This window comes from Lemur catta, chromosome 16, assembly GCF_020740605.2.
Source record: "Lemur catta isolate mLemCat1 chromosome 16, mLemCat1.pri, whole genome shotgun sequence".
Taxonomy (NCBI): Eukaryota; Metazoa; Chordata; class Mammalia; order Primates; family Lemuridae; genus Lemur; species Lemur catta.
The window spans coordinates 35,200,644-35,343,130 of record NC_059143.1 but is presented as its reverse complement, the minus strand read 5'-3'; the positions used below and the strand labels follow the sequence as shown (position 1 = coordinate 35,343,130).

The window sequence follows — 142,487 nt, the reverse complement described above, 5'->3', positions numbered from 1 at the left end:
CTCTGCAGGCATGGCGTCGTAAGTGACATGAAAGCTCCTATCTCCTGAATCTTGTCTTCAAGAGGAGTGTTGGCCTGTCAGTGAGCGTGCCTGATTACCATGGCAATCACCAGCCAAATGGCGTGATTTCATAATACATTTCCATCTGAAATGGGAACAGGTGTGCAGGGGAAATCAACATTTATCAACAAGATAGGTCTTGGGAGATTAATATTGAATTTAGGATTGCTCAAGGAAACAAAAGGAAGGAAGGAAGAAATATCTTTGCTTGCAGTCAGCATCCCTCCAGCCTAACTTCTGACTACCTGCCTAACAAGATGCTCCACTCCTGCTCACATCCCTCCTGAGATGAACTCCCACCGTGGCCTCTGAGCTTTACTCTTATGTCTTCCTCCTCCTTTCCTCTTCTCTTCTTCCCCATGCTTAACCACTTGTCAAATCCCACCTCCTCTGGGAAGCCCCACTTTGGTCCACGCAGTCCCCAGGAATCTGCCTCTTCAGTCACCTGCAGCCCCCATGTCCCCCACATCAGGCTCTGGGCAATCTTGCTCCCCAGCCAGACTGAAGTCCATGAAGTCCATGGAAGCTCCCTGCAGTCCATGCATTCATCTACTCTGCAACTCGGCCACCAGGCACCAGCCCTGCCCAGACATTCAGAGCCCTTATCAGTTGGGGACTCTGGTCCCACCTACTGGGTCCTCAAGGAGGATGAGCCTCAATGAGCTGGAGCCTCACTGTCTTCCTAGGGGCCCAGTTAAAAACACCATGATGACACCTCTGGGTGGCTCTAGAGCTGAGTGCCAGAAGCCAGGTTCGTTGATTCCTGCTAGAGAAACGGGCATTTGCATCGTGGTGTTCCTTCCAGAGAAAAAGGCAGCAGAGGGCATCCAAGGAAACCGCAAAGCAGTTTTGATTTTTAAACCTCAAGGTCCCTGGATCATCATCCCCTCCGCCAGCTTCAAAATCAGTTCTGGCTCTGGATGTGGGAAACCACACTCCCGGGGCCACCCGCGGGAGTGGGTGGGGTCCAGGCAGAGGCAGCCGTGCCCAAAGGGCCCTGGCACAATGGACCCCATGACTGGCTTCCTCACTTTGTCCCGGACCTGTCAGTGTCCCGGACACAGAGCAGGCCAGGGTTTTTCTGTCATTGTGAGCAGGAGAGCAGAACGCACCTGCTAGAAGCGTCCGCATGAAAGGCCTTCTTCACTTTCAAGTAGACAATGCATCAGAGAAGTTGCCAGACCTGCGCCCACGACGCGACAGGAGTTAGCTAATATTTTGATTTTAATAGAATGAATAATAAAGAGCCCCAAGTGTCTCTTGGAACTAATTTTGAAGAACATGTTCTGCCACATGTCCCTGTAGTTGAATCAGGCTCCTGAAGAGATCCTAACAAAAGGTTTAAACCAAAAAAAAAAAAAAGTCATTTCTCCATCAACTTTTCTCTCTTTTAATTCCCTTCTTGTAATGCTTCTCAGTTAACAGTAACTTATGATAAGATGAAATAAAGTTGGAACAGGAAGCAGCAAGCAGAAGGAAGCCTGAAGTGGCAGCCTTCGCTTTTGTTCTGCAACGTGAATGGCTTCTTGGATCGTGGATCCCCCCGTCCCTAAGTGTGGTAATTCAGGGACTTGTGCGCAAACAGATACCAAAGGCGTTTATGGGGGAGGGGACTCCTCCCTCCACTCGTGTCTGCCTGAGTCGGAGGCAGCAGGGACAAGGTGGCACACACAAAGTGGGCTCTTTGAAGAGAGTTGAGTCCAAAAGCCAGCGCAAGGTGTAGGGACCTCACAACACCCAGTGAGTACCCCAGGGCTGTTGACACCGGGGAGCTGTTACACCCGGGGGACAGCAGGGGCAAAGAGACGGAGGGGCTTCCGAAAGCAGAGACAGTGAGCGTGGGATGGAGGAGCTCTCTCCAGGTCGGGCTGGGGCTGGGGCTGCAGTAACGATACAGCCCCCCTGCCCTCAAGGTGCTAGTGATCATTCTTATTTTGGGGACAGTGGATTTTCCAGGCTCTTTCCAGCCACACAGTTGCTGAGATCAGCTCCCTGAATCTGGTGATGGATGGTTTCTGGGATATTCTGCAGAGAGTGGAGGGCCTGGCATAGATGGGGGAAGTGAGGGCCGGAATGAGAGGGGAATTCTAAAGAAACAGGGCCCCGGGCTCCTCATCTCAAAGAGCTCTCGGTGTGGCAGGCCTGTTGCCCTCTGGGATGCAGGACGATGGCCACAGCCCTCCTGGTTCCTCTTTTAGGGAAAGTAGGTCTTGGCCAGCTTTGGGAAGAAGCCGCAAACCCTGCTTTGTCCTCCTGTGGCCGGGCAAGGGGGCTCCACGGGCTCAGGTAGAGCCAGGGAAAGAGCAGTGGGACCCAGTGCAGTCTTCTCCTGCTGCCGAGGGAACTTCTGGGTCTGGGCCCAGCACAGGGGACCTGCCGACCCCAGGTCCCAGCTTCTAATGCTGTTCCCAGCTGTGTGGCTGGTAAGTGACAGTCGAGTATAGGCTGCTTGCAGAGTCCAGACCGTGGCTCCCCATGGGATCAGGAAGTGAAGGGTCCCTGCCCTGGTGGGGGTGGGCACTAGTCCAGGGGGAAAGCACCGCACTCCCATGACACCCCTGGAGAGCAGCCACAGAGGCCCCTGCAGCTGTGCTTGGGGGACTTCTGCCATCTCTCAGCGCACAGGGGATGGTCGTGGGGGGCAGAGGGAGCCTGGTGAGGTGAGTGAACCGAGGGAGCCCCTGGGAGGAGCCCCTGTGCAGTCAGGCCCTGAAAGTGTCCATAGGTGTGGAGGGGGCTCTCCCAGAGTACCTGCTTACTTTGTTAGGTCTTAATGGGTCATTTTTTCCTCCTGCCGCCTCTGAAGCTCTGAGGACCGGCAGGAGGGCCAGTCCCATCCCCTAATCCAGCATCCAAGCCACGTATGCGTTCCTGATCATGTCTGAACATGCTCATCTCTGGGGCTGCCCTGGGCCTGGTGAGCTCCCTGGGGTTGGATGTTCTGTGGTCTTGACGCCTCCCTGCCTGTCCCCAATCCAACATTTCTCCACGTGGATGACCTCAGGCTGCCCAGCTCTCACCCCAGCCTGGGCATCCTTCTTTGGAGAGGCTGCCAGGCCCACCCAGAGCTGTGATGACGAGTCCCTCTTCCTCCGACAGGCCCAGATGCCCCTGCGGCAGCAGAAGGCTAGATGCCAGCTAGCACAGGCCTGGCAAGCAGGTGCCCTTTGTCATCTGACCACTAAGAACGCTGCCTTTGGTCCACTCGCTGGTGGTGCAGTGGAGGGCGGTTAGGCAGCGGGGAACCCCATCACCCACTGCACAGGCCATGACAGCACCCTGTTTGCAGGTTCTGCTGGGGGAAGGTGGCCTTCGGGGTGAGCGTAGTTCACATGGGACTTTCAGTGACTAGATAATGGGATGACATTTTAAGGGCATTTCTGGCAGGTTAGGAGAGATGAGGGCTGGGGAGCTAATGAAGTCAGGAAAACACAGACTCCTTCCCTCCACTCTCCCTCGGAACAGGGAGAACAGACAGTTTATCATCTAAAATGGGACATATTTGATAGTGAAAGTGGGTATTATGATAATTATAAGGAAAAAACAGGTGTAAAATGGGACTTTCCCTGGCAAACACAAGACTTCATGAGCCAATACACTAGGCTACGTTTTCGCCTCTCTCTTTTGCCCACGATAAAAAAGGAAGCGGACTGCACAGAGCTCTCCAGGTGATTGATGGGTTGCACAGGCTTTAGCAGGACACGTCACCTTCCTGACCCTCTGACCCTTGGCTCCCTCATCCAGAAGTTTCACTCATTCATCCTGTGGGTATCATTTTGTGCCTTCCATGTGCAAGACAACGTGCCAGGTGCCGCAAGTTCAAACGTGACCATGGCAGGGCCCTGGCGCTCTCGGCCCTCTGAGGCCCTGCCCCCGTGAGCTCCAGCCCACAAGGTATCACGCGGTCTACTTTGGGGAGCTGAAACAATCCTCCCTCTAAAATATGTCCAACCGAGTGGTAAGAAGACTGGCAAGGCAAGAAGACTGGGAGGTGGGGAGTACAGCACCCGTTTTATGGAAGCGGAGCCTGAGACGCAAAGAGCCGGGACACTGCACTCAGCAGCATCTAGCAGTGCAGCGGTCGAGTTGGGATTCAAACCCAAAGCTGCCTGACATAAAGTCAGTGCCCTTCCCTTACATCCTCCCTTGCCTGCCCTCCACCCCCCATGCAGCCACCTGGACGGCAGACCCTGTGGCCCAGACAGACAGACCCCTGCAGAGACAGGCCAAGAGCCCTGGACCAGTTGGAACACCCACCAAAGGCTGCTGGGGGTTCTTAACTCAGCCACTTCCCTCCGTGTGCTCAGGTTCTGCAGCTGGGAATGGGACCCAATAAATCTTCTGCTTCTAATCTTGCAGAGTGGACAGGGGAGAGGAGAAAGGCATGATGAGCATTCTGGGGCTCCTCAGAGAAGAGGACGGTATAAGCCACTTTTCTGTCTCATGCAAGAGACAGGAACCCTGTACCATTCCTCACGCAACTGCCGTAAAAATGTTAACTAGGAAACAGTCCCAGGCAGGGAAAATGATTTGCCTGAGGTCTCACTGGACAGGTGACAAGATTTCAAGTCTTCTAGCTCTTATGCTAGTGCCCTTCCCTTAAAATATTTGCCTCGCCCCATTTCTTCATTGGCACAGTTGGTTTTTATATTTTAAAAAATCACTAAGTGAGATCGAGCCGTTTAAATAAGTTTAGCGGATGTTTATACTACATGATTTTCCTTATTGATTTATAGGAACTCTTAGTATATTATATATTTAAATCTGCGTTTGTTACATATAATGCAAATACTTTCTCCCACTCTGTTTTTTTAACTTCAATTGTGGTATCTTTGTCATATAAAAGTTTTTCGCTTTTCCATCATCCAATCCATTGCTTTTTTTTCCCCCTTTATGACTTGTGGGGTTTGTGTCATGCTTAGAAAAAGCTGCATATTGACCACATATCTGTTAAAAGAAAAGTTTCCTGGGGCTTTTGGAGCCGAAAGCTTCGGCACAGAGGTGCAGGAGGTCGTCGTGCAGCAAGCAAACCTCTTCCGAGGGCCTCCTTGCCGGGGGGGCTCTGACAATTAGGCCCAGGACAGCTTAGTCACCCGGCCCTCTCCCTGGACCCCTCACACAGCACCGGGCCCCGTGCCAGGCTCTGCCATTTGCTCCCGATGGGTCAGGGCCTGGTGATAAGCTCAGCGAAGCGAATATTGACCATGGCACCCTCTGAGTGTTTTTTCCTGGTCACCAAGGCCAAGTCAAAGCACGCAGACTTGTTTTTCCTTTTTATAGTCCTGTCTCCTCCCCTCTCTCTTTTCCACACTCTGAAAGGGATCTGAAGCCCCACTGAAACGGTTTTATGTGGGCGGGCACCTTTATCTGACTGTTGCTGCTCTTATGGGAAACTTTTCACGGAGCCGAATACAGAAAATTATCTTTTCAAACATAGCATTCAGTGTAATTTTATAAGATCTTCAGTCATTGCCCTAGCATCCTCTCAAAGAAACCTTGAAATCCAGTGGCTGCTGTGTTATAAAAGAAGCAAACAACTTGGGTAACTCGAAAAGGATTCTTAATCCTGCTGGGGCTCACCCTTACTAATTCATTGTATCTGCCAAGTGGAGAAAGATTGCTTTGAAAAGCTTCTTGGAAGGACCCAGAGTCTATTGGCGTGTGCACACACACACACACACACACACACACACACACCCAACCTAGCAATGCAGTGGCCTGCGTTTAACATTTCCAAGTAGATAGCTCAAGTGCTAGGTCTGTGCTGAGTCTTACTGCCTTTGGGGACCCCATACCTTAGTGCCACATATTTTCAGGGTGCATTTTGGAGGGGGGCTGGTTAACAGTTAACTCCAAAGAGAAAAGGCAAGAAACGGAGGCCCTAGTACAGGAGCAGCTGGAACAAGGAAGGAGCCGGGCCAAAGGCTCAGAATAGCTGGGTTCTGGTGCCAAAGGGTGAAAAGGGCAGAGGAAATGGGTAGGCTGCGGCATGGACGGGGCAGGCGGGACTGGGAGGGACGCAAGGGTGGGTGTGTGGCTAGGCCCGGAGGAGATCACTCGTCCATGGAAAGCTTTCAAAGTGCAGATTCAGTGGTGGGCGGGAGGCCTGTGAGGGTGGAGGAGGGGTCTGGATGCTGCCTCCAGCCAAGGAGGGACTAGTCACAAGACTATCCCGGATGGCCACTGTGCAGAGAGCAGGCACAGACAGCTCTGGTGGAAGGGTGGGATGGGGTTCAGAGGCCAGAGATTGGCACAGCAGAGTGGGGATTCTCGGAGCTGGAGGCTGGTGTGGGCAAACAGCCTCAAGAGCTTCCCTTCCATCTGGGAAGGACAACATGACTGAGTCACCTCCTAGCTCAGTATACAGGAGGCACCCAGGAAGCATCAGTAGCCTCATTGACTGAGTTTCAAAGGGCTTGTTTAATGGGGACAGCAGCTTCCAGGGCCACTTTAGCAAAACCATCAGCAAGTGTCGTGCCCAATGTGGTCCATCCAAGGGTGGCTCTCGGGTGTCTGTGGCAGCACAGTACCCCGGCCCAGGAGGCATTGGGGTCACTTCCTGCCATGTCTCCCTGCTAGAGACTCCTTTTTCTTTTCCCTTAATGTGCTGCTTCACTAGTGCTGTTGGCAATGCTCAGGACTAAGCAAGGTCCTTCTGCCTGCAAGTAACCGGGGACACTGGGCTTCCTCTGGACTGGCCCTCCCCAGGATGACATCACTGGTGTCAGCATTCCCACCCCGCAGTGTCCTTGTGAGGGAAGCAGGGCTCGGGTCACTCTGTCCCTTCAGCAGGTGGGAAACTGAGGGTCTGAGAAGCTGAGCAGTCTGGCTTACTGTGTAAGAGAACTGGCTTTGCAGACACAAAGGACAAATATCGTATGATTCCACTTAGGTGAAGCATCTAGAATAGGCAAATTCTTGCTACCTAGGGCTCTTATTTTCCTAAGTTAATTAATTAACTAATTAATTAATTCATAGAGGCTGAAAGGAAATTTGAGGTTACTAAGGGTTGGAGGAGGGGGGATTTGGGAAGTTATTGCTTAATGGTCACAGAGCTTTTATTTGGGTTGATGAAAACGTTTTGGAAACAGTGGTGATGGTTGCATAACACTGTGAGTGTACTTAATGCCACTGAACTGTGCACTTAAAATGGTTAAAATAGCAATATTTATGTTATATACATATTTAACTACAATTTTTGAAAAACATTATTCTTCTATAAAGAGGGAATCAGAGAGTATCCGTCAAAAAATATGGGGAAAATATATTACACAGGTGTTCCAGACAGGTATGCCACACTATTAATAAAAATAGTTTCGTCATTTTAAAAAGAGGGAGAGAAAGACCTGGCTTTGAATCCAGGCCCCACCAGTTACTAGCACTGAGTTTCCCCTTTCTCTGAGTTGCCTCGTCTGTAAAAGGTGGTTGTTGTGAGGATTGAAGGGGACAGCAGTATGTGACATGCCTGGCACAGAGCAGTGCAGACTTTATGAAGGGTGGCTGTCCTGGTTATGATGCTCATGTTCCTCTTTAGTATTAAGCAGCTCAAGTTCACAGAGTTAGGGGGAGGGTTCACCTTGGCCAGAGTCCAGGGCTCTGTTTTGAGGTTAACCTTGAGGGTGTAGCGTTTGGTAGTGAGAGGGGTGTGTAAGGCAGGGAGGGAGGTCCAGTGACTTTGGAAGCTCGTTGTGCAACAGGGATAGAGTGACAGGCTTTGTCTCTGAGGGTGTCCGGGCAAGTTAAGACAAGGACTACAGCAGGTGCTGATGAGGCCACAGTTTGGGGGTTTGATCCCTGACAGGGCCAGGTCCCTTATTCTGTTCCCATTTGCTCCCTAGACGATATGCTTACAGGATGGGCTGAGTTGGAGTGTTTTCTTAGCCCTGAATGCATGAGTAATCAGTAACGTTTCTCCCGGGCAGAGCTGCTCAGAGCCGTAGGCTAACGGGAGGCAGCGTGCTCTGTCCTCTAAGTTGCCTGTGACCTTGAACAAAAACCCTCCCCTTGCTGGACTGCGAATTCCCTCCTCTGTGAAATGAAGGGTTGGTGCATGTCCCTTCCACTGGTGCACGCGATTTGGTGCCCTTTCTTGCGTATTGGACTGTCTTGAAACAGAGGGGGATGCCATCTCTTGATTAGCAACAGAGTGTATGGAATGGTTTTGGTTTAAGATTTACTGAGCAGCGATACAGCTCTGCTCCCTTTCACAGCTGGGTGACCTTGGGCAAGTGACCTGACCTCTCTGTGCCTTGGTATGTTGTCTGTAAAGTGAGGACAACGATCCCAACTCGGGGTGTGTGTGTTGGGGGGTGTCATGGTGAGGACTACATAAGGTAATATGTGGAAAGTCACGTGGACAGTGCCTAGCACACAGCAGGAGCACCTGCCACGTGCAGAGCTCTTAAAATGGAAATTATTCCCTCCTTCGGTTATTCTGAGCTTCCTGAGAGATCCAGAGAAGACAGAGGCCCATTCTCTGCATTTGAGAGGCTATTGGGTTTTGCCTAGTGATGCAGGAGGGTCCCTCACGAGACAATAGCCAACAAGAAAGTGCATCATCCAAGTACAGAGTGTACGTGCTGAAGGGAGGGACTGGAGGAGGAGGAGGAGGAGGAGGAGGAGGAGGACACTGGGCCTGAGCCAAGTGCAGTCAGGGAGAAAGAGAGAAGAGCGTGCTAGCTGGTAAACGTGTGTGTGTGAGCGTGTGTGTGTGTGTGTGACAGCGTGTGCGTGTGAGTGGCAGTGTGACTGTATATGGGTGAGGGTAAGTGTGTGCGCGTTTGCCAAAAGAGCACAAAGGCTTACCCCAAAATGAGAAGTCTAGGTCTTCGGCTCCCCTCGGTGGCAGCGTATTTTGTGGTTGTGTCGCAGCCACGTGCCCCTTTCCTGCCCCTGGCTGTGACCGGGAACATGCCTGCCTGTGAGCATGGGAGCGAGCCCTTGTGCATAACCCTGGGTGTGATTAATTTAATTATTTCAAAAGCCCCTTTGGTATTTCACGAGGGTCATGCCCCTGGCTGTGGGCTTGAATACAACTGCAGCAGGTTTCAATAAAATCAATTAATTTAATTTGATTTGGTTTTATGTACTTGGAGCGGGTGCCTCTTGAACTCAGTATGAAAATTATTGCAGAATAAAAATGCATATTAGTACTCAGAGCCCAGTGTCCTTGGACTCTCTTCATGGAGTCTGCAGCACTGATCACACGGGCAAATCCCCTCTGACCTGGCAGGAGCTGAGCCCACTGCCCACCACGAACCCCTCCAGCCTCCGCCGGTGGTTATGGCGGCTGTCGGGGCTGTTTGGATCAGACTTCTCACTTCCCAATGCACTTTCTTTTCTGGTAGCAAAGCTAATGCATTTCCATTTTGCTTTTGTGAGAGATTTTGATTGGCCTTGGTCGCCAGCTTACAGGTTTTTTATTGTTGCTGTTAACTAAATTGGAAGCAATATGGTGCAGTGGATTGAAAGGTGGCTCTGCCCCTCAAGAGACACGTGAACTTGGGCAAGTCTCTGCACTTCTCTGGGCTTTTGTTTGCTCGTCTATAAGTGAGAGAGCTGGACACCCGCTCGTGAGGCTCCTTCAGCTGTAAGAGTCATATTCAACAGGACAGCTGGTCTTCCCGGGCTGCCTCGGGGAGCCTGTCCCAGGGTTAAGCGCCACCTCATTTCCGCTCCATTAAAGAGGGCTACCAGCCGGTGCTCGGAGTGGGTAATAGGACTGAAGCCGGGCCCTACACCCCCCAAGAAGTGGCTTCTGTCTCACATTCCCATGGATCACAGCGTGCATTGCTTTCAAGAAGGGAGGAGAGCTGTAGCTCAGGGGGCCTAGAAAACATCTGGCCAGTCTGTTATTTTACAGATGAGGGAACCCAGTTCCAGAATCACACAGCCGCAGCCCAGGGCAGTGACTGTGTTCCGCCACATTCACAGTCATTATAAAGGGTGGAGATTGTGCTCAGGGCTCATTTTCCAACTGTTCCTTCCATTCCTTTCTCCTGTCAGGATGGGAGAGAGATGGCCAAGCCACCGCCAAGTCCTCCCCAGTAAAGCAGATGTTGACATCAGTCACGCTGGAGCACCTACATCCCTTCTCAAGCTCTCAAGCCCAGCGCTGGTGCCTTGTCCCCAGTGGGAGAGGCTGAGAGACCGGGTTCAGAAACAGCTCCCACCGATGCCCGGGATCCCACCTCAGCACTTTCATTCTCACAGACGCTAAGGCCTGCCCTCCAGTGGCCCTTCCCCGAGTTAGTGGTGTTTTTCTCCCACAGGTCTTGCCTCCCGAGAGCTCTGATTAGCAGACACTGAGCCTGTCCTTCCCATCCCCACCCTCCCTGCGCTCCCCCATGTCCCTGACTCACTGAGAGGCCTTACTGTGCGCCGAGAACTGCCCTGGACACTCTCCTTACATTGTCTCCTTTCATCCCTGCATTGGCTTTGCCAGATGGGCATTACTGTCCCTATTTCACTGTGGGGGACTGCGGTTCAGAGAGGAGAAAGACCTTTTTCAAGCCCACACTCAGCCAAGTGACAGAGCTGGGATTCAAACTCACATCTAACTCTTGCACCACACCAAGTGGCCTACCTTGCACTTAGTAGGTGCTTAACAGATCCTTAATGACAGAGTAGCCTATACATCCCTCTGTGAAACCTCAAATGCTGGGGAAGAGGTAATAACCACTACTATTTATGCAGTACCTATTATGTGCCAGGCACCAAAACTCAACACTCAGTGAGGTGAGTACTATTATCTCCATTTTACAGATGCAACAACTGAGGCATAGAGAAGTAACTTGCCCAAGGTCACTGGGAAAGTAAGTTAGCTGGGCTTCCCTGCAGCTCTTGGTTTCCGGTAGAAGGTGCTGCTGTCAGGGAAGGAGGCTGGTGGCGGGGCGGTGGTTGCGCCGCAGGGACGCCTGCAGCTGGCACTGCCCTCCACCCAGCTGATAGCTGCAGCCTGGCTGGCGGCCTGCGGCGCACACTGGGCCCTGGCACGAAGCCCTGCTCGGGGCTGGGGGGTCCGGCGCTGCGCCCTCCCCTCTCGGCCCGCCCCGCGCTCTGCCGGGTCAGTGCGGGGCCCGCCCTCCCGGGCCGGCGCCGGCCTCTCGGGCGGTACCCGGCTAACCGCGGGCAGGGGAGGCGCCGCGCGGGTGAGGAGGTCGGCTTGGAGCGGTGCGAGAATGCGGAGGAGAGGCCGGGAACGGGCTGCGGCCGCGGCAGGGGCGCGGCAGGGAGGGGCCCGTGACGCCCCGGAGGAGGGCGCGGGCTCGCGGGGTGGGGCGTCCCGCAGGGCCGGGGACGGTCTCCGCGCGGGAAGGGGGCTGCGGGCGGGCGCGCGGTCCCGGGCGATGGTGGCGGGGCGGAGAGGCTGCGGTGACTTCAGGTTCCCGATTCTGCTTTCTCGGGGATCGGCAAGGGGGCAGGCGGGGAGGGAGAGGTGGGCGAACCAGTCCGAGCAGGCTTGGCAACTCGAGGGGCGTGGGCCCGGCGAACTGGGGTGCTGCCCTGCACCCTCTACCCTCACTACACTCGGGAATTTTTCGTGAATCCGCCCCGCTGGTTTACAGTTTCCCCCATCCCGGCCCCACCCTGTCTCCTGACCCGCCCTCCCTTCCTCCCTCTCCGTGTTGGCTCCTCCGAGGAATCGGTTAGCCAAAGGGAGGCACCAGGCTCCTGCCCTCGGCTCTCCCCCTCCCAGCCCTCCTGGAGAATTCAGGTCTTGTGCATGCTCTTTCTCTTTCCCTGTCCCTCTCCCCCTGGCTCTGTGGGACTTAGTCGAGGAGACCTTGACTCAGCCCAGGAGGCCCTCCCTCCCCCATACCCTTCTTTAGGGTCCCTTTAGGGTTCCCCCTTGTCCTCCAGCCTCAGGCACCCAGGGCCCCTGCTGGCAGGCAGGGAAGACCCAGGCAACCTTAGAAGCGTGGGAGCCACACCTTGCTCTTGGCTGTCTGCATTTTGCCTGAAGATGCCTGCAATCAAAGACAAGCCCCCTTAAAAACAAAAAACTTTCTCTCAAATGATGGAATTCCAGAGGTCCAGAGGCAGGACCCAGATTGGGGGATGGGGGGCAGATATTTGGGGCAAGGGCCTTCAGGGATACCTCATATCACATCAAGAAGACCACCATGGTCCTCCTTAGACTGCCACTGCCCTGCCCTGTCTCTCTCTGTGGCCAGTTTGACTTCTCATTCATCTCAAGGCTATGAGTTCTTTCATTTCCAGGTAGCAAACCAGGAACCCTTCCCGTGGCAATGGGTTGCTGTGTAAGGTGCTGAGCTTGTGTTTTCTACAAGCTTGAAGCTCTTTGACCAAGGCTACCAGGATCCATCCATCAGAGATGTTATTTAGTGGATTAAATAACTGGGGTCTTTAACAGAGCTAGACCGCAGGCATCATCAACCCAGTCTCGGTTTTACAGCTCAGGCCCTTGAGACGCAGAGAGAGAGGTGACCTGCCCAACGTCTCACTCCCTGCTTGTTAGTGGCAGAGCTGGAGCTCTGACCAACTTCCTAGCTCCTCTCCCAGCATGCCAGCTGTTACACTGTGCTTTGACTTCAGGGTAGCTCTGTCTCAGGGACCTCACATTGCACCTGCCTGGCACAGAGCAGCTGGTCAGTAAATACTGGTGAGATGAATGAACGAGCCCTCACCAGGAGGGTTGGATTAGCACATCTTATGGAAGAAGTAAGAAGACCCCAGGCTTCCACGGGTGCCTGGGATTTAGCCCCTTCCCACTGAGTGTGCTGGCAGTGTTTCTCCAGGCTAGTCAGCTAGCAGTGCCCACCATACGAGCCTGGCATCTTTGGTCACTCAAGCCCAGCCGTGGTGCCTTGATGAGGCTGTGTGCCTGGAGGTAGGTCCAAGTGGGAGCCAAATTGGCAACTCCAGATCAGAGCGATTAATGCGGTGACTCTTTCCATTCATTACCCTCAACCAATATCTGAACGGTTGCAAAAGACTGAGGCATGTCTTTTCCTGCAGGGGTTCTTGTCATCCTGCAGCCTTGCCAGGCATTGTGCTGGGAGACCACAGCCCCACAGATCTGGGGTGTCTGGGGACTAGGGGCCCCCGTTGTCAGCTCTGGGCTGCCCTGGGCTCCGTGAACCCACTGTCCGCCACGCCCCTGGGGGCTTGCCTGCTGGACATGGGCTGTTTTTGTGAGTGTTGCTATGGCATGTGGGATGGGGGTGGCCTTGGGGAAACAGTGAAAGCAGGAGAAATTCCAAGTCATTCAAGCTACTATTATATTTTTAATAAAGTATTTGGAGAAGAAAGAAGCTGAAATGAATGATTAAAATAACTTTTGGTTATAATAAAAGCTCATGAACTTGGACCTCACTGATTTGAAATTTAGGAGAGTTGAGCTTAGCTGTGGTAAAGATACCTTTGCACTGCCTGTGCACACAGCCCAGTGAATAAATCAATGCACACATGATTTAGAGTAGCAAGGAAGGCACATGCAGGTGCCTTTCTTGTGTTGATGAATTTTGGCCAGAAGCAATTGAGCTCTATTCACGTTGGTGAGCCTTTATTTACAAACATTTATTGACCACTTTCTGTGTGCCAGGCCCTGTGCTAAGTGTTCTGTAAGTATTTCTTAATTGAGTCTTATGAGGTAGGAATCACTCTTCCTGGTAAGTGGAAGACCACCAGGACTCACACCAGGGCAGTCTGACTCCAGGGTCCATGCTCTTAACCACCACATGTGCAAGTATTTTATGTGTGAGGAAAAGGGGGCTAGAAAAGGAAAAAAAAAAAAAAAAGGATTAGCCATGACCCCTACCCCCTCCAGAAGCTTCTGATCTAGTTGGGAGAGGTAAACAGAGGACCTGGTAAACAAGAGTGAGGCTGTGGCTTGTGCACCTTGAGGGCAGGAGTGGGCTGGACTCTCTCTGCATCCCCGGCCGGACTCCAGGGCTTGTGCATAATAGACCTGGAACAGCCAGTAGAACTGCAGGAACTGTTGTCTAGTCCGGGCATATGTCAGATGAGGAAACTGGCCCATGAGAGGGGAAGGGACTTGCCCAAGGTTGCATAGGTTCCTGGTCCAGGGCTCCCTCCATGCAGCCTTCTGATTGGCTGCTTGGAAGCCAATGGAGGGCTGAGAAAGATGGAAGTAGCACAGTTGGCAGTCCTCAGGGTGGATGAACAGGGCAGGGAGGTGGAGAAGGCGAAGACTGACACGCTCCACCTTGACCTCCTCTTGCTGTCCCTGCTTCTGGAGCCTGCTTTCTTCTGTTCCCACCAGGGCAGGGCCAAGGATGTAGAGACACTTCATGCATTTGTTGAATGCACAAACACCCTACTGCCCTGTTAAATCAATAATAAGAACCAATAATATTGCAGAAGAGGGCCCAGGAGCTAGGAGAAGGTAGGTCCATCCAGCAGCCATTCAGAATTCTGCAGCTACGGCCCCAGAACGCTTCCCCCATACTTCTAGATGACAAAGCCAAAAAGGGCATTCAAGTTCATTGCCGTCCACCCCCCACAAATTCCACCAAGACCCTCATTTTACCGAGAGCAGTGAGGACCAGGAAGGAAGAAGTACCTGTGCAAGGACATGCAGCCCTCTAGAGGCTGGACTTCTGTCTCCCAGTTCAGACCCTGCTCCAGAGCAAACGGGCCCATGGCTTTGAGAAAGAGCTTCGGTGCCCTGGTCATCCTGCAGCCTGTTAGGGCCAGAGCTATAAGAAAGGTAGGCAGGGCTTGTTTGCCTGACCCTCCCCAAAGGCAAACCACTTGTTATTTCTGATGGGCACCTTGGTGGCAACTAGAACAAATCCACAAAAGTGAAGAGAAAAAGGAGAGACAGAGGTAGGAGCTAGTTAGTGTTTGTCCCTGGTGGTAACCTGGGCAAATTTAACTTGTCAGCTTGTCCCGGCCCAGATACCATCTCGTTCCTGCTTGGCATGGATTTATAAGCCTGTGTGTTCCTCCTTGGCAAAGTCCTCAAAGCAAGAGGAAGCAGGGACAGTCCCCAGGGCACTGGGGATGTTGCCAGGTACCTGCTCCCCGCCTCCCTCCAGCAGTGGCCCCTCTTTCCACTCCCCAGTAATAGTCCTTGATTGACATTGAGCGGGATTAGAATTTCTCCTGCAGGGTGGGGCACACACATTTGGGATCTTGCCATTGGCCCATTTGGGTTTGGGGGCTGCAGAGGCGGGCATTGACCCAGGAGTTGGTATGTTTAGCGCACTTATGTGGCACTTTATATGTTTTGAGGGATGTTCTAAGCACTTAACAGATATTGGCTCAGATAACTCACCAAACAACTTCTACAGATGAGGAAACTGAGGCAGAGAGAGGCTAAAGCATTTGCTTTAGGTTACATGGTGAACGATGGCAGAGCCAGGGTGCAGCTTCTGCTCTGGAGCCCCTACTCCTAGCCAGGACCCCAGGCTGCCTTTCTACTGGGATGACCGAGTTCTTGCCATTTTGACAAGTAATACAATTTAATAATAAAGTAATTTAAGCGATCCAAGTCTCAGTTTCATCATCTGTAATATTAACCCTCCACTAACCCCTCAGATGGGGACTTTGAGAAATGCGGAGGGCTGTTCTTACCTGACCAGGTTTCTGGCTGGGCTTTGCTTATCTCCCCAGGGTCAGTGGGCTCTGGTCACCCTACTGCCTTGTGGGCTCAGTGAGCTCCCAAGGAGGTTGCTGGACCTCCTTTCCCCAGAGTGACTTTCCCATGTTCCAACCCAAACCAAACATATTGTCTACATGGTATTTATATGATATTTATATGATTCTTTTTACTATTAATGCTCTTGCTTATTGAAAGGCTCTTCTTGGAGAGTACCCCCAGTTAATAGGCAAGAGCTACACAGGGGAAGCTGGCTTAGGCCCCCAGAACTCTGCTTACACAGACCCGGTGGCTCCTGTCCCCTTCTCCCACCCTCTGGAATCGTGGCTTGCCTACCCTGGACCACTGGTTAACTTTCAGCTAAAATTCTGACCTGTGTTCAGAAGGTGCCTTATTCTTCCCCCAACACGGAAGCCTGGGAAAACCCTCTGGGCAGCAGGCAGGGGCAGTGCCTGCCACCCTGCACCCATAGAGACCCCTAAAGGGGGCCACTCTCCTCCCCCAGCCCTGCTCTCTCCTCTCTGTTATCCAACATCACTCCAATCCAAAACACAGAAATTTTCTAAATGAAACTTAAACTTTACATTAGAATTTGACATTCCCTGCTGCTCCTTTCTAAGTACTTTGATTTTTCTTCCCAGAAGAACAAAGGAAGGAAAGAGAAAAAGGCGTCGTGATGGAAACAGGTGTAATTGGAGGTTGGGAAGGGTCATGAGGCTTCCTAGTATTGGGGCAGTGCTTGATTTTCCTAAGAATGTGCACAATATCAACTTTGACCAACAGTAGCAGCTTCAGTCTGGTGGCCACATCGGCACATGGAAAATGGGTAGAGTTTCATGAGTTACCAGGAGACAGCTGGGAAAATGAAATGATAAGTTTTGTGTGTATCCCACTTTCCTTTATGAGTGCTTTCTTTTCCATATAAGACCTAACTGGACCCCCACAAAGATCCTCTAAGGCAGGATTTGCCCGTTTGACTGACTGGAAAACTGATGCCTGGAAAGGGGAGTGGCTTATTGTGACAAGACCTAGAGAAGAAGAGAGAAACCAGAGCCACCCCAGGCTGACATATTTCGGCCAGTTTGCACCGTGTCATAGTAAGCGCACAGGTCTCGTGAGTGTTCATCTTGGGTGCTGACCTTAAGCTTGGCTCCTTCTCTGCTCTGACCTCCCCCTTGCCTCATTTTTCTTCCGTATTATTTTTTATGTGTTTACCTTGCATTGTAGGCACATTTGTAAGCTGGCTCAAATCCTCTGTGGAACAAGCTGGATTATAAATGCACACATTCCTACACAGGATGTTGTTAATCATTTCATAAGGTCTCCTGTGGAGGAGATATTTACAGATTAGCCAATAGCTTCTTCAGTAACTGTGGACACGCCCTGCTTCCTTAGAAATAAAGCGAGGGTGTGGGTCCGTAGGGTGCAGGGCTGTAGGTTCTGGGAGGAGCCCAGCGTCTCCGATGGTCTGAGCATGCTTCTGTTTCCAGCCTTGTCAGAGTCCCACAGCCCAATTTGAGATAAAGGAAGTCCTAAAACTCTGGTCTTCCTAGTTTAGCCCTAGACTGGTTTGCACCAAACCAGTGGTAGTTAGCCTGCTCAGATGAGTGAAATATGGAAGCTAAGAGCATCCCCTTCCCCACTGTGATGAACACACTGCATACGTGTTACAGAGTCAAGAAAGAAAGAATTTAAAATTTCAGAGAAATAAAACCCCATATAACATCTAAGGAGTATTAGACTTACAGGGAAACCTCGTTTATTTGGCCACCTCCTCTATCTGGGACAGAGTCAAGAATCTGAGAGGAAAATAAAATAATTTTGAACCAACAGAAGAGGCCAGAGAATACATGCCCTGACACACATTCCCCTGGGGCCCGTGTCATTCGGGGCCTATTTGCTCTTGCTTTATGCACAATGCTAACATATTTAGTTTTCTGGTTTCCAAGCCTACATGGGACCAGTTGGCAAATATAGAGTAGAGGACTACTGATGACAATCCAGTTGTGGACCAGATCTTGCTACATTTGGTGGCTCCAGGAGAGGCACTGGGTGAGGACTGGCATGGTAGGTGAGGGTTTCTCTGGCTTCCTGTTATGCAGACTAATTCAGATCCTGTAAGCAATTCCCATAAAGAGACTAGGACTCTAGCATTTCACAGCGACAATGTAGCTCAGGGTGCGAGTCACCCAATCGGAAGACACAGGTGCCAGGTAAGACTCGTACCTCATGTCTTACTTGCAGGTGAGCCATGAAATGTGGCAGTGAGGGTGAGAAAGGCAGGGTGGAGGACGAGGGCGAGGGCATCACGGGACAGTGCTCGCTGCAGAACACACGGTGAAAACTGCCTTTGTAATGGAATCCCAAACACAGAAAGTCTTCCTCGAGCCATGCATATTACTTTCAAGGTAAAGAAGCACAAAGTTTTATTTTCTAAAATGAAAAGAAATGCCATACCCAAAAGGACTGTTGAGTCAGGAGAAAGAACCCTTTAAGAATTGAACAGGCCTGGTTTTGGAGACTGTCCTGGGAGAAAGGCAGCTGTGGGGTTGGCCTGGCTTCTGGGACGCCATCAAAGGCCACAGTCCCCTGGGGTCCTCCTGCTTTTCCTGGTCACAGCTCAGCCTTTGTCCTGTGCCAGAGAATAGCCCCAGGCCCCTGCCCAGCCTGCAGAGAACTGCTCCCCTGCTTGGGTATGTATTCCTGAGGCTCACAGGGTCATGTCCTCTCAGCCCTGCCAGGGCTCAGGATCCCTCCCCAGACTGTCTCCTCCTGCCTTGACTGACCTCCGGCTGCTCAGATGGGCTGCTGACCTTATGCATGCCTACTTCTCAGGACCCCAGGTGACAGGGCCACACGCCCGGACTGTGCCCGGCCCTGACCCCTGCCTGCTTGCTTAAAACACTGGCTCTGTGCTCAGCTGCCAGAGGCCTCTCAGACTCTGCATCCAGCTTTGGCCTTTGGACTTGACGAGACTTTCAGGGTCCTCCCTTCAGGGTTTTCCAGCCGTGACCCTGAGCCCACAAACCCTGAGCTACAGCCATGCCCACCTCCCCCTTCCTAACCCTGCCCTTGGAGCTGGCTGTTCCTGCTGCCTCCTGCGTTTCATGCCTTCCAGGCCCTAAGGCTTCCAGAGTCAAGGCCAAAACCCTGAGACGAGAGAGCCAAGAGGGCCGAGTGATTTTTACTGGACAAGTATGCTCCCGTAGTTACTTGAATCTCTCAAGAACATTTTATGAGGCAGTGAGCTTTGTACTCCAAGACCATAGCCAAATTCCAAAAAGACATGGGTTATACCTCTGATTGAATCCTGGAATGAGTGGCTCGGGGTGGACGGACTCACATCCCTGTGGCCAGCGGCCGTTTTGTGTAAGGTTTTTGAAATTGTAGTTGTATATTTGAATCATTCATCAACGTCTTGGTGCTGCCTGACATATAGTGCATTGCTTCAGCCACGTTTCCTGCCTCCCTCCCTCCATCTCTCCCTTCCTTTCTTTCTTCTCTCCTTCCTTCCTTCTCTTCTTCCTTTCTCTCTTCCTTTCTTTCCTTTTGACCACGGCATCAAGCTCCCTGGGTCTTTTCCATGCCTCAGACATCAGGCAGGCCCCGACAAGGGAGCCAACCCCTGCACCTCTGTGCCCTGCCTTACCCAGCAGGAGCCAGAGAAGCAGAAAGAGGGTGGGTGCAATCCGTGCTCCCTGGCTGACCTCAGTGGCCAGAAACCTCAGGCCATTTCTCTAAACTTTGTTGTTTCTCAGTACCCCACCTGTAAAATGGGCATGCTGATCCTCACTTTAAAAGCTTGTTATAAGGATGAATTTTTTAAAAAATGATTGTTAAGCCTTTTATATATTGTCTGACTTATATTAGATGCTCAGTAAATGGGAGGTATTAACTATAACTACTATTACTATTAACTCTACTTGTGTGGACAAACAGCCTGGATAATTTCAAGTGTGTACATGATACTATTCCTTTAAAGGCCAAGGGAATGGCAGGGTTAAGATATTCAGGGTCCAGCCCTTTTGTGGTAGACAGAGATGGGGTTGATTCTGACCACACAACGCCACTGCTCTCAAAGGCTGTATTTTGCCCAGGCACCAGGAGCCCCAGCTGTGGGCCCACCCTGCTGGCCTCTGGTACCCTCTTCCACTCGCAGCTGTTTGCTTTGGGGAGAGTGACGTAACATCCCTGGGGCTGTGCTTCCTCTTGTCCAGTGGAAGTCAGACTGCTGCCCGAACCAGGCTGCTGGGAGAAGCCAACAAGATAATACTTGTGAGGTGCTCAGCACAGGGCCTGGCACCCACTCAGTGCCCCGTGAGGCCTCACTCTGATTGCTTTCGAGTGTGTCCCATCTTACGCAAGAGATCGCTCTGGAAAAGTTGTGAAACCAAATCCCGTTTTCCCACTAACTGCCTTCGTCACTGCACCAAGACTTTATCTTTGCCTCTGATCATCCTTGGAGGGCAGTGACTCTGCGCACCTCAGCTCCAGGCCTCCTGCCTCCTCCCAGCTCCACGATCGCCCTCTCCTGCAGTGGAAAATAAGAAAATGTAGGTATAAGTAGTGATTCTGTACTGTACCTATTTGCTAAATCTAGATTTGTTTGTTCTACCAATATAGCAGTTATCTATCCTCCTGTCCTCTAGCTACCATCGATCTATCTATCATCTATCTTAACAAAGATCACCTATAATCATCTCCTCTCTCCCTACCTTGAGTAAAAATACATACACTACAACAAACAGTTTGTATTTATAGTTGATGTCCCACCTTTCACCTGAATTTTATTTTTTGAACTTTTTGGAGGTCATAAACTTTTTTGAAAATGTGATGAACACTAATGGGCTGTCTCTGAAGAAAAAGGGACATGCTCACACTCTCATACAGTGTGACACATGGTTTAGCTGGGGTTAAGTTCCCTCTGAAGCCAGAGCCCAGCTCTCCTGTGTAAACAACTGTGTCCCAGTAGCAGCACATGGCTGGTTAGGTGAGTGCTGGGATATTTGGAATCCTGAGTCTGGCGTGGCAGCTCTTCCCCTCCCCCCATCACCTGGCCCCACCCGTCCTCCCACTGTGTCCTCGCTCATGTGCACCCACGCTCTGACCGGGCTGGCAGGCCTTGGGTCCTCCCCTTGGCTGTCACCTCACCTTTGTCCCACTGCTTCCCCACCCTCAAACAACACCCTTCCCCACCCTCGTGTCTACATGCAGCCCGCAGTGCAGCCGTGACTGATCAGAGGAGGGTTCACGGAGGATATGGGGCTCGAGCAGAGAGAAGAGAAGCCCTGGTTTTAGAGGCAGAAAAACCATGAAAAGCACTGAAATGGGAGCTCCTAGTGTGGCTGAAGTCAGAGCCAGCAGGGAGTTGGGACAGAGAGAAAAAGGTGTTCCAGGCTTGATTTTTCCTTCCCTCCTGGTTGGAGATTGTAGAACTCAACGGTGGTAAAAACGCCCGGCCCGTGAGTAAGAACTCGCTGGGTTTTTGTCTGAGCTCTGGCACTGACTGGGTGTGTGACTTCAGAGAGGGCACAGGTCACTTCAACAATCCAGCCTCAATTTCCTTCTCTTTAAAGTGAGAGGACTGAAATGCTGGCAGTGCTGTGGTGAAACGGACACTCTAGAACAGTGTCAGCCCAAACGGAAAATGCAATTTAGCGCTATGTGTTAGGAGCCAAGAAAGTGTTCATGCCCCTTTTCATCCTTCTTCTGAGAATCTAATCTAAGGAAATCATCCAGATTATGAGGGAAGCATGTGTAAGGATGATCATCCCAACATTAGCTATGTCACGGGAAAAATCCCGAGTGTTCCAGAGTAAAGGAGTGGTTAAGTGTGCATGCCATGTTCGCTCAGTGGCATTTTAGGCAGCGTTTAAACATCATGGCTATGGAGAACATGCTTAAGGTGCAGTCCAGCAGTCAAAAACCTCCTCCTCCTCCCCCCACACCCTCAACACACACCCAGAGGGGCCAGTGGCCAGCAAAGCCAAGCCAACCACTGACCAGTTACCACTACTTCCGCTGCAGCAAGCAGCCCCTAGACAGTCTGTGAACATGCAGATCGGGTGTTCGGGTTCTGATTCAGTAGGCCTGAGATGGGGCCCAGGAATCTACACTGGAACCATCTGTGCAGGAGAATCTGGTGGAGGACCTGAAACCCACATGCTGAGAAGTCCTGCCATGCTTTAGTCATGGCACAGCATGGCCCGTGTGGCACGCAATCCAGGCTGCTGCCCTCTTCTCTTCGTCAGTGAAATGTAAAGCCTTTACCAAGGACTTCAAAACCCCATTTGTCTAGAACTCACTGCTAGGTCAACCTGCTAACTACGCCAGACAGGGCTGCTTATTCTCTGCTTGCAGATGCCCCCAGACAGTACCCACAGCCTGAAACAAGGGCTTCGCCTGGCGTTTTGCTCTGTTATGATGAACAGATCCTACCTCTGCTTTGTTTTGGTTTCTCCTACTGCAATTGAAGTCCACAAATATTCTGAGCCACCTTATGCAGTTCTCCAGAATTAAAAGTGACTTTTGAGGTCGTAAGTGTGACCTGAGTCTAGATCCTGGCTCTGAGCTGCCGTTCTGTAAAAAGACAGTAATAATATACTGACTACATAGGATTGTTGCTGAGGATTAATGAAAACATTGCATGCAATGCTCTTAGCACAACACTTGCCGCTCTTACGATTGTTTTCCTGTCCTTAGGGGTTAATATTGGGTTTGGCTTTTTTTTTGTTGTTGTTGATGTGGTCCTTGCGAGAAGCGAAGTCCATTGTTTTGAGCTATGTAGTAGCCATTTAAGTCTGCCTGATCCTCCTGTCCATCCTACAAACCTAACCTTGGCCTGTGGAAAATGGCCAGCTTCAATTAGAAAGTCCCTGTCTCACTACCTCGCAGAATGATGAAGGTCATTGTGCTGACCCATGACCCTGGCTGATGAGTCTGGCTCTGGAGAAGGGCTTTGGGTGTCTCAGCCATACTCAGCATCCGCTGGCACACTGACCAGTGGCACGCTGACCAGTGGCACGCCGACCAGCCCTAGCAGGAGGCCAACCTCTGCCTGAGTACACTGGAGCCAGCTACAGCAGAAGCTTTTCTGGCTGGTGCGTGAAACAACAGAGAAACTGCTCTGCACACCCCTTCCCCATCTAGCAATGATTAGCAGCCCCACTCCTGGTCCTTCTCCTCACTGTGCCTCCTCACACGTCACACACACATGTGCACGCATGCACACACACATGTGCACGCATGCACACACACATGCAAGCATGCACACACACACATGTGCACGCATGCACACAGGGCTGCCCTCATCTTCCCATCCCTGTCACTATCTTTCTCCTCCTGGCCAAGACTTGAGAAAGGAAGAGTGGGCACTGATAAAATGTGCACAATGGCAGGATCCAGTCTAGTTTACAGGTGGTTTTGACAAAACCTCACAGCCAATGAGCAGGACTAGAATCTGATAAATCACAAGGGTGTGCTATAGTTTGCTGTTGAAAAATAAAGTTTCTCTCTCTAGCCACCTCCTTTTTTGATCAAAGGTAAAGTAAGGTTATTCTTATTAACAAAATGTCTGGTCTCATTAGATTTGGCCTAATTATTTACATAAGGGTAGCAAAAATAGTTATTGACCACACTGGCCTTTTTAAGTTTGCTTTGCTGGAACTTTTCCTAAGGAATCTTAGAGTGCACCTTTAAAATCCTCTTAGGCTAGGAAGCCAAGCCAAGAACTCACCATCAGATTTTGCCTACAGAACCTATAGATTTGGATGAATCCTTTCTTCTTTAAGTCCCCAGAATACCCAAAGGCTCCTCGGCCTGCCAGGAAGTGACCTTCTTTGCTCATCTGGGAGGTTAGGACACTGTCGGCCAGGTACTAGGCTGGTTTTCCCAAGAGGGCTTTGTGAGCACTGACTCCAGAAAGTCCACTTTAGGTCCTTAAGAATGTCTGGTCATATTGGATGCACCATTCTCAAATACGACATTCCAGTCAAAGCCTTGGTCCTATAGCCAATGTTTCCAACGATGTCCTATTACAAAGAGGACAGATTCTTATTGAACTCGTGCAAATAATTATATTGCCATGAAAATGGGAGTATTAAACAAGAGTTTCCAAATTCTTGTAAAAAAGGTAAATGTTTCATTTCTTTTTACAAAAGTCTGGTCTATTAATTTGTTGTGAATTATAGATAGCTTAGGGAAAAAGGAAAAGGGATTCCCTCTAAAGCTGGCAACACTAGTCCAAACAAAAACTACCATCATCCTTCATGAGTTTCTTCTGTCCCATGTAATTAATTCTTGTTCTGCTTGGTCTTGGGATAGTGGTTTTAGGAACCCATCAGCTTCTCCACTAGAGGTCTAGAAATTCTAATTCAGTTCGGTGATATGGTCTCAAATTTATTAATATTTAAGCAATTCCATCAGAAGCCTGTACCCCAGAGAACCTGGCATGGTCCTCTCCAAGGACCACTTAGACGTCTCTTTTTGTTGAAGACAAAGTACTCTGGCCTATACACATTCAGAGAAGAATCGGAGTAAAACAACTATCAGTAAAGCCAAGAGACTTAAAATGGCCATGGCTAAAGATCCGATTAGAGTTCATTTGACAAGGAAATTTGCTTACTTCTGTGGCACACATGTTTTAAAACAATAACCAAAATTATGACCGATAATATTACACCAGGACACATCATGAACAGCAAGGTAGTGGCAAATTTCTAGGAACTTTATACAGTTTCTGAAATATTTATACTAATAGCATTTACCCATACAAGGGTCACATACAATATATATACAAGTGTATGTATGCATGTATACATATACCCATACAAATATAACATAGGGAAGATTAAGTATCTCTTCTTATTTGACAATACTTTTCGTGCAATTCAACATATCAAATAAACCTAATTATTTTTAACATCTCTTTTTAGAAGGGGAAAGAAAAATTTTTTGAGATTTTTCCAGGTACCTTCTGGGAAATCTTAAGGTCAATTTGAGATCAGGATTTTATTTAGAATTTGAAGTAGACAATTGTCTGTTACATAGCAGGATTCTGTGGCAGATTAGCAAATTTTATGAATATACCACCTTACATTTTTTATAGGTATATGTTATTTCATAGTACAGTTCTCAATGTGGTAAAAAGAACATGTTTATTAAGCTGCATAAATATATATAGCCTTTCTGTACTGTCTAAAAATAAGAAGCCAAAAGTATACAAACTTAAACTTATCCTTAGTAATTAATGTTTCAGTATTCTATTTGATTTAGAAATGATCTAGCAATGAATATCTATTGCTTAATTTAATTTAGCATAGGTCTAAGGTTGCAAGTCACTGAAAAGATTTTGGAAACTATTTTTAGTTTTTATATTATAAAACATAATTGTTATTGAAAGATCCATTTATAAAACTTTTATCCTACTTACATTAACTTAATACACGTTCTTAACAATTATACTTGGATTGTTCATAAAAATGTTATAGACATTAAACAAAGCATTATCTCAAGTTATTTCCCTGTTTACTGTTTTTATAACACATGCATATTAGGCAGGTATCCAAAAAAAATCACAAAATCAAAAAACCTAGAAAAAAGTTAAATACAAAATATATGTTAGTATTACTATACTTAATACTGATAACTAAGAAGACATAGTGTGTTTTATGAAGTGAACAATATTAAACTAGTTTTTTTTTTTTTTGCCAAAGATTTACCTAAATTACATGAACTTGAAAAGCATTTGGATGAGTTTCTATGTTTCTCATAGTTTTAGGAATATTTAATTTCTCTAAGCTAATTTGAATAGAACTCTCTTAAAGGATTTTATAAATTAATTTGGTAATACTATCTGGAAGTAGAAAAATGTCACATACGCATAGCATACATACATGCATACATAAACATACAGATAGACACAAATAGAGACCTTATATTATAGCTTTCATTCTAAAATTTTAGCCCTGAGGTATATAAATGCAGTAATACAAAACTCACTTGTGTGTACACATGTATATATTCCTTGCATCACTTCCTATTTTTATCTGAATTGATTTTGTGTTAAGGTTACCTGCTCAATATGAAAGCTAAAGCTTTTTACCAATATTTGGGGAGGAGATTTTTAGGACTTTCTTTTGGCCTTACGTGTACTTGCTTAGGGGAGTCCCTGAGTCCCTTGAGCCCCTCACTGGGGACTCAAGTTCAAATGACTGTAGGGAGTTGAGGGTCTGGAGTGGGAAGAGCAAAGTCTAGCAATGGTGGGAAGAGAGGAGGAGGGGGTTGAGTGGATTGAGGGGAGGAGAGAAAGATTCGGGGGAGCTGAAGGGAAGTTTGAAGGTGGGAAACGGAGGAAGAAGGAACAGAAGCAACAGTCAGGGACAGGCCTTCAAAGAGCCAGTTTGGGTAAGTCATTGAAGTCCCGGCTTATCCCTGCCTAGTAAAATCATGCCAACTAGAGAGGAAGCAGACAGAATTCGTGCCACAGGTGTGGGACATATGGTCAGCAGAGCTTCCAGAAGAGAGATCTCAGGTAACCCAGAAGCTCCCACATTCTTAACTAATGATACCTCCCAAACGAAGAAGCCCAGGATTCTACTCCAGCCTCTCTGCCTGGGACTCTCACTCAGCTTCTAGAGTAGAAGCCTCATGAAAGAACCATGAATGTCTGGCTTGAGGGCCAGGAAGTAAGTCTCTGCGCCCTGGCCCTCTAGCCAGTAAGACTTCCATCCAGGAAGATTCTTGCTCCAACAGGTACCTTTAAATTAAAGTCTGGGACTCTAACCCAGCCTCAGAGGAAATCTTGAGAATCACACTGTGTCCTTGCCACACTGCAGGGGACTATCGTCTGGAGCACTGGGTTGGATCAGGAGTGAGGACAAAGGCTTCAAAAGCACACACTTGGAGTCCTGAGTGAGAGGTTGGGGGTCCAGTGATAAATCGGATTCTGTTCAAGTGGAGGCACCGCAACTGTTAAAGAAAAAATTATTCATGTGGTTGTTAAGATGGTGAAGAAGACTATATTCAGGACTATCGCAATAGGGGCATCCCCACTTGCCCTTGCTGTGTTTGGGGTTGAGCCCAATTGCAATAGGGGAGAGACATTGGGTTCAACTCCAAATACAACAAGGACAAGTAGGGATTTTTAGCCCAGGGGGAAGGTGCTGGGTGGGGGGGGTGTTGGTCAGTGGATGGAAAGTTACTAAGAGGAGACATTCAAGGTAGGGAGCTTCTTGCCGAAGGCAGGCTGGCTGGCCAGGGCGATTAGCCGTCAAGGATGGGGGATTCTCCCTAAACTGACTTGGCAGCATTCTTGTTAAAACTGGGCCAGGCAGGCCTAAGACAAGGCCCAAGGTCAAGGGCTAAGGAAAGGGCATTCAGAGGAGCCTGTCTAAAGTGTGGACAAGGAGAGAATCTTTGTCAGCACCCAGGGAATATTTGTTATGCCAAAGAGTCCCAATTACCTGGTGGGTAATGGGGCCCTCACAGATTCCTGGGGATCAGGAAGGACAGGTAAATACGTTCACCATGTTTACCCAAGGGAACATGGGTCAAGGCCAGAGTTTGCAGCTTGTGTAGCCAGCCCTCAGCTCCCTGGGCTGCCTAGACCCACAGGCATCCTGTCTTGTGCACAGTAAATGCTCATTTAATAGTAGGTGAATTAGTTGTCCTCGGATGAGGTTCTTAGTTCCTTTTTTCTTAGTTTTCTGTGTATAAATGCTCTCTTTCAAAAAAAAAAAAAAGTGTCTTTAGAAGTAAGCGTTAACCCCTGCTTTGGAAGCGCCTGCAGGTGCCCGGAGGAAGAGGCAGAGCAGGAGGGGAGCTCCTGGCAGGCGGCCTGTGTTCCACTGCAGCAGCTCCAGTGTGACCTCGGGCAAGTCACCTCCGGCCTCAACCCCATTCCTCTCTGTATACGGGAGCTATAGTCCTGCTCTCCAGGCGCCCCCCCCCCCCGGGTGGGGATCACGTGAGGCGAGAGGCTGCTAGAGACAAAGTGCTTTACCTAAGGAAGGGGCTGAGAGATGGGGGATTCGGACTCAGGAACCTGAATTCATGGTAGATGTTTATCTGTTCATTGTCTTTCCCCTACTAGAAGGTCAGTTCCCTGAAGCTGGAGACCACTTGGATTGTTCACCACTTTATGGCAAAGCCGAGAGTGGTGTGGGGCGCAGAATAGGTAGTACGTACCTGTGAAAGGAAGGAAAGAAGGGAGGAGGGAAGGAAGGTGGGCAGCAAGGACAAAGGGACAGTGGAAGGGAGGAAGGCAAGGTGAGAGGGGTACAGGAAGGAGGGAGAGAGGGAGGAAGGGATGGAGGGAGAGGGAAGGAAGGGGGAGGGAGAAAGGGAGAAAAGGAAGAAGGAAGGAAAAAGGGAGAGAGAGATAGGGAGGCAGGAAGGAGGGATCTGCTTCCCCTAGCTACTAGTGCCACCTCCTTTCCTGCCACTGCCCCCTTGGCCAGGTCTGACCAAGCCCTCTTCCTCCCCCAGGCTCCCAGCCGTTTCCATGGTGATGGGCCCAGCCACCCCCCACACACACCCCTGCCCCCCAGCCAGGCTTAGCTAAAGCTTCTTCCTGGCACCCTCCCCTCCTCCTGCGGGTGCCTGACTGTGTCACCTGATACAGTCTGGGAGGAGGGTGAGGCCCTGGCAGCCCTGGGCCCCTCGGGCTGTGAGCAGAGGGCTGGGACCCTGCTCGCCTGCCCAGCCTACCGTGCAACCTGCCAGGCTCACAGCCCTTCCCTGTGCCCCAGCCCAGAGGGTGCTTCCCCCTCACTTTCCCCAGCAAGAGCAACCCAGCACCCTGTGCTTAGCCGGCACCTCCCCTTGGAGGCTCCCCAGGGCCCCAGACAAGCACCAGCTGGTATCCCAGCGCAACTGAGAAGTGGGAGGCAGGCTCTGCAGGTGCCCAGCCCTCCCCTCTGGGGCTACAGCACCTTGCTGTCACCCTCCGGCTCCCACAGGACAGGGCAGCCAGAGGCCAGGCAGCCACAGGACTCCACTCCTCTGGATCACCATGAGGCTCTTGAAGAAGTGGAGGAGTTTGATGGAGTTTGGCAAACTGCCAGTGGGTTCCAAATGGCTGGCTCTGCCCCCCCAAAACATAGTGGCAGAAATGCATGTAGCCTTGGCAACTAAAGATTTGGATAAACTTGGTGACTGTATAAAGGGCTGTTAAAGTGTAGCTTAGATTCAATTTGTGGCTCCCTCTCTGTTCTTGATGCTAAACAGCAATGAATTGTTATTTCAAATTGGCATTTAATACGTTTCAATGAAATCTGATCCGTGGATCAAAGTGATAGAGCCGTGCGATTACAGTCAAGTCCATTGGCACTAATAATACCAGCAGCGGACTCCAGCGTAGCGAGGTCTTGGCCTGCTGACAGACAGGAAGCTAGAGGGGCCACGGAGGAAGAGACTGGTGTGCCCCTCCTCCCTTGAGGAACTGCAGCTGGAAGTGCCACCACCTTCCTGTTGCCCCAGCTGGTAGAGTTTTCTCTCATTTTTCCTCAAAATTTAATTAAACATTTGTTGAGCACCTAAGAAGTGCAAGGTGGGATGTCAGGTGGAGCCTGTGTTAAATGCAGGGTGGACCGTTGACTCCAGTGGGACTTGGGGGGCAGAGACAGAGAGATACACAGAGAGACAGAGAGACACACATACACTCAGGCCACTGCCCACACTGCCACGATGCCATAAGTGTTAGCCTATCCAGTGTGGGGAGATGGTGGGTGATTTCTGTTTCGCAGATTTTCTCCAAATGGAAGCATTTCATCAAGACCCTGTCCAGCCCTCCTTTCCCCAGACCCTGGGGTTCTCTCAGTCAACATCTGTTCCACAAATCTCTGCCCAGGGCCAGCCTCATACCAGGCACAACACAGGGAAAAAGACGCCCAGGGTCCTTGTCCTCGAGCCGCCTCCACTCTAGTGGGAGGGACAGTAAAATCGATGCAAGCACGAGTGCTTTGCTCAAGGGTCTCGAATAGATAACGGGGGGCTAATTTATCTGTGTGGTCACGAAAGGCCGCTCCGAGGAGGTGACATTTCTGCAAGACATGAGGTGGGAGCGGGAGGGGATTTCAGGCTGAGGAACCCACAGAAGGCAAGTCCCACAGCAGGAAGGAAAAGGAATCGGGGTGTCTGCCTGGGACGGCAGTGGGGGGCGAGGCAGGAGTTTGGTGTTTCTCGTGGGCTGCGGTGCACAGTCCGAAGTGCGCTGTCAGTGCCCTGCGACAGGACCAGATGCCTGTTTTAAGGGGACTGCTTGGGCAGTGCGTGGCACTGGGCCAAAGGAGCAGGACGGGCACAGAGCAGGGAGGCCACCAGGAGGTGCCTGCAGAAGTCAAGGTGAGAGGGATGGTGGCTCGGCTAGGGCAGTGGTGGCGGAGGTGGCAGGAAGAGGGCAGATCTATTTTGGAGACAGACTTGCTGATGGATGGTTTGGCTGGGGGCGGGGGCGGGGGCAGGAAGGAGAGGGAGGCAGCAAGGGTGATGCCGAGTTTCCGGCTTGAGTAACCCTCCTTCCCCCGTGCTCTGTGCCTTCTCTAGGCACACTCACCCCAGCACTTTACCAAAGTCCAGCCTCCGCCTCAGCCTCCTCCTGGCTAACGATTCCCTCTCGGGTTCAGGAAGCGCCATCACCCTGCCTGTTCAGCAGGTGGATAAACTGAGGCACATATCAGCAAAGCAAACTGCCCCTTTGGGAGCCAACTCTATGAACTAGACAAAGAGCCAGAGCTCGAACCCCGGGGCAGCTTTTGGGCACCAGAGTCATAAAGCCCAAGGTGTGCTGTCCAGTGTTGTGGTGTCTCTGGGCTCTAGCTTCCTCATCAACAAGATGGGAAAATAAGGTCTTGTTGCAAGGATGAAATGAGAGGAGTAGGCCTCCAACAGCTGTTAGTGTCACCCCTTCTAGATCACAAAGCTCATCTATGCGTCTACCTCTTTCTGCACATGTGTGCAGACGCTGTTTGTCCGTGTGCTCCTGGGCACAGAAGCTGTCTGCATGGCCACAGTGCAGCCAATGCCAGGCCCTGCTGAAGTTTCAGGTTCAGACAGTAGCATGCGTGCTCCTAGTGCTTCTGTTTAGCCTTCTGAGCCTGCTTGGTGGTGGAGCAGGAGTTTTCGTCCTCATGGGTCCACGAGTGAGTTGTTAGGTTTGGAGCCAGCTGTGAGAGTCAGGGTCCTATGAAGCCAGCCTGCTTCCAAGCTAGGCAGGAGCCAGGGGTGGGGGGTGCGGTGGGGGAGGATCAGAGAGAGGGAGCCAAGGAGGAGGAGGAGGAGGAGGAGGAGGAGGAGGGGGAGTAAGAGGGAGGGGGCCAAAGCAGGCCTAGGAAGGAAACAGGCACAATCAGAGGTCTGGACTCTGGCCACCCAGGGCCCCTTCTGCGGGTGGCTTTGGGAGCCTCCCTTGCCCCCCCCCCACACCCCTCTGAGACTCCTTTATGTTCCTGTTCCCAGGAGGCAGCTGGCACTGGAGAGAGGCTGGAGGGGCAGGGGGGCGGGTCCCCACTTTGTGCCCAGAGCCATTCCGAAGGGCGTGTCCCAGCAAGGCACACACACAGTGATTAAGGGGGAGGGAAGAGTGACATTCACTGTCCACTGCAGGACCCAGCCGGTGGGCTGGACAGCAGCCAGCTCTCCCCAGGCTCTTGGCTGCAATATCATTGGCCCTGGCACCACCCACTGGCCTACCCAGACACTCCTTCCAGTCCAGGGGCTGGAGCCCTGCTAGGAGGGGCCGTCTGGGGGCAGGCTGGGCTGGGCACCTCCACTCTGCCCACCCCTCTCTGCAGCCTCCCTCCCACATCCTGCTTCAGCTGTGTTTGAAGAGGCCTCCAATCCTCCCTCCCCTCCAAAGCAGGCCCTGCCCTGCACTCTCTCAGCCAGAAGCTGGCTGTACCCTGTAGAGCCCCTACCCGGACAGATGGACAGATGTTTTACCCACCAGAAGAACCCTCTGAGCCAGCCAGCTGCCAGCTTCCCCAGGGACTCCCTCTCCTGCCTCTACTCCCCCACCCCCACATGGCCTCCTCTCTTGCTCAGAGCAGCACAAACTTCCAGGCCTGCCCAGCCCACCTCCTCCTGCCATGTGAGCTTCCTTTCCTAACTGCGCTGCAGACATCATGCTCTGTGCCTTAAGGGGCCCCGCACATTGCTGGATGCACCTTGCCTCATTGTTTAGTCCGCCTGTGCTGTATCTCCCCAAAAGACGAGAGGCTCTGAGGATGGCACCTCACTGTACCCACCCACCCCACCTCCACCCACGCTGTTGAGGCAAACCCTTTATGGGCACACAGCAAACACCCCTGGATTGATACTGATTCCCTCTAGGTCTTGTGTTGGCACCTTTACCTGCCCAGGTCTGGGAGTGGAGCATGGAGTTACACTTGGTCAGATATTTAATTAGTGACTTTGTGGACAAAGGGATTTGACTTTTCATTCTCTGGCTTGGGTGTTCCGGGAATACGTAGTTTTTGATAAAAAGCTATGGAGTCATCCAATCTTGGACACTGTCCACCTGCTCTGATGAAACAGCCCCCTTCTTCCCTTCGGCGCCTGATTCCCTGGTCTAGCACCCCCTCCCTACCATACCTGGCTTCCTCCCTCTCCCCCCACGCTGCCTGCCATAGCACGGAGGATCTGACACTCACTCCAGTCCCTTGTGGAAACTCCTGCTCCCATACCTGCTGAGGGTACTTACAGTTTCAGAGAGAACCACAGAGAGAGACCCTTCCTGCCCTCCTGAAGCAATTTTGCCTGCCTGCCAGGGGCAGACTCCCTGCAGGGCATGCCCCAAGAAGGAATGATCACTAACACTGATTTTTTTGGGGGGGGTGTCAGGGGGCCTGTTGGAGGAGATATTTTCATCTGAATGATCTTTCTGGGGCTCTGCAAATCACAGCCCCATCCCTGGGTCTTCATGGACATCGTACTTTGGGGTTTACCTCTGGCTCCGGGATGCTGGAGGCTGGTGGCCTGCCCCTGGTAGGGGGGCACAGGTGTGGAAGGCCTGTGTTTTGTACTCGTTCTCCATGGCACAGGGGCAGCTAGTCCACAGGAGAGGCTCACATCGCTGCCTCCCCCCCCCCATTTCTGAGAACAGCCAGCAGGGGAACCAAGGAGTTAATGGTAATTTCTCCCAGGTGACCAGATGGTTCCAGGGGAAGAGAGAGGCCAGCAGCAGCCAGTCGGCCAGAGCCTCCCAGGTGGCAGTTTTCAAAAAGGGTGTGGTGTGTGTGGTTTAAAGGAAGGGCCTGGGAGAGGGTGCTTGGCCACACCTCTCTGCGATTGGTGGCCGGCCCACCCCAAATGTGGACTGCTGGAATCTCTGGTTGGCACTTCTGAGTCAGCCTGTGTGATCGGGGTGTTTGTTGAGGGGAAGGAGTGTCAGTGGGTATCCCCACCTCAGGCCTCATGAGCCCACCTGGGCCAGGCCCTGCTGGGCAACCCAGGAAGGCTGGAGCCACGGGTCTGGGCTTCCTTCCTGCGCTCCCTCCTTTTCCGTCACTGCAAGGATTGCTGTGCAGTGTGGGATTAAGTCACACTCGTGACCCTTTAGGGAGAAAACATTACAAGTCTAGCGATTTTATTGGGCCCAGATTTCAGGCAAATGGAAATAAAATTGCCTCTAAAAAGACAGACATGCAGAATTGACTAAAACAATAATAATAAAAAGCCTTCCTTGCTTTGAGATAGGTGGTGAAATACTGGAACATTTTGTGAAATACCGGAGAGAGAGAGAGAGGAAAAAATAAAGTGAGAAATCCTGGAGGAAAGAGGGGAAAAGGAAAACTCCATCGCCCTTGCTTTCATTTCTGCTTTAGCTTTTCCGAAGAGCTTAGTCTGCGTGTTATAAAGTGAAGCATAAAGCGCGACTAGTGAAATTGGTCCTTGTCCCGCGCTCAGCAGTACAGGTGGACCAAAGGGGCTGTCTGCCAAATACTTCTGGTTGGAGGGAGGGGTGGGAGTGCTCGTTCAAAACCACTCCTGGAATGGCTTAACTCGCCCAGCACGAATCAATGACAACCTCCCGCCGGCTGCGGCAGGCTCCCCGGAGCAGCGCTGCCGCGTGGATTCCCAGCCCGGGACCCTGGCGGCGCTCCGGACACGGCCCGGGCACGAGCGCGGCGTCCCCCGGGCGGCCAGGTGGGTCTGCGGCGACCTCGGCCGGGAGCGGGGCAGTGATCGCGGCCCCGGGGAGCCGGCCTGGCGGCCTCGGGGAGCGGGTGGGGAGGAAGCCCTTCCGGGCAGCTGGGAGAGCTCCACGGAAGCCTGGCGGCCGCCCCCTCCCCGGACACCATGAGCATTCTCGCTCTGCGCCGCGCGGACCGGCGGCCGGGTGGCTCTGTGCGGGCCGCGGGGCAGCTCCGGCCAGCGCTACGGGCGCGGGTGGCGGCGTCCGCCGGGCATTTCCACCCCCGCCTCGCTGGAGCTCCTGCGGGGCGCGGGCCCCGCACCTCCGCGAAATGCGAGGGGGAATCTGGAACTGTGCGGGGAAACAACTCTGGCCGCTGCCCCGTCGCCGGTGAGGGGGCAGCGAAAAGAATGTAAGGGAACTCCAAAAGGTGGCTGCGGATATATGTTGGTAGTTTAAATTGCCTCTCCCCAAAAAGCCTGGTCCTCCCGAGTGTCAGATGCAAAACTTGGAGAGGGGGCAAACGAACCCCATGGCAGCTTGGCACAGGTCGAGGTACCCAGAGATGGGCAGAAACTAACGGGGGGGGCATCGGCGGAAGTCTGGCTAGGCGCGACGGAGGGAGTCCCGTCGGGTCCCCGGGTTCGAATCGTGGGTTCAGCTGCGTGGGTGGGAACCCTTCCCTGGGCGCCAACCTGGGGGTGGGTGGACGGGGAGCGCTCCCACCTGGCCGGGCGAGTCGAGCTGTGTGCTCGCGGCCCGGCGGGGGTGGGACAGGAGAACCGGCCCGTGCCCCCCAACCCCCGCGGGTGCCCAGGCCCGCGTCACCCTGCGGAGCGTCTGGGTCTCTGTAGGCGGGCGCAGCGGCTGCGGGGCTGGCCTGGGAAGGACGCTGGAAGGAAATGCTGTCCCCCACCCCCGCCCGCCCTGCGCGGAGTGCCCGGTGCACTGTTCCTCGTGCCGCGTGGTGAGGGCTCCCGGCGTTGGATTCTGTTTGTTCCTGGCTTCTGGTGTCCTGGCTGTGGCTGCGCGGACGCGGGTGGGCAGGGGGCAGCTGCCCTCTTTCTTTTCACAGCTGGTACCCGGCTCTGGGCCGCAGGAAGCCCCATTCCCGCGGTTCAGTGGCTGACTGGTGGCAGACCACTTCCAATCCCTCTAAATGCGGAATTTTGAAAATGTAAAGGAAGTGATGGAAACAATAAGGCAGTTTTCTCCAGATTAGATAGAAGAGTTTTTGGAAGGGGGAGGGGGACCTGGAGTGGAGGTGGCAAAGGCTCTGCCAAGTTCAAGTTTCAGCTCCACTCCTCCCTCTCCCTGCCTTCACCGGGTTAAGTCCCCTCCACCTTAGGCTCAGGAACCCCCCTCTGGGTGAATCTCCAGGAAAGGAAAGTAGCCTGGTGCCACCCCTTCCACTTAAGGCATAACCTGGGCTGAACAGAAAAAGAAATCCACTCTCCCCAAAAAGACTCGTATTAGGTCAGCCTGTGCTCTGGCTCTCCCTGGACACACTGTTTGGTGCTGGCAATTAAACTCTCCCAAACTACCACTCCAAGGACCACCACCATCCTCCTTGTCCCCATTTTACAGGTGAGGGACTGAGGCCCAGAGCTGAGGTGAGTTCCCCAAGATCACCAGGTGGGCATTGTCAGAGTCCAGGGTTCGTTACACAGAACCACGCATGGATGGGGCACCAGCGCCACAACAGTCCTGTGGCCCTCAGCTTGGGTTCCAGAACTTTGTGAAACTGGAAGACTCGGGTCCCACTGAGCACCTTCTGAGCCCTGGGAGATGCAGCTTGAACCACCCCGGGGGCATCCAGCACAGATAGATGAGACTTGCACAGCAATAAATGAAACCAAGGGAGTGAGAGGGAGGTCCGCTTAACAGCCAGCTGAGAGAGCCACATTGGGATCTTAGAAAAGGTACTTTGACAGCCAGAGAGTTCAAGAAAGGCTTCAAAAAGGAGGTGGCATTGGGGCAGGAACTTGAAGGAGGAAGACCTGAAGGGCAAAGTCCTGGAAGCTGCAGGACATGAAGCTTGTCCTGCTGTGTCAATGCTGGGAGGTAACCCAGAGAGGGGAAGAGTGGGGACGAAAAGGGTGGGACATTTAAAGACCACCTACTATGTGCCAGACGCAGCTTGGGATACATTATCTCCTCTAGCCCACCTGACCCCGTCAGATATGAATCATTAGCCTCACTTTACAGATAAGGAAACTGAGGCTCAAAGGGTTAAGTACACTGTCCAGATAGTGACAGATGCTTCAAAGCTACCCATTATACCCTACATGGTTTAGAATCTTACACTTTAGTTGGGGAGACAGGAATCCCCCGGCTATAATTATAGCACAAGAGAAAATAGTATGTGAGTGTTGCACATAGTATTCACTTTTTTGAACCTCTGTTTCTTTCCATTCAGTCAATCAATCAATCATTTATTCAATGACGATTGTACTGTTTACTGTGTGCTGGGCATACATCAGTGAGGGAGATGAGACCTGGTCCCTGGCCTCTGTCAATGGGATTTGTAATAATAGCAATAGTAATAGTATAACCCTCGATGGGTATTGGGTGGATGAGACAAGACAGGACCTGGGAACGTGCCACAGAAGCATTGCTATTGAGAAGCAGCGGCAGAAGGCCTGGGTGAGGAGGGGTGGGAGAAGAAAGGAGAGAAAGGAGCAAAAAGTTGGAATGATCTGCTGTCCCCATGCTGCAGTCACCAGGACTTGTCCCTGGCCCAAGAGGACATTGTGGCATGCACACAGCATAATCAGCCTCTGCCCCAAGTGCCCAGGAAGGCGTTTGAGCCCCTGTTGTTCAGATTATTGGTTTAGGGTTTACAATTGTGGGTTCCAAAATGAGCCTGTAGTTTTGGCGCAGGCCCCCTGGAGATGACAAGAAGAGACCTGTGCAGCGTCCAAGGAGGACTGGCCCCTCTCTGGATTAGTGCCAGCCAGGCTGAGAACTGCCACAGTGCATCACCCTCCTGATGCGTCGGCCAAGTTCCTCAGAGGCCAGGATGGCATCTTCACCAGGCTCAAGCCACTGGGGAGGGTAACTTGTCCACAGTCACAGGAGACTTGTTGGTAGCAAAGCCAGGTCTCGTGACTGTCCACAGTTCTCAGAGCAGCTCACACCGCCTGCCGCAGTGGTTTCAGGGCGCAATCGAAAAGACCCTATGCCATGTCTCCGCTTACAATGCCATTTCCCAAGATTTCTGTCCTCCTCCGTTTCAGCTGACTGGACATATCTGTCCTAATAGAATGATGTCAGATGGATGTTTGAGACAGAGTAGCCATAAATATTCCGGGACGTTTGGCCTGTTAACTCTCCTTCCATCTTGAATGGTGTAATAGGTATAAGATAACTACCTCTCAAATTAACTACCACTTTTGTGAGGAAGGTGAACTGATAAATCTTGCCTCCAAGCTATTACCCACCTGAGTGATGCTCTGGGACCTTCCTTCTCCACAATTGCCAACGACTCTTATTAGGATAGTTTTGTCTTCTTTCTTCTTCTTTTTCTTGGGAAAATAAAAAAAATCCTGGGTTTGAGGTCACAAGATCGTATTGCTTTCTATTTTGGTGTCATGCTGCCAGAATAGAGGCATTTTCCTGCTAATATTGAGATTATCAGCTTGGTAAGGGCGGCTGGCCGTCCCAGTGTTTGCAGCAATTACACAGGTGTATAATTGCGTGGGGATGTTTGTTTGCTCAGCCTTTGCTCAGCCGGGCAGCCCTACAGGTTGGGCCAGGGAGAGAGCTGTTCAGTTTATTTTCCTTTGGCTGGGAACTGCGGAGATGAATAGAGGGAGGGGAATCGGGTTGAGAGATTGTTGCCAAGAGCAATTTGGAGTCTCCTTCATATTAGTCAGAGATCGTGTTTTTCCTTTCTGAAGCCACCGACTTCATAGTAACTTCCATGAAGGATTTTTTTTCTATCTTTTGTGTACGTGCTTGCTAATTTTTGTTTTGATATTTAACTTGCTGGACTTTTCATGACTTAGCAAAAAAAAAAAAATAGCTTGGGGAATGGGATGATGAAACAGGCCCTTTATATCATACATTCTTCGTGTCATTGCTTAATAAATTTGAATAGTGATAGACCCAGAGTTACCAGGATGGAGTGAAATGAGTAATTCCTTTGAAGGGAGAGTTTATCTTCAGTGGATGACTTTCAAAATTGGAGCATAATTTCACTTTTCCCCCGCACATCTTGATGCTGTGTTTAGAAAAAGAGGAAGACTTGCTCTCTTCTGTCATGTTCCCTTTTGCTCCGTTTGGAAGGTCCGCTCTGTCTGGGCCTTGCTTGGAAGGAGATGAGCCGAGTGGGCCTTGTTCCATCTCATCCTCACCCACACACCCCCTACAACATGCAGGAGGCCAGCACTATAGTGAGAAGGCAGCTTTCCCCGGCCCCCCTGCAGGGTGAGAGCTGCTCCCCAGTGGCAGCTTGTCGTGTGTGCGTGTGTGTGTGTGTGTGTGCGCGTGTATGTGCACGTGTAGTGCAGAACAGGAGAGCTTGCATGACCACAGGCTGTCCCTCCTAGGGCAGGAACCCTGGATCAGGCTGTAATTCATCAGTCAATAACTGAGCCCATCCACTGCACAAATTGAGTGGAGCAACTTCAAGACTCCAAACTTGAAAAATTGCCTAATAATATGGTACATGATCTATGTCAGCTTTTTCAAATTAGACACAAACCAGATGCAAATGTACACGTGACCTTCCCAAATGATATCATATAACTGGACTTGGCCTTCCAAAAAATCTGCACTGCCTACACACATGCATTACACACATATACATGGGGCTCTTGGTTTTTTTGGCTATGGATTCTCTTAAGTTGTTTCTGGAGGTAACAGGTTGGCCCATTGGTCTTTGTGTAGCTACTGGGAGAGGCCATTAGAGAGGTGACACTCGTCCCAGCTCCTGTTGACACCCACCTTGCTTAAGCCCTAGGGAAGTATAGCAGAGGCTGCCTCTATTAAGCAGCAACTAAATAACAGGAACTTTTCTAAGAGTTGTTTGGTTTTTATTTTTCTTAATGACAGATTTATTGGGATGTAAGTCACATACCATATAATTCACCCATTTAATTCAGTGGTTTTTAGTATTATATATTTACAGGATTGAGCAACCATCACCATAATTAATTTTATTCCCATAACACCAAAAAGAAATCCTGTACCCACTGGCAATCACTGTCCATTTCACCCCGAGCCTCTGTCCTAGGCACCAATAATCAATCTACTTTCTGTCTCCATAGCCTTGCCTACACTGGACATTTCATATAAATGGAATCAGATCGTATGTGGTCTTTTGTGACTGGCTTCTTTCAATTAACATGATGCTTTCAAGTCATCCACTTTGTAGCATGTATCAGTACTTCACTTCTTTTAATTGCTGTATAATATTCCCTGTGTAAATATACCACATTTTATTTATCCGTTCATCAGTTGATGGATTTGGGGGTTGTTTCCATATCTGGCTTTCATTTCTCTTGAGTGTATGCCTAGGAGCATTGTTGGGTCACACAGCGATGCTATGTTTCACCTTTTGGGAAACTGCCAGGCTGTTTTCACAGTGGCTGCACCATTTTCCATTCCTACCAGCAACGTATAAGAGTTCCAGTTTCTCCATATCCTCGCCGACACTTGCTGATGATATTAATATATCTTTTTGATTATAGCTGTCCTATTTCTAAGGGGTTATATACTCAAGGAAGCAGTGCCCAGGAAATGTTCTGGCATCAGCTCAATCGCACTTGCTCTCCATAGCTGTAGTGACAGCCATTTGGATCTCGAGTATCCCACCTGCTCTGGCATTTCCTCTGCCTGTCCCAGAGATCTGCACTGAGCTTTCTCTGAAAGTTTCTATAGGACAGTTTCTTTGTGTGGCTGGGTACTCTATTTCACACTGGTATTTCAGATCCACAGTGAAATAATTTTACCCCATTTTTATACCTGTGGGACTGACTGGGGTAACACTCTCAACAGAGAGAAATTTGAGCCAAGTGGGATGAGGAAACTCACCTAGATTGAAGATGACCAAAGATTATAGAAAACTATCCTTACATCAGAACATGCTAAAGTCCTGGTCGTTAGCCAAACCTCAGTACCAGAAATGAATTCTAATAGCTTCTTAGAAGTCATTGTCATAGAATTTGACCAGCTTGACCCGAGAGCAGCCTGTCTCCTAATGGACTCTTCGCTGTCAAACTCGTGCTTAGTCCAGCAGTTCCTAAACTATGAGCTGTAATCAATCCCCTCCGAAGCCGTTTAAAAGATTACAGATGCCTGGGCCCTGCCCGGGAAGTACTGAAGTTGAATCTCATGGGAGGCAGCCAGGCACCTGGAGGTGGTTGTGATGAACTTTGAGAACACAGGTTAACCCCTCCAGGCCTGTTTCCTTACTTACAATGAGGAGTTGGACCACACTGGTGTTCTGCACAGGGATTCACATAGCTGATTCAGGCACGACAGTTCTGGGCAGATCTGGTTCTGCACAAGATTTTACCTGTAAAAGGGGCTTCCGCTGCTGAAATCCATTCAGAGCATCCTTGAGTAGATGGTTCCTGAAGTTCAGCCTTGACAATTCTGAGCATCACATTCTCAGAAGACAATTGTCCCCAACTTCTTGGAGGAGGATTAACAGCTATGCAAATGGCAGTTACTTGACAATAGAGTCACACTCGTCAAGAGCAGCGGCCCTGGCTGGTGTGTGCTCAGCTGTGATGCAGTAGCATTAGACTTGGCACCACTTTGTTCTCCCTCCCTGCCAGTGACATCCGTACCCACTTCCCTGAGGCCCCCAGAGCTTTCCTCCTCTTCTTCTATTGTTATTTCTAATAGCAGCCCAGTGTCATTCATTCATTTATTCATTCATGCAACCAGTGTTTCCCAGACACCTCGAATAGATGACAAATTGACTAATGCTCCATTTCTGTCCTCAAATAACATACCCGCATGTTTTAAGCAGAGAAGTGGCCTGAGCCTAATCCCTAGAGGTGCAATTTCAGGGCTCCTGAATTTGGAGGAAGGAGGGTTTTGGAGAGGCCTGGATTCATGGTGTGTAGGTAGGGCAACTCCACCCCAATCCTGTCTGGAAGCTCTGTTCCCCTCCCCTCCCCCAGTGGGGCTCTGCCCTCAGCAAGCTGCTCAGAAAATCCTTCTGTCATCCTTGGTCCCAGACAGAAACCGCCCTCCTCCTCAGCTCCCACTTGCCAGGGAACAGGTGGGCGGAAGAGGGAGAGGGAGGGCCCGTTTTCGGAGATCTGAGCTCCATACTCCCCAACCCTTGGCTCCCACCCCGTAAGCCTGACTGGACAATTCACAGGACAGCTGTGCGCTAAGGACTGAAATAATCACTATTTATTAAAGCTGCTGGGAGGAGGAGGATAGGGGGAGGAGGGCCGGAGGAGGGTCGCATTTCTGCCTTCCAACAAGAGAGAGGCCAGGTGAGGAAACCTGAGGCCCGGCCTCGATGCTTGGAGCCCTCTCCCTCCCTTCCTGGGTAATGCACACACCGATGACATTAGAACCATGGCTTTGGGGTGTTTTGAGAGTTTTCTTTTAATGAAGGAAGAACCCTGAAGGTTCATTTAAACAGGGATTAATGTCTCTGTGGCCTGGACCTGCAGAGGAGGAGAAATTCTAGAAGGGTGGAAGTTGCAATAAAAGGAAACGGGCTGGATCTGCCTCCCACCGATCAGCCAGGCTTGCTCAGTTGGTGGCTGTGAAAAGAACATGTTTGGGTAGTTTTCTGGGCATCGCTGTATTTTCCTTTGGACTTTCTGTGTGTGTGTGTGTGTGTGTGTGTGTGTGTCTGTGTGTCCTCAGCTAAAACCTAAACTTTGGGGTTCTGTCCAGGTGGTGGGAACACTGGGAAGTTAAGAAGCTAACCTGAGTGTGTCTTTGACCCCTTGTTTTTCATCACTCCCTTCGGCAGTTTTTGTGGAGGGCATGAAACAGGCATTTACAGTAAACTTTGTTTCCTGGTATCTTCATGCTTTTCCTACACTGCTCAAATTCCTCCACCCACCCACTGGGGTCCACCCATCCAAAATCACCCCATCTAAGCTCTTAGTACTCCTTCAGAACCCTCACTGCACCCCTTGGTTCAGACGATCTGGCCTAGTTATTAGGAAAAGCCAGTTCTTCACACGGATTCACATTAAGCCATGGAAGAGACACCAGCTCCCACATTGCCCCTTCTCAGGGCATCTGCACTTGGAAGAGGCAGCTTTACCCGCACACAGTTCCATTGATGGGACTCAGGCACAAGGAGGAAGCCACGTCAGGAACTCTGGGCCATGTGCGGGGCCAGTGTTCATGTGGGAAAGGGGACCTCCTCGCCCACTGTAATCATGTGATGGCTCTGCTGGCTCCTGTGAGGCCTGTGTGGGATCAGCCCTGGGGGTGGCTGGGATGAGAGGCGGATGCACAGCCAGAGTGCGGGTATGCACTGCAGGGGGGACCAGCCTTCTGACAGGCCCAGGGCGGACAGACCAGAGGCTGATGTTTGGGCATGCAAGAGTGACTTCCCTCCCTGTAGGCCCATGGGTCTCTGCAACGTAACACCAGGTGTGATCCCGGGAAGGCTGGGGAGCAAATTGAGAGAACACAAAGATGGAGATTAAGGGGTACCCAGATAGCCCAGGCCCTCGGGAGGTGGGCCCCTCGGCTGGGCAGGCGGCCTCTGGCCGGCCCTCATGGACTCACAGCTGTGGGGTTCTCAAATCCACTGCTTGTTCTCCCTCCCCTCTCTGGCCGCTGCTCCCCGCTGAGGGGGCAGCTTCCTTACGCGTTCCCTCCCCTCCCTCCTCTCCCACTCCCGTGGTGCACCCTCTGAGTGAACCTGGCCTCCAGCTCTTGGACGCTTTTCCAATAACACGGTGGTGAACTCTTTGCAGACCCAGGCAGAGGAGAGGGGCTGAGCGTCGGCCAGCCCCAGGGCCCACGCTGGGATGAAAGGCGGGCAAGCCTCACGTGGGGGAGCCGGGGAGAGGCCAGATGGGGCCTGGGAGGAGGAACGCTGGCCCGCGGGGCCCTCCCCACAGCCAGTGGAGGCTGTCGCAGCAGCGGCTCCTCAGCAGGGATGAGGCAGCACCTACTGTGTGCAGAACCCTGCTGCCCCCAACAGGACACCACACTGTGCAGATCTAAAGGGTTGCCATCCACTTAGCCCCGTGAGACCAGAACTTGAAAATGAGGCAAGATTCTATAGACTCAAGCACGACACTCAGCTGAGTGCAACAGAAGGATGGTGCTGTTCAGACTCAGAGCAGGGGATGAGGTCTGGGCTGAGGGCTCAGGGGAGGCTTCAGGGAGGTGCTCGGAGTTGGGGCTGATGGCAAAGCAGCATGGCACAGCGTCTGGAATCAGGGCCTCGTTCAAGTCCCAGCTTCATCGCCTACAGGCTCTGTGGCCTTGGGCTAGTTACTTAACCTCTCTGTGCTGCAGTATTCCCATTTGCAAAATGGGGATGAAGCCTCAAAGGGTTGACTGATGGGGTTGATGTGGCCCCCATCAGTGCCTGGCCTGTTGCATGAGCTGTGTAGGTGGTGGCCTGCACCATTTGGACGAGACCTTCATTGGGTCACACGTACTGCTCTTGCCCTTGAACCTGGAAGGTTCTCTCTCCCCTGTCCCTTTCTTCCTTCCTCTCCCATATCTTTCTTTTTCTCTCACTCCCCCTTCTTCCCTGCCCTAAGGCTGCAGGTGGTCACTCTGACCTTTGCCCAGGCAGGAAGGTAGAAGTCACCTTCTCCGTTTCCTGGGGCTAGCAAGGCTTTAGAGCCTCCTCGAAAATGCTCAGCCCCAGGAGGGGCCCCTTGAGGCTGGCTCCTACCAGGTTGAAGAACTCTACAAACTCAGCGTGGAGCTCTGCTCTTCCTCCTTTTCTCCCAGGACGCATCCGCTCTCAGAAGGATTGATGGAGCCCAAAGCAACGTAATTGTCACATGTAACTCACAAGATGAATGGTGATTCATTACAGTGGCCCATTCCAAGCAGGTGTCCCCAGGTAACAGGAAGCTAATGAGAGCATCTCCCCTGGGGGCTGGCATGGCCTGGAATTTTGGAAATAAGCAAGCAGCACACTGTGGAAGGCAGGGCAGGCTCGAGTCTATAGTCAGTTCCGGGTGATTGGATTCAGGAGCCACTGGTGGTCTCACTGTCTAGGGCTGGGCTCAGAGCCCTGCTCTGACATCCACAGAGGGGAGCAGCACCCAGGCTGTCTTCAAGCCCCAGGGTGTCAGGGGGTTTGCTAAAGATAAGGTATTCTGGTGTGTTTAATAAGAAACGCCTCAGACCTCCCATCTGTGACAAAATCCTGGCTTGCTCTTAGACTAAATCATTTAGCAATGATAGTGAAGAATTATCTTAGAATGGATTTTTCAAAGTAATTATGACCAGGGACTAAATCAGAACAGGGGGAAATCAGCATGAGAGGTAATAAAGGAAATAGAAAACACCAGTATGCAAACTTTGAAATGATACGCTCTGAAGAGATCAAATGGTATAAAAAATGACGTCTCACCAAAGAACAGTCCCAGCCAAAGGTGCCGCCCTCCCCAGAAGTCTCACTGCATCGTGCTCCGTGTCGTCGCAGTGGCCCTGCTGCCGGCATGGCTCCCCTTCTTGTGGCAGGGGCCTTCCAGGATCACTTGCCCAAAGCACCCCAGAGAGGGAGTTAGCGGATGTCACACGTTCTTAGAATGCACAGCTGGCTACCGTACCGCGCCAGAGGGCGAGTGCTGGACAGTATCTACTGGGGTTGCCCAGGCAGGGCTGCTGTCCTGGCTCACCAGTCCATTGGAACCACCTAACGAGGAGCAAGGCAGACAATGTTAGGGCCTCGGAGCCCTCCTGGTCTAAAAGTTCTTCCCCTGTGGTTGGCAGGCCCAGAACATGGGTCCGCCTGACCTCCAAGACCACACTCCTGCCACCGTGCTTGACTGCCTTTCAGCTGCCATAGCGTTATGGCTGGCACCCCCGCTATCCTTCCCAGCCTGCTGTGATCTGGCAGAATCCTAAAACAGGTGGCTTTCGAATGGTGGTTTACACCGTGGCGCAGGGGGCTGTCACTGCACCCTACTGAGGGGGCTCCCTGTAAGGCAGCCAGAGGGAGACACGCCTTGCAGGGCTGGGCAGCCTTCTTCCTCAGGACACCGTCTCATCCTGAGTTCCACTCAGGAGAGAGATCCCTTCCCCAGCTTCCACTGCAGGAGGCTCTTATTGGGGAAGAATCCACGTGGACCTGAGTTCCAGTCTCAACTCATCCACTTTCCACCTGCATCACTGGGGACTTCTCAGGACCTCTGAGCCTCGGGTTATTTTTCTGGACGGTGGGATAATCATAGCTGCCCGCTGCGCCGATGAGATGATTCAAAAGATAAGTTATGCAATGTATCCAGCACACTGTAGCTGCAATTTTGAAAATAGTTTTTGACTCAGAGCTCCATGCAGCACATCTCAGCCCTCCCTTCCCGGTGGCCCCCCGCATTCTGCTCATGACTCTGGCATTTGTCCTGCCACCGCTGACGAAAGCTGACGGTGTGGCTCAGCAGTCACTGCTCCTGCCTTGACCTGGCCCCGGACTCCATCCTGGTTGGCCCCAGACTGGCCACTGTTGCTGTTCTCAGAGCAGAGGGGCTTTCTCCTAACCAGTGTTCAAACTCTTCCTCTCCACTTCCCAAAAGGTGTCTTTGCTGTCCTGCTTTCTCAGCCACCCCTGCTCTTGGAGGGACAGGAGCCCCCCGGGGCTGGCTCAGACAGTACTTCACAGATACCAAACCGAAAGTGCCAGCCAGCGTCTTGCCAGCATTCCCGGGTCTCAGCCAGCTGAGGGTGAGTGCCCAGCCCACACCCCAAGGTCCTGGGACCATCTCCAGCCACCAGCCCCAAGCCCCTGTGTCACTGTGCCTGCAGACCCTGTGATCTTCCCACAAGCCAAGACAGCAGGGGTCACATGCAGACTCACCCCACCTCTACCCCAGCCGGCTCCTCTGTAGGCACGATTAGTTTAATCAATAATGTGATAAACAGTAATTCAGTGGCAAGAGCATCTGAAAGAGGTAATTGGCAACCAAATACCATGGTTCTCAAAGGTGGTTGGTAGCATTTTGTCTGGCTCTAGGGGCTGTGGCGCAGATGCTATTCCAGCATGTGCTGTTGGCTTCTGGCTTCTGGTAAAGGTATGTGCTACCCAGTGTCCACCTGCCCCCATCCCAGGCTTGCCCGAGGGTTGCAGCCAGGCAGACAGACTGCGGCTTTGCTCTGCTTTTTCAACAGGCCCAGAGAACCCGACATTTCTAGGTAGAGGTCACCATGTCCCAAAGTAACAGATGCCAATTAAAGGGGCCCAGCCTGCCGGGAGAGTTGGGGAGATAGTACCCAGCCTGTGATCCCCAGGTCGCGGGGTTAACGTGACAACTGAAATGATTCCTCACAGACAGCTTGGCCTTAATTGGCATTTTTCCTGGCTGGCTGAGCCCCTGCAGGAAAGAAACCATCTCACTGTCCCCAGGCTACATCACCTCCTGTCTATCAGGGACCTCAGAGCTGAGCATCATGCATAAAATACAAGAGAAACAACTCTTCGTGCTAATAAACAACACTGCGGTATGCATGCGTTTGGGTTTGACAAATCCATTAATAAAAACATACATGATCGTTTCTAAGGAGAGCTGTATTTTGAGCGTACATCTTGCAGCACTTATTTCTATATTCACCTTTCTCATAGTGCTTAGCGTTGGAACTACAAAACTAACCCTGAATGTTACTGTGTGAATTGTTTCTCAGTATTGTAGCTCCTGTTTCTCTGGGCTGAGTTCCCTGAGCAGCCGACTAGGAAGCAGTTTAGTGCGCAGGGTGTTTGTTAGCAGTGCCCGAGGGATCAACTCCTGCGAGAGGCAGAGGGAGGGCACAGATGCTGCAATGCTGCCAGCCCTGTCACTTCAGCCAACCCCGCAGGGACCCCCAGAGCGGAAATGGCCCCCTCAGGTTTGTCCCAGGCCTCCGATGCCTCGAGGAGTCATTGAACGTGGGCAGTCCCTGCAAAGCATGACTTTGGGCCGGGCAGGTGTCTGCCGCTGGGGCAGCCCTGATGGTGTCAGGTCTGTCTCAGTGTTCGCTGGTCCTCGGTTCCCGGTGTGGAGAGTGAGTACTGGTACCGAGTTGAGCCGATGACGGAGTGGTCACAGATACAAAGCAGTCCCACACAAACCGTTTATTACAGAAAAGAAACTATGCAAAGTGAAAGTAAGGAAGGAAGCTACCCAAAGGGAAAATATGTTCTAGAGAGAGGAACGGGTCAGCCTCCAGGAGTGGAGGAAGACGTTGATGGCTCCCGGGTGGTTTCCTTCTATTGGCCTGGTCCGTAGGAGGGCTTACAGGAGGTGTGGGATATTAGCAAATGATTAGTGAGTATTCTGCATTTTTCCTGCAGTCCCTTCCCCTGATTTGTCCCCCCCCCTTGTCCACTCCTAGGCGCCTACCACCTGCAGATTTGATCCCTACCTAACAATGGGGCTGTCCTGGGCTGGCATCGTCCCCAGCAGCTGGGGCCACCAGCCGGGGGGCTCATCTCTGTGCCCTCCACAGCCTGTATATGGTTCATTTTTCTCATTAGTCTGTAATCTTCCTACAGGTAGGAAGTATACGCTATACTGCTTTCTCTGTCCCCCTTTCAGCTCCCAGCATGGAGCTGAGCACTCGGTAGGTGATCACAAAGCAATCCGTGATCCACGTGGAGGTGCAGCCGTGGCATCAGGCTTGCTAGCCCTCTGTGCCTGGGGCAGATCACCCAGGCACCCGCAGCTGCCAGGAGGGAGATACTAAAGCCCAGGGTGTCAGCCCGCTCCAGACAGAGCCCCATGGATCCACACCCCCTCCTGCAGGGAGTCAGGGTCCGGGAGGGAATATTCCGACTTTCTTGTGGGGGGTGGGTCAGTGTGTGTGTGGTACGTAAGCTGCTCCCAGCAGAACTGTCATTCATGCGTGCGGTTCCTGAACACCTGCAATGATGCTGGCACGGTGCCGTGGGGCACAGGTGTGGGCAGCTCTTCTTCTCCTGGGGTGGACTGTAAGTGTAGCTGGATAGGGTCCTGGAACACCCCACCCCACCACCAACCCAGGGAAGCTTGCTCGTGTTCATTTAACCCCTTGTTCTCTCCTCTCACTCAGAAGCCCCCCGGCCCCCAGCCCCCCCAACTCCACTCCTTGTACTTTGATGCCCGTTTCAGATATTCACTGGAACATGTTGTAACATGTGAAGTCAGCCTAATCCCTGTGATCCCAGCCCTGCGGGCCTCGGCTGCAACCAAGTGGCACTGTGGGTTTACTGGTGCCACTTGCTCAGAGGCCCCTTACACGGGGAGCTTGCACGTGGGCAGGGTGGCATATACAGTCTCTGCCCTCCAGCTCCCACACACCCCACTCCAGCAGCTACGTGCCTACAAAGGAAAGATAAAACAACTACATGTTTATAACAACAGAGAGAAACAATCACTGTGGCCAAATGCAGAACGGTAATATCAATGGTTGACCATCCACCCAGTTGGATATTGTACACCGTTAAAAGGGCAAATCCAGACATTGTGTAGCAGCATGGAACTGGGTTTAAGAAGAACTGTTAAATGAAGAAGAAACAATAAAAATTGTGCTGCCCACACCTCTGTGCCTCCACTGGGCTGTGCTGGCATCATTGTCGCTCCGAGTAGATTTCAGTTTCCATGGCCTCTGAGATAGGCTTGGTCACAGCGACATCAAGACCCAGACCAGATGGCTGTAGGCTCAGCTGGCCCACCTGCAGGAGCCCACACCTCCGCCCTGCACCTGCAGGGAACATCCGTCATGGCTGCGAGTCACCAAGGACCACGGCATCTCACTGGGCCCCAGGCACAGGTCAGCTCAGACTTTAACGCCGCAGCCTCTACACCCGCGGGTCTCTGCTGCTGCTCGGTGAGAACACCACCTCCCCGGCCCTGCCCTGAGCCCTCAGGATGCCAGAGCCACCCTGTGCCCGGCACAGCCTTCACCCTCTCTCTCTACCTTCTTTGTCATCAGGGCCAGGTGACCCGCAGTCCCCAGCCTCTCCCCTAAGCCCTTATTTGATGGATGCAAACCTGCCTCTCGGGCCAGGTGAGGGCTCACCCCATTGCACTTGCTGTCTCTCTCCTACCAGTGCCCAGCCCTGCAGACCAAGCTCTTTCATTCAATCCAAAAGCCTCCATGCGAGTTACTCTCCATCAGTTCCACGCACAGCTAAATCCAGAGTCCCAGGGCCACTAGGGAGACACCTTACTGGAGCCACTGATACTGCAAGTGTGTATGAATGGGAGGCGTCTAACCCAGGCTCAGAGAGCTGAGAAGTGGAAACAAGTGTACTACAGGGGAGGGTGCTGGGGGAGTTCTAGTGTGTGCATCTCTTAAATTGTCCTTTCATGTTGTGGTGCAATAAGCATAATTTTTTTAAAAAATGAGTATTAGCCAACCTTAAAAAGAAGAGTTGTAGAAGGTTCAAGATACACAAGAAGGTACAGCTGGGAAGGCTCTTGTGCCTGGACTCTGATGACAGCAGAGGGACACAGGCTAACTGTGAAGATACAAACACAAGATGCCTGAGAGTCGCTTGTGCAATGGTTTTGCACCAGCTGGGTGGCTCACCTCCTCTTCCTCCCACCCCTTCCTGGGCCATGGCCCGGCTCATGGGCTGGTCTCTGTCTTTGAGGGACAGCTGTCTTTCATCTGGAGAAGACAGAAGAGCAGTTCTGATGGGCATGGCTCCACAGGGAGTACAGGAGTGGGTGTAAGAAGTGTCTGCCTTCCCCGAGACCAGGGAGCAGCTCAGGGAGTGGGGGAGCTGTGCCCATCCAGAGTCCTGGCAGAGACGCCTGAGGTACCCACTTATTCTCCTGGTTCCCCCAAAGTCCATCTACCTCCTGCGGCCATGCTCCTTTCAGGGCTGGTGCTCCAGGGAAGTAAGTGTGAAACATACCGCCTCCTTGCCAGCACCCTCCCCAGGCAGGGGATGGAAGGCTGGAGCTCAGCTCGGGTGCGTGACGCCAAAGGAGCCCTGTGTCTCGTTTGCAGGTGCATCCAGATGGGTTGATGTGAGGGTGGGCTCAGCATCGTCCTGCCCCTTGTTTGGGGTTGTGCAGACCTACCTGCTGATTGACAGATAAGAATCCCTTTGCTCTCCCCTTTCCCTCCTGCCCCAGTGTCCAATCCTAAACCTGTCCTGCCAACTCTAGTCCCAGCATCCATCCTGGACCCGACCACTTCTCCTGCCACAGTCCAGCACCCTCGGCTCCCACCTGAACCCCTTCCTGTCTCCCTGGTCTGCTCGGAGCCTTCCCGTACACTCATTCCCCCAGAATCACCTTCTAAAACATAAGTAGGATCTGTCACTCTGCTGCTCCAAACTCCTCGATGGTTCCCTGTTGTAATTAGATGGAATCTCAAATTCCTTACCGCGGCTCAGGTCTTGCTATGCAGAGGGTGGTCCCTGGGGACCAGCAGCTTGGACTCCAGCTGGAAGCTTGTAGGACATGCAGCATCTCAGACCACATCAGACCTACGGAATTAAAATCCCTGGCTGTGTGCATGTGACCGATTGCGACATGCATGCCTAAGGGGCCCTCTGCAGCCTGTCCAACCTGTCCCTTTGATCTCACTTAGGCCAATACACTCCAGACTCAGAAGGCCTTCTCCGAGCCCCCAACTAAAGGAGTACCTCCCACCCCAAGTCACCTACAGTTTTATTCCTCTATTTTATTTTCTTCAGAGGGCTGGCTCATCCCCATCGATGAGATCACTGTTTATGTTTGTACGTCGTTATTGTCTGTCTGTCTTCCCACTGGAATGCAAGCTGCATGCGGGTGGGGCCCAGCCAATCTCCTCCTCACCGTGTCCTCCCTGCCTATTACAAATCAAACCAACACTCCTTTACTGGGCACCTAAGACGGACCCAAGCAAGGTGCCTCGGGCCACAGGAGGCTGGGAGGACCCTCCTGTTACACATGAAAGTTAATTCAAAATGTAGAGATAAATACAAATGGGAAATGCCCCATCCCCCAAAGTTCACTCAGTTGGAAAATGAAAAAGGGAGGTGCCCAGTGGTTTCAGGAAAGGAATGCGTGGAACTCGGGTCTTCCATGAATGTGGGGCTGGCTGTAGGAATGAGGACTTGCCCACGTGGGGCTGTGGTGATGTTCCAGCTTCTCACCTGGTAGAAACGATTCATCAATCTTCAGAGATTAAGAGAATCGGGCGCCAGTGCTTTCCATCCCAACAACCTAGATGAAAACAACATAATGGGAGAAAAACTATGCTTTGGTGCAGAGCTGAGGTTCCCAGGATGTGTCCCCTGAGCCAGCAGCATCGTGGGAGGTGGTTAGAAATGCTGACTCCCGGGCCCCACCGGGGACCTGCTGCATCAGACACTTTGTGGGTGGGATGCAGTGAGTGTGTTGTAACGAGAAGTCTAGGTGATTCTGATGCATCCTGATGTTTGAGAGACTGATGCGATAAAAGTAAATCTTTTTTTAGTTATACAATAATTTGTTTTAGAAAATCAGAAAAGTAAAAGAAAATTAATGCATCAGTAATTCTACCACTCAGAAATAATTCCAATTGGCACTATTAATATTTTGGTGTATCTTCTTGCAACTTTGCAAAAAATATGTGTTTTTTTTTTTTTTTTACTTTACAAATTTGAGATTATTCTGGACATTAGCTGCTTTTATCACTTAGCAGTTTATCTGTGAGGATTTGCTAATCATTGATAGAAAATCTCATTTCAATGGCTGCATACTATTCACTCACGTTAATGTACCGTGACAGCTATATATTTGGGTAGTTTCCTATTTCCCTGATATAAATAGCACTAGAGTGGACATTCTGGCTGAGAAACTCTGACTATTTTCTTAAGATAAAATGTAGAAAAGGAAAATCAAGTTGATATTTTAGGTTTTTTTAATGAACTTTTTACTTTTAAAAAGTTTTAAAACATACGTATGTATTGATAATATATATGTCCAAAAAAGTTACTATATTAACCTATTAATCTATAAAAGGAGCTTCCATGGCCTTAAAAGACAAGCCTACATCTCAGTGGTACAAAAGGGGAGAGTGGAAGCGACAGCCACAAATACAGTATCACATGTGGCAAACGACCAGTTCACATGTGAGAAAAGGTGAACCTCATTACTAGTGAAAATATTCAAGTTAAAGCTCCAAGGTACCTTTTTTAAAAACTCATTGATTTCATGAAGCTTTGTAAAAAATTAGAGTAGCCAAGGCTGGCAAGGAAGGTGCAGGGAGATGGATATTGCCACCCATGTCTTCTGGAAGGAATATAAACTGGCACCGCTTTTCTGGAGAGCAGTCTGGTGTGTTTTACTAAAGATTCGTTCCACTTGAGTAGCCCATTAGACGCCATAAAGGCTCATCTCCAGAGGAATGTTCTGTGAGATGGAAGGAGTGTTTTGTTGTACAGGAGCAAAAGCTCTCTCTGACTCGGGGCATGGGGTGGTCCAGGCACTGTTTTAAGTGCTTCGTTTGTATTAACTTAACTGAAACTTCACAACCATCTGGTAAGGGGCTGTTTATTAGTCCCATTCTATAGATAAGAAAGTGAGGCCGGAGAGGTCAAGTAACTTGCCTGAGGTCACGTAGCAGGAAAATGGCCAAGCTGGGATTTGAACCCCTGAAGGCTATCTCTAACACCCGTGCTCCTGACCTCTGTGGCAAGCTGCCTCTCAGTGTGGCAGAAACCGAGATAGTGAGCTTAAGTGACCCTCTGAGCCACCCAAGGCTGGAGGGGCCTTCTCTTGTCTCAGCTCTGCATGCATTCACTCATCCCGTTCCATTCCCCTCCCTCTGCCGACCTCGGCTGTGGACTCCAGTCTGTCCCGCTTCTGAGACACTGGCTTCGTTTTGAAGCATCTAAAGTTCAAATTATGATAGGAAAGTCACATGGTTTATAGAGAATAGAAAACTTGCTTTGTTCAGGAAGAGACTGGTATGTTCTGGAATATCCAGTTTTGCTTGAAATATACGTGTGGTTTCTTTGGCTGTTGGGCCCTTGGAGTAGAGGCGGCAGCTGGCTAGATTCACAGCTCTAACCCTGCTGGAACCTTCAGGGAGGTGAAAATGAAGGCCAATCTCAGGTCATAGCTTTTGCCTCCGGTCCCCAGGAGTACGCTAAGTGCTGTGGGAGATAGGAAAGAATTAGAGAGTCCTTACTGCAGCATCTGCAAATTTGGTCCATACCCAGACTTATGATGACTCTGTCAAGGACACAAGTCCTGCCTCTGGATCACCAAGTGAGCCCAGGACCTCCAAGGTGGAAAGGGCGTTTCATGGGACAACACCCTCCTCACGTTACAGACAAGTACACGGAGACCCAGCGCGAAGGGGGACTGGGCTGTGATCTCACAGTGGGTCCCAGGGTCCTGGTCCAGCCGTGTTTTCACAGCCACCACGTGCAAAGGTGGCAGCCTGCTTCCTGTAGTGTCCCCGCACAGGGAGCAGGCAGGGCTGTCGTTACTGATACAGCTGCCATTGGGCTGACTCCACCACCAGCCAAAAAGCTCCTTGAGATGGAATCTGTGTTGAGGGCTGGGGTTGAGGATGAGTTCATCCTGTGCACTTGTTTTATTACTAAGACCGTGGAAGAAACATTAGACCTGTGGATTTTCTTGGCTTTCCCCTTGACTTTGAGCCAAATGAAAATGGCCACACCTTAGGCCAGTAGGTAGCCCCAAATGAGGGCAAGTGGCCTGGGCCAGCTGGGGCGTCTCCTGCCCCCTTCCCTCTTGCCAGCCCTTCAGAAAAAGGGAGTCCCAGGGAGGGCTCCATCCCAAGCTGGCTCAGAGACAGGTCAGTCCCAGTTAGTTTTTTGAGCTTATCTTCCCTGCCTCTTCTTCAGCTTTCCCTATAGCTAACCGTGCTGGTTCTCCCTGTGTCTGGGGGAGTTTCGCCTTTTCATGTTCGTCCACAACCCTAAGAAGAAAGGCAGACCTGGCAGTATTACCTCCACTTAGCAGATGCGGCCACTGAGGCTTAGGGGGGTTACTGCGGTTAGTTGGTGCTACAGATGAATCTACTGGCCAGCAGGTCCAGAGACTTTCCCCTTTGTCACGCTCCTGTCCACAACAAAATGCTCATTCCTAAGACGACAGGAAGGACACTCTCAAGGACAGCTCAAGGAGTATCACTTGTCGACTTACTGGTTTTGTGTGGGCAGATTTTCCTGTGACGGGCACTCAGAGTCAGGCACTCCATACACATGAGCCTCGTGGCATCTGTAGGGACGACCCTCTGTTACTTTTCCCTAAAGCACGGGGTCCACTTTAACCACCAAGCATTTGAGAGACCACACAGTTATTATGTTTAAATTCTTATTAAAATGCACCTTCTATAAAGAAAGAATCAAAACAACAAGAAGAGGAAGAAATAATCCCACTGCCTAGCAATGCTATCCTTAATCCTTTGTTAGGGATTCTTAGTGTTTTCTTCACTTGTTCTCTCAGTGTATACAAACACACACGATAGATTTACTGTACATAGACCTTGTAAACACTTTTTCTCAACCATCTATAATGATCTGCCTTTCCTAGAAAGAGCATACATAATTTTAAATGTTTTAAAAATTATAAAAGTAACATATATCCACATATCCATATCCAGAGGCAGGAAGGAAGGAAGGAAGGAAGGGAGAGAGGGAGGGAGGGAGGGAGGAAGAGATACATAAGAGAAGAAAATTGAGCTACTATAATTTTCCCACTGAGTGTTAGTACTATAGCTATATATGTATTACTCCAGGTGTTTTTCTATGGATGTATATTTTATTAAACAAATTGGGATCATTTTGTACACACTGTACATGTCACAACATAGCATATTTCCATGTCAGTAAAATACTTGTCTATATTATTTTAATGGCTGCAAGTCATTTCCTTGTATAAATGTGCAATCTCATACTTTATTTAACCAATATCCCTTTTTGTTGGACATTTAAAATTTTTTTTCGGAGTATAACAACACTGAGATTAATATTATGTGGCAAAACCATTGCACATAGTTAACTATTAGGATGAACAATGAGAAGTAGAATTGCTGGCTCAAAGAGAATATACATATTAATAATAATTTTAGGGTCCTAAACTGCTAACTTGCCTACCAAAAAATATGTGTTTTCATTTCCTCTTTTTCTTTTTTTCCTGACTGGCTATGCCTTAGTTTCATATGAATGGATATATAGAGATGTATAGATGTTTTAGTTTCTGTTTGGGTGAGGTTGGTCTGTAACAATGAATGCACATAGGTACCCGGCCACAAGCAGGCCCCAGCTACAGGTCAGTGGCTTGGCTAAGCTGCCTCTGGGGCCACCTCATCACATCTCTCCCCTCCAAGGTGAGACTAGAGCTCCCTCCTGCCGACCCCACCCAGGGCTCCTGTCCTCTCGCTTCTGCCTTCCTCCTCTGGACAATCGGGACAGGGTCAGAACAGCCTGAGGAGTAGCTCACCTTGGGTTACCAAATATTGAGAAAAGGGAAAAAAATGCCATCTTGCAAAGGTTCATATATTGACTTTTTAATTTTGAAATTCATTGTTCATTTCACAAATATTACATGAATTTATACCACTCCTTAGAAAAAATTAAAGCATAAAAACTAAGTCCCTGCTGACATTTTCCCTAATCCAAACATTCCATTTCATATGCATGTGGAACTATTATAATTTGTTGAATTTAGGCTCGTTTTTTATTCCAACTCAAATCAACAACCCTTGCTCGACCACCCATTCTAGGGTCTGTGAGAGGTGCTGGGGACACAGGCACGAATCAGGCACAGTTTTTGTGGGGGTGGGGGAGACAGACAGACCCAGAAACCCACAATAAGTACCCCGAGGAAAGGGGCACAGAAGAGGGAGGAATCTTCTCGCACCTCCGTGGCTGGTGATGCAGCAGCTGCCAGGATGTGTCCAGCAACTGGAGCCTGGTTTGCCCCCCAGACAGTTCAGGCCGTCCTTGGCACGGCTCTAATTGTTAGAAAGTTATTTGTCAAAACCAAAATTGAACCTCCATATAACCTAGTCATTGATCGCAGTTCTGTCCACTGGAGCAAAGGAATAAGCCTCATTTCTCCTCTGACCGCCCTGGCAGACTGCTAACAGCTCTACCGTGCCTCGCCCCCAGGACGTGGTTCCGGTCACCTCTTCATCCTGGGCCCTCGTTTGTGAACACGCCTTCCCATGGCAGGGCCAGCTGGCACGGGTGGGTCTGGCCCTGGTGGCCAGGCCGGTGGCTGCAGCTGTCAGGTTTGGGCTGCTTGGCGAGAGGTAGCAATTCTCCCCGTTGCCCTGGAGAAGAAAGACACTCAGAACCACAAAGTCTAGGAAGACCAAATGATGAAGTGAATGAAATCTCAGGGGTTCTGAGGGGAAAAGGAGTGATTAAGAATCGTAATTAATAATTTGACGTAGACAGCAAGCCTGACAGCAAGGAGCCGCCTAACGCAATTGTTTCATGGTTTTTGCTTATTACCAGCCTCGTAACTTAAGCTTTCCTCTTGATGCACTAATTAGGTAATTAGCTCCCTGAAGATCGGGCCTCTTAAGGATGCAGTGCAGGCTGGATAAGAGGTGCCCGCCAAGGAGAGGCTTCTAGAGCTCGGTTCGTTGAACCAGGTGAGGGGGCAGGGGAGGGCCAGAGTGTGGACAGCAGATACCGATGTGGTCAAGGCAGTTGCAAAGGTGTCCTTAACCAGAATGTGACAAGTGAGGCATAGGACTGTGACGGGGCCCAAAGACTATAAAATACACCAAAATGATCGCTCCCTGTCTTAATTTCACCAAGCTAAAACTAAGGATCCATGGCCTTTACCTCTACCTACCTGCCCCTGGGCCTTAGCCTCCCTGTCTGTGGAATGGGGCCGTCCTTCCAGCCTGCAGTTCCATCTGGGCTGAGTGGTCCGTGCCCCTTCAGCACCGCAGGTGTCTCTGAGGACCAGCCCTGTGGCTAGACGGCCATGGAGCACCCAGAATGAGGAGACACCAGGCTCCCTGCCCTGGGTCAGAGAAAGAATTGTGTATGGGAACGGTGGCTGCTGCGGGGGGATCACTTGTTAACAGCACATCTGCAAAAGAAGGCCTTTCTTTTTCTTCCTTGAAAATACAGCATTTTTCCTTTTGCATCAATACCTTTTGTTTACATGACAGCATGTAAGAGCGGCACATGCTCATTGTGGAGTGTGTAGGAAACATGCATTGACCGCCCTCATGCAAGTCCCACTTCAGACACCTGCTTCATCACTCAGGTCATTTCCTCCCCCTTGTTGTTCCACGCGTCCATGTTTGTGTGTGTGTGTGTGTGTGTGTGTGTGTGTGTGTGTGTGTGTGTTGCAGCACATTCATGATTAGCCTGTTCACAAATTTTGTAACCTGCTTTTTCACTCATCTGTGTGAGCATTTCCAAATTATAAACTGGTTTATAAGCACCATTTTTAAGGGCAGGAGTCATCTTTAAATCTTTCCAATTTTAGAAAGGGAAGGGGCTTTAGGGAGGCACGAGCTCCACGGGTTCAAAACTGGAAACCAGAGCGTAGGGGCAGGGCCCTGGACGGGGGTCCTTCCACTCGGGGGCCGCAGTGCTTGGGGTTCCCTCCTCCTTGCTTTGCCCCTGGGCTGCCCAAAGGCCGTTACTGGGGACCACGACCCCTTGCCCTCACCCCACACTGGGAGCTGTGGGATCTTTCTGTCTTCCCTCTTCTTCCTCAAGCTGTCCTCCTCCAGGAAGTCCCCCTACCCTAGCACCCTGTGAAAAATGTCTCCGGCCGGGACTTTGTCCATAGCTCACGCCCCTTGTCCCCAATCCTGCCCCTTCCCCACTTTTCTACACAGCGTTCAGGGGGATTTAACAACTCTAATGATGCTTGAGTGAGGTCACAATCTCATAGTCACTGAGAACAGAAAAGGTGGAACAAGGCATGGAACAGGACAGAAGGGGTGGGGGGCCTACACCCCAGCCCCAGAAGGCCCTGCCCACAAAACTCACATCGGAGCCAGGCCAATAAATACAGCTAGAAAAACGCAGTGCCTTCATTTCCCCGGGTGTCTGTCTGGGGTTCTCCTGCGCCTGGCTCAGGAGTGCTTTCTGCATTTGCCCACTGCTACCCCCGCCTGCCCCCGCCTGCCTTCCTGTCCTTACCTGGGTTCATTCAACCTGCCACTCGAGGCTGCCCTGGTACAGGGATGAGAGGCCACGGGGAGAGGAGTCAGGGAAGCTGAGGTCTGGCCCAGCTGTCCAGACTCACTATCCTGTCCTGTCCCCTCTCTGAGCCTTAGTTTCCTCAGCTGTAAGATGGGGTCCTTAGAGGAGATGAGGTCTGTCCTGCTGCCTTTCTCTGAACCGTGCCCCCCTGCCAGGTTCCCGGGCAAGCTTCCTCCTCTGCCTGTGCCTTGCTCCCCCTGGCTTAGCGGCACTGCCTAGCTGGCCTCCTTGCACTTAGAGCTCTGCACTGGAAGCTTCCTCTCTTTATTTCCACTTCCCTGCCGTCGTAGGCTTCCCCTGCATGAGAAAACTCCAGGCCCTGGAGTCTTGCAGTCCCTGCTATCAGATTGCCGCTGCTGTTCCTGGACGTGTCACCCCTAAAGGCACCCAGCGACACCCCACAGAGGGAAAGGGCATGGGGATCTAGAGTCACACACCTGTGACCATGAACAAATAACTTCTCCCAGCCTCAGAAGCTAAGCAAAGGAATGACTCTCTAATGGTGGAATTTCACATGTTCTGACACATTAATATTTGAGGGGAAGAGTTTGTCTTCATGAGGGGAAGAAGAGGTGTCATTTGGCCAGGCATAATATCAAACCCTGGGAACCTCTGACTCCTTTTGAGAGCAAGGGAGGGCAGGAGCTAAGGAAACCAGCTCTACTGGCTGTTTGACAGCTAATTTCTAGAGAGCACTGGTTTCAGGTAACTTGCCCTTTATTTCCCTGGGCATCTGTGCAGTTATCCCAGGCTCCGTCTCAGAGCCTGAGCCAAGCACATGCGTGAGCTCCAGGGATGACCCCAGGTTGCTCTTATTGAAAAACAACCCCCCAGGGGGAAAGGGGCACAGTCCAGGCAGGTTCCCATGTGGGTGTGTCACTTGTCACCTAAAAGCACCCAAGTGGGCCACAGAGAGCCAGCCCTGCCCTTTCCCACAGCAGGGTTCTCCCCGCCCCGCCCTGCGGCCACCTCTGGCTGCCACCCAAGCCTCCTTATCACCACTTATCTCCAGAAACACCTCCAGGCTCCCTTTCCCTCCGGTAGGTGTTGGTGACCGCCAGGAATCGTCTCTCTGCCCAACCTGTGAACTCCTGGCCTTGCTGTGTCAGCGGCTGGCTGTGCAGAGCCGATTCTCACCCTCCTCCCTTTCTGTTCCTCCCCTGCTTCCTCCGCTCCCCTCCTTGGCCCTTTCCCCCCTCCTCTCCTCCTCTCCTTCTGGGCCCTTCTTTCTCGGCCCTTTCCCACTGCTTTCTACTCTCCTCCCTTCCCCTCCTCCTCCCTCCTCCCCTTCCTTCCTCCCTCCTCCCCTCCTCCCTCTCAGGACCCCTCCACCCTGCTCCTCCCCCCATTCTCCACCTCCCCTCCCTCTCTCCCATCCCCTCGGTAAACTTCGCATCCTGATCTGAACCTCCCTTCATTTCCTGGTTCAGCTGAGGCTCTGATTCCAATTATATCACCTCCATTCTCGCAAACAGACAATTCCGGGCAGTCAGAGGCTTGCTGGGCCCACTGCAGTTTGGAGATGGGAGCCTTAGGGGTCCCACCCCCACCCTACCCCGCTCCCTGCAGCAGGGGCCCCCTTTCCCTGGTTCTTCCTAATGCCAGGAGGGTTTTATTCCCAGCTACTGTGTCTCCAGATTGAGCCAAACACCCGTGTCCACAGTTTGCCTGGGGGTACATTTTTAGCTGCTTTATTGAGATATAATTGATGTACAATAACCCTCCCATGTTTAAAGTGTAGTTTGATAGATTTTGACACATGTAGACACCCATGAAACCATCACCACAATTAGTGAACAAACCCAGAGCCCTCTAGTAACCTCCTGCCCCTGCCCGACTCCCCTTCCCCACGCAGGGGAATAGTTTTAAAACATTCCTCCTTTACAGTTTTTTGTTTCTTTGCTTGTACCATCTTCCTTTCATCCTTCTTACTAACTCTCTCTCATTCTAACGAGGCTCAGGCCCCTTGTTTCTTGTTACAGGGCCATCTATGCCGTGCCAGCTTATGCACAGGTCTGGGATTCTTTGGGTTAAATATTGCCCTCTTTCTCCCCCCCCCAACTTTTGTAAATGCAAGGGCCCCTGGGAGGAGGCACGCCTTAAGTCTGCTCCAGCTGGGGCTGAAGGAGCTTGTCAGGGGCCCTCTGAAGCTGAGATGCTGGCAGGAGAAGCAGATCCGTGCTGAAGGCAGGGAAATGCCAGGAGGGAGGAACTGGAGCAGGGATCACCCAGCCCCTCCCGGTGTGGTGCAGGGGACAGGGTGCCACCGAGGCCAGGGTGGGGCTCTGTCTCTGCCCCCTGCCTACCTGGCATTAACACGTCAGCACTGCCATTCAGTGAAACATTTCTCATTCTTCTGTAGCGTGGTTCAGGTCACAGCATGTGTCATCAGGATTTTCAGTAGTCCTGGTAGACTTTGGTTCTAAAACAAGAGACCAAAAAAGGATTAGTCCAATGGAATTCTTAATTCAGCGTGCCTTTTAAATTAGCATTTAGAGTTGTACAGTACGACGCAAGATGTCAGGCAGTGGTGTGCCGAAGTCAGCTCATACCAGCTTGTGAGCACGATAATGGTTGTTAAATTATAGGAGTTTTGTGAACCAGTTGTTCAACGCAGCCATCCTTGAAATCGTCCAGAGAGGGAATATTTGCACTGTGGAAATCAGCACATTCTACACGCCTTCCCTCCCCTGCCTTTTTTTTTTTTTTTTGGAGAGCTGGTTGTTAGGCTTTTACCGGCACACCACTGATTAGGGCTACAAGAAACCTCTGAGGTCACCAGGGCAATGCTGTGCCCCCCACTCCCTGAAGCAATACCCCCACACACACCCTGGGGCATTTGGAAAGTGTGTCCTATGGGGCATTTTTGAAGTTGTCACACCACTGGGGGACACCACCAGTATCTAGCAGGCCAAGGCCATGGATGCTAAATATTCTGCAAGGCCCAGCACGGTCCTATGTGCCCCCAAATATGTTGCACCCGAAATGCAATGGCGTCTGTGTTGAGAAGCCTTGAGACCCTTTGCCAGCTCCTGGTTTTGTAAATAAGGTTGGCAGAGGCTGGTTCATTTCAGCCAAAGTATATGAGGCACAAAGATGAATGACACTTAGCTCTGCCTTTCCCTGGGCCTGAAACCACTTTGCTGTTTGAAGCTCTGTGGTGGGCACAGGCACCAGGGCCGCCCATATCCTAAGTCCTGGTCCTGACCCTTTCCCACATCAGCAGAACTGGGGGCCAAAAGGGAAGGCTTAACTTCCGAGGAGAAGCCAGAAATGAAGGGGCTGGGAGCAAGCAGCCTTTGCAAACGCAGAGTTTAACCCTGGGTGGGGGAGCGAGCTGTCCCGCTGAAACACAGCCACAGAACCGCAGAGATGTGGATCTGTGCGTTTCCAACCCCACAGTAAGCACCATGGGAGTTCGCCTTTCGCAGAGGTCAGTGCTGAGTGATCCTGAAACAGCTGGGCGTGGGCTCTTCTTATGTAAGACCCACACCCAGCCCCTGGCGCTTCAGGGCTCGCCTGCCCAGGGCCTGGGAGGCACTGCAGGTGTGTCTTGGCACTGAACCACGCACCGCACCCCTCTGGGCCGACTCCCTGTTCCTTGTACCCCTTCATGTCCTGCCTGGGGAATGGACCACCCAGGGAAACCTGAAGTTTGCTGTCTGATGGAAGAGTCTGGCTGCGGAGAGCATTTAAGTACCCAAGTTGCTTGCTTCTCTTGCATTCCCCATAGCAAGTAAGAAGGAGAACAAGATCTTTTACAATTAACAATCGCCAAATACCTTTTCTATCCCTTTGACATGCCAGGCACTGGCTGGAATATCCATATATGTGTGTGTGTGTGTGTGTGTGTGTGTGTACACACACACATTATTTATTGAGATGTAATTCACATATCATGCAATCCACTCATTAAAAGTATGCAACTCAAAGTCTTTAGTATATTCACAGAGTTGTGCAATTATCACCACAGTCATTTTTGGAACATATTCTTCACCTTCAAAAAGAAACTCCATGTCTGTTAGCAGGTTACTCCCCATTTATTTCCCCCTACCTGCCCCCGCCCTGGCAACCATTAATCTACTTTCTGTCTCTATAGATTGGCCTGTTCTGGATATTTCATAAAAATAGAATCATATGTGGTCCTTGGTGACTGGCTTCTTTCACTCAGCATAGTGATTTCAGGATTCATCCATGTTGTAGCATGTAATGGTACTTCATTCCTTTTTCATTGCCAGATAATATTCCATTGTATGGCTCTACCACATTTTGTTTATCCATTTATCGGTTGATGGACATTTGAGTTGTTTCCACTTTGGGGCTCTTATGAATAATGCTCCTAAGAACATTCATGTGCAGGTTTTTATGTGGACGTATGTTTTCATTTCTCCTGAGTGTACACCTAGGAGTGACTTGCTTGGTCATATGGTAACTATACCTTACATATATTTTTACCAATTTGCCCAGCTTGTCAAAGCAACTATCATTATCCCTGTTTTACAGATAAAGGGAGCAAGGATCTGAAAGGTAAAGAAATCCTCCAGGACCACAGAGCAAGGGAGTTGCCCGGGCTGGGTTCAAACTCGGACTGTCTGACTCCCTCCTACACCGTGGCCTAGGTCAGAATCTTCTGGATTTTGAGGGGCCAAGAGTAACTCAGCTTTCTCTTTTCTCTTTTCAGTAATCCATGATCCTTTCATCTTTGCCGGAATTCTTGGTTGCTGATGCTGTCTTTGTTGTTTTTCTCTGAATCTTTGCCTTCCTGAAACCGACTTCTCATTTCTCTGTCTGGGAATGTACTTTTCTGATCTTTGTATGTCTTAGGCTAATCTGTGACCCACTAGGACCCCGTCATTTTCTTCTGCTTATATACATACAACCAGGTCTTCCCTGTCTTTGTTTGCCTTTCCTGCCTGTCTTCTTTATAAGTTTAATCAATTGAATTGGATTCTGATACCATTTAAAGCCAAAGAGTGGTGCTGTGAATCCTGACTCCCTTTTTGAAAGCCTGGCTTCCCTTCTCCACTGCCCCCTCTGTATGTGTTTTTTTGCAAATCTAGTGAGGGTGGTTGACTATATCTGTGTGAGAGAGACATGCAATGTAGCCCTGGGGCCCCAGGTTTTTTCCCTTCCTGCCTTTACCCTCCACCTTGAGCCATCGCTCTTCTTAGATGCAAACCCCTGTCTACTTAGGACAACCTTGCCCCATTTCCTGGCTTTGATAACCATTCTCCGTTTTGTCCAGGGTACAATAGTTACCACGGGTTACTCTTTCGCAGTTGAGCAAACCTTGTCTGCTTTCTCCGAGAAGACTAGGTTAAGTTCATTCCTTCAGCCAATATTTATGAAGCGTCTCCCAGGCTAGCATGGCTGTGGCTTTACTGCTAAGGCACAGCCTTTGGTTGATGAGCTGACAATAACTGTGATTACAGCTTCCTGTTGTTACCTTTTGCTCTCCTAGTATTGATAGTCCGAGTCGGGATGATCTTCTCTAGTGCTTCAATGTCAGAAGTTGTCAGCGTAAGACAATCTTTTTGTTTTCAGAAGTTGGTTTTTAAAGCCTATTTTTTTAAGACTAACCTCTTGATTTTTTTCTTTTTTCAAAATAAAGACTACATGTTGGCATGATTACCTATTTGAGGAGGATCTCCTGGTAGGAGACGCATGCCCCAGATAGGCAGCTTGGCTACCTGCGACTTCCATGGCTAGGGAACAGAACGAGGGAACCAGCCACCCTGGTTTGATGGGGACTTGTCACTGCATTTCCATTTGCCAGGTCATCTAGGACTCAGTTGAATTTAGACTGAGAGACCAGATGGGCCCCAAGTATGTGCTGAGCACATACCTGTGATGTGCCCCATTCTAGGTGGCAGTGCTTACAAGCTCTGTGACTTCAAACAAGTGACTTAACCCCTCTTTGCCTCAGTTTCCTCCTCTGTTAACTGGGCATAATAGTAGTATCTACTTGATGGGGCTGTTGTGAGTGTTGAATGAATTAAAGTATGTGTAAACTGCTTAGGACAGTGGCTGGCAGAGAGTAAGTGCTTGATAAAAGCTGCTTGGAAAATCAAAGCCTAACCGAGCACTGGAAATGTGGCCAGTCCCAGTTGAGATGAGCTCTGAGTATAAGACTTAGTGGGGGGAAAAAAGACTGTAAAATATCTCATTAACCATTTTTAAAATATTGATTACATATTAAAGTGATGTTTTGAATGTATTGGTTTAAATAATATATATTGTTAAAATTAAATTTACCTGTTTATTTTTACCATTTAACACATTGACTGTCGCACTAGAAAAAGCAATTTTTCCTTGGGGCCATGGTGTTTTACTACGAAAATAGAATAAAAGCTTCGAAAACAAAACGATCCTTTCTAATTTAATGAAAAATTTGTTATTTTTTATTGTTTTCTGTGCGTGAGTTATAGGCAACTTGAAAAATAGTTCACGGGCCTCCCAAGGTGAAGCGATGAGTGAGTTGCATATGCTTCACGAGACCCCCGGCTCAAAACCAGCGTGAGTTAAATACAACTCACATGGCAGTTAATGTGTTAAATGTGGCTAGTAGCACATTTACGACTATGGATGTAGCCCACATCATATTTCTTTTGGGTGGTACTAGTCTGGATCAATAAAAAAGAGCAAACAGCTATTGTGAAAATCTTGAGCCTTCAGTCTGAGAATGTCAAGGGCAGAATGAGGTGCCACCCAGGCAGCTCTCAGAGGCCTATTGTAGGAGGCCGGAGGAAAGGAGGAAGAGAGTTGGGTTCAGAGCGTGAGGGGAGGGCTGGGAGAGGCCAGGGGCTCGGCAGGGCCTGTGGGCCTGCTACTTCCCCAGGCAGCAAGGAGGAGTCCAAGTGGCCCAAGGACAAGGACATGCACAGTGGTATGGGGACAGATCAGAAAGCTCCGCAGTGACGCACAAGGAGGCCAGAACGCCCCACGACCTGCCTCCCCGCTGTCCCTAGCTAGGACATGGCAGTTCCAGTTCCCCACTGCCTGCTACGGGGAGGGCCCTCCTCCCTCTCAGGTTCCCAGACAGGCTCATCTGCATCCTCTTCCAGGGCTCCTGCTTGATTTGCGACCTTGTTTTCCAAAGGCAAGCCTGCCTCCCCCTCCTCCATCCCCCAGGGGGTTGCTTCAGCCTCCATTACCAAACCCTGTGACAAGAAATGCGGCCCCCTTATTAAAATAATGTAATGTCTAACTAAAATAGAAACCCCAGATAACAGTTTTTGATGTTTTAATGACTGGGCTCATTAGACAGACTTCCCACTTAAAGTGTCTGTCTAGCAATTAAGGCTAAAAAAATCATAAATGATGACCACACCTTTTGTGGCTTAATGGTTACTCTGAAGGCTGGTCTTATTATCTCGGCGATACAGTCTGTGATAAAAAAGAATTTAAGATACTCTCCCAAGATTTATTTCCCCATTAGCAAGCTGGAGGAGGAAGGTTAAGAGTACTCTTAAGGTCAGAACTGGGAAGGGAGCGGGTGAATAATAAGATGCCTAGAATTTTCCTCCAGCAGAACCAGCCTCCTCCTCACCCCGTGGGGAGGTCCTGCTCACCGAGGGGCTTAACTTTTGCCTGTCACAGGGAAGTCTGTGAATCGTTACTCCAAGTGACCTCAAGCAGTTTATTTAGTTAATTGTCAAGCACTTGGGCTGAACTGTAGAATCACCTACTTCCATGTAAATTATTTCCAATTCTAATCTGCTGACGCTGGAGGAAAAGTAGAAAAAGGAGCACTTGATGAGAAAAACCTGGGGGAAGGCATCCAACTCCCCCAGACCAAACATCCAAGATCAGAGGGGGTGTTGGTGGAAAAGAGTAAAGGAAAGCACGACTGAATAGTTTGCTGTTGCCAAAGAGATGGGGTTGTGGGCGCCCCATCCCGGGAGTGGCTCTAGGCTCAGGCTGCTAAGGAGCTACCTGCCAAGGCTACAGCTCAGCAGGTTAAAAAAGACACGAATAATTTCAAAGTGAATTGTATTAGGAAATACATCTGGAGGACGCACTTTTAGCCTTTGATTAGGTTTGTCTTAAGTGATGAATGGTATGTGGACAACTAAAGCCATTAACAGAGCCTTTGTACCTGTCCTGGTGGGTGGGGACAGGCTGCCAGCTGCCTGAGGATGGACTGGTGATCACCAGCCTCCTTGTCCAAGGGGCCAACTCAGAACCAGCGGGGGCTGCCTTACCCCTACTCTCCTGCCGGTTCATTGTCATGAATCATGCTTGATTACTGAACTTGCCCAGCCTGTCAGCTGGATCTGCAACCTGTCCCTTCAGCCTCTCCCAACACCCTGGTAGAGCAGGCAGGCCTGAGGGTTTTCAAAGGTGTGAATGCAGGGAGGGGAGTGCACAGTTTAATCTAAAGCCAGAGTGCCAGTAGAAGCCCGCTTAAACACTAGCTACAGGATGGCACCTCCTTGGGCTGGCTTTGTCCAGTATGGAGCAATTGGGGAAGCCCCCAGAGTCAGTGGTAAGGCATTGGAGGTGTGTTTTTTCAATAACTTTCAACACTTGCCCATTATATATTAAGCATCTCTTCTGTGCTGGACGTTGCACCTAGGATAAATTTTGTGAAAGATGAGACGACATACTTCACATTTTGCCCCTTCCTAAAACCACTTATCACAGTGGTGTAATTGACCAGTAGGGCCTGCTTGGGAATTAATATAGCATTTTACAGGCACCCATTTATTCCTGGCAACAGCTTTATGCAAAGAACAACTATTATGAATCCCATTTTATTGATAAGATAACTGAGGCAGTAATAGAATTTTTTGGATGCAAATAAGCATAAATCCATATTAAACTGGCTTAAGCAAAATAGAATATATATTGGCTATATAACACAATGGTCTGTGGATAGGTCAGACTCAGATACCACTGGATCCAGGCTCAGCAAACTTAGGACTCGGATTTCTTTTTCCCCTGGCTTTCCTTTCCACACCGATTGGCTTCATTCTCAAGTCTGCAAAGTGGCAAGATGGCAGCAGCAGGGACAGCCACATGGCCTCTCCAGTTTACATCCAATAAGAAAAAAGAGAACATCTCTTGCTGGTTATGCAAGACCAAGCCTTAGGATTAGCTCTCATTGAGCCTGATTGGCTGGCTTATATCACATGTCCATCCCTGGAACTAATCCTTATAGTCAGAGAATGGAACTCATTGATTGGTTTGTGCCTGGTCACATGCTTCACCCCTGGAACCAAGTATGGCATCCTTCCCATACCACATGGACCAGTGGGAGATGGGGATCCACAAAAGGAAATCAGGACCTGTAGCTGAAAAGAGGTGGAATGGCCTCTGGGAAGTCAAAGTACAACATTCACTAGAGAGGGCACACTGGTGACAAAGCCAGGCCTGGAAAACCAAGACATCTGAGTCACAGGGAGCTGGGGGAGAACAAGCATACCGGCTCTACCCAACACCAACTTTTGGCTTTGTTTAGTATCCCTTTTCTAAGTGGATGCTTCTAGAGCATCCTAAACAACAGTGACAAAAAAGGTTTCCAAGACCCAGAGTCAGCCTGGTACAATGTGATCAGAAGACATTAAGATCAGTTTTAGGTCCATCCCCCTACAGTGACTTGGCCCATCAAGGCTGCTGGTGTCTCCCTCACGCCTGAAGTGCCTCCTGTCCATCTCTGCCTGGTGACATCCACCCATTGTTCAAGTGCATGCTCAGAAGGCCCTACCAGAGCAAATTGCTCTCTCCCATGTTCTCCTGTTGTACTCTTCTGTACTCTCACCCATCATAGATGTTGGGCCAGCCAACAGTTAGTAAGGGGGGGGAGGTGTTTGTTTTTGCCAGTAGATTTTTATCTTGTCTACTAACTTGGCTCAATTGGTAGTAACTATCAGGTAAAGGATTCTGAGGCTTAGCAGGGATACTGCTGTGCTTGATTAGTGATGCCTGCTGAGAGAGGCAGGGTGGTAACACACATATTGTATTAGTTAAGACACTTGGGGTTGCAAATAGAAAGACAGCTCAAACTAGCTTAAGCTGAAAATACCATTCATTATAAGGACACAGAGACTTGTTATGGGTCTTAAGAGCAGGAAACACACTCCAGCCAGGCCTTGTGAGAGGCTGGAACTGGGAAGGCTGTGGGCAACCAATTATTTCCCCTATATTTGCCTATCTTTCTGGAGCCATATGCACTCTCTTCTTGGCTTTCTCTATACAACTGATTACTTACTTCCTCTCTTTATGATTTTCCTTGCACAGGATAGAGGATGGTGACATGAGGTCCATATTTATATGGCCATCAGCCACATGGAGAGAAAGTCCCAGCCAGCCTAGCATGTGTCAGTTAGCTACAGAGATCCAATCAACTATGCTCAGTGGTGGTGGGGGGGGGTTCCTTAATAACTACGGAACCGTGTGAGAAGAAAGGAGACAGATTTCAGGAAGAGAGGGTCATCATGGGCTGGACAGACACTCAAAAGGAAGCTCCTTTCTATTTATTGTGTGTATTTGCTGACCATGCCTTGAGTACTGGCAGTGGCCCTGGTGGTAATGCAAGTAGCAATAATGGTGATGACGGTGGCAGGAGCAAAGATACAGAAATAAAGACTTCCCTTGCGGGACTTGTGATCTAGTAGGGAAGAATGACTTAGACGCAACACAGACTTTGAGAGCTGTGAAAAGGAGTGCCTGGTGGGGGCAGGATCGTTGAGTTGAACCGGTTCACCACGCTCCTTTGCTCTCTCCTCACCCCTTCCTCTCACACCCCACGCAAGATGGGACAATACATATTCATAAGCTCCAGGATGATGTTGAGATTCAGACTTTTGACTGAAGGTGAAGGCATCTTGTCACCCGTCCCTTCCCCACTGGCTCCTGCCTCTCCCCAGCCAGTGGAGCAGTTGCCCCAGCAACAGCTTGGCACAGAGCACGTCAGCCCCATATCCAGTCGGCCCTCTGCCCTCCCTCTCTGCCATCTCCCCGTCAAACGTTGTCACATCCTGGTAATTATTTTAAAAGGAAAGGAAGCAATCAGTGGCCACCCTGATGTCATCAGGAGCCCCATTTCCTTTCCCTCTAAGTACCCTGCCCAGAAAGCGCATTAAGAATCATAGAACTGTGCCCTGAGCATTTCATAAAGTCACAGCTCAGCTTGTGACCCGTCTTTAAGGGATCAGGCCTGTGATTCAGTTTCCTTTCTCTCTTACTTGCTTTTACACACTCTCTTTGAAAATCAAAATGCGTATTTTTGTGTGTGTGTTCTAATCAGATGCTTGCAATTGGCACTTTCTTCTTGTTTTCCTGCTAAAAGAATGTAACCGTGTTTACTTGCCTGAATGAAAAGAAACGTCTATGAAAGGGGTGGGAGGGCATTCATGGGACCAGGGACCTGAGCCCCTGGTATAGGCAGAGCTGCAGGTGTTATGGGACAGTGACAGAAGTTTCCAGGAGAAAGGGCACCTTTGAGGAGAGGTTGCTGACTACCATAGCTACCTTATTGCAGCCCTCTCTGCCTCATTGAAATATGGCTTCCCATACGTTGCTGGGTTCTGCATAAGAGGTTACCACCTGTTTGTCTGCTCACAAGCCATGGGGTTTTCCCCATCTGGCTATTCAGAGGGAAGCAAGGGAAGGAGACAGCCATCTGTCCCTCAGCTGTGGGTTATAGGAGGACTCTTTGATGAGACCCAGTCATTCATTCATTCCCTCACCCAGTAATCATTTACTGAGATCCCTGTTGGCCGGCCCTGCTCCAGGGCTCTCTTTGCAGCTGGTACTCAGGCAGCTTGCCCTCTCTCGCTTTGTCACCAGACCTCTGGCTTGAAGGAGAGTACAGGTCCATAAATGGCATTGCTTTTGCAGACCTCTGCTCCAAAACGTGTAAAATGGCAACACTGTGCTTGCCATGGAACTGCCTCCAACTGGCCATGGGAATTCATGGACTCCTTATTTCTCTCCAGACCTAAGAATGTTGCCTGAGTTCTGATGTGCAACATTTTGGGAGTATTGAGATCATCTGCTACATTGCTTAGCCAGACAAAATTAAATCATGATTGCTGCTAGGAGGGAATTGGGGGAGATTTTTGCACCAAATTCTCCTGCCCCAGAGTGAGAAGAGTAACCCAGAAATGCCTTACCAGGTTGAAAAGTGCTGTGAAGTGTGGTTGCAAACACAATTACTGCCTCTCAGGCGGGGCAGCTAATATATGGGCATGCTTAGATGCTGCCTTTCATCACCCTGACGGCTGTTTCCCCAGAGCTGTGCCCAGGTAGAACCATTCTGCCCCATACTCCTCTTTTCATTTCAAAGTGTTCAATTTTAATGAAACAGATATGAGGTCAGGGAACAGAAGTCACTTAAGAAGTAACTGCATATGCAAACCACTGTGTAACTCACTGCAATTGAAAATGCAGTAACACCTTGATGAAGGACACCCCAAGTAACCAGAACTCTCAATTAACTAGGATTTATTTCTTAGAATTCTGCTTTCAGGGGGATAAGCATATGATAAGGAGAAGGAAAAAAAGTCTCATTTCAGGATTTTTTTTTTTTTAAACTACTTTCACCGCTTCCAAGGTCTGCCTGGACTCAATCTACCTGCTACCTAACTTTTCCTTCTTCACCTCCACTTGAAAACCTGTCCAGAGAGATGACCCTAAAATGTATAATGTCAGTTCGACTCCCACATTTTACAGAAGAGGGCCCCAAGACTGAGAGGTGCGGTGACTTGCCCTAAGACACGTAGCTGGTGGTCGCCAGATGCAAAGTCCCTTAAATGCTAGTCAAATGCTACAACTGTGGCATGCCACCACCCCCAACATTAGTTGCTGCTTCATGGTAGTCACCAAATTGGCTACACACAAACTGAAAACATGAGGGGAAAAAGGAGAGGGACTCAGCCAGAAAATATCATCATCCAGGCGGCCGGGACCAACCACATTGCCCATCAGGGCTGGAGCATCTGACTTCAGAACAGCAGTGGGACAGTTGCCAAATGAGGGTGCAATGGCCATTTAAATCGGCAACCCTTTGGGTTTAGGTTATAATAAACAAGAAGCCTATTGACGTTAAAAAGCCTTAAAAAAATTAAAAAACCAAGGTGCAGCCTGGCATCGCCTCCTATTAAAGATGTCTCTGACTGTCCTGTGCAGTTTGCCACCTCCTCTTCTGTGAACTCCTGGCTTCCGTGGGGGTGAACCTCTGTGCCTGCTTTTCCCTCCTAGTTGCCCTGAAGGCCAGCCTTAGAATAGACAGTCACTTATATGGCAGGATTGTAGGGCACCAGCAGAACAACCCTCTCTCGGCTCTGGCATCAAATATTCACTTTTCCTTGTTCAGCTTTAGAAGTGTCTTAAATTCCACTCTGAGTCATTCAGTGGAGACTTTTTGGATTTCAGGAGATCTGGGTCATTCCTGGGCCTGCTTGCCCTGAGATGCCCTCAGATGCTTCCCTGCTCTGCATCCTGGGGGCTGCCCCACCAGCTGCATTGCCAGGCTCTCTTGCCAGTAGGAGGGCAGGAGGGAGAAGCCAGATATCTGTGCCCACCCCCTGCCAAGTCAGGTGGCACCTCCACCGTGGCTGTCTGCACTCTGTGGCCCCAGCTCCTCCCAGGCAGCCTCCACCCTGGTTCTGGCACCTGCAGCAAAGCCTCGAGTCAGCATTCTGCTCATACAATATCCTCCTGTATTCCCTAGCAGCCTCCTGTTGTTAATCGTGAGTTCCCTCACATGAGTCCCCCACATTCAATTCTTTATGTTGAATTACCTGGTCCTGACTGGTCTCTGGCCACTATAATGTCTTTGGTAAAATGCAAAACCTGTGTATGACTCCAGCCTCAGCGTTTTGTAGAAACCAGGGTATATCTCATGGCCAGCAAGCAAGACCCATCAAAATTTAACCCAGAAAACCTTGCTCTACCTCATAAGAATCCATAGTTAATCAGTCAACCAAAAAGCTAACGCAGAGATCAGAAACCAAAGCTGCATGAACAACTTACACATCTTAACTTAGCACATATAAGTGTATATTTCTTCACTGATCTTTTGAGGGGGCGGTCAAGACCTTTCATTTGCATATGAGTCTAGTGGTCAGGGTTCCCCACTATTCCTAGTATAAAGTATAAACCATCCCCGCGAGGAATCTTCTGTGGCTTCTAGAATGGATTTATTAAAGTGGTATAAGAACTTAAAGACATATGCAAAGCATATCTGAGTGCAAAATCCTTCTAGGTTTCTAGTTTGCTTTCCAATGTTTTATTATCTCGTCCACACCCAATTCAACAGCATTTTTTTTTAGCTTCTCACATTTGATTCTATTAATTTAGTTTGCATGGAAACTTCAGCTTGCTTTCTTTTTATACTCTGATTTCATCAGTTTACGTTATATTTAAATTATGAAATAATAATAACCAGTGCAACTGGCATGAACAGGTTTGGGCCCAGCACATCTGCTCCTTTCTAAGTGTGCAGTTCAGCCGATGGGTGTAGGGTGCAGGGTGCTGGGGTGTACCAGAACGAGGCCCGCAGCCTACAGGGTTCAGAACGTGTTGAGTAGGTTTGCAGAGGGGCTGGGGAGAGTGCTGACTGATGCCGTGAATATAATAAGTGGCAGTGGCTCTCCTCCTGTGGTTTCAGCCAGGGCTCTGTGGCCCAAAGTGTGGACCCACCATGTAGAAACCAACACTCAGGGCTGCTTGGGTGGACAGTGCCCTCATTATTGCATTATCAGCACATTCATGATTCTGAAGCCACGAATTATATGATTGACATGCACACCTTGCTTCTCTGCCAAGGTTTCTTCCTGTGTCCGTATCTCTCCATCGCTTGACCCAGGACTGGAGGAACTAGGGGTAGAGGGAGACACTAGCCTAAGTGTGAATCCTCAGAGCACTGGATGCTGCCAGTGGCCTCTGGAGGTATCCCTGAGCCGTGATCAATCAACACCTTTCTCAAGGACCCTCAGTGGCCGAATTGGGCAGTCTTCCTGCACAGATGGGGATGGCACGGTCCACAGATGCGATCACTAGGGTCCTGTTTGGAAGATTAGACCTCTGGCCTGGCTTGACCCGCTGGTCCCCACATGACCTAGAGCAAGTCACTCCCACTCCCTGGCCACAGCTGTTTCCTCACCAGCAGAGCAAAGGAGTTGGGCCAGGTCGTCCTAAGAGTCCCTTCAGCTCTTACAGCCAATGTATCTAGAGCTCTAATAAATGATTCCTGGGAACGCTTACAGTCTACAGCTGTGTGATACAATAGCCATGAGCTGACTGTAGCTATCGAGCCCTTGAAATGTGGCCACTCCAAATTGAGATGCAAATGTAAAATATACACTGGATTTTGAAAACTTAATTTAAAAAACATAATACATCTCAAAACAGTATTTTCGATATATTGGGTTAAAATATATTGTTAAAATTAATTTCACCTCTCTTTTACTTTTTTAAAATGGCTATCAGATAATTGTAACTTGCATATGTGGCTTGCAGTGTATTTCTACTGGACAGCCCTGCAGAGAGAGGTACCTGGCACCCAGGGCTGCACCTGCTGCAGGAGTACAGGGAGCACTGTGGGCTGGAGTCACCAACATGGGGGTGGAGGCAGTGGGGCTGGAAGGTGCGTGGGCCTGATTCAGGTAACAGAGAGGCCAGGGGCCAGCAGGGTAGGGAGCAGGATCCCATCCTGCAGCCAAGTGGCCTGGTTGGCCAGCTGTTCTGGAAGTGAAGGCTTTGGGTGGGGCCATGGAGAGAGAAGGGTGCACAGACAGGCCTAGGTCATGCTGAACATTCATGGTCTCTGTCTCTCTCCACTCCTCCCACTCCGTGGCTCACCTTCCATCCTCTGCTTCTCTTTTGTGATGCTGATGCTGAGCCCAGCTAAGGCCCTTCAGGAGACACAAGTAGCTGAATGAGGACTTGGTTCGTTCTTCCTGCCTTGCTTGTCTGTGAGGCCAGTTCAGCATAACTCCCCTGGGGACGGTGATGTTCAGGGAATGGCAGGATTGCAGCTGTGCAGGTGTCCTTGCAAAGGACTTTCACCTCCCTGGGCAGGCATTCCCTCCAGCAGAGATTGGAGCCCCAGGATCAGGCAGGGCAGCCAAACACCGGAGCCAGCTGGCGGAGCTCCTGCTGTTGAACACACGCACCACCCCTGTCCCAGGCACTCACGCCTCGTCCCACACTCTCTCCCAGTCCACAGCAGCGGTCAGTCCCTGTGGCTGGCCCAGGGCCTGCTGCCCTCTCGCCTTCCCCTCTGATGACCTGAGAAAATCCGGGGGCTCGTAGGAAAAAGCGCATGCTGTCTCTGCTCGTGGTTGTCTTCCCGGCACTTTCCATGCTGGGTCTCTTCCCGTGGAACCTTCCCGAGCACCGGCCCTTGGCCAAAGGAGGGAAGGGCTTAGGGGTGCCCACCTCACTGCTCGGCTGCTGGCCACTCCTAATGCCTGTGCCCAGTTCTGAATCATGGGACTGTCCTTCCTGGTGCTGGGAACAGAGGACACTACCTTAGAGAGTGACAAGAGGGCAGATCTCAACCCCACCTCTTCAGAGGACTCCCCTGGGGAGCTCCTTAAACGACACCCAGCCCTGACCCCTTCTCCAGAGTCTGACTAATTAAGCTACAGTAGCCAGGTAGAAGTGTGTTTTAAAAGCTTCCTAGCATGGAGAACAACTATTTAGATTTAAGACAAAATTGTAGCACCTTCTGCTACTCAAAGTGTAGACACTGAACTGGAAGCATTGGCATGGCCTGGAAGCTGGTTAGAAATGCAGATTCCTAGGCCCCCAGACCTCTTGAGTCAGGTTCCACATTTTAGTGAGATCCTCAGGTGATCAGTGGGTCCAGCACAGGGTGAGAAACACTGTCATTGGGAGTTGGGGACACAGACAATCTAGGGCCCTGGTTTCTGAGCCTGACTCTTTAAGTCTGGGTGAGAAGCAGGAGTCATCGCTAAACAAGCCACCCAGATGATTCTAGTTAATTGGAATAATTAGACCTTAGTCTTTTCCAATCACTGTTCTTTCCTGTGTGCCTAGTCAAAGGGCTCGCGGAGCTTGCGTGCACACCACCGCCAGACCAGGCGTGTTGTGTTTTCAACTCATCACTCTGGCATCCAGGTATCTTCAGCGGCTGCCCATTACCTACCAAATTAAGGTCAAATTCCTCAGCCTGGCATTGAAGAAGCTCCATAGTTTGACCCCTTCCCCATGGCCAAGTCCACACCCACAGTTTCCTTCTGTCAATCCGTTACGCCAACCAGAATGGAACCACTTGACAGGCTGAGCACATCGTCTGTGTTTGTATTTTTGTTCCTCTGTTTATGCAGGGCTTTTTGTTTGTTTCTTTGATAGAATGGCTGTCCATCTCCTTCTCTGCCTAAAACTTATCCATCCCTAACATTGTTCACCCTTCAAGGCCTGTTCCTCTGACAGCCCCAGCTCAGAGCAATGTGTCCCTCCTTTGAGCTTCTGAAGGGCCCACTTAAGACGCTGTCCTTGAACTGGTGGAGGTCAAGATCACTGGAGGTTTTGGAGGAGTCCTTGCTTATCTCGGGGGCATGAGTCCTTTCTCCCCTGTGAGACTAAACGAAGGCACAGACCAAGTCTTTAGGCTTTTATGGTAACATTTCTGTCTTCCTAACCCTCTTTGGCACCTGTGCGTGGCTGGGGTGTCATCAATACTTGACTGAAGGTACTTGTGCAGAGTAAAACCTTGGTGACGAGGATGTTCATGTGATGCTGATCACACATACTTTCTATGTACATATTTATATAAATCTATATAGTCTGTCTTTTTTGAAAAGTAAGCAGTAGCTGTAAAGAATAGAAAGGACAGAAGGAAGTAGAATGGGGGGAAAAGGCTAAAGCAATTCAGGAAGAAATAAGAAAAGTCTAGAAAAATGTCCGCTTTGGGCTCTGTCAGGCACTGGTCCTGTGCCCTGTGTTAGCAAACTCCAGGCAGGGTCACAGCTCTGGTCACTTGGAATCAGATCCAAGAAGTGATTTGTTTCTTAAACTCCTAGGACTAAAATCAATCAATCAATAAAATCAAACAAAAACAGAGCTGAGAAGTGGGAGAGTAACGAGAAGGAGAATAAGATGTAGCTTACTGTGAATGCACAAGGTCTGTGGGTCCCCACCCCGCCAACCTCCACCCCCCGCCATGCTGCAGGAATTGTGTTTTAAGGGAGCACCGTATCCAACATTTTTGCTTGGAGAATTTGCCTTCTTACAGGAAATCCAGTGTCCTCCTCGTCACCGGAATGCACTGGAGCTTTCCCGCCTGTTGCCTTTATTCATGGAATTCAGATGGTGTCCTCTCCTGAGGGCCCCCCAGTGCCTCTGCCAGGCCCGCAAGCACAGCGGGGCCCTCGACAGCAAACAGCTCAGGCTGTGGGGCCAGACTGGGAGGCTCCAGGTTGGTTCCGAGCTCTGCTACTATTTGCACGAGCCTCGGCAGGTCACTTAGTGTCTCTGACTTTCAGCGTTCTCATAAGGAAAATGGGGATCATTCTAGTTACTTCCCAGAATAGTTGGGAGGAGTTACTGGAAAAATATATGTGTTAACACTTTAGCACAGTGCCTCACATGAAGTAAGCACTCAACAGATAGTAACTATTATATTATTATTATTATTTGCAAAATGGAGCTCACAGTACCCACTTCGACACAGAGTTGTATTAAATAAGATGGCAAATACTAGAGTGTTTGCAAAGTTTAAAACCTGTTTCACATCACATATTCATTCATTTAGCAAATAATGCTAAGCCTGCTCGGGCTGCCGCAAGATCACAGACACATAAGACGGGGTCCTCAGAATCCATAAGGGAGATAAAATAATGTTCACATGTGTCTCCAAGGCAGCAGAGGAGAGACCTCTCCCTGAGCCGGAGGCCCCTCCTCACAGTCTATGTGAACCCTGGGGTATGGGCTCCACTGTGGTGAGGAGACAGGACTCTGGAGGGGACAGGAATAGGAGGGGATGCCAGGCAGCACAAGGACTCATGTGAGCAGTGGGACCACACATGGTGTTGGGGGAATAGGAAACACGCAGATTATAGAACACTGGGTGTGGCTCTATGGGACAGTAGGGAGGAATGCAGGGTCTGAAGCCTGCTTTTGGGAATTCAATCCCAATTCTACCATCTCCTATGTGATCTTGAGTACATTTCTTTTTTTTTTTTTTTTTTTGAGACAGTGTCTCACTCTGTCACTCAGGCTAGAGTGCAGTGGCATGATCATAGCTCACTGCAACCTCAAACTCCTGGGCTCAAGCACTCCTCCTGCCTCAGCCTCCCATGTAGCTGGGACTACAGGTGTGCAACACCACGCCCGGCTAATTTTTCTATTTTTCGTAGAGACAGGGTCTTGCTCTTGTTCAGACTGGTCTTGAACTCCTGACCTGAAGCAATCCTCCTGCCTTGGCTTCCCAGAGTGCTAGGATTATAGGCGTGAGCCAGCGCGACTGGCCTTTGAGTACTATTCTTAACCTCTCTGTGCCTCAACGTCCTCATCTATAAAATAGGGATAATAACAGTATCTACCTCATGAAGTTGTTGTGAGGATTAAATGAGATAATGCATGCTCTTGGATCAGTGCAGGGCACACGAGTCTAAGAGCTCAGCGATCACTCACTGTGGTTACCACAGGGAGAATAACAGTGAGAAAAAGAAAAGCCCAGGATGCAGGTGGGGGCAAAATAAATGCCATCGCTGGGGACCCAATGAAGGTGACCAAGCAAGAGAGTCATGTGATACAACTTGTTCGCTAAGAAGACGAATCAGCCAGCAGTGTTCAGGGTAGACCAGTGCAGGGAGAAAAGAGAGGCAGCCGCACTGCCTGACCTTTGGCTGAGATGGCCCAGGCGTGGTCAGGCACCAGCAGGCCTCCTGGAACGAGGTCTCCCACCAGGGCCAGAGTCACTGAATCTGCTGCTGGAGACCAGCAGGGCCCTGGCCAGACAGCACAGTGGGACATCCACCAGGGGCAATGGACAAGGAAGCTGAGTGCAGATGAGGCCTCGTGCCCACAGAAGGTTCTGGAAAGCTCCTCGGGTGTGGAGGAAGAGGGATGAGTCTGTCTGTGCAGCGACCCTGGAGAGTCTGCCTCAGGTTGTGTTTAAAGGTCCCCTTCAGCCAACACGATCCACAGTTCACTGTGGGCGGTCCGGGCACGTCTGGCTGCCCACCCCAGGCCCCCGGGAGGCCTTCCTTTCTTCAGGGACGGGACAGGAGGGGAAAGTCACATACGGCTCTTCACAGGCTCATGATCGGCAGGGGCAAAGGGGTTTCCTTACACAGGCACCGTGGACAGTCAGGGAACTTCTGTCATTCCATCGTCGTCAGCACTCTGAAATGGATTTTGCTGCCGTATTGGGCAGGAAAGCCCTGTTAGGACAAATTCCATTACAGAGAAGCGTTCGGCGATAATAAGAGATTTCCATGTTCCCGCAAACGGCCTGCGGAAGGGCTCAGCTGGCGGGGTTGGAGGCAAAACCTGGCATGGCGGGTCCCTCTCTCTGATGACAGCGCGCCTTCCATGGAGGGAAAGGCTTCCCGTTTGCTTTGCTGCCCTGTGTGAGGAGGAGGGGTGGTGAGGAGGGCAGGGATGAGGGGTTAATGAGAGAGGACAAAGGAATGCTGGGAAGGGAAGAAAGCTGGCCTGAGAGGTGCTGACGGAATTTTAGTTTGGTATCAGTAATAGCCCCTCGGGCTGTGAGTTCTGGAGAGCCACTTGGCAATCAATCATTTAGGGCAGTGTTTTTCAAACTGCAAGTGGCACTCTACTGTGGGTCATTTGATCAATCCAGTAGGTCACACCACTATCTTTAAAGAAAAAAAAAAAGAAAAAGAAAGAAAGAAAAATAGAATGGAAAATAACATGCATCGCATGTGGAGGAAGTATTGTTCAATACCACTTTTATTTATTTCATACGTACATAGGTTTATATCTGGTCATGAAGAAAGATGGTATAGTGGATTATAGTTGGAAAAAGTTTGAGAAACACTGGTCTTGTCTACCAATCTCTGCGTTCTCATTTTAAGAACACTGAGGTTCAGAAAGGGAAAGCCACTTGCCTAAGATCACCCAAAATGAGAAATTCAAATTCAAGACTCTGTACTTGTGCTGTCCAACCTGGAAGTCGTAGCCATACGGAGCCACTGGGCCCTTGAAATGCAGCTAGTCAAAGTGAGATGAGCTGTGAGTGAAAAGTACACACTAGATTTTGAAGACTTGGTACAAAAAAAAAAAAAAACATAACGTTAAATATAGCATTAATAACTTTTATACAAATTGCATGTTGAAATGATACTATTTTGGATATACTGGGTTAAATAAAATATATTATAAAGATTAATGCCAACTATTTCTTTTTATTTTTTTTTTTTATGTGACCAGGAGGAAAATTTTAAAGTGAATATGTGGCTCGCATGCTATTTCTATAGGACACTGCTGGTCTATGCCTTAGGGACATGACTGCCTGCACTGGCCCCTTGAGCATGTTTATTTGTGCCTGTGGCTGTCTGGCCCTTTCGCTGCGGCCACCTAGGGAGAGCTGTGTGGCTGCCCAGCATCACGGTCCTGGGGAGATTTCAGCGATGCCTGATGAGTGGTTACACTAGGGCAAGTGGGAGAAAGAAGGCATGAATCTCGAGTTGGGGGAAGAGGCAGGAGGGAGCACAGGGGCTTGCCCAGACTCTCCGGAGTGGCAGAGGCAAAGCGAGAAAGAGGCAGGTTGGTGGCCTGGGAGGAACCTGGGGTGGCCTGGCCTCGTGGGCCCTGGAGGCTCGCCCAGGCCTCTCGTGTTCAGCCCTGATGGGACCCGCTGAGACCACAGCAGCCTGTGTGTCGGGACAGCTTGATCCATGTCACGTGGTACCACGCCAGCCACCAGACTACATAACAAAACAAACAAAAGAAATGTGAGAGTCACAACACCTTTGGGTTTTACGGGGACTCTCCCTGTCGAGGACTCTTTCCCTGGGGCAGGACCTGGTACTTTGCAGGTGCTTGATAATTCCTTGTTGAATGAAGGAATGGATAGTGGAATCATGAGGGATGAGCCAGAGGGCCCAAAATCCAGCTATATGCAAATCTCCCATCACCTCCAGCCCTGAAGGAACTGTCTGAGGATCCAGCTTGTGGCCGTGAACTCCATCTGCCTTAGGGAGAGTCATGGCTGGGGGGCAGCTTGCTCCTTCATGCAGCAGAGGCTGGGCCATCTGGGCCCCAGACCTCCCCCAGGTGTGCCCCGAGTCTCAGTCAATGTCGTTATAGCCACTGCCACATTCATTGGCTGCACCTTTGAGGGCTCACCTCCCCCCAGTTCCACGCATGCATCTGAGGCTGAAAGCAGCTAAATGCTTCAGTATCCTTTTGGTGTGCCCTGGCTGTGCTTCCTCACCTCACTTCTCTGCTCATTGGTTTATTCAACAGTTCGCCTTGAGCAGCTAGCTGCTCCAGGCCAGGGCCTGTACTAGGCTGAGGCTGGCTGGCTGGGGCAGGGTACGCCCACATGTCTCATTCCAGCTTTGTGTGCTTATTGCAGGGATTATCAAGGAGAGGTAGGGAGTTTGGGGTGTGAGCGCATTGCAGGGGTTCCATATCAGAATCACTGGTAGGATGTCTTTATCACCCCATTGCACCCTCTAAATTGCCACCCCACTCACATAGTTACGGGTAGATAGTGAGAATATTTAAGACTCAGCAAATTTTAAGTATACAATATATTATTATTAACTATAGTTACCACGCTGTTTATTAGGTCTCCAGAACTTACTCATAACTGAAAATTTGTACCCTTTGCCCAATATTTCATTTCCCCCGACCCCCAGGATTTTCTGATTTTTTAGGAATGAGCTTGTATTGCCTTTAGAAAAAGAAAAAAAAAAAAAACGGCAGAAGAGGAAATGCTTTTCTTTTTTATTTAACCATATGTCATAAATTTCTTTCTACTCTGTTCCTATTGCCTTTGCTGGAAGGGAACTTCGGTGCTGTCTTGGCTAAGTTCGGACACATGTAGGAAAGTACAGAGGTGTTACAGCCAGGTTAGTGCTTAGTTGAAGCTTCCTCCTCGGTTTAATGAGATTAGTTGAAAAATTGAACGTGGTCAGGACTCTGGATGGGGCGTAGGGGCCACGTGCTCCTGCAGCCCTGCGGGCTCTCGGCAGACCAGTGCATTTTGGGACACCCGGGTTCAACAGGCAAGTCCCGGGTTCCCTTTGGAGCCATCTTAGTAGCTGTCTCAAGAGCTCGCTGGGTCAAGGGGTTGCAAGTCCCTCCGTAACTTGAACTCGACTCCTGCCAAGGCCAGAGCCCCTCACTCTGCTTCCTGCTCATGGGGTGCCTGTGTTTTCTCTTCTTGGGTGGCCGGTCAGCCACAATCTTAGTGGCTGGCAAGGTGCTTGGAAGTATTTGGGGTCAGTGTCCTGCATATTAAAAAATTGCTTTTCTATTTGGGGTCAGTGTTCTAGATGTAGCCTGGATACAGAAAAACTACTAGTGGCCCTTAGTTTTTCTGGAAAAACCCACTGGAAACCCCCCCACCCCCAGCACCCCTCATCCCCACCCCGCCCTCCTTTGGGCACCCCAGTGCTTTCTGTTTTGTTTTGCCCCAGGCCCTCACCACCTTGAATTCTATGGTTATGTATAAAGAACCTGTTGCAGTTACCAGACTGTCAATTCCTTCATTCACTGTTTGAGCCTCAGTTTCATCATAAATTAAATTAAGAGACCAATTAGCTGCCTCACAGCTTTGTTGTGAAAATTAAAGGCAGGTCACAGGAGTAAAGTGCCTCACAAGGCGCTGGGGACATAGAAGTGGCTCATTAAGAGGGGTCCCATCATCCCCCCACCTTGGGGACGAGAAACGTTCATTTTTCCTCCCTGCCAGGCCTCCCCAGGGCCTGTCCCATAGAAAGGGTTCAGCGGGCATTTGCTGAGCTTGCCCGAGCAGGCCCTGGGGAGGAAGGAGTTAAGGGAGGGTGGGGTGAGGGAGCAAACATTCCTCTGGCTCCTGGTGCTACGTGCCAGGCACTCTCTCTCGGGTGCACGTAGATGGATTATGTGTTCGGTCTGAGAGCAGAGCTGGGGACTCCTGGGAGAGTGGGCGTTGGGAGGATGGGGCGTCTTCAGCCAGTGTTTCTGATGTCTGCAGGTGTGAGGGGATTAGCTGACAGCAGGTGGGGCCTCTCTGTTTAACCGGAACATTCTCCTATTCAGATACGGAAAGGAGTCACCTGCCCCTTCCCCACTGGGAAGCCAGCCTGAGGATTCCTGCTCCCCCTGGAGCTGCAGGTGAAGCCCTCAGATGCCATCCTGGGAGTGGGGAGGCGGGAGGGGGCCTGGGGGCCTAAATCAACCCAGAACTGTGACATCGCTGAGCCAATGATCTCAGCCAGGCCCACTGCATGGGAAGAAAGGCTGCTCTGTGGCTTCTTGGAATTCCAGGCACCAGACAGATCCTGTGGAGGTTCTAGCACGTTCTTCCTCTCTGGGCTGGCTGTTACCACCTCCATCTTGCTCCTCCTTGTTGGGCACTGGGCTAGAAGCCCTTTGTAGCATCACCAACCGCCTTGGCCAAGAAGGTGAGCAGTTGCAGCCAAGACTGTAGAGCCCCACTTGTGTCCTTTGTCTCCCATAGGACAAGGCGGTCATTTGGGAGGGGAGAGAGTGACTCGTGGAAGCTCAAGGTCCCTTGAGCGGCTGTCTGGCCATGCGGTGGAGGGCAGCACACTGATGAAGCTCACATATGCGCGTCTTCGTGATGCCCGTAGCCCCCGGGGTGGGGAGCAGAGCTGACAGAACCTACAGAGGCCTGTGCGCCGGGGAAATGTCAAACACCTCTTTTCTCTCCTTGTACCCTGTGCCACCTCCTGCCTCTCTGTGCACTTTGATAGATGACCTACTTTGATGCTGGCGAAGTGTGAGTTCAATTAACTAGAGAGGTCAAAGGATCAAGGGAAATTTGAGAATTTAAATAAAAAGGTGCCAGTATGTTAATAACTATGTGACCATCACGAAAACATCGCTGAATGGAAAGGACCTTGGACAGCAGGAGAGCCAGGCATCGGTTCCTGGGAGCCAAGTGTCCTTGTGCCTGCCGTTGCCCTCTGTGTGTCCCAGGCTGCAGGGCCCTGAAACCCCCCAGCCGAAGGATGCTTTGATTCTGTTTTCTGTGTTCAGCCATAGAAAGCATCTTTGAAAATAGGCTGTTCCTCTTCTCTCAATCCTATCACTGGAAAGTTTGTGGGGGCTAGGAAAGCCAGGTCACTGTCTCAAACCGAGTTCTACCTGTCACTGGCCTGAGGGTGTCACGAAAGCCCTCCTCGTCACCCAAGAAGGCTGCCACGGAGGCGGCCTCCACGCGTGGCTGTGCACACAGGGGCTGCGAGGCTCTCTCTGGGGGTTCCCCTGGTGCCATGGGGTGCTCCTCAGACACCTGCTGAGCCCCTGCTATGTGCCAGGCCACTGATGGAGGGCCAGAGGGCCACCAGGACAGAGGAGGTCCTGCTCCTGACTGTCCTTGTTGGGAGGAATGATATCTCGGGAATGACTGACCACCGGTGGAGCGGATCTTAGCTAAGGCCTCCATGAGGACAAACCCACTGCAGGCCCAGCCCGGGCCTGAGAGGCAGGGACAGGGCCTTTGCCCTGTGGAGCTTGTGTCTCTCTCGAGGACTACAGGAGAACAGTCAGAGCGAGGAGAGGAAGGGGAGGATGAGCAGAGGGGACAGGGCACTCTGCAGGAATGCGGGCCAGGGGCCGAAAGGCCACCCCAGGCCTCGCCCCCAGCTCCAGCCCAGCCGCAGGAGGGCGAGGCTCTTCAAGAGAAGGGGGTGGGAGGCCAGGGTGGAGACCAGCTGGCCAGCCACAGCCAGACTTAGCCTGAAAAAGGAACAGCAAAGTCTCCTTGGGTGGGGGAGAGGGAGGGCAGGGAAGGAGAGGAAGAGGCCTTCTCCCTGCTCAGTCTCAGGGCTTGTCTTAATCCTTTGGCTCAGAAGAGCGGCCTGCTGGGAGCCTGTCTGTACCTGTCCGCACCCCGTGCCTGTCCCAGCCCCGAGGACTCTTCTGTTTGCATTGTTCCCTGCACCCCACACCCAAGCCCGAGAATAAAGATAGCCACCCCTGCCCACCACCGCCCGCCCTCCCCGCCCGGTGACTCAGGCCGGGCGCCTGGTGGCAGCAGCCCTGCTCTGCCTGGCCCGCTGCGCTGCCTACATCTGCTCCTGATTTGCCGCCCGGCCAGTGGCCCTGTATGTCTCTGGGACCTAAATGAGGGTGGGGTTTTTTTCCCCCTAGATTTACCAAAAAAAAAAATAAAAATGGTACCTCTGTCCCCCTGTGGTGTGCAGATTATTATAGTGTCTGCTTGCTTCGAGGGGACAAGAAAGACAGTGAACTGGGGCAAGTCCAGTCTAATTGCGACGTACAGCTGCCCAAGGCCTCCTGTCCACTCTGGCCAGTTCTGAGCCAAACCAGTTTTCCACGGCCAAACTGGGCCTGGTTTCCACATCGGTTCCTGTCAGGAAGTCCCTCCGCCCAGTATGTGCTGTTAAATAGGATCCTTTTCATTCCTTTTCCTCTTATAAACTTCCCTTTCAGGTCATCCTGAAGGGAGAGTGGCCCTGTGGCCTGGAGGGGCAGGGAGCTCCACGCTGTACTCCCAGAAGGGAAGTGGCTCTGGAGGGGAGGCCGGCAGGGGGCTGGCCGGGGTCAAACATCTGAGGTCCCAGCCCAAGGACACAGCCCAGAGGGACTTCCTCCTCCACAGAGAGTGTAGCTGCCTCCCCCACCCTGGGAGGCTCCCCGGTGCCACCTTTCCTCCATTGCCCCCAGGGAGGTGGGATTTGAGGGGCATGGGAAGAGTATCCCATCCTAAAAATACTCCCACCTTCTCTCATCCTAAAAATATCTCTGCCACAAACTTCCCACAGATGGTGGAATTCTACCTTCGCCATTTCCGTCTTTGCTTGTTTGCTGGTTGCAAGAGCCCTGGGGAGGCACTACCAAGGCTTGGCCTGCTGCCCCACGCTTGTCTGTTGAGTTGCAAGAAACTGGCGGCCTCCCTCAGGAGTGGGACCTGGGGGGAGGCTGATCTCAGCCTGGGAAAGGTGACCTGGAGTTAGCACCCAAGCCAGCGGATAGATCGCCCAGTGGGTGGGGAGAGAGAAGGGAGAAAGGGTGAGAGCTCAGAGAATTACCTCCTCCTGGTCCTGGGCTCCAGGCTTGGTATACATCATCTCATTTAGTCCTTGAATCCATTTGATGACACGGGTATTTTTATCCCTGTTTTGGGTCTTCCTACCCCATTTTACATATGATGAAATTCAGAAAAGCAAAGTATCACCCCAATCTCACACAGCTGGGACTAGGAATCACAGCTCTCTAATTCCAAGAGTCGATGCCTACCTCATACCCCACACTGCCTCAAGGGAACATCCAGGCTTCATTCATTCATTCATTCATTTATGGAAAAATTATACATAACATAAAATTCACCGTTCAGGTATATAATTCGGTAGCATTAAGTATATTCACAATGTTGCACAACCATCACCACTAGCCATCTCCAGAACTTTTTCATCATCCCCGGTGAGACTCCATCCCCATAAAACACGAATGCCTCCCTTTCCCTAGTCCCTGGTAACCGCAACTGTACCGTTTCAGTGAATTTAACTTTTCCAGTTACCTCAATCTAAGTGGAATCATACAGTATTTGTCCTTTTGTGTCTGGCTTATTTCACTTAGCATAGTGTCCTCAAGATTCATCCACGTTGTAGCAGGTGTTAGAATGTGCTTCCTTTTTAAGACTGAATAATGTTCCGCTACGTGTATATATCACGTTTTGTCTATCCATTCATCCACTGGTGGATTTCTGGGTTGTTTCCCTCTTGTAGGTATTGCAAGTAATGCTATGAATGTGGGTGTACAGACATCTATTCAAGTCTTTGCTTCCAGTTGTTTTGGTTATCTATCCAGCAGTGGACTTTCTGGGTCATGTGGTAAGCCTGTGTTGCCATAGCAGCTCTGGCATTTTCCATTCCCACCAGCAGTGCATGAGGGTTCCAATTTCTCTGTGTCCTCACCAACACTTATTTTCTATGTTTTTGATAGCAGCCATCCTAATGGATATGAGGTAGTATCTTCCTGTGGCTTTGATTTGCATTTCCCTAAGGATTAGTGATGTTGAGTATCTTTTCATGTGTGTGTTGGCCATTTGTGTATCTTCTTTGGAGAAATGTCTATTCACATCCTTTGCCCAGTTTTGAGTTCAGTTGTTGGGGGGTTTTTTGTTTGGGTTTGTTTTGTTTTGTTTTGTTTGCTGTTGAGTCATCCACACTTCTTTACTCAAAATTACAAATAACCAGAACTTTTTCAGAGACTCTAACGTCATCATTTGTGTTTCTAAAGAGGACCCCTGGGTAAGCACAGTACCCTCTAGATCTTCTAAACAGTACCTGAAGTGGTAGTGCTTTTCTGTAAAGTGTGTTTTATTGCATTCAAAATCTCTAGAAATCCATAGCTGTTGTGAAATTTTCATTTTTCATACACGTATTAAGTACCTACTATATACCAGGCACTGTGCTATAGTCATAAAAAGGAATATGACATGGTCCCTCTTGTTAATAACCTTAAACTCTGCTGGGGAAAGTTACAATGCAAAGTGATTTCTGAGCCCTGCATTTCGATGTATAATCTGATGGGAATTTTTGCTGTATTTGGCAGGGCTCTGAGACAGGCTGGGGCTCCAGGGGCAGGTCAGAGGGCAGAGGGGAGAAGCCAGGCTCAGCAGGAAGCTAAGGAAAGGGTCAGAGCAGAAACACAGGAGTGGCGGGATAAGCCCTCGCTCCCCACAACACGCACAGATGCCCGTCTCTCTTGGGCTTCTAGTCCCTGCAGGCATGTAGGGGAACAATGAGATGTGTGGATGTGAAGCATGACTCGGGGGGATCTGTGGCCTCCTCGGTCCTTTTTCCGGTGGGGGATTTCCCTTCTACAGGAGCACGCTGTGCTGGAAAAGGTGTGGGCTTTTTCCACACTGAGATGGGGCAAGTTCTTTCCAGTTTTGCCAGGGCCTTGGCTGGTCTCCACTGAAATGGGGGCAGCCTTCCTCGTCCTCTTCCTTCTGCTGCCTGTCAACCTGGACCAGCAAGATCATGCGAGTCCTTTTTTCCACATGACACCACTTCATGGGAGTATTGTAATGGCTTTCACAGCTAGAGGCCAGGGCCAGCCTGCAGCTGGGCTTCGGGGAGCCAGGCCCTGGTAAGGACGACTCCAGAGCCAGATGGGCAGGACCAGCCTTGTCACCTTCCAGGACACCATGGCCTACAAGTATTCCTCCATCCCTCATTCACTAGTCTCTGAGCTCATTGCAGCTGATGCTTTTGTTCACAGCTATATGTCTAGCAATGCCCGGCACACAGACTGGCTTCACATACATTTGTTGGGTGAATGAAGGGATGAGTCCCTTTCTGCCTTCTTGGCACTCACTTTGGTGCCCTTTGAAGTCACGGAGACCTGGGTTTGGATCCCGGCTCCGCCACACGGGAACACTGATGTTTTGGGTGAGTGCTTCAGCTCTGTGAGCCTCAGTGGCCTCATCTGTGAAATGGGTTAGTGATTCCCAGAGCCCTGCCAAGCCCCATGAAGAGCACATGCATAAAGGGCCCAGCAGGATGCTTGCATATCCCTTCCCTCTCTTCCCTCTCCAGGGGAAGACCTGCCTCCCCTGAAGCTATTTTCCAACCATGTTGTTCCCTGGGCCTTGTATCAGATCTTCTTTCTAATCTGCCACCTTGGCTCAAACTCTGCCCTTCATCCTCGGCTCTCCCAAGGACTAAAACCGCTCTCCTGCTGTTCCACTCACAGTGCAGTGGGGAGGCTTACACACTGGTGGTTAAGAGCATAGCCTGGGATAGGAAGGAACGGGGTTCGAGATGATGCATGTTCAGCACAAAGCCTTGTCCCCAATGACAATAGAGGCTCCAAATGAATGGGGGTGGGGAGGGTAGACGTGCTTTCTTGGGCCTCTATTGACCCCAGAGTGGGGATTTCTTTGGCATGTGCTGTGAGCTCTCACTGCTTCCTGCCGTGTGCCCAGCCTGTCCTCTGGCTGCTCACAGTCTAGGGGAAGACACAGGAGAAAGGGAGATGAAGTAACTCAAGGACCACCATGGGGCAGCTCTCCAGGCCTGACTGTGAGTCCGGTCGTGTGCAGGGACGAGAGACAGTGGAGGGTAGAGACGAGTGGGGCGGGGAGGGTCTTTCAAAGGGAGGGAGTGTCAGCTGGACCTGGAGAGTGGCTAAGGCATGAGCCAATGAGGAAGGGAAGGGCATTTTCCAACAGTGGTGGGGAGGATTGGGAAAGGTGAGAGGCGTGCCGCCTACAGAAACACCTGGACGGGGTGAGCCCGGTGATTATGGGACAGTGTGCTCATTGATTCAGCCCGTCAGGCCACAGAAATGCATGAGCACCTACTCTGTGCCCTGCCCTGCCCTGGGGTGGGGGATACCAAGGTGGGTGGGAGACCGTGTGTGCCCTCCAGGAGCAGAGGTGGCCTCCCTGGCAGGCACAGTGTGCCCTTGGTGGTGAGGGCTCCATGTCGCTTGGTGAGCCCTGGAATAGAGCTTGCCCTCTTCTCAAATCCGGGGGCCCTGCTGGTTTCTCCTGCTGTGATGGTGCTCGGCCTCCACCTGAGAGGGGACAGTGTGTTCCAGCCCCAAAACTCTGACCACGGAACTGTGTAGATTGTGAAAGTGACAAGGGCCCAGAGCTCTCAGACTTTAGGGAGCAGCTGACCAAGATGCTGGGAGCTTGTTAAATCTAGAGATGCCAGGACCCCCCTGTCCAAAGGTTCTGATTCACAGGTCCTGGGTAGGGTGTAGGGAATATGCATTTTTGATAAGCTCCAAAGTGACTTTTGGTCCTTCTGAGAAGTAGTGGTTCTTGGTTGCACTTGGGGAGGCCCTAGGGAGTTTAAAGACACAAAAGCCAGGCCCCATCCCCAGAGTGTCTGATTCAGATGGTCTGGGATGGGGTCTAGATGCTCACATTTTCTAACAGCTTCCGAGGTGTCTAATGTGCAGCCTGGGTTAGGATGTACAGGGCTCAAGTTTGAGTGCCACTGATTCCAATCAACCATGTATTAGCCAGGGTTCTCCAGAGAAGCAGAACCAATAGGATATCGGGGGTGGGAGCAGGGGAGAGAGAAAGAGAGGGAGAGAGATTTGTTTTAAGGAATTGGCTCATGTGATTGTGGGGGCTGGCAAGTCCAAAGTCTGCAGAGCAGGCTAGAGACCCAGGGGAGAAGTGATGTCGCAGCTTGAGTCTGAAGGCAGTCTGGAAGCAGAGTTCCCTCTTCTCTGTCTTTTTCTCTTAATGCCTTCAACTGATTGGAAAAGGCCCACCTACATCCTGGCAGGTGATCTGCTTTACTCAGAATCTGCTCATTTAAATGTTAATCTCATCCAAAAAATAGTTTATAGCTACATCTATTTGTGTTTGACCAAATATCCGGCTACCGTGGCCTGGCCAACTTGACACATAAACTTGACCGTCATACCCCTCATTTCACAGCTAAGGAAGCAGCAAAGAGGAACAACTCATCTAGGGTCCCGTAGCCACCTCTTCCATTGCTGTTGTGTTAATACTTGTCGTAGACTTGTAGATTATAAAACAGTGAAAGGACCTGTAAGGTAAAGTCCAATTCCTTCACTCACAGAGGGAAGCTATGACTCAGGAGGCTAACCGCCTTTCCAAGTCACGCATTTTGGCAGGGACTAGAGCTAGGTCTTAATCCCAAGACTCCTAACATCCAGCGGCTGCTCCTTCCTCTACTTTAAATGGCACCACGGCGAGGGTGCAAAGAGAAGTACCTTCCTGTGAACGTGTGATGGTGGCAGGGAGAATTGGGAACACGGAAGGGGGAAGCTATAAATTGACTCTGCCCCTAAGTAGGGGGGAGAGCCGGGAGGCCTGCCAGTGGTGGCCAACTCCCTGGATTTATAGCCAGGTCTGGCTGGTATCTATAATTTTGTGGCTGCTTCGTCTATGCTTGCGTTTGCACACTTAATGCCATAACCTACAGGTACGGTCTCTGCACACTCGCTTCTCGCTTAGCATTAAATATGGCTTGTGAAATAGATTTTGCTTTAAATCAAAGCCCAGATATGATGGTTGATCTTGTGAGTAACACATCACCCCCACCCCCGCCCCCCGAGGGCCTGGCAGCACCCACACCAGTGGGGGGTGCGGATCCTCTGAAATATGCATGTGATGCCCAGAGACTGAGATCCAAAGAGAGGCGGGGGGAGGCACACTGTGGGCAGATGGGGGCTCCGGAGACAGGGCCGCAAACCATGGTGGGTGGGGCCAAGGTGGGCGCTAACCCAGGCCCCTGGGACGCCTGCAGGGATTATGGGGGTTTGGGCATGTACAGCATGGAAGCCAAAGGTAAGGACTGGCCAGGAAAGGATGCCTGGCGGGCAGGTAAAAGAGAGCAGCTTCCACATGCTGGAGACGGGAGACCTCCAAAGACAGGCTGCCTCATACTGGAAGCTTCCAGGCACTGCCTGCTGGGGCTGGATCCAGGCACTGGTTGGGAAGGGGAAAAGGGACAGGCAGAGGGCAGAGCTGGCCAGTCCTGACGCTGAGCTGACTCCAGGGGGTGGGGGTGCATTGGAAGATGAGCTGCCCCACCCCGCCCAGTATGTCCCTCACCTCTGACAACAGAGAGCATGTGTCCTCAGAAAAAACCACTCTTTCAGGAGCCTTAGAGGGAAACTGGCACATAGAGGAGCCCCCAGGCAGCCACAGCTACCTGTGTGACCTCAAGAGGCTGGTCAAAGCCAGTGCCAGGGCAAGAGGTCAGGGCTCCGGGCTTGTATCCCAGAGGGCTCTGTCCTCTAGTTCAGAGCTTCCCAGCCAGTGGCTTTGTGCCCAGATACTGACTGCTCACCCCTCTTGTCAGCTGAGCCAGGCCAGCAGCGTCCTGAGAGCCCTCAGACTCCTGTGTGCCGTGAAAATGTTTCTCTATGAACTCCATGCTTGAAAAGGTTTGGAAAGCACAGCCCCCTACTAGTGTCCCCTGAAGGTGTGCTTGTCACACCAGTTCTGCAGGATATTAAAAGGTGTTAGGCAAAGTAGAAAGATTAAACAAGTTTGGGAAATGCAGAGTTAAACAAAGTTAAACATGTTTCTCTACCACGGGCTTTCTCGTAGGGCGTGTGTGTGTGTGTGTGTGTGTGTGTGTGTGTGTGTGTGAGATATTCACTGTGAATCTCCACCAGGGCTCTGGTATTCAGATATCCCCAACATCTGGGTCATTTTAAGTTCATAGTTGCAAGTGTCACTCACTTGAGATTCAAAGTCCGGGCAGCAGGGTCCAACTGGCTGAGCCTGGGTTATGTGCTCATGAACTTGTTGCCAGGGGGTGGGAGTGGAAGAAGCCCCCTCTTCCACAAAGGGAGGCAGGATTCTGCTTCCTGCCATCAAAGCTTTCACCAAGGGGCCTCTCCCAAACCAAAAAGACCCATGGGATGCTTGGCAGGCAAAATCTTTGCGGAGTCCCTTTCTCGGGTGCAGAGGGAGGATGCTTAAGAACACCCCGAGGGAGCCGGGTTATGCGAAGCCCTCTGTGGACTTTGTTGCTCTGTGCCCGGCGTCTCCCGCCCTTTCCTCTAGAGCAGAGCTGCTGCGTGCCCCGTGGCCTCCATCTGCTCCTGCAGCAGAGGCCTTGCCTGCCTTCAGCCCGCCTGCTTCCCCCTGGCCCTGTGGCCATTCTTCTCCTTCCCTGAGCTCACATGGCTAGTGGCATGGACAGTGTCTTCCAAGGGGACAAGTCATGGATCTGATGAGCTCACACGTACTACTCTGAAATCCTGGAATAACTTGGGTGCCGGATGAAAGTGGCTTGAGTGGTTTGCACCAGTGGAGCTCCTGGTTGAGCTCTCCCCTACTGGGAATTCCCAGTGGTTGGAATGGCAAGCCAGGGGACATCCCATCAGGTGCCAGAACAGATGTACATTGGGGTGGCTAAAGCTTAGTGGGGCACCCTCCACTTCCCTCATCCAGCAGCTGCCTACGTGTGGAGCCAACCCTGCTTCTGTTTCCAGTGGATTGGGGCCACCTTCTCGTTCTCCATGGCCATGTTGCTCAAATTTCCAAGATAATTATCCAACTTTATGTTGACATTGACTCGGAAAGACCTGCTTAAGAGGACTGGATTGCCAGAGATCAGTATCACTATTGTCACCGTCCTTACTCATGAACAAACCTGCCATAGAAGTTCTGGGTTGGGCACAAAAAGGCATTTGACATGATTTCTCCTGTGCGGGGTCCTACCTTCCGGTTGTGTAGGCTTCAATTTCCTCAACATCTGCAAAATGAGGGTGTTAAACCAGGTAGTAATCCCCACAGCCCCATAGGACTGTCAATACCTCTCTGCCCAGTGAGCATGTGTTGAGAACCTGGAGTACTTCTTGTTGAGAAATTGGCAATTGTCCATTCCCTTACTGTACAACCCTATTGTCACTTCTCCCTCCTTCTCTCCTTTTTCCACATCTTCCATATCCCTGCTTCCCCTTGCTCCCTTTTCTCCCTGTTTGAATTCCATTAACTTCCCCTCCTTCCTTCTTCCCACCGCCATCCCATCTGTCTCCCTGCCTCTGCCTCTCCTGACCCGTATTCCTCCGGGAGCCCTGAGGCAGAGGGCTGCCCCCTCACAGGCAAAGCACAAGGTGCCCAGGTTGAGCAATCTCTGGTGACAGCAGGAATTCTTTCTCTGGCATTGAACGGGGCAGGGCAGTACCTCCCGGGTGTGGACTGGGACAGAAAGCACTGCACTGTTTGTCTAGTGACGCTGGGTTAGCACAGTCCTTGAAGGCAGTGGAGGTGGGTGGTATATTCAAGGATAGCCCAGGGTGACCTACCATCCCCGCTTGCCTGGGACTGAGGGGATTCCCAGAATGTGGGGCTTTCACTTCTTAAACCAGGAAAGTCCTGGGAAAACCAAGAGGCATCCGTCTCACCTCTTGGCTTGGTTGGTGGGAAGGAGAGAGGGTTACCTCAGGAGTGAGAATGGTGTCTTTGTCATCCTTTCTGGGGCACTGGCTGGCAAAGTCACAGACTTCTCCCCACCCACCAGTGCCTGGGCCTCCACCCTCAGTGGAGAGCTGAGCAGGGAGGGGAAGAAAACTCAGGTTCCGGATAAGTTGCTGTGGCTCCCTGTGTCCTGGCCGTGACGAAGAGAGCAAGCTAGGTGGACACATCATTGTCCCTCTCTGGGCCTCAGCATCCTCAATTGTAAAAGGATCTATCTAGGAGCCTTCTTCAGACATCTGCAGACAGCATTCCTAGCTCTGCCAATCATTATCCCAGATTTCAGCCTTTGGATGATATCAGATGGAGCTCCTAGAATAGAACAGATCGCTGACTTACTGCAGTCTTAGGACATGTGACTTTGCCACTCCTGGTCTCAGAAAAATGGGCGTAAAAATAACCATCTCACAGGAATATCATAAGGATCAAATGAGGCAATATGTACAAAAAAGCCCAGCTCAATAGCTGGCGTATAGTATGTGCTCAAGAAATGTTGCATGAAGTTAAAACTGCTCCGGATACGTCCTGATGTGCTCGGTATTCGGAGTTCCACGACTGGAGCAGGATATTGTGTTTAGCACAGAGGTGACATCTCGGACCAACAGTGTGGAAATCAAGCGGGACTTGTGCTTCCAGCTCATCCAGGTCCTCCTTGGAGAGAGGGAGAGGAACCCACGCCCCACTCCCAGGGAGTAAGCCCCTTCAAAGATGTTCTCTCACCTCTCACACTACGCACACTCGAAAACAAAATGCAGTGTTTCCCAGTGGCTGTCTTTGTTATGTTTTGAAGTTATACTAATATTGGAGCACTTTTGGGCCAAAGGTTTTCAGAGAAAATCCTTTTTATCCCGATTTATAAATTGTTTAATCAGAAGAAATAAGACTCTCTCATATTTCCCTTGGGAGATTTAGCTCTCATAAATTTCCTGTCTTAGCATGTTGCTGTCCTTGCCACATGTAAGAATGGGGAACAGCATTTGTCCAGGCCCGGTATAAACCAGCACTTGCTGTTTATTGAGGGCTTTGCTGTCCTTTATTACTTATGTTCCCAGGTCATGCCCTCAGTGTGAATGTGAAGGTGATACTGACTACTTTAAGGTAAATAGACCTCCATGTGCTCAACAAGTCGCTCAACAAACATACCAAATGCCTACAGACATGAAGCTCTGGGCTCCATTCTGTAGAGGGTACAGAGAGGCTGCCCATTCTTACTGTCAAGAACTTACATTTCCTTCCTGTGGGTTCCATCCTTTTGAAGATGAGCATCCTTTTTGAAGCTCAAAATATTTCATGGACCCCTGCCTGGCTGTACGCTCCTCATGGGACTCAGTAATGTGTTTACCGGCATTCGTGTTGAATCCATCCCAAACCCATCTGTATGCATTTGAAAACTAGCCGTGCGTGTATGAGTGTGAAGTTACTGTTCAGCACACTGATGGGGCTGGGGTGCTGGTTCTGAAGACCCCCTGCTCCGTCTGCAACTGCCTAAGGGGCTCAGTGAGTGTTCAGGGCTATTGGAGGAAGAAGAGGGACTCAAGGATAGAGGAGGTGACGGAGGAAAGATGAGGCCAAGAGCTCCAAGGTGGGTGGCCCCGCAGTGGATAGACCATGGTGAATGCTGGGGTGAAGGAGTATAGGAAGAAATGACATTTACCTGAGAGGTCATATAAATAATCCAACCTTTGGTCCATCCTACTGGTGTCTGTTTTAGGAAACTTCCTCACTACCCTTCTCTCTGTGAGCTTTCTGTCTGGGTACATGTTGTTCCTTTTACCATCTTCATAATGAAGGTCCATTAGTCGGAGGCTTTGTAAATAACCTGTAGCCATTTCCAGGGTGTCCTGCCTCCCCTTGCCGTGTGATAAGCCCCTTGGCCTGTATGGGCCAGAACAGGGTCATATTCCTGTCTCTACCGCTGGCCAGTCCCAGCCCAGCCCCAGCCCTCCATGGTGGTGGCTCAGTCACCACCTTTCAAGCGTCTGGGGTCGGACTGGGCTGTGTTTCTGTCCACTCCTGGCAGCCCCTCTCACCCCGTGGGGACGCCTGACAGCCCAGCACTTACCCTGCAGCACCCACCTAGTCTGCCAGTCCCCGGCCCTGCACCTCGCATCCCAGAGCTACTTCTCCCTGGTGTCTCCCACGCCCATCACAATAACACTCATTTTCCAGCCCCATCTCCACGTGTTGAGGGCTGGAACAGGGGGGGAAGGACGGGGACATGGAGGACAGGCTCCAATTTCAGGAAGCCTTCCTGGAGGTGACACCTGGACCAAGTCTTAAAGGAGGAGCAAGTTAGCCCAATACAGGCGGTAGGGCGAGGAGGTTGGGGGGATGGAGTTTTAGCTGAGGGGACAGAGTGAGCAAGGCTGAGGTGGTGGGAGCTGGCACACTGGGGACACCTTCCAGCTGGTGAGCAAGGCGGGTGGGAGGAGCAGAGCGGCTGGGCCCTGGGAGCAGGGGGGAGAGCAGGGCCGGAGGCGGGACCAGGGGAGGGAGACCCACAGTCCAGCCGAGGCCCAGGGGCCGGGTGGCTGCCTTGGAAACCGACACAGGGCTGGCAGAAGTGGAGGGCAGACTTCCCCAGCCCGGCTCACGCCACGCCCGCCCGCCCTTTCTTCTGGGGGACTGCGAGGCATCTGTCTGTTCCTTCCCTCCTCCTTCTCCCCTCTGCCTCCCCTGCTGGCACAGACTCCCCAGAAAAGCTAAAAATTCATCTCATTTGACCCAAATCAGAGGGTGGATGAGCTGGGCTTTATTACACATTGGTTAAAATGGGCAGTGTGGGAGAGGATGGGCTGCGTTATAATTGTATCTTTGGTCACCTCCACCCACCCGGCCAAAAAAAATGGTGGCACTGCCTCTGTTCAGACACCGTTTCACAAAGGGGCTCTCCTCCCTTCAACTTTTGTTGATTAGTCTTGAAAAATAAGCCTCTGGCCTGGGAAAGAGGGGGGAGGAGGGAGGAAAGGTCACATCCTCCCACCGCAGGGAAACAGCCTGGGCGGTTTGGGAGATGTGTCCCTGGGGACAGGGCTGCGGCTGCGGCTCCGGCTCCGTGAGAGGCTGCGGTGGGGGCTGTTTTCGAAGGAGCAGTAGCAGCTCTCTTTGCAGTATTTTTCTTTATGATCCTTAAGTTCTTAAATTGTTCCGTACAGTTGAGTGTACAATGGATTTAGAACTGAGCATCAGAAAAACCGAAAGGAAGGCTGTCGCTCTGGCTTTGAAAGAAATGTCTTTGGAAAGGGCGTGGAGCAGGTTAAGAAATCACGCATAGCAGTCAGTGCGGTGAGAAGTGACAGCCCTCTCCAGGCCCTCCGGCCCCTCCCTCCTTCCAGGAGCCCCCGGGAAGCGGATTTTGAGTCTGACATGCTGTGTGACAGCTCTGGTGTGACAGTGAGCTGTAGGTGTCAGGCGGCGAGGTTGCAGGTGTTCTGTGTGTGAGTTGTTTGCATGCTTAGGAGGGCGCCAGCCAAACAAGAAACATCGTGCATATTCACGTGCTTCTAGTTACGCACCTGCCTTCTCTTCACAAATAGTAAGCTGGAAAATCCGTGTGGATCTCTCCTTCTGTTCTCAGCCCCCACTAAGCATAATGGGAGATAGAGGGGAATGATAACCACAGATGTTTGCTGTCTTGTTGGAGACTCAAGATTACACACACACAAATCTAGGGAAGACAGTAAATAGGCAAGGGCTAGAGGATAGCATCCTGCCTCCTGAAGGAGTTAACTAATGTGCATTAGTTAGCTGTTGCTGCGTAACAAAATGCCCCAATATGTTAGCAGCTTAAAACAACAATAAATATTTATTTCCCTCATGATTTTTATAGTCAGGAAATCAGGAGCAGCTTATCTGAGTTCTGGCTCTGGGTTTCCCATGAGGTTGCAGTCCAGATGTTGACTGGGGCTGTGGTCATCTGAAGGCTTACTGGGGACAGAGGGACCTGTTTCCAAGGAGGCTCTCTCACATAGCTGGCAAGTTAGTGCTGCTTGTTGGTGGGAGGCCTCAGTTTTACAAATATTTTTCCCAGTCTATTTGTGTCTTGATTTTGTTATACAATTTTGGATGTGCATAAATTTTTAAATCATTTACTCAGATTTATCAATCTTCTATTTTATGACTTCCAGATTTTCTATCTTACTTAGAAAAGCATTTTCTCTTTGTGATTATAAAATAATTCTCTGATATTTTATTTATTTTCTTTTCATGATTTTTCTTTTAAAGCTTTGCTATATGCATCATGTGTTTTGGTGTAAGGTGTGAGGAAGTGATCCAAGTTTTGTATTGTTTTGTTTCCTACATGGTTGGCTACTTATTCCCATCTCATTTATTGAAAAATCCATCTTAAAAATTGAAATTCCACCTTTATCACATGCTACATGCATACCTACATGAGTCTATTTATAGACCGTCCATGACTTTCTTTTGATCTGTCTTCCTGTTCATGATCTGGCACCAACTATTTTATTTTTATGGCTTTCTAATGTGTTTTCATATCTGGTAGGGCTAGTCCTGCTATTCCTGTTACTCATCTGTTTTAAAAATTTCTTGGCTCTTCTTAAATGTTTATTTTTCTATATGAACTCTAGAATCAGCTTATCTAATTTCAGTAGAAATTCTGGTTGATATTTTTATTGGGATCATATTGCACTTATTGAACTATTTAGGGGGAAATGGCATCTTTACAGTATCACAGCTGCCCTATCCAAGTACAAAGTATATCTTTCCATTGGTTTAAGTCTTTGTAAGAAGTGTGTCAGTCATGTTTAAGACAGTCTTTGTGTGGGTCTTACACGTTACTTATGAACTTATTCCTAGGTAGTGTTTCTATTTTTGTTGCCAAACAAATGAGGTCCTTTAACATATTTTTGAAATTATCAGTTATTTATGTAGGAAAATATCCAATCATAGCATCCACAAATAATTATTCTTTTTTTTTTTGCCAACTTTTTTTTTTAACTTTTTAACCTAGTATTTCTTATTCAACATTTCTGATCTGGAAACTTCAAAGGGGAAGACTTCCTAGGTGTGAGGAAATGACTGAGCCCATCCTGGCTCAGCAGTGGACCAGCCAGGCTTCTTGGGTGGGGAGTGGGGATGGGGAGATTCTCATGCTATGGGAATATTTTCGCTGTAACATATGATTGGAAACTCAAAATCTCAGAGCAAGTGGATTAGAGGTGGTGGTCAGAGAGGGGTGGGAGTTGGTGGAGGAAGTAGTTACCCTATAAGGTGCTAAAAGGTGAACTATTCTCCCTGGAGGTTAGGAAAGGAGTCCAGTCCTTGGTTGGGGGCAACTGTTGGCAGAGGGAAGGTAGGCTCCTGTCCCCCAAGATTTGCACCAAACATCCAGGGAAGAGCTGGACTCCGTGGGGGCACTTGTGATGCACCATCACGCAGTGTCCCCGTGAGTGTGGCCTGGCACTGGATCCCAGACAGCTGTGCAGCCCAGACACCTGCCCATGACTTATCCCTGAGTGCGGGACCCAGCCCACACTGGATTCCTTACTGGCCCCTACTGCACAGTAACATTTTGCCGTGGGTTAGTCTTACCATTGAAGCCAGCACCCCCTCAAAAGCAGATCATTTGTAGACCCTCACACAGCATAAAGCCCAGGCCAAGCACATAAGGAGTGATCAATAACATTTGGTAATTGACTGATATTCCACGAGTCAACCACTTGTGACAAATGACTTTCCGTCTCACATCCTAATTGCCCCCTCCTTGGAAAGGGCTCCCGGAACCGAACAGCTGTCAGCTTCTGCAGTGGGCAGGGGAGGAAATTATAGCAGAGGAGAGACTGGGCTCGAGTATAAATAGGAAAAGGAAATGCTTGGACTTTCTCAGTGCAATAAAAGTTCTATATAATAACATTATATGTAACTGTGCAATTAAGCCTGGAAATTGCAAGCTTCCAGTTTGTTCTTTCCCAGCCAAACGCTAGGCGGTTCTTGTGGTGGATGGCGTTTGCTGAGTAGAAAAGTGCAAGTTCTGAGGCGAATCTGAGGTTTCGCTTCCTTTGGAAAACACAGGCAGGGGTGGGATCCTTGGGGCCATCCGGCTGGGCCTTGTCTCCAAGTTGAGGTGGACAACATCAGGGAGGCTGCAGTGTTTGTCGAGGGCCGAGGCATGACCAGGACATCTTACACCTGTGACGAGTACTTGGCTGTGACCCTGCTCTCCTTCCTCCCACCACTCCCACCCCCACTGGAGCCCCGCCCCGGCCGATCCCACACAGAGGTCTGGGGCAAGAGAAGGGCAGGGGAGTGGCTTCATGGGTGGGAAGATACAATCTCCTAACTGATTTCCAGCCGCCCTTCCCTCCCCACTCCAGGACTGCCTGTGCTGACACCTTCCTCAAATCAGCTTCTTCTCCCATCCAGAACCTTCCCTGACTTCCTTCCTGTGGGCTCTTAAACGGTCCAAATGCACGTGAGGCCCCTCATCTCCCTTCCTTATCATCCCACCCATACCCGAGAACCCCACCATGGTGGGCTGCAGCTGTCCCTGCTCTCCGCCTTGCTTGCTTGTCTCTGAACTCACTGAACTCCCATCTTTGAACCCAGCACCCCAAACCACCTGCTATTCCTGTCTACACCTGCCATGCTCGTTTAGCCTCTGTGCCTTCCTTAGCACATGCTGTTCCCTTTGCCAGAATGTTCTCCTTCCCCTGCCCCACACCCCAGGCTGCCTGGGGCCTCACTTCCTTGGTGGAGAGCCCTACCTGAGCCCGGCAGATCTCCTGCTCTCTGACGCAAAGTGCGCTAGTTTAGGTCTTGTCTTTACTCGTCTCCTACTCTTCATGAGTTCTTAAGGCCAGGAACTCCGTCCCTGTCACCCCTTTTCTCCAGCCCTTAGCACGATGGGTAAATGCAGTTGAGAGGGAACTCTGCAGACTGCTTGGGAAATCAGAAGCCCACCTGCCTGGGTTCAAGTCCCAGCTCGACCTACTTTCCCATTTGAAAAATGGAGTGAAAATGACGACAGAAGCTACCTCGTGGAGTTTTTGAGAGGATGAAATGAGAGAATCCATGTGAAATAGTTAGGACAGGGACTGGTACCAAATGGGCCCTCAGTCCGTCTTAGTTACCGGTTTGGTTCTGTCTCCTCTATGTTGTGCTCTGCCAGGCAGACCTGAAGTCAGCAGTATGGTAGGATGAGTCGGGTCCCTGTGCCCTGCCCCACACACCAGCCCTCTGGGGGTGTTTGTGATGAATCTGTGCAGGTTCTGGAGAAGTGCCACCCCCAGCTCCTTGCCTACCTCGGCCACTGTTGCAGTGACAGGAAGAGAAACCCTGAGCCGTGTCCTCGCCTCCCCTCTGGGGCAGGTGGGAGCATATCAAGCATCTTTGGTCTGTGGAGTCGCCATCACTCTACCCATAACCCCACCTTGACCCTGAACATTCATCTTCTGAAAGCCTCACTTTCCTGTGTTACCTGGCAGAGTCCCTGCGAGACCTAAGGTAAAGGTGAAAAGAGGGCAAAGGCAAGGTCACAGGAAATCCGCAGTCCGGCGCAGATGCCCCAAGACATCCCAAGCTGAGCTGGGTATGACCTTGGAATCCAGGGAGCCAAAATATCTATGTGGATTAGTGTGTGGGCAGTACGAGACCCTAACAGCCTCCTAGTCTCACATAAAAGAAGAAACTGAGGCTCAAAGCAGGGCTTGGCTGGTCCAAGGTCACACCACTCATCAGTTGCAGAGCAGAGCTGGGATTTTAATTATGGCCCTCCCCACCGAGGGCTTAGTCCCCCTCTGCTAACTGCACCCCTGGGCACTTCCCAGACTTTGTACTTCGTGCTCTCTGCCTTTCTCTACTCCAGCTGTGACTCTGCACTTGGCATCACTTTCCGTTCTGCCCACTGTAAAGCCCCCAGGCCCAGCAGCAACGGACTCGGCTTCCAGAGCCCTGACTGCAGCAGCGGGGGCCTGCGACAGGTAGAGGCGGCGTGCGGGGACTGCCATGCATTCAGAGGCCAGCCAGCTGTATGGCTGCCTCAGCGCCTTCTAGAACAAATGTGAAAAGATCCCCGGGAACGGTCGAAACATGGTACGACTGTACCCAGGCGTCCACACACAGCCCCTTAAATACCTAGCAAAATCTGAACCGTTCCCACTTCTCTGCAGAAGACAGCCCTCTGGGCAGAAATGCTAGAAGGAATAGCTGTCCTCAGTGGGCTGAGGCTGTCCCACCCAGCCCCACCCTCCAGGGAGCCGCGGGAGACCAGCCGGGGACACCTCCTGGAAAGGCCACCAGAGGCAGCTGGGATTCTGCAACTCAGTAACGCGTGGCCTGGTGCTGTTTATGGGAGACAAGTGATTTATTTTATTATCTAAATTTTCAGTGGTTTAATAAGGTTTAATAAGCCTCCCAAGGAGTTTTCTGGCTCAGGAAATCGCCTGTAATAAACACAAGTAGTAAATCCTTTATTTTGAACATAAAGAAAGAGGTGTGCGATTTTTCTTAAAAGAAAACAAGTCTTCCCCCCTTGTCCCCCCCACCCTCTAATAAATAAAGGAAGAAAAAATAATTAAAGAACAACAGCCTGAAGGGCACCGCTCTATTTGCCTGCCCAGCCTCCCATGGGCTGTGCACCGGCTGCCGCAGTAGCCCCCCTCCCCAAGGCTGCGCCTGCCTCAAACGGGACAGAGCCCTCACTCCGTGCCAAGGACAGGCAGCCCCTGAGAGAACCCCCTTCCTCTGTCTTCCCTGCAAGTCCACGGCATGTAGAAACAGCAATGGCCCCAGGGAAGATGTGAGCTCTCCAACCCATCCCACCCCTTGCTTTGTGGCCTTAACCTCACTTTACTTTAGTATCCTGTCTATAAAATGGCCTTGCCTGCCACCAAGGAGGTGAAATTGCTTTGAAAGGTAGGGGATGGAACAGCGGCCCAGCACAGCCACCTCAGGGTCACCCAGACGCCGGCAGTTAGGTTCCTCCAGGGGTGACTGAACGGCTCTGAGCTCATGTACCCCCACACCCAACCCCAAAGACCAGGTGTGACGCTGTCCCTCCCTCACACTACCCTCTTAGGTGCCCTTCAAGCCTGTCCTTGGTGCATGTTTCATCCGTGCCAAGAATGTAGGGGGCGAGAAGCCCACCCTGGCTATCGGCCCTGCTCTAAACTCCTACAGTGACCTCAGACCCTGTTCTGCTAAAAACCAAACCAGTGGAGGAGCCGGAGGGAGGGTGGAGGAGCCAGAGGGAAGGTGGAGGAGGTGGCGATGATGAGGAGGCTGCAGTCAACAGGCAGAGCCTGGGCACTGAGCCTGAGGTCTGGGGCTCTGTCACTCCGCTAGCTCTGTGGCCTTGGGCAAATGAGCTCACCAGCAGGAGCTTGGGCTTCTCATCAGCACAGTGGAGAAACAATCCTTTCTGTACACAGGGATGCAGGAAAGCCTACAGAGAAAACTGCACTGGAGGAAGCTTCTCTGCACGTAAAACTCAGCAGGCACGTGGCATTGTTAACCCAGGGGCCTCAGCAGGACATGGGGAAGCAGGAGGGAAAAACTCAGCCTCCAGATGTGGAGACACGGAGGGAAGCAGCTGGGATGAGAGCCCAGGAGCACCTGCTTCCTGGGCCTGGCCTCTGCAGGGCCGCTGCCCGCCCTGTCCTGGGGGCAGGGGGTGGGGCTCGGCATGGAGGGGAACGGGGAAGGGGGGCACAACTGTGTGAGGTGGGGAGGGCCTGGGCCCAGCTGTAGGGGAACATCTGGATGGCCATCGCCTTTGGCAGAGGAAGAAAGCTCAGAGCCATTTGCGCAGAAACCCTGAGGACCTGAGTGGGCCTGGCTGGGCTGGGGACGGTGGGCTCCAGGTGCGTGCTGGCAGGGGTGGCAGAGCAGGTGAGGGCGGCTTCACCCAGTGTGGGTGCTCTGCCTGGGGTGCTCGCGGCAGGCGGGGCACAGGCTGGAAGTTGAAGTCGCCCTGCCCAGCCTCCCAGCCCACATGTCTGGCCCCAGCCTCTGGGGCCGCTGAGGCCCAGGGGCATTCCGGGGCCAAGGGGTGTGGCCGCCTTGCTTGGGGAAACTGCCAAGACTGGGTGGGGCGCGCCCAGCAGAGATCTGGGACTGGCCAGCTGCTGGGGCCAGTTCTGCCACCCTTTGTCCTGCCCGACCCACCACCCCCTTGTGGGTTTCAGTGCTGCAGACCACAGGGAGTCAGGACCTGCTCAGGGGACCCAGGTAGCCACTGCCCAACCTCATTCCCAGGTCTGGAGAGGAAATCCCTTCTTGCCCCTGTGTGCACACCGATGCCCCCAGCCCACCCTCACCACAGCCACTCATTCCACCAGGTGGCTTTGAAACTCCAGGCCTGGGCAGGGGAGGAGCCAGAGGCTGGAGATGAGTGGGGCTGGCGCCGGGGCAGTGGGAGTCTGCGGGCTGGGGCCAGCCTGCTCTGGGGATTTGGCAGATGGAACCACCATCCTGAGCCCCAGACTTGCTGAAGGGAGCAGGATTCAGGGAGGCGCTGGACTTGTGGATCATAGCAATAGAATTGTCCCAAAAGTCACACCACCAAGGCAGCCATGGAGGACAAGAAAGCTACGGGACTCGAGCAGACATTCAGTCTCTGCCCTGCCATTTTCTAGGTGGGTGACTTGGGGCAGATCACTTAGCCTCTCTGATCTCCATCAAACGGGGATCATTATACCAGCAGTAAGAATGAAATGAGTTAATATAAGTGCCTTACGAACGGTAGGGTTCTGTTCAAACGTCAGATGTCCCCAAGGCAGAGGGTTGGGGCCATCCCACTGCCTTTTGTCACTTCAAAGCTATCCCCATTGCTTATTTTATTTTGAGACAGGGTCTCACTCTGTCACCCAGGCTGGAGTGCAGTGACCTGATCATAGCTCACTGAAGAAACCTCAAACTCCTGGGCTCAAGTGATCCTCTTGCCTCAGCCTCCCGAGTAGGAGTAGCTAGGACTGTAGGAGTGCACCACCACACCTAGCTAAATTTTAAATTTTCTATAGAAACAAGATCTCACTATGTTGCCCCGGCTGGTGTAGAACTCCTGGCCTCAAGAGATCCTCCAACCTCAGCTTCCCAAAGTGCTGGGATTACCAGCGTGAGCGCCCGTTGCTTATCTGAACTGATCTCATTCATTCAGTGTCTACCATGTTCCTGCTTGCTGGTGCCCTGGGAGTAATATAGACATATAAGAAAAGACCCTGCCCTGAAGCAGGTCACCTCACAAGGGAAATGGGACTTAACAAACAACCCAAGTGTGCCTAGTGCCTCAGGTTAACTCACTCCACTCACATGCCACTCAGTGAGATCCATGCGATTACTTGCCCATTTCCCAGATAAGGCAAGTGAGGCAGCAGGAATTGATTTACCTACACTGAGCTGGGTGCAGTGGCTTATGCTTTTAATCCCAGCGACTCAGGAGGCTGGGGCAGGAGAATCGCTTGAGCCCAGAAGTTTAATACCATCCTGGACAACATAGCAAGACTCCATCTCTAAATAAAATGAAGAAAAAAAATGAGCCAAATGTGGTGGCACATGCCTGTAGTCCAGATACTCAGAAGGCTGAGGCAGGAGGATTGCTTGAGCCCAAAAGTTCAATGCTGCAGTGAGCTATGATCACATGATCATGCCACTGCACTCCAGCCTGGGTGACAGAGTGAGACCCTTTCTCTATAAATAATAATAATAACAATTTGCCTACATCTCCACTTCATGTTCCTGGTAAAACCAAGCCTAGAACATGGGTTCTCTAGTGGCCAGGCAACCTTGCACCTCGTTGGGGGCCCTGTGGTCTAACCGAGGGGGCACAGGCTTGGTCATCAACACATCCTAGTTCTAGTGCCAGCTCTGACACTGATTTGCGTGTGGCCTACAGTGCAGGCTTCTCTCAGCACCTCAGTTTTCTTGTCTGTAAAATGGAGATACTTTTTTTACCAGCTTTACCTGCCTCATTGAGTTAGGAGTACCTGACACAGGAGGCATGAAAAGACCTTAGAAGACTGTCATGCCCTACACATGCCAGGGGCTGGCCCTGGGAGCTGGTAAGGGCCGTTCTCAGAGTGTCTTTGGGGAAGGTACTTAAACAGCACAGATCTCTGCAAAACTGTGCGGAAGGTACATTGGTTCCTGGTATGGTCCCATCCCCACCATGACACCCGTTAGGGGTCTGTGTCCTTCCTGGACTTCCCAATTGCTAACACAGGTTGGGCACGTAATACTCATCCGAAGGCACTTGATGTGCATTACTCATTTGATCCTCGTAGCAGCTCTGCGAGGTAGACACTGTTATCATCCCCATTGTACAGCTGGGAAAACTGAGCTCAAGGAGGGAAATGACCAAGACCCAGAGATTGTTAGTGGTGGAGCCGGGATATGAACCCAGGCTGTCCGGGAGCAGAGCCCTCACCCCCAACCTCTTCATGAACTCCAGGCACAGGGCTGGCTGAGAACAGCTTCTGTGAGGTCCCACCCAGGGAATCCAGGGCACACATATTTTCAGAAGGGGTTCTGGAAATCCAAAGCCTTCCAGATCCAAATAATGTGGGGCATGTTCTTCCTGCCCCTCTGTTCTCTATCTTTCACAGCTCAGAAAAGGCCACCACTCCTGGAAGCCTTCCCTGACCCCCAGCCCTGGGGGTCTGGTGCCTTTCCCTCCACACCTCTCATTCGCACTCAGTACTGAGTCCCCCGACAGCTTCCTTAGTTACCTGGCAAGCGTGCGTCTCCACTCCCTGGTGCTCATCCCTCCAGCCTGGCTCTGATCAAACCCCTAGACTAAGAGACAAGCTTCAGGGGGAGGGGTTCCAATCCCCCTGCCCTGGAGTTGGACTCGTGTGGGGCGGTGTGGTGAAAGGGAACAAATACGAGCTCCGGCACCAAATGCAGCTGGGTTCAAATCCTGGCTCAGACACTTGCTGGCTGTGTGGCAATGGGCGAGTCACCTGCCCTCCCTATTCCTGTCTCTTTATCTCTAAATTGGAGGTGCTGATACAAATACACACCTTTCAGAGTTGTGTTGGTTGAGGAAGGATTAGCGGTTTGATAACTGACCCGCGGCAGGCGCTGGATAAATGGTAGCTGGAGTAGGTTATTATTACAAAGGCTGGCTGGCCCCTCGCTGGGGAGAGAGGGGAGCACAGTCTCTCTCTGGGAGTGTAGACGCTCTCATTTCACAGTTGAATTAGCCGAGGCCCAGAGATGGGAAGTGCTGCCTTTGTCAAACAGGGTTGCTTGGACCTGAGTTCTAGAACCTTCCACTGAGGGCAGAGGCCCAGGGAATGCCCTCTGGAAAGGTGACCACCCCTAAGATGGTTTCAACCCCCCTGCATTCTTCCCCTTTAACCTCTTTCCTCCATTTCTCCTCTTCTCCTCTTTCCTTCTTTCCTCTTTATTTTTGATCTGCATATTTCTTTCTGTCCCCTTCCTACTAGAGGTTTGTATTTTGCATCAAGCTTCTACTAGCTGTTGAGAGTGTTTGGTTTGGTTTGGCTTTCACGTGTGCATGTTTAATTTTTTTCCATGGTGTGTTATTTTTAGAGACAGAACTGCCCCAGCTTGGGTGACGGGAGGGCTGTGGGGCAGGGCATGAGGGGCACAGCACCTCCTCCTCCTCCGGGACGTTCATGGGAATCTCAGGGTCACCAGGGAAGCTCCTAGCTTGTGGGGTGGGGGCACTTCTTCCCAAAGAGACAATGAAACAGCAAGTGGCAGCCCCTGCCTCCTGACACAGCTCCCGCGTCCCACCCCCACCCATCCCCACCCCTGAGGTGAGTCTCCCGCCTGGAAAGACAACCCCAAAGGACCATGGTTTCATCCTTTCCCCAGGAACGGAACAAAGGCCACACACCAAGGCACAGTGAGACATCACTGCTGGGCAGACCAGCCTTCAAGTCCAGGGTCACGGGGCCTATTGCCCCCTCCCCATGACCAGACCCACTTTGTCCTTCTAGCTCCTCATGGTCATGACGGGTGTTATCAGACTTCTCATGACCATCTGGTCACGTGATGAAGAAGCAGAAGCCCAGAGAGGTGGAGGGGCCTCCCAAGGTCACACAGCTATGGTTTCCTGATTCTGTGTCACAAGTAGCAGCACAGGAGATGGGACATTCAGCATAGGACAGCCACTCTCCATTCTGCAGAGGGCTTGGCCACAATTACCGCAGTGAGACACTGCTCACCAGCACATGGTCCAGCGGCTTCCAGCTCCTCTATTTAAGAAGGCAGAGAAAAGCTTAAGGAGTGGTGGGAATTTTCCCTGAAAAGCATTTTAAACCATTTTCATCTTTAAAGGAATAAGCCCTTAGCAAGCAAGAAAACGGCTCTCCATAAAGAACTAATTTCCTGGGTTTTTACTGACTTTGGCTTCTTACTTAACAGTTGAAGGGTCATTTCATTTACAAACCGTCTTTTCAGATGACAAGGCCCCTCTGAAGGTCAGGACCCTGCTACCTACAGGGTGTCTTTATGGGAATTAGAAAAAGGTGTCACTTCCTCAATACATTTACTTCCATCTATCAAAACATTATCGTAACTTGCAGGTTTTGTTAGATTGAGACATTTAATTGCCATCTGCCAGAAAATTGTCATGATAAATATCACAAATCTATAATGTCTATGAACTAAATAGTGTCCCTAAATTAGCAATCTATTGCAGAGTAACAACACAAAAACCTAGAGGCTTATAATAAGAATAAGCATTTATTGCTTCACAGTTTCTGTGGATCAGGAATGTGGGAGAGGCTTAACTGAGCAGTTCTGATTCAGCATCCTTCATGAGGCTGCAGTCAAGATGTCAGGCAGGGCTGCTGTCATCTGAAGGCCCGACTGGGGCTGGAGGATCCACTCTCAAGGGGGCTCACTCACATGACCAGCAAGTTGGTGTTGGCTGTTGGCAGGAGCCCCTCACTCACTTCCCTCCCACTCGTGGCCCCTCCTCAGTCCCTGGCAACCACTCATCTATTCTCCATTTCTGTAACTTTGTTGCTAAGAAGGTCGTGTAAATGGAATCAGATAGTATATAACCCACTGGGACTGGCTTTTTTCACTCAGCATAATTCCCAAGAGATTCATCCAGGTTGGTGCTGGTGTCAAGAGTTTGTTCCTTTTGATTGCTGAGTTGTATTCTGTGCTACGGATGTGCACAGCATGCTGAACCATCTGCCCATTCAAGGATGTGTGGGTTGCTTCCAGTTATTGACTGTTACGCATAAAGTGGCATGACCGTTTGTGTACAGGTTTTTTTGTGGACTTAAGTTTTCATTTCTCTGGGGTAAATGCTCAAGAACACAACTGCTGGGCCAAATAGTAGTTGCATATTTAGTTTATCAAGAAACTGCCAAACCTTCTTCCAGAGCGGCTGTGCCATTGTACATTCTCACCAGCAATGCATGAGTGATCCTTTCTCCACATCCTCACCAGCATTTGGTGTTGCCACTGTTTTTGTGTTTTAGCCACTCTAATAGGTATGTAATGAGATCTCATTATAGTTTTAATTTGCATTTCCCTAATGGCTAATGACGTTGAACATCTTTTCAGATAAGATGGCTTCTTTGCCATCTGTGTACTCTCTTTGATGACCCTTGCTAGATTTTTATCACAGTGGTTATGTCCCCTTAAGCTCTATTAGAGGAGGGGCCTTCTTGGTTTGTTCTCTGTGCATCTCCAGAGTCCAGTACCATGCCTGGCACAGGGGGAATACCCAATAATATTTAGGGAATGAATGCATGGACTGTGGGGTGTCTGGACCTTTGAAAGGTGCGAAGGTGGAAACACAACACGGCCTCAGCTCTGGGAAACCTCCTGAGCACCTGGCCAGGTGGGTGTGCTTAGGGAAGGCCCAGGCTGCTCCGTGACAAAGGAGAAGGCGAGGGGGGAGGAGCACCCGTCCCCCTGCGTGTGCTGGTGCCGCACTCGCAGCACACTGCGTGGGCCCCCTCCCCCACCTCTGCCCACATCCAGAAGGTAAATGTGTGAGGACCCCCAGAGCTCTGCCCACTGGGGTGCAGGGCTTTTGGGTTTTGTTTTGCTTTTTGTTTTCTCCCCACTTTAATTGTAACACAATAAGGGTGAGGCCTTTGCTAGGATTTCTCCACGGGCCAAGTTCAAGCTTTGCCATAAGGAGGAGGGCCCTACATACTCTGGCGTACACTGAGGTCTATCCAGGTCCAATAGGTTCACTTGGGCAGGGAGTTGTGCTTCCTGAAAGGAAGGGACACTAGTTGTCCTCTGTGCTGCCCCACTGTCTCCTGGTGGCTACCACTAGCCACACCTCACGTATAACACATATAATGATAAGTTGTCTGAGAAGAGGCTTCTCCCCACAGGGGTTTGTATTTTCATGAGGATAACAGAATACAGACATGATAAATCAGCTAACAATGCCCTTGATTTGTACTGAATTTAAATGTTTATTTATGGGTGAAAGTGCTCACATATATACCTGTATAGGAAGTTAGCATTTTAAATAAACATCAAGAATTGCAAATGAAAGGAAACTTCATCAACTAAGATGAACCAAGGAGTAAGGTCGTAGGCAAAACATATGCCACAAGGGCCTTATTCACGGGCTGAAAATGGGCTGCAAAATTAGTTCTGAGCTTCCTAGTAGCCAGTGCAATGTGTGAGTCTGTGACAGAGTCAGAGGATCTGTGAAACGAGCCACAGCACTTTCTCAACAGAAGCACTGAGTGGTCCTTGACCCGCAGCCGTTGTGCAAGTAAGAGGTGGGGACCATCCCTGCAGTGTAGGGAAGAGTTGGGTTTCCAGTGGCTGTCCATCGTGGTATTCTGCAACTGCACATCAAGTAAATGGAATTCAGTTATCTCAAGCCTGCGAGAAGCCCCTACAGCCTTTGCTAAGTAGCTGACACCAGCTGCCCATGACCCCTAGCTCCAAGGGTCTTAGGGGTCCGGGAAAGGGAGCCCAGTGGCCCAGTGAAAAGCCCCAGCTTGCGAGCTGGGCTGTGAATTGCAGGTGAGACCAGGCAAAGCCGAGAGGTAGGAAGACCGGCCCCATAGTGCAGGGAAGCCCTCACGCCAAGGGGTCATGCTCCCTAACCGGTCTCCCTCTCCGTGTGTCTCCGCAGGGCTCTGGCTGAGAACATGGCCAATGGCATTGACGAGCTCATCGGCATTCCCTTCCCCAACCACAGCAGCGAGGTCCTGTGCAGCCTGAACGAGCAGCGGCACGATGGCCTGCTCTGCGACGTACTGCTGGTGGTGCAGGAGCAGGAGTACCGGACCCACCGCTCCGTCCTGGCCGCCTGCAGCAAGTACTTCAAGAAGCTCTTCACGGCCGGCACCCTAGCCAGCCAGCCCTACGTCTACGAGATCGACTTTGTCCAGCCCGAGGCTCTGGCCGCCATCCTGGAGTTCGCCTACACCTCCACGCTCACCATCACCGCCGGCAACGTCAAGCACATCCTCAACGCCGCCCGGATGCTGGAGATCCAGTGCATCGTGAACGTGTGCCTGGAGATCATGGAGCCCGGGGGGGACGGTGGGGAGGAGGACGACAAGGAGGACGACGACGATGACGAAGATGACGATGACGAGGAGGACGAGGAGGAGGAGGAGGAGGAGGAAGAGGAGGATGACGATGATGACACGGAGGATTTTGCTGACCAGGAAAACTTGCCTGACCCCCAGGACATCAATTGCCACCAAAGCCCCTCCAAGACGGACCATCTCACGGAGAAGGCCTATTCAGACACACCCAGGGACTTCCCTGATCCCTTCCAGGCCGGCAGTCCTGGCCATCTGGGCGTGATCCGGGACTTCTCCATCGAATCTCTGCTGAGGGAGAACCTGTACCCCAAAGCCAACATCCCCGACAGGAGGCCCTCCTTGTCTCCGTTCACCCCGGACTTCTTCCCACACCTCTGGCCAGGGGACTTCGGTGCCTTCGCCCAGCTGCCCGAGCAGCCCATGGACAGTGGGCCGCTGGATCTGGTCATCAAAAACCGGAAGATCAAGGAGGAGGAGAAGGAGGAGCTGCCCCCACCCCCGCCGCCACCCTTCCCTAGCGACTTCTTCAAGGACATGTTCCCTGACCTGCCCGGGGGGCCTCTGGGCCCCATCAAGGCGGAGAACGACTACGGTGCCTATCTCAACTTCCTGAGTGCCACCCACCTGGGGGGCCTCTTCCCACCCTGGCCGCTGGTGGAGGAGCGAAAGCTGAAGCCCAAGGCCTCTCAGCAGTGCCCCATCTGCCACAAGGTCATCATGGGGGCCGGGAAGCTGCCGCGGCACATGAGGACCCACACCGGGGAGAAGCCATACATGTGCAACATCTGCGAGGTCCGCTTCACCAGGTGCGCATCCGCAGCCCCTGGGTGGGGACAGGGGTGTCGGGGACAGGGCCAGAGGCCGTGGGGTGCCAGCCGAGAGGGACACAGGGCTGGGATGGAGAGAGAGACCCAGCTGCATCCCAAACACATGTCAAGTTCATTGGTAGACAGGAGTAGGCATCACCTCGTGCGGTGACTTTCAGACTCTTTTGGGCGTTAAAGTATTTCTCAAACACAATATTAGGCGGCAGCCCGAGACATAAAACAGGCCAGAGCAAAGCTGTTCTGGTTTGGAAGGAAGTGAGGGGCCTTAGCACCTTGCATGTTCGGCTCCCCGCTCTCCTTCCCCATCTGAGGCCCCCAGTGCAGGGCCGCCCCTGCATTTTATTTGGAGAAGCAGCGGCTGCTGTTTCCTAAGCACGTTCTGCCTGCCAGGGCCTGTCCCAAGTGATTACGTGCACTGTCACCCCAGCCATGCCCTGGGAAGATGAGGGACGCTATTGCCTCCATTTACAAGCCACCGCCACAGGGTGGCTGGCCGTGTCTAAGCGCGGCTGGAAAATGGCAGGGTGGGGACTTGAATCCCAGGCCACGTGTGACAGCAAGGTCTGTGGCCAGGAGACTGCAGAGACTCCTGTCGGCTCTTTCAGTGATTTTTGGGTCGCACCTAAGGGATGGGCCTCTTTCTATGTTCTCCCCTTCGCCTTTCCTTGTTAGGGAGAGGAAGCACTTTATGCCGTTATAAAATTTGAAGTTTGAAATCAATACATTATTAACCTTTCATCTTTCATAGACTCCATCCCATTCAGCAAATGTGTGTTAGGTGTCTTCTCTGCACAGCCACTTTTGCAGTCAAACCTGACTGGTGGGATGACGTGGGGTCAGATCTGTCCCCAGCCAGGGGACATTGTTGGGAAATATGGCCTGTTGGTGCCATTTGTGGTCCCTGGTGCAAGGCTGATCTTCTCAGCCGAGTCCACCGTGGGGAGGGTTCTGGTGAGTGGCTCTGTCATCTCAGCGTGTCACCTGTGCACGATGCCTGGCCATACCTGCCCCGTGACCATGACCTGTGAGACAAGGTCCCTCCCCAACATTGTCCCTGCCCCCTCAAAGAGCCCACCTTGAGAGACCCACGCTTGTTCTAATGGCCCGGCTGGCGCCCGGCACCCTCGTGGAGATGTGTGGTTGGGAATTGCTGGAGGCTCATTCTTTTGGTTTTCCTCAGTGGACCCAAAGCTTTGCACTGAGGATGGAGTGAAATTTTTTGAATCAGGCTGGAATCAGGGACTGTGCTTTTCCAGGGGCAAAGAAACATGAGTCCTATAATGTAGTGAGACCTGCTCTCTTGGGTGGCTTGGAAACTCTATTTGAAGTTGCCAGAAAAGGCTTTCAGAAATGCGTTCGTGACAGTGGCCTTGCTGAAATAGCTCTGCAGGCTCCTCTGGTGACTGCTTTGAAGGACAACACTGATGGCTTCCAGGTGGCTGCTTCTGTGAGGGAAACCCCAAGCAGAATCTGTCCCAGATGCTTCCGGGGGCAGTTGGGGAGAATCTTCCAGGCAGATGGGCAGGCCTGTGCACTCAGGGTGTGTCCCCGGCCCCCTAGCTGCTGACCGCCCCAGCTGCCCACAGGGCTGGCCTCGGGGAGCTCCGTTCCCATTACCCCACAGAGCAGCTGGACCCAAAGTCCCCAAGATTCACCCCCTCAGCCAGCCCAATGCCACCTGGGTGATGCTGCCCTGCCCACCTTGGCCCCCAGGGCTGGCTGGAGCACGGGAGCAGAGCCTGACAAAAGCACAGGGATGACAGGGACAGCCAAATACACCACACCGTTTACGTGTCTTCAGTGGGCCTGGCTCCAGCCCCCACTCCAGAACCCTGGGAATGACTTCAAAGACACAGGAAGCTCTTCACAGGCCAGAGCCAGGCCAGCCAGCCCGGAATGAGCCTGGAGCGCTCTCTCCTGCCAGTACGGGCCCTACCTCCCATACCTGTCCCCTCGGCAGATGGCTGACCCTGGGAGCACCTCTCCCTCCAGGGGAGCCCCCGGCTGGTGACTCCAGTGGGATGCGCGTCTCAGGGCACCAGTACCGCACAGTGAGGCCACCCGGCACCCCGAGTCCCCATCTCCCTGCCTTCCCCACCCCTCCCCCCGGGACTCTGCCAGGCACAGCCTTCCGTGAGGCCCACGCCGGGTCTGGCCTCCCTGGGGAAAGCTTTAACCTCCTTCGGCCACTGCAGACAGACTGCTCGCCTTCTGGACACGGGAACATGCCTCCTGGTGTGGGCAGCGGTGCTGTGCTGTATAGGGGGGTGACATTCCAGAATCTTCCCTCCCAGCACATTCCTGGTGGTCACTTGGGGTGGCCTCTGTGTCTGCAGTCCCCCCTCCAGGCCAGATCAGCAGTGGGGCAGCCGAGGCCATCCAGCCATCTGCCTTGCCCTCCCCTGTTCCTCCTGCTGGCAGAATGACAGCCATCTGGCCCCAGGCCTGTCTCCAGCCAAGCAGCTGCATTCCAGCCCCATCAGCACCTCCCCTGGCTCGGTTCCACGGGGCTCTGACCCTCCTGAAAAAGATCAGACAAGCCCTGGGTCCCCCTCTTCCCAGGAGGGGTGGAGGAGGTTGCTCGGGCCTGTCTCCCTTCAGGGACTTTATTGCTCAGAGCAATCAGGGCTTGTCTGTGTCGGACCCTCCCCACTCCCCTCCCCACGCATTCTTCAGAGCCACTGGCCCTTGCTTCCCACCCCCTCCCCAGAGCTGCCCTGCAAGGATTCTTTTCTGTGCTTGAAGAGCCCCGAGCCTGGCCTGTCCAGGCTGGGGTTTTCCTGTAGTCCTCTCTGCAGTCCCGGCCACTAGCAGCCTTTCCATGGGGACCTTCTCTTTGGCGGAATTCCCCCAACCACGATCCATACCCTTCCTCCCACCTGGAGGCTCTTTGGCAGCCACTGAAAGCAGCGGTGTCTGCTTCCTTGACCTAGAACTCCCAGGCTCCCTTACAAGGCCACGCCCCTTCCTGAGACTGGGCCCCGCAGTGTCCCTCTTGCTGCCCCCGCTCAGAGGTGGAGAGGGACCCTGGCCACAGCGCTCTCGCTCTCGATCCCTCCTGTTGGACCCTGGTTCCCCTTCTGGAGTCTCTCTGTAGTCGCAGCTGAGTTTCTGCCCTCTGGCAGCCCTCGTCTTCTCCCTCCCCGATGCTGGGGAGAGCTGGAGTCCTGCGGGGTATTGAGGGGCCCAGCCTTCCCCTGCACGGGGGCCCTTTTGACCAGGCTCTGAGTTATAGGGTCCCAGATGCCACCTTCCAGAGTGTCCACACCCCATGGGGACGCCAATCCTAATGACTTCAAGAGTCCTTCCAACGGAGCCCCTCTGCCCTAAGGCCCTGCCTGCTGCTGTCGTCCTGTGGCCTCTGAGAGGAGGGACAGAGGCCTCCCCACACTGCTATGGTCTGTTCCTTGGTGTCAGGAACCTCTCCCCTGAGTCAGCTCTAGATTTCAGCCAGTCCCACCAATTGTCCCACCACTGACCTGTTCCAGTTATGAAATGCCCCCAGGCGGGGCCTCAAAGACTTCAGGCAGCCCCGTGCTGTCCCCTCCTAGCTCGGGTCACCCCATAACCACTCGGGCTCTGGGTCCCTCTGCCTGTCTGTGTTTACACTCCCTCGGCTTAGTTCAAGGGCACTGATTTGCTCCTGTGCTGGCCACAGAGAGACAGCTCCTGTCCCTTTCGGGTCTGACGGGAGGAAAGGAGCAGTTCCAGGGCATGGGGCAGAGGCAGTCTGCTCCAAGGTGACCCCAGGCCCTGTTCATCAGTGCCCCTTTACCCCCCGTCCCCAGGGAGCCTGGGAGCCAGGGCCACAGGTAAGGACTGTAGGGTTCTGCCCAGGTGACACCTAGGACAGGCCTTGAGGAACAGGGACCATGTGAGCCAGGGAAGAGTAGAAGGCATTTGTCCTCATGCAGAGGGACACTGCTGTGCACACAGACATCACAGGTGGCCCCTGCACACCTCATTGCCCCAAGTGCAGCCATCACTGCCGGCTGGGACTGGGTCCTGTGAAGGCCTCCGTGTCTCCCTCGTCTGAACTCCCGCCACGTGGGTCTTGCCTCCTGCCCCCCAGGCCCCTCCACCGGGAGCTCCTAGAAAGCGCGGCTGGCCAGGCTCCCTCCTGCAGCCCCTGCCCTAGCCCCAGCCTGGCTCCTGGGCGGGCGTGCCCAGCCACGTCTGATGGGGCAAGTATTGAGGGTGAGAAACTGCAAGACGAGAAGAGACTGGTCCCAAAGACAACAGATGGGGGACATGCCATCCTGGGAATGGCTGGACAACCTCTGCGCCCTAAGAAGTGGCTCTGACAAGCTGTGCTTTCCCCAGCCCCTGCCCGGTCCCTCTCAAACTCCCAAAGGCTATAACTTTTCGTCCCCCGCCAATGACAGCTGTCTGCTCTCCAGACAGGGCCAGGAGCCCGCCTTTCGCTTCCCCTCTATTTTCTTTCAGTCCTCCCACTCAGGACGGCTCTGGGAACCTTGTTAAGATAATGTAATGTCGTTAGCAGTGGGAGCAGGAAGAGTTTGTCTCAGACGGTCAGGTTACAAGAAGTGTGGGTGGGCGCTGCCGGGAAGGCCTTTTCCTGACTGGGAGCCGTCCTGGAGGCCGGGGACCTCAGGCCGAGGCCACAGCCCTCTCGTCTGATTCAGGGAATGAGCTCATGGGGACTCGCACATCTTTCCCGAGCATGAGCTCTCCGAGCTGGGAGGGGGAACGCAGATCCAGGCTTGGGGGCGTGTGACCTCGGCTGGGCCCCCAGTGCAGGGAAATGGAACGAGACGGCAGACGAAGGGACCAGGCCCGGAGAGGAGCATGTCGGATTTGGACTTGGAGGGTCTGAAATTGCTCCGCTGGTCTGTCGCGAATGCACGACGAGCATGCTCTGTACCTACGTTCAGCGTCGTGCATGCCCAGGGTATGCTGGAGCGTCTGGCAGGTTCTCATCAAAGCAGGGGCCAATGCCATGGTGAGTGAGGGCTGGGGGAAGCGTGCCGTGTGGTGAATGTCACTGAATAAATGCATGGAGGGCTCACCAGCTGTCAGTGGATTGAGGCGTTTTAGAAAGAGCAGGGGGCCCAGGTTCGGGGTTCCCACCCTGTGTTCCTATGTCTCACAAGCTGTGTGACCTTGCCCAAGTCTCCTCCCCTCTCTGGGCCTCAGTTTCCCATGTGTAACTTGAGGTGATTGTAGTAGATGTTCCCTAAGGTTGCTCCCAGTTTTATGACAACATTGGTATATTGCCCAAGATCAAGGAAGCTATGAGCATATGACTGTACCTCTCTTTGCCTCCGTTTCCTCGTGAGAATGAGGGTAACACCGACTCCACAGGCCTTGGTGAGCCGAGGCTGAACTGCCTGGCCCTCAGCTAACGCCTGGTCCGTGCAAAAGATTAGAATCGGGAGGGATGTCCGTGAGTCTGGGTTCCTTTTCTCACCAGCTGGGGATCGCTGCTTCCCAGCTCGTGAACGTGCCGTGTCGTCTTGCTGTTTGCACTCCTAACGAGGCAGGGCTCTGGGAGCTGGGTGTGGGTGTGGCTCTGCTTGCCTGGGGGACAGCTAAGGGAAATGGCACACGTGATGGCCCTTGTCCTGGAAGTAATGTGCACACGGAAATAAAGGCGGCCCTTGCACAGGCGGCCTCTGGACATGTGTTCTCATCCACTAGGAGCACCTGTGTGGTCCAAGCAGGGCCAAAGACAATGCAGATGTAGCTCTCGGCCTGCGGGGAGGGCAGTGCTGCCACACATGGGACCACCGGGGACAGGCGAAGGTGCTGCTGACACATGATCTTCTGTTGCCCCTCCTTGTGTCGCAGGTGACCTGCCTCAAAGGTTGGTGTTCTGGAAGGTCAGGGACCTGGGTCACAGCACGAGGCCCCGGGTGGACAGGGCAGGGTTTGTGGAGGACCACCTTTGAATTTGATCTTGAAGGATGAGGGGGATGGGATTTGAGCAGGAGATGATTTCTGCCAGGGCAGTTTGCAAGAGAGAACTAGGAGATGAAAGAGATGGGTGCAGGGGGAAGGGCCAGGAAGGAAGGGGCACCCTGGCTCTGGGCTTGGCCTTCTGGGAGGGCCCCAAGGCTGGAGCATCGGTGTCCAAACACAAGAGACATGTGCAGAAGGGGAAGAAGACAGGGCTTACTGAGCATCCACCCTGCAACGTGGCAGCTCTGTGCTGGGGGACTGGCCGTCCAGTGCCTGCTGGTGGGTGTTCAGAGATGCAAAGTGGGCCCGAGCGTGGCCTGCGAGGGGACTGGTGTGATCCACGTGTGGCAGGCAGGAGGCTGGCAGAGTCGAGGAAGGAGCTTGTAAAGAGCCTCGAAAGCCATGCTAAGGGGTAAGTGAGCACGTGGGCACTGGACCGAGAGCCCGGGGAGACTCCGTTCCTGAAGGGAAGTAACTAAGATACAGCCTGGAACATATTCCACTCAAACTCATGCTGTTCCCACATGCAGACTAAATTTGGGAAGAAGCAAGAGTACAGAGCCGTCACAAGTGAAGCCAACCAGCCAAAACAGACTTCAGAAAGAGATTCGGCAAAAGCCCACTACCCAGATGCAAACACTCACGGAGCACCAGGGGTCAGCATGGTGCAGCCCAGCACCCATTTTAGAGATCTGGAAACTGTGGCCCAGGGCAGTGAAGGGACCTGGTCCAGTTCTTGGAGCACACGTGGCTCCAGGCCCAGCTCCAGCAGCGCACATGTCATAACAACCATATGTCTTTCATTACATGAAAAGGAGGCCGTGTGGCCCTACGTCATTCCCCCTCGGGTCCTTGTGTTCCTTATCTTGAACATGAGAAAACTGATTTAGATCAGTGTTTTCAAGGTCCTGGAAAGGGTCCTGCTAATAGTGCAGGTTGCTGGGCCCCTGACTCCGACTATGAATCAGAATGTGGTCAAGTGCTGCCAGTCAACTAGATGATCCTAAAGTTTTTTCCAGGACTAGCTTATCATGAGCTTTGCCCACCCTCCCCGCTGCTTGCCCCCACTCCCACAAAAAGTCCTGCCCAGGGCCGAGTTCCTCCTGTTGGCATGCCCAGTCTTCTGACCACAGAGGCAGAAAGCGGGCTACAAGTGCCCTTCTTTGATTGCTCTGGTCTGCGCTTTTGTGACAGCCCTTGTAGGTCATGGGCCTGGGAGTCTTTGACGTGAAAATGCACCGTTTCTCATCCCTAGAACAGCCTGCAAGCAAACCACACCCAGGTAGCCGCCCACGTATCCTCTGCCCCTAACTGGCTGGATACCTCTGGGAAGCTCTTGACTTCCAGGGGCATCCTTTCTTCATCTGTCCAAGTGAGGGAATGACACCAAGTGTGTTGGTGCTCACACAAGCCCATCAACCCTGGACAATGGGAATTAATGTCTGGCCCTGGGTTCGGCTCTGCACAGAGAGGCTAAGTAAGTTGCCTAAGGTCACCAGCAAGTTGCTGGTGGGTTTGCAGCTGGAGCAGGGCCTCCCAGACTCCCGGAGTAGGCCTACCCCTGCACCGTACCTTCCCTCTGAATAGTGACCTTCCAGGGCCACTGAAATCGTGTATTCCCCTGCCCATGGCAGGTGCTCAATTCAAAGGACATTGTAGACACCTTCTCAGCATTTCTTATGCTCTTGAGGCAATTGCCACTGAAATGAGATTTATTTTAGATGCCCTAATGAAAAGTTTGGGAGAAGTTGTGGATATTTATATTAGGCTCTTGGCATTTGAAGAGTGGCCGTTTGCATTGTCCATTGTTTGAGAGTGACCCTAAGAGTCAATGCTACTAATTAGGTGTAACAGTGACTTTTTAAAATTTCAGAATATTATGGGGGTACAAACGTTTTGGTTTCATGAATTACTTTTGTACAGTTTGAGTCAGAGTTATAAGTGTGTTCATCACCCAGATAGTGTGCATTGTACCCATTAGGTGTGAATTTCCCCATTCCCTCCTCCCCACTCCCACCTGTATGATTTCTGTTGAATTTTACTATCATATGTACACATGAGTGTTGATCATTTAGTTCCAATTTAATAGTGAGTACATGTGGTGTTTGTTTTTCCATCCTTGCAATACTTCGCTTAGGAGGATGTTACAAGATGTATTAGTAACACATCCAGGTTGTTACAAAATGTATTAGTTTACCAATTTTTTATGGCTGAGTAGTACTCCATGGTATATATATACCATATTTTATTAATCCACTCATATTGATGGGCACTTGGGTTGTTTCCACATCTTTGCGATTGCGAATTGTGCTGTTATAAATATTCAAGTGCAAGTGTCTTTTTTATAAAATGTCTTTTTTTCCTTTGTGCAAATACCCAGTAGTAGGACTGCTGGATCAAATGGTAGGTCTACCTTAAGTTCTTTGAGGTATCTCCATACTACTTTCCATAGAGGTTGAACTAGTTTGCAGTCTCACCAACAGTGTATAAGTGTCCCTTTCTCTCTGCGTCCACGCCAGCATCTGTTCTTGTGGGACTTTTTGATAAAAGCCATTCTCACTGGAGTTAGGTGATAGCTCTTCATGGTTTTTATTTCCATTTCCCTGATGATTAGAGATGTTGGGCATTTTTTCATGTTTATTGGCCATTAGTTTATCTTCTTTTGAAAAACTTCTGTTCATGTCTTTTGCCCTCTTTTTAATGGGGTTGATGTTTTCTTGCTGATTTGCTTGAATTCTTTGTAGATGCTGGTTATTAGCCCTTTACCAGATGCATAGCATGCAAATATTTTCTCCCATTCTGTAGGTTGCCTATTTGCTCTATTGATTGTTTCCTTGGCTGAGTGGAAGCTTTTTAATTTACTCAGGTCCATTTATTTATTTTTGTTGTTGCTGTGATTGCCTTTGGGGTCTTCTTCATAAATTCTTTGCCTAGGCCAACATCTATGAGAGTTTTTCTGACTTCTTCTAGAATTCTTATAGTTTCATGCCTTAGATTTAAGTCTGTTATCCATCATGAATTAGTTTTTGTGAGAGGTGAGAGGTGCGGATCCGGTTTCAGTCTTCTACATGTGGCTATCCAATTTCCCCATTTGTTGAATAGGGATTCTTTTCCCCAGTGTATGTTTTTGTCTACTTTGTCAAAGATCAGATGGCAATATGAGGATGGTTTTATATCTGGGTTCTCTGTTCTGATCCACTAGTCTGTCTCTGCTCTTGTGCCAGTACCATGCTGTTTTGGTTACTATAACCTTGTAGTAAAGCTTGAAGTCTGATAAAGTGATGCCTCCCAATTTGTTATCTTTGCTTAAGGTTGCTTTGGCTATTCAGGGTCTTCTTTGGTTCCATATGAAGCATAGAATTATTTTTAATTAATATTATTTTACTTATTGTTTAATTAGTATTATTTTAAATTATTTTTAATTAAAATTTAAAAAAAAATCTATCTCCTAAGGTTATGGTGAGGATTAAATGAGATGATGTGTTTAAAGCCCTGCACAGCTGATTCTGAGCTGAGCCCTCTGCCAGGCCCTGGTGGGGGAACCTCACTGACCACCTACCATCTGTGTTTCCATCAGAGCCTGGGCGAATCACTATAGGGTAACAGATGGCACTATGCATCCCCCCTTACATTTTTACACAGGTCACAGTGCAGTGGGGAGAAGGAGGCCTTGGCTCCCAGGGTCCCAGCTCTGCTATTCCCTCTGGGTGATCTTGGCAAGTTCCCCTGTCTGGGCCTCAGTCTGCCCAGCTGCAGAGTGAAGGATGTGCCTAGGCCATTGCTTCTCAGCATGTGGTCCAGGGACCATCCACAGCATCTGGCAACTTGTTAGTAATGCAAATTCCTTGCCTGCCTCCCGACACCCCAGACCTACTATATCAGAACCTCTGGAAATAGGGCCCAGCACTATTTCATCAAGTCCTGACAATGGCTCTGATGCACACTCAAATTTGGGACCCACTGGCCTAGATGCTAAGGCCCCTTTCTGCTCACACATCCAATCCTCTGGGTGAAATCTGGGTTACAGACACCACAGCAGTGCTGGTCCAGGGTGGGTATTACAGCAGGGTACTGTGTAGCCTGGGGGTGGCTGGTGGGGCATAGAAGAGGCAGGAGCAGGGGGATGTGGCAGGGAGGAGGGTCTGGTGTGGGGAGGAGCAGCCAGCTTTGGGCAGCAGCATCCCCTTTCCTCCTCCCTGCCCACCCACACCCCTCCGTCTCTCCCTCCCAGGGGCCCTCCAGCCCTCTTGTGAACATAGGTAGGAAGACTGGATCTGTCCTCTCTGATTCTCCTCCCCTGGTGCCAGCCAGTGTTCATGGGAATGTCCTTTTCTCTCCTGCCCCGCGTCTGGGGAACTGTTTTGAAAATGAGAGCCCGTGAGACCTCTAGTGGCCAGGGGATACCAGGAGCCCAGGGCTTGGGTCTGCTGTCCAGGTGTGATGGTTTAAATCTGACCATTTTAGGGAGGACACCTGGGCTCCACATCTGCTCTGACCTCAAAGCCAAGCCTGAAATTATATGCAGACGCTCCACCCAAACCACACCTGCAGGGAGTAGGTAGGAGGCTGGACAGAGAGCTTCCTGGCCTGCCTGGCCCCGCTGGGAAGGCTGCAGAATGATCTTGAGAGTAATCCTTGCAGCCTGGCTGCCTGCACCTCAGCAGGGCTTGTTTACCCAGTGCTCAGTCTTTAGGAAAACAAGCCCTGAGGTCAGTTTTCCTTTCAAGACCACCAGGAGGTGTGTTAACTCCAGCTCACATAAACCCAAATTCTCCCCATCAGCCCTGGTCAATGGGAATTGTTCTGTGAAATTTGGATTTGGTCAAGGGGCTGAACCTGGGGATCTGGAGGGCCACATGTGGCCTTGAGGCCGCAGGTTCCCCACTCTGCTAGGTTCAACTCTGCACAGAGAGGTTAAGTAAGTTGCCTAAGGCCACCCAGCAATTTAGTGGTGGGTCTGCAGCTGGAGCAGGGCCTCCCAGGCCCCCGATAGGAGCCCCACCCTACACCATACCTTACCTCTGGTAATACCACTTAAACCCTGAAAAATATTGCCCTAGATTAGGCTGCATTCTTGTTGCACCTGGCTCTTTTGTAAACCCTGAAATTGTGCAGACAATGAGGAGAGCCCAGGGCTTAGGATAAGAAACCACCACGCAAGAGACTCGAACAAGGTGTGCCCGGGTTTCTGTAGCCTCCCAGCTTAGTGCCAAGGACAGACAGATCTCAACAGCCCAGGGGCTGGGATGGGATCAGGGGCTTTGGACAAAAGCACAAGGATGAACCCCGAGGGGAGATTGTTGCCTGGAGAGAGTGGGTATGACATTAAAATGCAATCCAGTATCAGAAAAGGTTGCTGCACCATCAAAGAGCTAAGGCCAGAATGCTGACTTCGGGGGAAGCACCTCCCTAGCAAGTCCATATTCTAGTATGTGAGATAAGCCCCAGATAAAGAGTGGGGCTCAGAGCTTGGGTGTGAAAAGAGGTTTGGGAGGGCAGGGGGAGGCCTTTCAGGACACTGCTCCTTCCCCGTCTCTCTAATCCAGGTGAGTACACATACCTGTTTGGAGTCGGGCAAGAGTTGAAGGGAGATCCTAGAATGAGCCCCATTTGTGGGGTTTGACTCCACGGCACTAGGGAGCCTCAGCAGGTTCTGGAGGAAAGCGGAGCAGAGGGTTAGGACTGACCCTTGTGCTCTGCATTGCAGGCAGGACAAGCTGAAGATCCACATGCGGAAGCACACGGGGGAGCGGCCCTACCTGTGCATTCACTGCAACGCCAAGTTCGTGCACAACTACGACCTCAAGAACCACATGCGCATCCACACGGGCGTGCGGCCCTACCAGTGCGAGTTCTGCTACAAGAGCTTCACGCGCTCCGACCACCTGCACCGCCACATCAAGCGCCAGAGCTGCCGCATGGCGCGGCCCCGGCGCGGCCGCAAGCCCGCCGCCTGGAGGGCCGCCAGCCTGCTGTTCGGGCCCGGCGGCCCGGCGCCCGAGAAGGCGGCCTTCGTGATGCCGCCCGCGCTGGGCGAGGTGGGCGGCCACCTGGGCGGCGCCGCCGTGTGCCTCCCGGGCCCCAGCGCGGCCAAGCACTTCCTGGCGGCGCCCAAGGGCGCCCTGAGCCTGCAGGAGCTCGAGCGGCAGTTCGAGGAGACGCAGATGAAGCTGTTCGGGCGCGCCCAGCTGGAGGCCGAGAGGAACGCGGGGGGCCTGCTGGCCTTCGCGCTGGCCGAGAACGTGGCCGCCGCGCGGCCCTACTTCCCGCTGCCCGACCCCTGGGCCGCGGGCCTGGCCGGCCTCCCCGGGCTCGCCGGCCTCAACCACGTGGCCTCCATGTCTGAAGCCAACAACTAGGCTGGTCCTGGCCGACCCCGGCCCCCGGCCCTGTCCCCTCTCCCGCCAGGCCCACTCTGCCCCACCCGGCGGGTCTGAACTTTTTATTTTAAAAACACAAAGGGAAAATGAAAAAAATATATGTATCAGCAGCAAGGGCATTTTCTGGGCCTTCTCAGGCAGCTGCCTCCCTTTTTGCTGCTGTCTGAGATGGGCGTCTCCTCCCGAAGGGCCTGGGGCCCGGGCCCCCTCTCCCTGGCTGTCTCTCTGCCTCTCCCGCAGAAACTTGCACGGGCCCACGCCACCGAGGAGGGCCACGCTGGGTGCCCGGGAGCACTTTGGAGCTGTGTGGGCTCTTAGGAGGCGGGTTGCTTGGCCTGGAGACCAACCGGGTGGAGCGGGCCTGAGGGTGGGCCCTGCCGGCACTGCTCCGAGGGGTCGCTTGCCAGTCCCCAGCAGTCCCCATTTCTCCTTCAGAGAAATGCCCACCTGCCACATAGACAGAAACACCCTATTGGCAGGGAGGCCTCCCAGAGACAGGACCCTCCTGACAGTTTTCCCCTTACCCGTCCTGTGACCTTGGACAGGTCAGGCCTCTGTACCTGGGTGTCACCCTGCCATGGAAGGCAGGCTGGTAATTTAGGTTCTCTCTCCCCACTCCCAACACACACACACCTGTCCCCCCCAAAGAGAACCCTGGAGAGGATCGAGCTTTGCACTCCCCAAGTCCCTGGTGACACAGTTTATCTTACTGGACTTAGTGTTATCACGTCCACCTCTGTATTAGCACATTGGCATAGGTGAGACACGTGGCGGAACTAGCCAGGAGTGGCGGGAGGTGGGGGGCGTCATTGCTTGACCGTAGGGCACGGGCAGCTCTGGGAACCCCACGTGCTGCCTGCCTTCCAGGCGGGTCCCTGTTCCCGTCTGGACCCCATCTCCACACACCCCCTCCAGTGCTGCACAGAGTCTCTTGGGACACCTGGCGCCAACATCAAAGGGACAGGGGCCACTTCTTAACACCTGGCGACTGCCTCTCTTCACCTGAGTCCTGAAAACAAAAAACGCCTGGCTTCCCAGAGTTAATGTTTGCTTTTCGAGTTGTGGGTTCCTCCAGGCCTTGGCATTGCTGGCAATTGCCCCCTCTGCTGCATTTGAAACCCCTCAGCGCCTTCCTCCCCACTCCGGGGGTGAAGCAGGAGTGTGTGGCTCCCTGGTTTTGACTAAAGGGCTCAGTGGGTGGGGGGGGGTTCAAAGGGCTCTGTTAGGACTGACACACGTTCTCCTGGTTCTTGAGTTTGTAGCAGGTCGTGAAAAGGAAGACAGCTGTGCCGGCCCAGTGCCTTCCTGACCTTCTCTCCCCGTCCCTGCCCTCCCCTTGCCTCCTCTTCCCTCCCTGCTGAGCTTACCTTGGTCTCTCAGCAGCCCAGAGAGGAGGAGAGTCCATCCGCAGAGAGGGCCTGGGGCTGGAGTCCCCAGTCCCCATACTGTGGGCACAAGACACTTCAGCTCTTCCTGTCGCCTTGGCTTTTTCCTGAGCAAACACACAAAACAACAAAAAGGCCAGGGAAGAGCACAGACTCTGTCCCTCTCATGGCTCCCAGGAGAGACCCTCCTCACACCAGCTGCCATTGCAGCTTTCAACACTCTGGTCCTTGGAAGCCCTCTGCCTGGACGGCCACCTCTCAGATTCCCGTCTCCGTTTCAGACACCTGCCTCCGGGACCCGCCAGCCCACTCGCCCGTGTCCCCCGTCAGCCGAGGGATTGGCGCTGAACCAAACTTTCAAAGGAAAAATGAACAAATTGGAATCCAGTGGTGTTGGGGCTTTTGTCTTTATTTTGTAAAGGTAATGACTTCTTATAAACTCAATGTTTCAGATGACTGGTTAGTTCCTTTTGTTTTTTCTTGCTGCAATTTGGAGTTGTACATTGTAAAATATCCAAAGATGTTGAGTACTGTATGATCAAGAACTTGAAGCAAATGGGTTGCGGGGGGAGGAGTGGTTGTGTTTTTATTTTGTTTTTATTTTTTATTTTTTTTTCCTTTTTGACGTTTCGATTTCCCTGTCTGTCTGTGGGAGAACTTTGGAATTTTTTCTATTTATAACTCCTTTTTTATGTGATGGCTCTATGTAAAATGACACTCAACAAAGTTTGCCTTAGTGATTCAAGGGACAATCTTCCATAACTTTGGTTGCACGCCGCATCCCGCCGAGAAAAACTCTCAGCTAATTTTTCTGGCCTATTTATTAAACAGTATTCATTGACTTGATTAAATTATATTGAGAGTTGCACTTCTGTGAGATAGGACTTCTGGAAGTTCACAGACAGCAACAAGCCAAGCCAATCTTAAGGTTTTGACTCTTGGCTGTCATAAACTTTAAATAATGTCAAAGACACCTTTACCAAAACCACAGGGCTTTGATCCTTATTTAATAATTTTTGAAGGACAGTGTCTTGGATAAAAGCAAGCTATGTCGCTTGACTCCCGGTTCCCTGGTTAAGTTTGACTGCTCCCTTCCCGTTCTTACCTGAGTTATCGGTGGGCGTTGCATGGGTGGTGTGGGCAAAACTCAGTTCTTTGGTGGTCTCTTACGAGTCAGCCTTGTGAGGCACCTTGGGGCACCTGTGGGCCTGAGTGCAAGGTGTGTGCCCGTGGCGTGTGAGCGGGGAGTGTCACGGGTTGCTGACTTTCAACACAGCCATTCCCGCCAGCTCCCGCCAGCCTGGCTGCTGGCTTGGCCTTCTTCCTCTTGTGCCCTGGCGCTGGAGTTGGGCTTCTCTCCCTGTCTTCACCTGAGCCTCTTCCCAACCAGAGGACAGTAGATCCTAAAAGAAGGAAGGAAATATACTTCTCTCATCCAAAGGGGTCAGCTCTACTCAGAGCCACGGCACAGACTTTTAGTTAAACTATTCTTTGAACTGCGTTTCTGGGTACCCCAGAGTTACCCCATGGCCCCCTTTCTGTTTCCAATTCCCTTCCTTGCTCTAGGAGGTGCCTTCTAGCCAGCATTTCTTGGTACAGAGAAAAGAACAGATGTGGGTTTCAAATCGGGACTCCTCTGGGCTGTGTTCTCAGTGCAATCACCCCTCCCCTCTGGCCCTCACTTCCCTCCCTCTCGTAATAAAGGAAATTGAGTGTATCGGGGCATCTCCAAGTTCAACACCTAGACACCCCTCAGCAGAGGGCGCAGCCCATGGGTGGACTGGAGGTGGAACTCTAAAGAAATAGCCTGCAGTAGCCTTCCTGTAGTGTGAGACTCCTTTGAAGTCTCTTGCTTTGGCCTTGAACTTCACGCTTCTACATTCTATTATACACATAGATACATTTGTCTTAACATAAAAATATTGTCTTGAACTACTTGCCAGTCAAATTGCTTGCCCCTTCCCCAGAAACTTCCTGTGAAGTCAGAGTGTTCCTTGGCTACCTGCAGCTTTGGGGGAACCCCTCTCCCAGCCCTGCTCACGGCCAAGGGCTTGAGGCTGAGCATAGCCCAGAGCAAGAAACACAAGGGCAGGTACTCATCAAAATTCCAGTCGGCTCAGGCATTCTAGGGGAATGGTTTTACCAAAAGTTTGGCCAACTTTAAACCAATAGGAGACAGATTCCAGGAAGCACCTGAGAGCTCAAACGGAGGAAGATAACCTCCGAACACCTGGAGGTGTCCTAAAGAGGAATGAGGTCCCTTGTGAGGGGTGAGCTCTCAGTCACTGGAGGTATTCAACACTGCCTTTCAAGAATGCTGGAGAGGAGATCTGACGTGGGAAGGAGGGCTTTCTAGACAGTCCCATGGCCCCTTCCATCTCATTTGTGAAAAGGTGAACATATATCCCCACGTGACCACAGACGGACTGTGCCGGGGGCGGGGGCAGCAAGTGAAAAAGCAGGCTTTAGGCACATTCACAAAGCTCGGCTTGGTGGCCCACGGCTGCCCAACCCTTCTCCCCCACCAGTGACCTACAGCAAGTCAGGGCCAGGGAAATGGGACTCCGTAGAAAAGGCCCTGACTCTTATTTAGAGCCCCTGAACACGTGACAAAGGAACAGGTGCACCAACAGGAAGTGAGACTCTCACCTTGCGCCTTTATCTGACCCAGAACCTGCCCCAGCGAGGACAAACCCCTTCACAGACACATGCACCCCTCTCCCGGGGCCTCGTGGGCTCTTTCTCCCCGAGGGCACCGGCTTCACAAGGGAGGGTAAGCTGCCACGGGCCCCTGGTCTGAGAGTCAGTGGCTCAGCCAGAAGCAGAGAGCTGGGGGCCACAGGGGACCCTACAGGAGGGAAATGCAGCTCAACACATGTGCCGAGGAACAGAGGCCCCTCCAGAGACCTGGGACACCCCCGGGACAAATCCTGGAATGGAGAAGGTTTGTCTCCAGCGACCCCCAACTCCCAAACCCCCCAGCGTTCTCTTTTTCCCTCTCCTGGTGCCCTTCCTACCCCACCTGCCCCTCAGCGGGTGGGCGCCCTTCCTTTCTCTCTGTCCTCGCCTCTGTCCAAACCTGCCCTGGAGAAGAGGCCCTGCTGGAGTCCCCAAGCGTGAATGTGACTCACTGGCTCCCTCTCCTGGCAAAGCAACGTCAGGTCTCCAGCAGCAAGCAAGCATGGCCTCTTTGGGCAAAGGGGCCTTGAAGTCACACCAGTGGGTCGTCACCTGCTCCCACCCCTCTCTCCCTTGCCCCACTCAGCTTCCTGGCTCCAGCGGGGACTGGGAATGCCAGAGGCTAGCAAGTAGCCGCTTTCCCTCCCCTCGAGTTTGAAGGCTGAGAACCGAGTCAGACATGCGTTTCCACAAATTGATGGAAGGAGGATTCCCTGGGGGAGTCCTGCTCCTCTTCCCTCCTTGCCACACCCAGGGCAGGGGCTGCCACGACCTTGAGTGGCAGTGCCCACGTGGTGTAAACCAAAATATCTGGGCCCAGAAAGGATCTGATAAATAAGGACAAAACATCTCAAATTTGTCTGGTAAAACCTGGAATCTGATCACTTTATCACGCCAGACACACACACACTCTCTGTCATCAGAGGAATGGTGCACGGGCTGATGTCATCTCTCCTTGTAACAATAGGACACACGGCAGTGCAAGAACAAGACCCGGCAAAGCCATTTCCCCGCAAGTCCCCCTGCTGGGATATTTATGACGCACACTGGCGTTTTCATCCTTGCAGTTCCTCTCTTTAACCATGAACTCTGACCCTGACAACAAAAACAAAACAATAAACAAATGGGTTTCCAGAATAAGGAAGGTAGAGTGAGTCAAAGCCCTTTCCTGTGTTCCTCTAAAAATTAATAAATTAAGCACGAACCCTCTGAGTACGTAGGTGCTTCATGCCTCTCAGAGGACTCTCACATCCATCCATCATCTGGTTTTAGCCCTACAAAGCACATAGCGGCGCCCCCGTTTGTATCAGTTGGGGTTCTTAGTTAAATGCCAGAACCCACTCCAGGTAGCTTAAATAGAAAAGGCATTTATTAAAAGACATTAAGTGTCTTACACAATTTTCACAAAGGCCAGAAAGTCAGGCTTGCAGAGCCACTAAGATCAGTTGTGCAGGTTGCATACTGCACAACACCACCTCATTTGAGATGCCATTCACACCCTTGACAGATTTATAGATTTGTCACACAGTAGATTTGTGTATGATACTAATTCTCCAGCAGATGGCAGTAAAGTGTCTCGAAGGGGTGCTCTGGTCTAACTTGCACAAAGTCACTAAATGGACAAGGGGCAGAATGTTGGCTGGAAACCAAGAAGCGGGGAACAACCCCAAACCACACTGCATCAGATTCCTCCAGTAGAGATTGGGTTTGCTGCTGCCGCTAGGCACAGACCCCCCAGCTCAGGCTTTGGACACTGAGACTCTGGCCCTGTGGCCCACTCTCTGCCCCCATCCTCCCTGGCGCACGGATTCCACATTCTGCACTTCCTCTTTTGCTCTCTGCAGCGTGGAGTCCAGCGCTGCACATCTGGTCGGAGGCGCCCAAGCCCCACGTCTCAGCCTACCTGCGGCCGGCTGGGAAAGCAGGCTCTGGCTCTGGCCTGAGAAGGAACTCTGCATGAAGAAGAGTTCTGGTAATGCTGGTGGCCTCAAACATGTCACATATCCATGCAGTATTTTGCAGGTGAGAGGCTTGAAGCTCAGTGAGGCAAAATGATGAGGATAGGTGCAGGAGAAGGGCAAAGTCACACCCGCAGCTGGGCAGTGTCTTCTGAGTGGCTGGTGTCCAAACGCTTATCTGTCCCCTTGTCATTGAGACCTCCAATGCTACACCGTTCCCTCTGGCTGATTTCCCACAACACCTATGGTGTCCCCACAAACCAGCCCGAGTCCCGATGGAAATCACAGAGGGGAGGATGGCTCAAGCCCCTCACTGTGCCCCTGGGAGCTGCACTGAATATTCTCCCACCTGAAGGTCGGTCTCTCCATGAGTGGGGACAAGTGACAGAAGTGGGGTAACTAGCTGGACACTGAGTTGCTCTGACGTTTAAAATTTCTTTCCCTGGGGCAAGGCTGTAGGCCCTGGTGAAATTTAATCATAGCCTCCAACTTTATTTTATTTGGACATCAAAGACAAGTGTGTCTCTAATCTTTACAGTGAGACATGCATAACACAGAGAGCCCAACAAAAGCACTACATGCAGGGATTTGTATAGGCTAGTCATTCTCCCGCAAATGTATTGGCCAAGGTTCTTGTATATAAGTGATGAGAGTCCAACTCTAAAGCAGAAAGGGGATTTATTTAAAGGATACTGTGAGCTGGGTACAGGGGCTCGCATCTGCTTTTGGGGGGCCAAGGGAGGAGGATTGCTTGAGCTAGGAGTTTGAGAGCAGCCTAGGCAACAGAGCAAGACCCTGTCTCTAAAAAAAAAAAAAAAAATTAGCTGAGCGTGGTGGCATGCACCTGTAGTCCTGGCTACTTGGGAGGCTGAGGCAGGAGGATCCCTTGAGCCCAGGAGTTCAAGGCTGCAGTGAGCTATGATTGGGCCACTGCACTCCAGCCTGGGTGACAGAACAAGACCCTATCTCCAAAAAAAAAAACAAGACAAAAAAGATAATATAGCTCAGAAGACTGACAGGAAATTGGAAAGCCAGCCTCAGAAAGCAGGCAGTGACTGAAAAACGCAGGACATCCGTGAAACTGTCCAAGATCATGCCCCAGGTCTTACTAGGGGACTGTCCCTGGCAGCACCAGGAGCTGCCACTCCATGACTATTGTCTCATCTGTGCACCACTCTCTCCAGATGCAAAGTCCCTGGTAGGAGCATCCTAGTAGCCAAGGCATAGGTCCCCAACGTTTAGCTGCCAAGAGACTGGAAAAAGATATTCCTGGCCCTCTTAGCTTCTGCCACACACTAATAATGCTCATTTAACGGAGATATCTTTACAAATAGACGTGTGACTGAATGCAGGATAACCAAAAAGTAGCAAAGGTTGACTATAGTCAGCGTGCTTTTCCTGAGAAAAATGGTCATTTTCTGTTATTCCCATCTGTTTATAGAAGAAAGAAACATCATTACAGCTTCTGATGCCAATAACGGTGTCTAACCCTTTTATATTTTTACATATTTCAAAGAGTTTTACATAGATAACTAGAGTTTTATATTTCAACATTTCTTATTTATGATTTGGGGATTTTGAAAATTTCCTTTATCATCTATTATTTTCAATCCTTGTTGATCTCTGCTAAAGGTAGCCTGATGGTGTTACCAGGAATTAGGAGGCTGGTTTCTAAGCCTTTCTCTGCCACGGATTCTCTGTGCAGCCTTGAGGAAGTCACCTCGACTCTCTCTGTGTAGGGACGGGGTGAGGGTGGCGGGGATATGGGAACTCTCTCCACTTTCCACTCAATTTTACTGTGAACATAAAACTGCTCGAAAAAAATACAGTTAAAAAAATTAGTGTGATAAAGAATGTACGGGTGCCTAACATTTCACTTAGTCATTCAACAGACGTTTAGTGAGTGCCTACTACGCGTCTGAATTTATAGATAAACAGCAAGAGGAAAGTAGGTATTTCTTTTCTTGCTAGAGTGAGACCTGGGAGCCCACGAGCTGGCGAGAATCTCCCCCCGGAGAAGATGAACCACCGGGTAGGGCGCCGCGACTGGTGCGCGGGTGTAGACGGACGGCGATGCGGAGGGTCCCGGCGCCGACCCCTGGAGCAGAGGCAGCAGCGGGAGCGGCGGGACGAGCGAGCCGGGCTGGCAGGCGGGGTGCCGGGGTGGGGGCTCAGAAAGGGCCCCCGAAGCCGGGTCCGCGCCCAGCGGCGAGGAGGAGGAGGGAAGGAGGCGGGAGGGGGGAGGGGGAGGGGGGATAAGGGGGAGGGGAGGGGAAGGAGGCGAGGGCGGGGCCAGCAGGCGCTCCCCGCCCTGCCGCCAGCCCCAGCGCCCCCGTGTGGCCGCCTTGAGCACTGCGCCGCGCGGGGAACAAAGCCCGCGGCGGGGCGGGGCCCGCTGGGAGGTGGGGTCCGATCACCTGGACCCCCGGGAGGACCGACACCCCAAATAAAAGCAACTCTGCCTCTAGACACGCTGCTGGAGGTTACTCGGAGGGGGACAAGCAGGGAGCGGGGAAGCAGGGAGGGGAGGAGCGCTGTGACTCAGGTCACCCCGCCCAAAAGCTCCAATGGAAGCGCCGGGCGGGCTGAGATCCGAGTTTGCGGGAGCGAGGGAAGAGCACACTGCTATGGAGCCCGAGCTTCGGTTCCTTCCCCGAGGTCCGGACGGCCGTGCTAGGGGAGAGCCCAGAGGGTGGTGGCCCCAGACGTCCCACCCCCGGAGAGGCAGAGAAGCACTGGGCGGGGGGAGGTTCCTGCCCCCGAGACTCACGTGCACACAATCAACCGGGAGATGACTCCAGAGCAAGGGGGCTCCCCTGTCCAGGACCCCCACCGCCCCCTCAACCTCAGGGACCCCTTGGTTTCCACCATCTCCTGCCCTCAGAGGCTACCCTTGCTCAGTGCCACTTTCCTTATGGGCAGGAGGAGGAAATGCCACTTCCCCAAATAAAACAAAACCCCGAGCCGCCCAAGTTGGCAACAGGAGGAGAAGGCCCTTGTGAGGACAGGCCATGAGTGCCACCACTCCTGCTTCTGTGCTCTGGCCGAGCTGGGCATAGGACCCCTCCCCAGAACCCTCCTGCTTGGCGTTGGCCAAGGGGTCAGGGGTAAGGGAGGCGAAACAGATGCAGACCCTCCTTAATCTAGACGCTCAGGTCCCTGGGCCCATTCACTTTTGCCCACTTCCCAGTGGGGGCCACAGCAGGTCCCCTTCCACTTCCCAAGGCCAGTCCCAAGAAGGAGAAGTACAGAGAAACTCCTGCGAGCACCCACCTTTTCTCCAGAGACTGACACTCTGCAAGATGGCCTTGTGGACCATCTCCTTCCTGTACGGGAGCCGGAGAGTCTAAGGCAGTTAGTTCCGCCTTAAACCTGCCTCCCACCCCTACTCCTTAGCTTTTATACAAGCATCTTCCTCTGGTGGTGGTTTTCTCAAAATTACTACCCAGGCCTCAATACCTGCTAAGGCCCTGCTGAGGCTGTAACTTGTAAGCTTTAAATGAACCACCTGCAGAGTGTGGTTAACAGTTGATTAAACACAGGCGTTGTGGTCATTTGCATTATTGCTGTGGACTCTTAGACATCAGGCCTAATGACCTATTTTCTCGGGGAAATCTGTCTTGATTTATATATTCTAGACCAGGACAAATGTTTTCTGTAAGGGGCCGGATAAGAAATATCATGGGCTCTGCAGACCATACAGTTTCTGTTGCAACTAGTCAACGCCGCCCTTATGGTAAAAGCAGCCATAGACCATAGTCTATGGTCTTTGAATGCATGTGGCTGTGTTCCAATAAAACTTTATTTATAAAAACAAGCATCAAGTGCCTTAGATTACTTACCCCTGTTTTAGACCTATAATGTGTATTTTGGCATCATGACTTAATTGCGTGGGCCTCAGCTTGGCTTCAGAACATCTGGGTGGCAAGGCCAGGCCTGTGTCTCATAGCTGGGTGACCCCTGAACTTCATTTTCCTCCCCCTAAAATGAGAGCAATCATGGATATAGCAGATGAAGGAGATCACTCAGACACCCACTCTTTAGGCCTCTGATGTGAGCTGAAATTAGCGTGAGAATTAAATGCTCTCCAGAGCACGTTTATACACTCTGAAGTGCTCTACATTTATAAATTGCCCAGTGTGCGTTTGAGGACCATCTGAGGGCTAAATCACGTGGGAAAGAGGGCAAAAGGTCCTGGTGGACCGGCCTGGAGGTCTGTGCTTGACCTGATAGGTCCCCGCAGAAGCCGAAGTCTTGAGAATATCATTACCTGCTTTCTTGCCTTCTCAGGAATACTGTTTAACAAGCTGATGATCCTTTGCAACTCTTTAATTGCTCTATGCTTCAGTTTCTGCTCTTTCAGCTCCAGTGGAGCTGCCTGTAGCTGCAGGCAGAAGTTTTTTCCAGAGCTGTTGCAATAGTGAGCAGAGCAAGGTCCCCTGTGATGTGGCTGACCTCAGGCCCTGGACCTAACAACCTCCTGCCCAGCTTGAACATTTGTGTCACTCCATCTTACAGCACTGCGAGGCTGTAAGGAGGATGGGGACTGGGCTGTCTCTGCACCATTCATTCCTCTTTGGGGCTCGGGACCCAGGCCGGTGCTGCGGAGGGGCTGTGCCGGCACCAGCTCCTCTGAGAAGCACACTGGACCGGTGCCCTCCCTTTCCCAAGGGCTGGGCCGTCGGAGCTGCAGGGTTCAGGCTACATGGGCAGTTGGGCACCACTCCAGGGGCTTCTGTGTCATTTCCCAGCAAGCTTCAAGCAACAGAGGTTGTTAGGTGGGGCAGGCTTTTAAAGGCCCAACCTCACTGGGGACCCATCACAGCCTTCTGCTCTGGGACTCGTGTTCTCACAGTTTTGCCTCTAACCTCGGAGGGCTCTGCACTCCCAGCAGACAAAGATCCTCAGTTCTAGGCCAACACACTGATTTTACAGATGAGGAAACTGAGACCCGGAGAAGGGAGGGACAGGCCCTGCCAGGAAGCGACACTAGTTCTAGACTCTGGGCCTCTCCCAGTCCGCTGTGGCAGGCAGCTTCTTACATCAGCATTAATTACACGTTATTTATTGCGTCCCCTCCCTACTCTTCCACACCCCACTGTATCAACGAGACAGCTGCTTGGACTCTTCTCGAAATAGGGCCCAGCACAGCCGGGTCTCAGAGCTATTCGCCGGGCCCTGGGGAGCGGGGCTGCCCTGCATGAAGACAGAGGGTCTGTCCTCACCTCCCTGGGACCAAGGTGGGCCCCACAGTGGAGCAAAGAAAAAGGTTAGGTCACTCAGAGCAGCCTTCCCAGCCTGGGCCTCCTTGCTCTGCCTCTCCAAAGGGAGGTGGCAGGAGGCGTCAGCCACTGAGGGAGCCTGCAGGGTCCAGCTCCCCAGGCCCTGAGGCACGATGACCTCATCAGGCATTTCCAGCTTTTATGATCTGCCAGCAAGGCCAGCAAGTGACGCAGGCTGACCTCCCCTGGCAGCATGTTCTCGCGGGCAGTGGGTGGTGATCTCACCCCTGCTGGAATGCCACTGCCATTCACATACCCCTGGCCAGGCCACAGGCCACCAGGCACAGGCCCGGGCACTGTGCAGGGGCCAGAGGGAGTGGAGTGGCCCAGATGGAGAGAAGGAGTCAGCAGGTGAGCTGAGGACGTCACCCAGCAGGCCAGAAACTGGAGCTGGGAGGCAGAGAGCTCAGGCCTAAGGAGATCAAAGAGTGGGTTTGAAGTGAGTAAAAGTCAGTGGGACAGTTGCCCACTTGGAATCCCCAGCATGGCCCTCGGGGGGCACCTTCAGCTGCTGCTCACTCTCTGCTTGCCTTCCTCGGCTCTGTGATCCCACACAACCCATGTCCTCCTCCCCCCACGCCTGCCACACACACAAAAACACGGCCTGTGCCTCTGGGCAACAGATCACTAGTACTGAATTCAAATCTTAGATGGGACACCTGATAATGGAATGACCTTGGACACCTTACTTTTTCTCTCTGAGCCTCAGTTTCTTTGCAAAATGGGAATAACACGAATAGTATCTCCACAGGGCTATGGTGAGCCCATAAATGAGGCAATGCATAGTGCCTGCAAGGGGGACGTGCTCAGAAAAGGGTACTTATTGCTGTTACTGAGCATATTGTTACTGAGGTAGCATCAGTCTGCCTCACTGGACTTTGAACACGTCAAGAAATTATAATATTATTCCTGTTATTACAAATGACACAACTGAGGTTCAGAAAGTGTAAACAGCTACTCAAAGTGACACAGCCAGTAGATCACAAGTCAAGGTTTACACATGATCTGTCACTGCTCAAAGCCCCACAGGTCACTGAGCTCCAGTGTTATCGTGTTTTGGACTCAATTATACGGATACATATTAATATTAACTCAGCACATTTTAATTGAGCGCTTACTCTCTACCTGACCCTCATCTAGATACTGTCTACGTGCAAGGAAAGAAGAGATGATTGGGAAGAGCCACTAACACATAATCATTTATATAAATGTAAATAAATGGGAAAAACTTTACAATTATGATGTAATAAAATGTCATGAGATTTCATCAGGTGGAAAAATCATTTTTATCAATTGTTTAAAACAGAATACATAACAAGTCATTTTTTCCTCTGGGTATAGTAGAACATAGGCTAAGTTGCTGTAACAGAGACCCACCACCGCGATGGATTAAATAAGATTTGTTTATCTCTCTTCCATAATAGGCTAGAGTCGAGTGGCCCAGACTAGCAGGACATCTGTGTTCCACAAGGACATTCAGGGATCCAGGCTCTATCCATCTTTTTGCTCTGCCATCCGCTAAGGTAAGAGTTCTCAGCCTGGAGTCCAGGTTGAGATAGAACTCAAGGGATTTGTGAACTTGCATAGAAAAAAATTACATCTGTATTTTCAAAAACTTCTCCATGAAATTCATCATTTCCTTCAATTGTGAATGTGACAATAAACCACCGTAATAATAGCAGGATCCAGGATTTTGTTGCCAATAGAAATCACGAAGATTTTCATATCACATTACAATGGTGAAGATAGCTCAAAATATCATTTCATGTTTATTGCTATTTTAAAATTATAGTTGTTGTCAGCCCCGCTGCTAGATTTTTTATTTAATGTTAATAAAGAAATAAATTTTTACTATGTCACACATGCGTTTGTGTGTTTCAGTTATTTTGATATCTGTATTTTAATACAACTGGGGTTTTTTGTAATCTTATGTATTTTATTTTATGCATTTACAAAAGTATCCTGGTAAAGTCCATAGGCTTTATCAGACTGCCAAGGGAGTCTATGACACGAAACGTTAGAGACCCCGGCCCCAGAGGGTTGCCTTCACAGGCATGGTCAAAGCAGAGTCACTGCACGTTTGTGATCCAGCACACGGAGTCCAGAAAGAGAAGAGAAGGATAAGCTGTTTGTTTCTAGGTGAGTGACGCGAAACCTGACCCTATCATTCCACTCACTTCCTATCTGTGAGCACTTGGTCATGTGGCCACACAGAGCTCACTGCAAGGAAAACAGGGGACAAGGTCCCTAACGTGGAGACCGTTTATCAGAGCTATTACAGGAAGGAGGAAAGGACGAATTTTAAGGTATACAAGACTTCGAGTTTTCGTATCTGTAAAAGTAGGAGGTGGAAGCAGAGTAGTTGCTTTTCACTTTTTGTTCAGTTAACATCTTTTTTCAAAGGAAGTGCCATCAGAGAGATGAAAGCAGGTATCTTGGCTAAGTGGGGCCCCAGTCCTGCCAGCCTGGCCTCCCCTTCCTGAGCCTTTCCCCAGGGGGCTCCCTGAGGCAGCTCCCAGCAACCCCCAGACCAAGAAGTTCGCCACCCATGGTCTGGGCAGTCTCTGAGGCCCCTCCCAGCCCTGTCCTCTCCTGACGACCCTGCAATTCAGATGCTCCCAAAACAAAGAGACCCCATCTCCGTGGATGAAGGTAGAGGGGCAGGGAAAGATACGTCTTGAAAGAAAAGTAGAACTGAGAGTGGCCCAAAGCGAGGTAGAGAATGGCATTCTGGGAGGGGAGAATGGCATACAGCTCTGGGCTGGGAATGCAGAGGCCTGTGCATGAGAGACGAGGTCTGAGAGGCACCGAGGAGGGCAGGGACCAACCCTGGAGAGGTCTGGCAGGGCCAACACAGCCGCACCAACAGCCTTGCTCTCAACAGCCTCAGCTCACGGCCCCCTGAATAGAGGCAGCCCCAGACAGAACTTTCTGGAGCCTCCTTTTGTTGGTTAGAAAACCTGGGATGTTCATCATTTGGGGGGAAATACTCAAATCAAGGATAATACTCATTTTTTATTCCACTATTATTGATTAAGCTCCTACTTTGTACCAGGTACTAGGAGAGACTTTCATTCTGATGAGGAGAGACAGCATACAAAGAAACATATAATCGATATATAAATCAGCAATAATGACTTTGCTATTGATATCACAATATAAATTATTATATTGCATAATAATAAGCATCACATAGATGCTAAAAATCCCAGTTGTTGAGGAATACCAATGAATACAATGATCTATAAACACTGCTTTTGTTTTAGTGATTTATTTATCTTTTTGCAATAGGAATGGCCTTTATTGATTGCAACAGAAAGTGTAAGAAGAGGGGATAGGATGGCTCCTGCTCCCAAGGTGACATACCAGACTCTGTCACCACCCTCCAAAAGTAAACACTACTTTTAAAATGCAGAACTTTAGAGTCAGTTAGACTTATTTCAAATCTTAACTCTACCACTGCCACCTATGTAACCCTGTGCAAGTTACCCCTCTGACCCTCAATTTTCTCATCTATAGAATGTACCCACCTGGTAGAGTTTCTGTGAATATTCAGTGAGTTAAGGCATATGAGCATTTAGTACAGAATCTGGCATATAATAAATATACAGTCAATGTTTTTGTCATTACTATTATTATAGTTATGAACTAAAGCTACAAATCCTAGCTAAACAAAAGTTTCAAAATTGTGTATAGCATATTTAATTCAGAACTATTGAGGACTTCAGTTGTGATTATTCTGTATGTGTGTATAAATAGACATGTTTTCATGTATGACCAGATTTGGGTACAAATAAGGACCCTTTTATGTTTCAAAATAATTAAATGAGCAATTACTGCCCAAAGTAAAGAAAATCCAGCATCTCCCTCTGCTTTGGCTTTACCCATAATTATTCCAAAGAATTCAGTCCAGGTTGCAAATACCAGCCAGAGAGCTGCTAAGTGTCAATTGAGTATTCTTGCTGCTTCCATTGCAGCCACATGGGGGTGCTGCTAGTCACTATTCCTGCACCCCCCTGTGGATGCTCAGCCAAGGTTGTAACAAATCCATGCTAACAGTATGACTAACGGTAACATGCACTGTAAGGGACCACCAACCCCAAATCCTGGACTCTGCTGCAAGGGCGTTTCTCTTTCTGTTCATACTCCCCTAAGTTAAGCTAGGGCAGCTGGTTGGGGAAGGGTTTCTAACCACAGCCTTTCCTACATCTCTAGGCCCAAGCGATGGGGTGGGTCACCAGTTTCTCCCTTTCCTCCTGCTCAATCCCCTCGACTCCTATGCAGACTGGCCTCCTCCTCCCTAGCCACCAACTAGCACGCCAGGAAGTAGGAGGCGGCAGACTGACTCAGCCACGAAAGATCTTATTGTATGCCTTTTCCCAAGGCAATTGGTACCTTTGTGACTATTGATATTTGCATGCAAGGAATGTCCCCTGCAAGGCAACTTTCTGCCCAGAAGCAACTGGCATTCTCTCAGGTAATAAAAATATTAAATAATAACAGGAAAATGGCTAATACGTATTGAGTATTATGTGCCAAGCTCTCTGCTACCTCACCCCAATCTATGAGGTAGGTTCTATTATTGACCCCATGCTACAGATGAGACAATGTGGCTTTATCATTCGTCCCACATCACACACACCTGAGTTATTTGCCTTACCCTCCTATACATATGTGCCTGCCTATGTAATATCCCACCTGGAAAAGAAAAGTAGTGGAATTAAATAATTCCTACTTTTTTGTCTTGTTACCCATATTAATTCTTTCTGTTACTTACCATTAAGTAAGATTAGAAAATATTAAACAAATGGCAGCGAGTTAGTAGAAATGGTATTGGAGTAAAAGTTGGAGACTGGGTTCTAGTCCCAGCTCTGCCAATATTTTGATGTATAAAATAGGGAAAATCATATCACTTCTCTGAGCCTCAGTTTCCCTGTCTGCAAAATGACAGGTGGACTAAATACTGTTTAGGTCATTTCTTCTTTTTTTTCATGTCCTTCCAATGAATTAGCTCACTTCTAACTCTAAAATTCTGTAATTCTGTAAAACAATCACACTTTAAATCCTGAATCAATGAGGCATGACAATGTATACGTGCGCCCATGCATGAAACGCTGCAGGAATAACCATTTGGCTAAGCCATCCATTTGTTCATTCCTTCCAGACGGCTTGAAGGGAACCTCTCAGAAAAGATTAGCAGTTTGAAGCAAATGACTGTGAAATCCCCGGGAAAGCCAGATGCACTTAATCCAGGGCTGGTTATTGGATCACTTCTGATTCATCTCCCTTGTCTGGTCTTAATTTGCTTGTTAATAGCTTGTCCTCTTTCTCCCCCACTTCCTGCTATTGTCTATTCTTTGTTCTTTTCAGGAATTGGGATCACAACATGTCACTCTTCTATTGCGAGAGAGACGGTTCTGCCTGGTGGCGGCTCCTTGGCCCTCTCCTCCCAGAGCCCCGCTGGGGACCCTGGCCCCGCCCACTCTCCCAGCTTCAGTCAGGACCCATGCACTGTAGAAAGCGCAGCGCACTGCAGCAGCTGCAATTTTGACCATCTCCCTAGGAGCCAAATATTGAACTATTTTAGTGGAACTCTGAAGTTCAGTGGGGTGGTACCTTCATTGATTTCCTGTCCCAAACACGAATGCCGGTCAGTCTCTCCCATGACATAACTCTTTCACTGTTTCACTATCAGGCAAAAAACAAAAGTAAAAAACAACAACAACAACAACAAAAAAAAAAAACCAATAACAAAAAACAACTAACTAATACATTTGACTTTTTAGAACTTGTAAAAACCAGCGCTGATAAAAGAGTGATTAAATGGGCTTGCAAATGCTACTTATGGGAATATAAACAGTGATGGTCTTTCTGGAAGGCAATTTGACACTATGAATCAAAAGTTTAAAAACATGCACACTTTTGCTTGAGTGTTTCCCATTAGAAAACTGAATTCTAAGAAATAATCATCGGAAGGCAATGTGTAGATATAAGGCTGTTCAGCAGAGCATGCTTGTAATTAGAAAATGTTGGACACAAAGGAGATTTCCAAGAACAGGAGATTCAATAGATAAATGGTGATACATCTACATAAGGGAATACTCTTCGCTTATTACAAATTGTATTGTAGAACATTTAATTACATGAGAAAATGCTCGTCATGATCTATTATGTGCAAGAATTGGGTTACAAAACAGTGTATGTAGGACAACTTCATAAAACCTGTGTGAATATTATGAATGTTTGTGTGTTACTTTTTTTAAAAAGAGAATATATACCAAAATCTTAATAATGTTTATTTCTGCATGGTGGAATAATATGTGATGCTTATTTTGGGGGGTCTTGTAAAATGTAATATTATTAAAATAGGAAAAATATTTACATATACATATATAATTTTTTTAAAAACAAAACATACATAATAATTCTTTTTGTCCCTGGCCAGCAGACAAGAGAAGGGCAGGCAGCCAGATGTAAGTCTCCTCTTTCTTAGAGGAACAAACCAGTTGTTTTCTTATGGCCACTCTACTCCCATACTTTCTCTCTTATTCTTCTAGCAAGAAGGCTCAGGACTTCTGCCTGGTGGTAGGTAGCCCTATCAGTCATTGCAGCAGACACCCCACGCTCCAGTCCTCTCCAGTAAACCTCCTCTCCCTGATATGCTGAAGGAGCTAATTATGCATATCTATTCTCAGTGGTCAGTGGCATCTTTTGGGTAATTGATGGGAGTATTTACACCACGGAAATTGGCAAAGCTACAATCAGGGCTTTTTTTCTCTGCAGAGAGCCAGTTATTAAACATTTAACAGCACTTGGCTGCTTGAAACCATCAACACTTCACAGATTCCCGCTATGGCAACCACTGTTGACCTAGTGGCCCGAAGGTTGCACACTCCCTGCTCACCTCCAGAACTGCATGTCAGCTCCCTCAGCTTGGGTCACACCATGCTCTGGGCCAGTGGTTCCCAAAGTGTGGTCCCTGCACTTGCAATATTAGCATCACTGGGGACTTGTTGGAAATGAAAGTTCTTAGGCCCCACATTGGCCCTACTAAATCAGACACTCTAGGGTGGGGCCCAGCAATCTGTGTTTTAACAAGCCCTGCAGGTGCACTGCACAGGACATTCCTAGGCCCAGGAAGGACCATTTGTACCCACAGGAAAATGGGCCATCTTCTGAACTACTTCTCTCTAGATCTGGCTTTGCCAAACAAAGAACTCCCAGGCTTATCTCTGGCTCCCAGAGAGTAAAATTCTTACACAAATCACTAACATCCTACCCCCTCCCATTCTTCACCTTTCCATGGGGGAGAGGGTGTTTAAGATCATTAAAGCCCTACATCCCGACAAGATGCTCAGCCCACTCCCACACGTACGTCTAAATTACAATGATACAGCAGAAAGTCTACTGATGTTCACATTTTTCC

The 142,487-nt window shown here is 51.0% G+C and overlaps 1 protein-coding gene and 1 long non-coding RNA gene across 2 annotated transcripts; one reads left to right on the top strand and one right to left on the bottom strand.

Annotated features, from left to right (window-relative positions):
• The first annotated feature begins 33,722 nt into the window (after nt 1-33,722).
• On the top strand, nt 33,723-125,598 carry ZBTB7C (zinc finger and BTB domain containing 7C). The gene is made up of 3 exons (XM_045527675.1): nt 33,723-33,793; nt 110,208-111,434; nt 123,085-125,598. Exons 2-3 carry the CDS (start codon nt 110,224-110,226, stop codon nt 123,734-123,736), a joined length of 1,863 nt encoding a protein of 620 aa, XP_045383631.1. The 5' UTR covers nt 33,723-33,793; nt 110,208-110,223; the 3' UTR covers nt 123,737-125,598.
• Nucleotides 48,406-50,357, bottom strand: LOC123621764. Its single transcript, XR_006729232.1, has 4 exons — nt 50,265-50,357; nt 49,789-49,960; nt 49,286-49,386; nt 48,406-48,626 (listed from the first exon to the last, which is right to left on the bottom strand). It is a non-coding gene; the product is annotated as an uncharacterized LOC123621764 (long non-coding RNA).
• Nucleotides 125,599-142,487: the final 16,889 nt, after the last annotated feature.

Excerpts from the sequence above, each read along its gene's own strand:
- ZBTB7C (XM_045527675.1), top strand. The coding sequence starts at position 110,224 with ATGGCCAATGGCATTGACGAGCTCATCGGCATTCCCTTCCCCAACCAC. Across the intron at positions 111,435-123,084 it reads TGCGAGGTCCGCTTCACCAG|GCAGGACAAGCTGAAGATCC; the intron begins GTGCGCATCCGC and ends TCTGCATTGCAG.